The following is a 144,179-nucleotide window of genomic DNA, read 5'->3' as shown; positions in this document are numbered from 1 at the left end:
TTATCTCACTGCCTTGAAATAACAAATCCAAATCTTCTGTCTAAGCTGATTCCTGGTAATTATTTGACATGTTCATTTCTCATAAGATCATATAGCATTTAGACCTACCACCCAATTCATTTCATCTGTTTCACTGTTCCCACTGTAGTTAATGAGGGAGAATAGCAATGAAAATTTATTTCTACTTGGACACTTTCTCTGGGCTATGATCATAGAGTGGATCTAACTGGTTTGCTTAAACTTTTAAATAACTGATATTAGTTGAGCTGAATTCCATATGGCATTTGAATTAATGAAGCCTACTTCTAATCAGAATTATGATTTAGAAATTTTGCTCTTCTTCAGGCACCATGATCTGGCCATTTTTATATTCCCATGTATTAATGGGAATATTTCACTAATACCTGGCATGGCTGCATTTAAAATGATATGCAGCACAAAACATTTTATTTTATGCATACCAATAATTTAAACAATTCCAAAGGCTATAATTTATTCTTTCTCTCCAGACTATTACTTGTGCAGTAATGAATGAATAAATGATAGTATGAACACAAGGATATTTAATTTTTCCATCCTGGGAAGTCTCTATTGCCAATTTTATGTTTTGCACCTTTGTTTTTATCAAATCGACCTATAAAATCTGTTGAAAAGCAAAAATAGATCAAAGGCCACTTTGGCTTAGGAGTCTCATCAACACATTTCTGGCTTCATTTTATTATAGAGAATACTTTGACAAGCAGGACAATGCAAAATCCTATTAAAAGTTTTGTGGAGTATTGAAGTGTTAGAGAAGTTATTCCTGGAATCACTAAGATTCATTCCTTGTTGGTACTATTTGCCTTTCCAAGGAAAAGTTACTTTAAAACCCTTCCATATAAAAAGTGCATTTACAGATGTTCCTTTCTTGCAAGCAGCAGAAGAGAAAAAAATTTATGAAGAATCAAGATAAATATGCAGAAAACCATTCTGCAGATGCAGATCTTTCTGTATTAATGGGTAACTTTTTAGAGGATACTTTATATACTGTAGTAGCATATAGTTATTCATTTGTACTTTTACTGGCTGTAACAGTTTTTCCAATTTCATCTCACTGATTTTCATTTCCAGCTCTTGCAGCTGAGCTTATTTAAGAGTAAGAGAGGAGGAAAGAGAAAAGACGGTGTAGAAAGAAATAAGCCTGTGAGAAAGTGCAGGTACATAATCTGAAAATATAATCCAACCTGTCATCATGATTAATATTTCTGGCCTTCCTCTCACCTTCTACTCATCAAGGCTCCTTTTGCCTGTGGCCTTGAAACTAGCAATATCACTTACTCTTGCTTTCACTTTATCTCCAGGTCTTTTACCCTTTTGCTCCATCCTTCCAAAATTTTGCCTTCCTCTTTTTTGCTCTTATTCTCTTCCCCCTTCCCTTTCCATTATCCACAGGCTATCCTGGTTTGTTTCCTGGTTTGTTCTTCAACACCATCCACCTGAGAGAGGAAGGTGGATTAAGCTGACCACTCATTATCACCAGTGCCTCTCTGCTCAGCTCAGCCTCAGGTGATGATTTCCCTGTTTATGAACAAACCCCACACCACTTTCCCAGACAGCTTTCTGCAGAAAGTTGACCCTGAAAGTCTCACCCTGCTCTGAGTAAATGTACTCTCATTAACCAAAATACACTCAAGACTAAAGACAGAGCTGAACAGAGACTTGGGGGCGGCGTTAAATCTAATTTTTCTGATTTTTATCTAATTCTACTTTGGTAAATAAGGAGGATGATAGAGAAAGATTCCAATCAAATGTAAATAATTTGCAATAATAATTGATAGATAAAACCCAAATCAGTTTTATGGAAAAACAATAGCAATGTTCAGACTGGCTCTAAGCACAGTAAAAGAATATGGAATATCTTGACTAAAGGAAAATTTCCTAAAGCAAATTTTTAAGTTTGGTCAGTTGTAGCATTTATATTAGAATGATATACCAATGCGTGCACATAAAATAATCTCAGCTGATTATTGCATTCCAAACAGCACAGTGGAGAAATGCCATCTGAAGGATTTAATTTTTAAATTTACTACTTAAGTTTTCTAAAGTTATTTCAACATTTAAAGCATGAAACTTGGCAATATGTCAGTCTGTCCTCCATCACGTATTGTATCCTAAAATAATTTCTGATCAAGCATGCTACTACACAGCAAAAAATGTGAATGATCCAAAAATTTCATCTACTTGCATCCATAATTAGTAACTTAGAAATTAATCTCTTAAAATAATTCAACCTATAGCTAGACAAATACTTATCAGAATTCAGTATTGCTACCAATCACTACAGGAGACTAAGAAAAACAGAGTGGAACAACACACCTAAAAGACAGAAATGATGATAAAAATAAACTTCTGTTGGTACTATATGTTTCACACAGTCAATTTTTGCTTTGTCTCTGAGATATTTTCTTCTTGAAAAATCTGAAGTGTAGCAAGGGCTAGGTTATGTCCTACAGCTGAATCAGCTGTGTCACCAATTCATCACATCTGGAAGACTTTTATAGAGTTCATATAATTTATTTGTTTGCTAAAGTAGCTAAAACCCAAGTTTTTACTTGAAGGGATTATCTACAGATGTTCCTTCCCTCTGATACAAAACCTGTATGTGTTTCCCAGGAGCCATCTCATTACTTAAACAGGGCTGTGCATTGAAATCTGAGTGCTCAGCAATAGGTTGTCACGTCATTCTGGCTGGAAGAAAATGCTACCAGCTGTGCTGAATAAGACTGCAATGCTAAGTAGTAGAAGAAAACAGGAATTGCTTTTTCCTTTTTTGTTGTTTTGGGTTTGGTTTTGGAATTGATTTTTTTTTTTCTAGAAGTCCAGCCAAAATAAATTTCTTAGATCTCTCTATATTAAAGAGCTTTCCTTGATACTAGAACAACAAATAACTGGACTGATTCCATAATATAGAATTTTCCTTGTGTTCCAGGAAGATACTCTATTCCGTGAAATCGTGGCACAGTTCGTACAGCACACCCATCTCTCTCCATACTTCTGTGACCAGGTGGGCACACTGAACTTAGCACTGGCTTGCTCTGACAGGGTGGGAGCCAGCAGAGGATGCCCTGTTGTCTGCAGTGCCATTTCTGTTTCAGGTCTTCAAGACAGGAAGAGAAAATTAGGGATAGGATTCTATTTGAGTACTTCAAGTCTTGACTTTCAATATGGCTTCATGTCAGTCTGGATGAGGGGAAGTAGAGAAGCTGTTCTCTTCAACCCTACTCATGTAACTAACTGCCCAAATTCTTGCCTAGTTAATGGAGAAAAAAATTATCTACAGAAAGTCCAATCTGCCTTGTTGACATGGCACTTAGGGACATGGTTTGTGGTGGAGCTAAGAGAGTTAGGCTTATGGTTAGACTGATTATCTTAAATATCACTTCCAGCCTAAATGATTCTGTGATTCTGTGAAAAGGATCTCTCTTCTCCAGTGAGTTATCAAACAGCTTGTATCTATTGGGTTCTAGAAGATGAAGTTTTGAGTTCCTTCAAGTAAAGAGTTGAATTTCAGCTTATTCATTGGAAACAAGTATTCCAACCAGTAGCTGATTAAATCAATAATTGAGCAAAACCAGTTTGACAGTAGCTGAATAAAATGCTTATGCTCCTTCAGTAATGATAGATCCAACTTGTCTCTATTGCTAATGTGAGATGTGCCTGGAAACAAAACATTGAGGGAGAGTTAATTGAACAGAGTATTTCATCCAGCATGCATTAGTAGATTACTCTATTTCTTACTCTTTTTGCAAGAAAAAAAAAAAGAACGTCTTTTTTCCATTCAATTAGAATTAAATTATTCACTTTCTCTTCTCCATTAAATGCAAAAAAAATCCCATAGAAGGTATTATTTAATGATATTATAGCTTTAAAAAAATAGGATCCTTTTTAAAAATTACTGAGTGATAAGAAACACTGGTCAGGCATTAGTGAAGTCCAGTGCAAGCACATGTGGGGAAGGAACATAGTCTGTGAGGATTTGAAGTGAGGATTTGAAGAAGCTATGTGCAGCATAAGAGTGACATGAGGTGTTGTGGGATTGTGTAAATTCCTGAGCATTTTGTAAATTGTCTGAGAAAGGACAGAAATGGCCTGAGATCTGAAGAAGGAGCAGTGACCAAAAGCTATACAGATGTAAGGAAAACCAACACAAAGACATAAGTGTTTTCAATGGGTTTTATTACAGACACTAATTTGTGTTTTGTTAGAATAACCTGGCCACCCATTTCAATATTTTCAATATGTGTGAAGATATATGATAACTTTGTTACGCTTTAGCTATGACAAATAGCTACTTTCCTCACATTATACATTGCTATCTACTAGTACAACACAAAAGGCAAGTTCAGTTCTTTAATTTTTTAAGATTCATTCCATATAACTCATTTATTTTATTATTTATCACAAACTGTAAGAACCTCTACTGCAGTACCACTGTTTAGTTGGGTACCCCAAAAGCCATATCTGTCTATTGACTCATAGTACTCCCATGTGAAATTTAGAGAAAGAACAATTCCTCTGCTGAGATACTGGTATGAGACAGATGATCACACAGATGACCAGAGTTAGAAAATAATTCTCAGTTAAACTTTACCCTGAATGCAATTCCTCTATCTAAGTGTCTTCTGATTTGCTTTCATTCCCCAGCTTTACCCAAAACTTGAGCAGTATGATTGTGTATATTGATGTACACTTTTAAACCTCAGTGAAGTCATGGGACTCTCCTCTAGCTGAAGTGGGCATTGGATCAGGATTCACATGGGTCAGCATAACATCACCAAGGAATTCTTTTCTTATATGGAGACTTTGACTTCATGATCTGCCAAGAGAAATGAAGAATAGCACTTATGGGGTAAAGTTTTCCCTGCAAAGGAGATTAATTCTTCTGCAGAACACGGTGCTAATAACACCAAGGTCGTGCATTCAGTCCCTGTATGAGCCATTTACTTAAGAGCTGGATTCAATGATTCTTGTGGGTTCTTTCCATCGCAAAATATTCTGTGAATATGTGACTCTGATGAGACTTTATTTTTAATGGAGAGGGCACATCTAATCCAGCATAAATAACATGGTGCAAGAGTCCTTATAACACACTGTTAACTAAAAGTCTTTCCCCTCTGCTGCAAAGGTTTGTTGTATGTCCCTATAGCAAAGTGGAGATGGAAAATACCCAAAGTGTTTAATGGCTCTGGGAAGGCTCTGGGTGGGCTGCACACAGTGTCTGTGCCTAAAAGAGGCTGAAGGATGACAGCTACAAGAATGGTATCTGATAAGCCAAAAATGTTTCTATCCTTTCTTGTTTTCAAATTGTTCCTTACTCTCAAGACAGTTGTATGCTCTTGCTACTGGGATTGCATGGTGCTGTCTGCCAACTCTAAAACTGGCCCGACCTACTGCCCTGAAAGAATGGGCAGTCCAAACAGATAAAAGGAAGGTAAAGTGCCTGGCCAGAAATCACCAGAAGGCCACAGGATTCAGGTTATGTTAACCCTACACCACTGCCCAATGCATTGTACTGTTTTGCCTTTCAATATTTCAATATTTATACTCCCAAATCTTCTTTTTCTTTAAAAAAAAATGTTGTTCATCTAACAAGTTACCAAAGCGCAGGGTGCATGATCTTTAGTGCCTTTACATACACTTCCCTCTAGTGTTAAAAGGTAGCAACTCAACATGTTCCCAGGAGCTATTAGCTTGCCTTTGATTGTCACACTTGCTGTGAACATCCAATTCCTCTCTGCAGTAAAACAACATAACAAAAATAAATAGCACCTTAAGTATCACAGGAAAAAAAAAATCCTATCACTTTCTGTCCTTTAAAACATACTGCAAGTCAGGAAAATAATCACAAAGTCAAGGTAAAAGATTCAGATTTCAGAATATATGAATAACATATTCATTAAATTCTGTCAGGTATTTTTGCTCTTCAGCTGTGTGTTAATATTGGACCTGACTTTCAATCATTACCTAAGACAGTACTGCTGATATTAGGAGTATTACAAAGTAGAATATGTTTTTGTCTGGGTGTGTGAAAGGACATATTGACAAGTAATGCCCTTCAGGATAATAGCTGTGTCGAGCCAAATTCAGAGGGCATGGTCTGGAAGTCTCTTATTCTAACCATGGTCAACGAAGTTACTGAGTTTATTAAGCCATATATTGGCTTAAAATTTGAAATTCTGTAGGATAGTCATGTTAAATTAGAAACATGAAGAAAAAAAATCCTTGTTGACTAGACTGCACATTTAGAGAAATTGGAATATTGTGAATAGAGCCCTTAAGCTAAAGGAAAATGCATCTGAAAGTAGAAAAATCTTCTAGTGTGTTGAAAAAAATCATTCAACACAAACAAAATTTTCACAATATATATTAAAAAGCAGTCTTTGTGTTGAACAAGTGGGTATATTTTGGCTGGTCACTTCCTAAAGGCATTTCTACTTGGGAATTATATTTCAATTAACTAACATGCGAAAAGTATCACCTTAGCTACTCTAACGCTATCCTGATGCAGCTTGTCCTATCTTTTAATGTCTTAATAAAAAAGAAAAAATTCTACATAAACCCCTTAAAAGCAGTCTGTGGGTGCCTTTATAAGCAATATGGAGGCTCCTGAAACTTGCCACATTAACATCAGCATGAATTTTCCAGTGTGCTCCTGCTTCTTCCTAAATCATCTTTTCAGCTCCTACTTAGATCCCCCCTCATCTTTCATCCCTGCAGACAAAGGTGCTGATGCAAATGAATGCAAACTGTTACTGTTCTGATTAGCTAGTGCTTGCTCCAATTATCTCACAGAGGGTAAACATGCAAAGGAGACAAAAAGCACAAGAGATTTATCTTCCCTATTCACAGGGCTCTGCTATGTTATATTCAGGAACCTGAACACAACAGGTGACTAATACAGTCACACAAAATGTCTTCTGGGATTCATTCCATGAATAAAGCTGTGACCCTGCAGTTCTTCCTGCTTGGATGTGCTTGTTGCAGCTATAACATTTTGGTAAGTCACATATCATTTATTTGGTATATCAGGTTCACAGTTCCAATGAAACACACAGGACCAGATCCCAGGATTAGATGATTTAACTCTAAAAAAGCTGAGTAAGCAACAATTTAATACAGATATTATGAAGAAAGGCTGACCGACCTTTCTGGGACTGCTAAATTTTTGCAAAAAATTTAATTTGGAGAAAGTGAGTCTGTTAGGATTGAATTAAGCAAATAATTTTGTTTACAAAAATGATGGAAGGGAGTTGAAATACTCCTTTTTAAGAATTCCTGAGTTAAACATCTTGACGCCAACATGTGTCACAGTTGGATTCCTTTAAAAAAAAAAAATAAAGCCAAAAGCTGAAACCTTGTTGTTTCTTGTCACTTTTCCAGATTTTTCCTTTAATCTCAGAGCCAAAATGCAATCAAGAGCTGTAACTACACAACTCCTCCTGTTTCTCGCTTTGTGCCTTTCATGTGGCCCTCAACTTCTTTTGGTACCTCCAAACAGGTAGTCTGCAGATTTGTTTGTGTGAACTAAAGAATAAAAATTTCTCATGAATACTGCAATTGAAGAATGCTTCTTAGAGAAAGGTGGCAGGACTAGAAAGACTCACAAGAGACATTTATACTTTCATATGCATATTTATACATGAAAGTGGAAAGGAACTAGTTGACTAATGTAGGAGCTGAAGGAACACAAAGATGTTCCCTTCTAAGCCACTTTTATGAATGATGTCTAAAATTTCTGCTATCATATCATAGCTTTCTCTCCTCATGCAAATTATGTGGCATTTTACTTCTTGAGGAATTATCTTCAGAGAGGTATAACTTAAAATAAGACACTCAGCAGTATGACCCAAAGCAAAACTTAGTGACCCACTGCACATACATATTAACAGTCTGCCAAGAAAACTCCCACAGGTAAATCTCCTGCAGAGTTAACTCTCTAATTTTGAATTTAGTAGTTAGTCAAAACCAATTTGTGTGGGATTCATGCATACTAACTTAAGTCCTTTAACAGCTGTGTATCGAAGCCTTGCTCCCCACCCTTTGCTCTGTGTAGTCAATAAAGTGAAAGAGCTTCGCGAGTTGATTCCTGTGTCCTGTCTTCCTTATGAGAGTTGGATAAAATTACTTTCTGGAGGTTTATATTTCTCTACACTGAATGTAAAAGTATTTAAGGGTAAGATATGCAAGTCTAACTGTTAGATGGCTACTTTAGGGCTAGTGAATCCTTTCATTAGCTCAGAAATTAGCATCTCTTCCTTGAGATGCACCAGTGAGTTTGTGCATTGTACGAGTGGTCAGTCTAGCTGGGGAGTTAAATCACAACATACCTCATAAATCCCAAATAAACAAATAAATAATTAAATGATAAATTCAGCTGACAAGGTGTCTTTGATGGCTAGGGTTACCATCTGGTTAACTTGCTCTTTTTTGCATTTGGGCTTTGGGAGAAGGGATAAACAATTGGTTTTTAACAATCTAAAAATGAGTTTGAATAGAAACAAATATAGAAAAAAAATCTTCACAATACTCTGTTTGTGAGTGGGAAAGCTTACAATACAATTTTCTTCTGTGTTCGTCAAAATGGAGGAGCAGAGTGTTGCCCTGTTAATATAATTACTATTCAGATCTTCTTTCCAGTTAACCATAAAAGTTTTGGCCTTCACTGTAACGGCCTAACTTTTATGTGATGTACTCTGAATGTTTAATTTGTGAACTGCTGCACATAATTGAGGTCATCAAAACTCCAAAATACATTTGATGCATCTCAAAAACTGGTTTTTTATCTCTTTTTTTTTTTAATTGCATTCAGGAGAGGTTCAGAGAAGCTAGCTGTCAGTCTGTTTTTATCAAACTTGTTCATATCATGTCTGTAGCTGCATTTTGCCTAAGACATTAGTATGCCAAAAGTAAGGGATGCATCTGTGTAACAGGGTATAAAAGTAGGTCAATATACAGACATCCTCTCAGTGACAGTTTTATGTCTTAAAGGAGTAGAGCATCGCAGGCTACTTGTGTTTTAATTCTAACATTGAATTTTCAAGTAAATATATTAAATTAATATATGATCCTTTAGCATTCAGTAGTAAGTTTTCTTCCTTGAAATCTATCCATGGAAATCTCAATTCTAGGTAATATCTTTCCTAAAAGTTCAAAGTTAGCAGAGTGGCTGAATTGTCTTATTCCTTCTTTCCTCTTAAGCAAAGCTCTTGCATGGAGGCATTGTACTGAGTCATGCTCTGTCTACAACATCCAAGAGCTGAAAAAGGCAAGTATCTCTGCAAAAACTCTCAGAAGTTCAATTGTTGGGCAGTTAATGTGTAGCTTAATATTTTCTAATGCAAACTCATATGGGTTTTTGAAAAGGAAATATAATGTTGATGAATTTGTTCCTAAAGCCTGAAATAGCTTCAGCAATACAAACACTTAAAAGCTGAGACCAATGGACAACCAAATGGTTAATTCACTTACTAAAGAGTGATAATTTGATTTCACCTTTTCTTTTTTTTTTCTTTTCCTAAAAATTTGCAATACAATCTCTTCTCAGTACCTATGGCTTATTCGGAAGCATTACTAAGGGACTAGATTTTGAATTTGTTGACTGAAATTATTCATTTTAATTATAAATTATGCTAACCAAGCCTGTTGGTATTGTTCTTGTTTTCTGCCTGTGACCAAAATTTTTTTCATGTTGAATAATGAATAATGAATGACAGGCACAAGTCCAAGATTTTAATCACTAGCAGAAAAATAACACTGAAATATTTGAGGGATTCTCAGCCATTTGCACACAATAGACTCTAGTCACATATTAATGCATAAAGGACCACATGGGCCCCACAAAAAGCCACAAACTTAGGGCAGCACCACATATTATTGGAAAACTGCAGTCTCAGCTATTTCTTAGGAAAAATATGTTTCTTGACATATTTAGCGAGTGTTAGTCTTCTCGGGCACTGCAACCTTTTGGATCTTTTCAGACCAGTGAACAGTATGAATGAAAATATCACTAGTAGAATGTTCTTCCTCCTTGAAACCTCTCATTTAAAAGAGGTTTTCTTCCACAGTATGAGAAAACTACAAAGAAAAAGTTATTGTCATTTTAATGGTTATTAATTAATGGTTATTTGTTACATTGCACCTGGGTCATGCAACAAGCATGATCTGTTCTCATTCATTATCTGTAGTACAGTAAGTTCTCAAGGCTTGGAATAAGAGCATGATGCCAAGGAGCAAGGCATAGCACAGAAACAGAAAACAATTGTTTCACTGTAGAGCTTACAATATAGAAAGGAATGTAATTGAAAAAAATCCACTACAAAGTATGATACAGTCAGGCTTAGCAAAATGAAATAACAAAGACTCTTAGCAGCCCAGGCAGCATAAAGTCATGGAGGCATCAAGTTTTGAGTTCTGTGTTCTATTGTACAGCAATAGCTTTTGATTTCCTATATTAGGAAAAAAAAAAAATCAATAGTCAGAAATTTGCCTATTAAGAATCTTTAAATTTCAATGCCTAGAAATTTTACTTAAAAAAACCCAAACAAACAAAGAAATAAACAAACCCCAAACCCATGAAGAAACCATACTACAGGCTATAATGTGGTCTTTTTCAAAAAAGAAATGTAGAAAAGTACAGCTAAGGTCTCAGAAGAAGCACTCTGACCAGTGTGGATCTATTACTGGCATAATGAAGCCACAGAAAACTGAGAGTCCAGCCACTGAGATTTCCAGTGAAAAAATGTCTAGAAAATATTCTAGGTAAGCTGATTTGATTAAATTTACACTGATAATTATTTGTACTGTCAAGACAAAAGAAATTCCTTTGTGAATTACACACAGGGAAACATCCCATGCCTTATATAGTGACCTCCTCAGACTGAGGGAGTGAAATGAAATAAATGCATATAAGATGAGGAAGGCAGGAAAGCAGCAAGCTGTTTCTTTCCAGAAGAGAAGGAATAGGCAAACCTTGTGTAGTGAAATTCTAGTGGCTCAACTTGTCTGCCTGAGAAATGGAGAAACAGGCTCTGGAGACAAAAAGATAGAATAACTTTTCTAAAAACTGCAGAGACCAATAGAAAGAAGTTTTCTTGCCTGCTGTTCATTGATGAGAACATACTCTGGTAAATTGAAAGTTTATTAATTCCAAATGTATTTTTCCTGCACAATTGTGTACATCTTATGATGCATCAGACAGTAATAACTGATCAATAGAATAAATGCAGCAAAGTAATTAGGTTGTTTATAAATTTGAGTTTCTTCTGAAAATGGAAGAAGGCAGTCAATACAAGCAGAGTCTGAACAGTCTAGAATTTCGGCAGTGCCATCTAAGGCTGAAAGATTTGTTTCTGAATATTTTGCTGAGGATGCTCTTGGGTGAAGAATTACCAAAAAAAACAACACTGGAAGGGACCTTGGATGGTCATTTAATTTTCCCTCTGTCATGCTCAATGGCAGGTTTCACAGTATCTTGTTCTTCATAGAGATTGGTTTAATCTGTTCTTTAAAACCATCAACAAACATGATTTCATAACCTCCTTACACATTCTATTGACTTCCTTGCCTGTTAGAAGATTTTGCTGAGTACCTATCCCAAATTTTCTTTGCTCCAGTTCTGGTTTCTCAGATTTTATTCTGTCTGCAGTATGTATGAGAAAAGTTTATTTACTTCCCTTTTGCAAAATTCTTACTAAAATTTTGAGATTATAGCTATGTCTTCACAGTCAGTCATTGCTCCATATTAAATGAATTTACCTCCTTCATTCTTTGTCCACAAGTTTTGTTTTCCTGATTTTTCTGATGTTTGGCTCTAAAATTTGATCTACCGTGTCCATGTTTGTCTTGACCCCACGTGGACATGATATTTCATTTGAGGTGCTATTTACTACTGGCTATAATGAAAGAAATGTTAAATAGGATCTACCCTGCTTCCTATTTATGTATCTTGATAGAAATGTCTTTCCTAAGAGATCTGTGATTCTTTTCCTGTCTTGATTTTGTGTCATCCATTATTCCTATACAAAAATATTTTCCATCTCTCCTTTTTTAGCAGCCCCCTACTTTTCAAGAACATATTCTGAATTCATTGACATAATGTGAAATTCTAGACCTTTACTCTAAAGGAGAGGACCTTCCAGCCTGAATTTACCTGAAGATTTAATAGAAAACTGCATTCCCACTTCCAGGACTTTAATTAAAATATTGCATGGACTCACAACAAAGTCTCCTGGAACTCAGTGTGAAAGTTGCTAGTCTGACAGTTAAATATTGATAGCTCCTCTCTGATGACCTAAATTATTTTATTTTAGATAAATTTTCAGAGTCTGGCCATTATAGGGAGAATTATTAATCAAATGCATTGAGGAAGATACTAGCCCAAAATTTTAAAGATATGGAAAGAAAGTTTTAGCAAGGAACACAAGCTGTTACTTATAAAGTTCTGTAATTCTCATTTTACCTCTCTAAGGTGTATTATTTGAATTACAGTTAATAAATATCACTTTTTAAAACACAATGTCTGAAATACCATCAAGTAACTTTATTATTTATGCATTTGTGCATGGTATATATGATAACCAGATATTTTTGACTATTGGCCTTTTCTTTGGTGGGTGCAAATTTGCTGAGAACAATGGCCAGTGGGTCTCCTGTTACTGTCCTCTCTGTCACACCTGTCCCCTGCACCCCAGACTGCAGCTCTGACAAGTCATTTGGGAGACTGCAATAAGTTTATGCAGTAGGAATGCAATATTTTGTAGAGAGTGATTTCTGCATGGCCACAGTCCTTACCTGGCTCTCTAACTCACATGGGAATCTCTCTGCCTTTTTGCAGTTTGACAAACTGAAGGATGCAAAATGATTGGACCCAAAAATGGTGGACATAAAAAAGCATGAGTGGAAGTCTTTCAGTGTCAGTAGAGAACATTCAGCCCAGAAGGCAGTACTTTCCACAGGTTCCAAAGCTGAGTGCTGAGTACCCCTCTCCTCCCCAACATAACAGCCCACTCAGAGCATCAGAACTTTGAACCACCAAACTTCATGCTCAGAAAAGGCCCATAGGGAAAAGTAATGCAGGCAAATGTAGGGGTTTGAGTATGTATTGTTCTCCTGTGAGGTTTTTGTTCCCCCTAGGAGAGAGTATGGCTGACCAAAATTGATCAGGATTCAGGCTAATGTATTACAAGTCCAACCCAACTGTTCCTTCCTTTTCTTCATATGGCTTCCTTTGCTGCAGCAGCTGACAGCCAGATATCCTTTTTTAACTGTCTGACACTACTCCTCCAAGATAAGTACTGTTGTTCCCACTAACAGATGGGAACCTGAGATAACTATCTGGAAATGGGCTTAGGTGTTGCAATGCTGAAAGTTCCAAGGCTCTTGCAAGGTGCCTGGATCTCAGACAGCAATTTACTGCCCAGAAATGCCTGAGCATTGTGTGGAGAAGTCAAGCATCTCCAAACAGGATTGACAAGAGCTCTTTATACTGAACAGTGTATCTTAGGATCTACCTAAGATCACTATTAGGAAATGCTAAAAAGAAAGGTTTAGATAGATAAACGCCAACTTTCTTTCTCCAGTCTCGTGGTAAGCATACAAAATCTCTCCAAAATAAAGTATATATGTCAGAAAAGCATTTTTGCATCTGGAGTCTCAAGACACAATCTCACAGGTAAGACAAGGGAGACATGGACTTTACATCCTCCTCAACAAAGGGACCTCAGTGGCTTGGGATGTGTGCCTGCTATAGCAGGACTGGACTGCAGCAGCTTGGGAAACAGCAACTGAAATCTGAACTTCTAAAAGTTTTGTGACTCACACTTTTAGACTAATATTGAGGATAAAAGAGCCTTGTGTGTCAGTGGTGCTGATGCAACCTGGTGTTTCTGGATATATGTGACTGGCCCAATGCTACACAGAACAATCAGAACGGATTGAAGTGAGTGTTGTAAGACCACCCTGACTGATGTCTGGAACACCAGATAACTTTTTCTGGGCAAATTATAAGAGCAGTGACACATACACAGCACCTGCCACAGCAGTGAAATAGGCAGGGTCCCAGCTGTGTGGCACCAAGCTGTCCACCAGAGATGGAGACAACAAGGAATTTCACAGGTCTCATTTCATAAAATTGCTCTCTTTTAATGGGGGTGATTTGCTTCCAGATACTTTCAAGTATAAGACTAATTGACTAAAAAACAAAGATGCATATGTGAAACATAAAGGTGAATAATATCATATAGTTCATGCAGCACCAGTTAATGTGAACACAGCATCCACAGCACATGGCTTAACACTGGCTGAAGATAGACACACCTCTGGAAACTCATGTTGGTGATCTATCTCCAGGTAATTCCCCCCCATAATTATCAATATAAAGTACAGCAAGATATATGAAAGTATGTCTCATGTCCAAATAGATTCTTGGTGTCTAGATGAAGGTTAAAACTCCTGTTGGCTAATTGCCTCAATTTAATACTGTTAGCAGATGCATTTATAGTTTTAAAACCTTTTTTATGATGTCTAAGTAATTGCATCAATTTGGCAAACATCTACTTAATTTTAAACAGCTTTAACAGAATGCCTACAGTTGAAAACAATTCTTGTCAATGCTTACATAAATTGGCTCATTTTAACTGCTTCTTTTTGTATAAGGGGGCAATTTGAACAATTACTCTGCATTGAAAACAGCTTTTGTCACTGCTAAATTGAGCCACTTGAACTGTTATTTACATGTGCTATAAAATTTTATTTACTGCCAAAGAAATTTTCCTGCAATTGAATTTTCATTGTGATTCTTAGATTTTGTTTAGACTGAAATGGTTAATTTATTGACTTCCATTATGTACTCATGGTTGGCAAAAAAGTGATCAAAATGTGACTTATTAAAATACAATTAGCCTTCATCCAGCATTACTCAGGTAAAAAAGCATTACCTTTATTCACTTCCAGTATTAAAAGGACTTTTATTGAAAGATGAGAGAGTCTCTGATTGAGTTTTCACCATCTTCCATCTCAAAGCTTAGCTCCTCTCAGCATTTTGCAGCTCTTTCTATTACACAGCATATTCTTATATACCAAAGTAACTGTAGATGCTGCAAATAATCCCAGAAAAGATAACAAAATATCCACTCCTGATTAGCAGCTAGCCAGTCCATGAGAAAAGAGAGTTCTGGCATTACTGACATCAGTTATGTCACTGATATCTCCCATTTTCATGAATTCAAGTGGTTGTCAGAAGTGCCAGCTTTGGTGGGTTTAGGCTTATTTGACCAGATAAAGATGTGACACAGACTGTGTTTCCTGCTCTGCCCTTCCAGCCTGCTTTGTGAGAACTCACCTGAGATGAATAGTTTGTCCTATGACTGTTTGCAAAGTCCTCTGACAGAAGGAACCAGCTTGTGTCACTCACAGAGGCGCTTTACACATGGGCTTGCCCCTATTAGGAATGGACATTTGTCTGATGAGTAGTTATTTTTGTCTGACCTCCGGGCTGGTGGTAAATTGATAATTCACAAAGTGAAAGGTCTTAATGAAGAGAGGGACTGCAGTGGCTGTTTGACATTTTAAAATACCACCACAGCAATGCAATGATCATACTTGGTTCAGTGGAGTTGGGATTTCCTGGGCATTTCAGCAACCTCACTTCCACTACAAGGACTTCCTTGCTTTTTCTGGACAATGATGGGAGGAAAGTTTGGTGTGCCTTGGGCTAGTGGGACCTCTCTAGTTCCCCTTCAATCTGATTTTCTCTGATGATTCTTCAGATTATTCTACTTCCATCCTCTATATCACACCCTGTCTCTTTTAACTTTTCCTCAGTTCTAGGAGTGCATTTCCCACTTTGCCCTGGGTGTGCTGTAAGCCCATCCAGCACACACGTTCTCCACTTCCTCTGCTTCTGGCTGGGAGTTCCTGGGTTTGTTTCTTGCAGACCTGCAGGCTGTTACATTGGTTTTCTGAGCACACACACAATGTTCTCACTCATATTATAGGTGCAGCTTGTGGAGGGTATTGCCAAGGTCCTTTGTCCTCATCTTCTTGAGGCTGCTGTCTCAGGATTTCACTGCAAATTAACTGCAGATCTCTGTTTGTTTTCTTCAGTGTTATGGTATGAATGATTCTCTTGTGCTAATGGCAGAACTGTCGCAGGCAGAAGAATCTGTTGTGTTTACTCAACAGCAGTGGTAGCAAATTGCTATTATTCTGAATTTTACATTCCTTTAATGCCACTGTTTCTTTTGCCTCCAGAATTCCAAATGTTTTTTATTTTAGTTCCAAGATCTTCTTTGACCTTCTTTTGACTTTTTTTTTCTGTTTTTGCAGCTGTGGTATCAGGAAAGTTAGATGCCATCTCTTCCTTGCAGATTAAATGGCTGCACCTTTTTCCCCCTGCCTGCCTATGCACACTCACTAGAAGGTATTCAGAGGCAGGTGGTTATATATACAACAACCTAGTGACTTGCTTGGCACATCTGGGCATTTTCAAATGAGTCAGAATGATGTGTGTTGCTAAATCTCTGTTTACTAACAGGTCAGACCTCATTCTTTAGCTGTATTACTCATTAAAAAATGTTCTCTTTATACTCATCCACAGAAGCCACCCTACACCAACGAGAGAAGCTAGTTGGCATGCTAAACCAGTGCATTAATTCTGAGTCCTTAAAATGTTTTGCAGTTCTAGACTTCTTCCTAATTTGCTTAAATTCTGATGCATATTTGGGGATACTTCCTATACATCACAAATCTGTTGTCCATCTGCAGATACTGTGCAGACTCCCAGCGCAGGATACATACAGATCCTCTAAAAATAGGATATCATAATGTAATTCAAAGACTGAATCATGATATCCCTGAACAGCCGGGGGGTTTATGGGTACTCTTGACATTAGCCACTTTGGACTGCTTCACTTTGTAGCTTAACACTATCAGGGTATTTCTTTGGCTTTTATGATTAGATCTAATGTAGAGGAGATTCTTGAGCTGTTTTTATTATGAGATGCTGTGGTTATTTAAAATCTTTAAATCTTTCGTGAAGTGGTGGTTTATATATTTGTAGCAGGTGCACCATTTTCAATCTTGGCAATTGAGCATGGAGCCCTTGTCAGAGTCATGAGGCTGCATTTCAAAAACTGCAGATAGCTGAGAGATGGGAAATGAAGGACTTTGATTATTGAATGGTTTCTCTGTAAGCATTTCCATTTGGAGCATCTATATTTGAAAGACACTTTAGTCAAACAGGTAATCTAAGAATATCTTGGAAAATTCGGATAGGCACTGAAAGCCCAAAGTACAGGGCAATAAAGTTACAGGAATAGAAGTCCTTTCTATGTCCTTTTCATGGTATCCTTAAATGGTAAATGTTTTTACATCTGCATGAATGGATTTTAATTAAATGTATTCATAAATAGAACACTGAGATGACACATTTTGTTGCAAATACAATCTGTCAGCAAACAGCATCTGGAAGAGATGGTGCTCTGTCAGCTAAAGCAGATAAAGGAAGTCTGAGCCCACCTCTGTTCTCTGAAGATGATCCTTGTGGACCCTTGTTTCTTGGAGTTACAATGCAGGATTATCTCTGATCGTAGAGCCATCCTGACTGTTTCCAGCAATAAATTTATGATACTTACCCCATGTCAAAAACTGCTTCAAGAGACCGTCCCACCCAACAGCAGAGGTAGGAAGCTTCTTCCTTCACTGCCCACTAGACATATCTTCGTGGCAAATAAAAGAAGATGCAGATTTATGCCAACAAAAAAAACAATGTGGGCATCTGTTGTGGGCCTACTTGCATTTTAACATCATGGGCACCTGTTACAGCATAGGATAATTTTGAATAATAAATTTGAACAAATGAAAGGGTGGCACAAAAGAATGGGCTGTGTGCCAGTAACATCCCTGACTGCCATATTCCACACACAGCCACCTGCCATGCAGGACGGGGTTGTTTTAAGCTGTGCCAAAAGCAACTTGTTTTCAATTTATATTTTTTTAAATATATTCTTTCATGCAATAATTTCCTTTTACTGACTATTTTAAATTATCTCCAAAACGTAGAGCCAGCCACTCTAATGAGGGTCATTAATTTTTAAGCACAAATACTTCAGTGAGATTTTTCCTCAGTTTACACATCTGAGACAAAGTCAGTTCACATATCAGTGGCTGTAGGTACTCACCTCTTGGTACCTGGTGTGATCAGAAGTGCACATTATCACAACAAGGCCTGCAAACTGAGGTCTCTGAACCCTATTGCCCTGCAATAATAGCACACCACATATGCATGAGTATGGGAGAAGGGAAGAAAAGCATAAACATGGATCCAGCTGGAATCTGGCAGGGTTTTGTCACAGATATTAAGAAATCATTAGTGATATAAGGGTTTCAGAGCTTACTCTGGTAATAAAATAACTACATAATAAAATAACTACAGCTTTTGGTAGGTGTACTGAATTAGCACAAGGTGACACAAGCACTAGGTATATATTTTCCAGGAGACATCTAGGCACACCAACTGTTTCATGTTATACTAAATCTGAGAGGAAGTTGTCCGGACTCAGCACTGCACTCCTGCATCAAGAAAAAACAAGGCCCTTTTTGAAATCTGACTACTTTTTAGCAGCTCCTTTCTTACCAAGACAGTGAGTTTACTTATTATCAGTGCTCAACTCTTCTTAAAAACAGTTTCACTCTCCTAAACCCTTTCAGACTTTACTCAACTGCCCAGCTTTTTGGAATTCCTTTATTAACAAAAAAAAAACAAAGCAGTAACAAAAATTAATTTTTGTAAACTCAAATACACCATACATCCAGACCTTGAAAAGACTGCCATATGTTTTTGAAAGCATACACAGAATAATAAAAGCCAAAGCCGAATACATAGAGAAGGGATGGGAGATCTCACTCTGTTGTCAGTGTCGGAAGGGATGACACATAATCCCTAAGACTGCGATGTATTTTAATGAAGAACAGTTCTTAAAACTTATAATGCTTGACTCCTAGTCTTTTATTAGTCTTTTATTATCCACCTGGAGTGCTAATTGCTTGTAACAATGCCTTGTTTCTTAAATAATTTCAGCTTCCCTGTCTCAGAATATATTCTTAAACAAAAAGAAGCAGAAAAAAGCAAAACTGGGAACACTGAGAAAACTAGGAGCACATGAGAGTAGTTATATGTGGTTATGTTGTTTCCATCCTTGAAGTCTGGCACAGTGCAACTTAGTGCTAGAGTAAACTGCAAGACTATGTGCTGTAACTTTGATATGCATCACTGCTTAGGCCCCACATTGCAGAGCTACTGACCACAAGAAAATGCTGAGCTCAGCTACAAATTCAGTATTTACAAAAACTCAGCTACAGAATGCATTCCTATTCCTAGATATCTAGGCATATCCTTGGGGAAATGGTATTTTTTTATATCCTTTGTTAATCTGGTGAGCTGCCAATTAAGCTTCTGGTTCCTATTAACAATTGCTAAGTTGCATATGCGATGTTTCTCACAGAAAAGATTGCAGAAAATACAGCCTGAACAGAGTGGTTACTTTCCACAAATATTACATTCTGTCAGAAGCCACAGATTTGCAATCATATATTCTTGTTGTCTTTCATTAAAGGCACAAAAAAAGACGTAGTGGAACAGAACTTGCTTTGGGCATTAACAGAAGGGTACAGCGCAGCCAAGCTGGTGCGTTTGAAGAGGTTCAGTCCAATGTTGGCATCAGCATAATCAGAGGCACATCAGTTTCTTAATGTATACAAAACTACACAACTTCCATGCAGAGAGTTGTCACTTCCATTTCCGAGATGGAGAACACCTGCACAGTGAACCTTGGTTGGATTCCACCCTACCCCGAGCGCATGTCCAAACTAAGCTCATCTTAAAATCAGGCAATTGTCCTGATTTTATATGTAGTGCAAGCTGTGCAGGAAACATGCCCAACTGCTTTAAATGCAGACAGACAGGACAAGACAGGTCTGAACACCTCCAGAGAGCAATTTAGAGAGCTTAAATTAGGAGTTTGCATCTCTCAACTTCACAGTGTATGCAGAGACTCAAAGGGCCACTTGTCCCTGCACAGCTGAGCAGGCAGCCAGCTTGAGCCGATCAATAGCCAGCACTTAGCACAGGCTCTCAGCCCTGCTCTTGCCATCTCAACCACAGCAGTGCTGCTGCCTGTCCTCCTGCACAGCAGCCTACTCCCCAGGGACCCCTGCCAAGCAAGAGTGAGCCCTGAGTCTGGGCTGTCCACGCCTTGGAAGGGTTGCTGCTCAAGCTCCCTGGTCCAGGGAGGGCAGCCATGCATCAGAAGAGGAAGGATTCTCCTCCATTTTCCTGCTCAGTCCAGACCACTGTAAAGCTGGGGAACGTAAGATTTGTACTGGGAGAATACTATCTTGAGAAAATCTGATTTTTGCCTAGAGGATTATGCTCTTATTAGAAGATAGCAAAGTCATGCGGTATCTTTGGGTTATTTCTACTTTTGTCGTACAGACACCAGATGCACAAACAATCCTGTGGGTGGGTAAGACTGACTAGCAGGCATATGCACCAAGAACCCTTTCACATCCACTCACTTCTGCCTGATAGTTCGATAACATTCCTCACCATGCAACATGACTTCATAAGGTGTATATTTGCAGTAGCTGGGACTCAGTGTCTAAAAATGTTCTTTCTTCATCTCTGCTGTGGTGCAGCAAGACCAATAAGGGCAAACAAATCTGAGGACAATACAGGAACTTGGCTTTAAAATCAACAGGTGATGAGGTAAAGCCCCCCCCTTGCAGGACTAAATTTTCCTATAACAGCAGCTATTACAAAACTAGTGAGTGGAGACAGGCTTTTCCTATTCCAAACATTGTGGTTCTACTACTGAAGTGATTATCCGAATAAATAGGCACAAAAAAGGAAACCAATACTTTTTTTTCCCAGGCTTCCATAGCATTGTATTCTTCCCTTTACCACAGAGTAGAAAGCAATTCAGCTCTTTCAGAAGTTATATTGGCTTTGTTTTCTTTTTTACACACTGTATTGTCACAGAAAAACATCAAGTTTCAGCAGAAGATGCTCTCTGATAACTTGTAGCTATTATGTTTCTCTGGAAATATTTCCTGAATGCAACAGAGCATTTGATTTGGCTTTTTAGAAGCTCCACTGAAGATGGATTTGAAAAGAAAGCCACTTTGATTAAGCCAACAGTTATTTACTTATGATTACTGCTGTTAAAGAGAGAGGAAAAAAATCCAGCTGTGATTATCACAGAGGATAACCAGCCATTGCTTAAAATGCAAAGATGCAAAATAAAATTTTCTGGGCAAATCTTCAGCATCAGGTGAAAAGGAATCTGGTTGCTTTTCACAGGAAAATCAGTATATTTTAATTTGGAGGGATTATTTCTATATCTATTTGTCAATCAATCAATCAATAAATAGATGTTTAGAAGTCTACAAAATGGCAAAAAACTTACCAGAGAACCTCACTGACTTAACTAATGATATAAAAATGCATTTATAACTTTAATAACAACTTTATTATTATAATAAGAATGGAGAACTTAATTTACCCTTGTAGTTCTTTAATGGTATTAGTTTACATAATTAATAGCAAACCTGTGAACTTTGGTGTGAACATTTTTGAAATCAGATTTCTCCTTTCTTGTACCATTAACTTAGTGTTACTGACTCCTCAAAGAAGGCAGAAAAGCTACTTACTCACAGGACTTTAAAACATAATATCATGTCTATTATTACTGACATTGCCAGTTACTCTCAGCCAAAATTAACATTGGTATATACTGTAGTGGTATATACTGTATTTTCTGTATTTGAGCTCAAGTTTTTGGAAACCTGGATGACTCAAGCCCTATCTTCTAACATTAACTGTTCTATAAAATATTAGATTATATTAATTAATTGTAAAGAGCAGCTTAGGCTTTGTTTCAACACCTACAGACTGATGTACAGATCAAAGGAAAAGGGGGCATGTTGATACTTCAATGAAAGTCAAAATTCCAGCAGTATTTCTGACAATGACATACTAGCTGATTTTATATCATCGTCTGAGTACTGGATATACCCACCAGAAGAATTGTTTTTTTCTTCCTAGTTAATTAGCTGTGGAAGACAGGAAACATATTTTTATATACATGGAAGACTAACTGAAGATGTTTCCCAGATGGAAGCTTTTCAAATTCCCTGATGTCTCTTAGTTACTGGCAACTTGTCCATTTTCCATTTTAGAATAATTTCGTGTCTTCCCACTCGCAGCAAAGAACTGATCTCATTTTGACACAGATTATTAAAGATGTCGTGGATGAAATCCTGGCTTTATTGAAGTCAGCAGATATTTTGCCAGTGATTTAGGCAGAGTCAGGATATTACCTGGCTGTCTAAAATGCCTGGAGCTTTACAGTAAAATCAAAGTTGTTAATTTCTCCCACTAGAGATAAATCTGCTGTCCCACTCAATGGTACAGGTCTTTGAACCATAGAGTAACTTTTGAGATAAAGCCTCCCATGACAAGAAAGAGACATACAGGTTTTTAAGGGCCCTCACACAACACACCATTAGTTTGTGGAACCTAACCTTATGAGGCTTTGCTGAACTTATGGAAACCACAGAAAATTTAAATAGTTAGTTAAAATAAAATAATTTCAGTTAAACATGAAAAGGTTGGAAGATTCTAAGTTTTCAGGTTGTGGATTACAAAGAATATTTTCAAGTGTTATTTGATTGGATATTAGAAAAAAGGTTCTTCATCCAGAGGGTGTTTGGGCACTGGAACAGGCTCGCCAGGGCAGTGGTCACAGCACCAGCCTGACAGAGCTCGGGAAGTGTTTGGACAATGCTCTCAGGCACGTGGTGTGACTCCTGGGGATGGTGCTGTGCAGGACAGGAGTTGGGCTGGATGATCCTTGTGAGGCCCTTTCAACTCAGTATGTTCTGTTATTTTGTGATTCTTCAGTCTCTTAAGAAGACTGAATATCTCCAGCAAGGTCCCCAGGACAAAACTTGCTGAGACACTGAGACAAGGCTCCCATGACCAGGTAACTTTCAAGACTGAATACAAGTAAGTATTTCCTTCTCTCTTGTTAACACCTGTGAACCTGGCTCAGGGTACCTATTATGCTCAACAGCATACAGGCAGATAACAGAGTGCTAATGTCATCTTTCAGTATAAGGACGAAAGCCTGCTTGGAATGGTCCCAGGACGCATTAATCAGCACTGGAACGCTGTGCATCCCAGCTAGCATCTCACATGTTCCATGGCCACAGTGACTGTGGTGTGTTTTAGAAGCTGCTGCTGCACATGAACAGATAAATCACCCCATTCACTCCATCTGTGCAGGCAGACAGTTGTTGCTGTGCCATATGTTCAAAGACTCTGGCTGGATTTTACTGTGCACGTCATATAACCAGCCTGTGCACATACAGTACTTCTCTGGGATGATGGGGACCTCTCCAGAAGTATTGCTCCCATGTCTTCCAAGATCCTCAATATAGTCTATTCAGAGAATTTGCAACTTTCTGGGATAGAAAGCTGAATTAAAAAAAAAAACAAAACAATGGAATTAAACAGAAAAAGGAATCTCTTTCCAACTTCTTATGTAGTTTTGTCATGATACAATAGGCAGAGAGAAGGTTGTAGCTTGAGAACATCAGTGACTGTAGTCTGCAAAACAGCAATAAAGAAGATACTCAACACTTTTATTTGCATTTACCCAGCATGTGCTAGAGATATTCTAAATTACCAACTTTGTCTGAAATGGCATGAGCAGAGACAGTATTGATCCATCCCTAACCTCTGGGGTTTTTCATCCTATTGCACCTGAAGTGCCAGCAGGATCTGCCTGGTACTTACTCTATGAAGTCTGTCTCACAATCAGTGACACCCTACACCAAACTTGTCTGTCTCTGTCACACTGCAAAAATTGTCACTCTGTTGAAAGCTGTTCCCTTTATTTGGGTACTGCATGATCCTAGTTTGTGTTGCAAGGGATAACTTCATTTTATAAAGGTATTAGTTAAAGGCAACATTCTAAGATTATGTATTTAAAAAAAAATAAAAAATCTAGTGTTTTCAAGGAACAGTGAATAACTAAGTCCCTTCTTTCCCTGCACTTATCCAATTCAGTTAAGAGAGGAACAGACTTTCCACGGAGTAAATAGCATTCAACTATTTCTCAGTATCTCCTAAACTGTGGAGGGAGGGTTGCTGGTCTTTTCAGTGAAGGGGCACCATTTCAGCAAACTTACTGCTTTGACTCTGACCAATAATGAGCGCAGCATTCACTTTAATGCATGGCCAGGCAGGTTCCACGAAAGCCTACAGGAAAAAAAAAACCAAAAAACAAAGAAAGAAAGCAGCCCCAAATCTTACCAGTGATTTATGTTGGTTTGAATAGATTTATCTTGTTACAATCCCTTGAATTCAGCCCAAGGTCCATCACATTCACAAAGACAATGGAAAATATCACTATTACTCTCAGGGGAGAATGATGAAGGTACATCAGCTGGTGGCAAACAGAACATGTGAATGATTCTGGATAACAAATTTATCTTTCTCCCACTTAACCATCCTAGCTTGCAAATATATACCTGTAGTATCCATCCTGAATGCTTACTCCATTATCAAAAGCAGGATGAAGTTTGCTTTGAGTAACTACTGGATTCTGACACCAATATGTATATATCTCAAAATACCTTAGTTTATTTTTCCTCTTCTGAAAGGAGAATGGGCAGCACATTGCATTGCTTACTGGTTTTGGCACAGTGCATTTCTGAGGAGAATTTCTTCAGGTTAAGCTTTACATTATAATTCTTAAATATTCAGCTTGTAAAAGAGATTAGAAAAGAAAAACAAGCAATAAAACTAGCAGTGTGCTTCATTCCTCTGTAACTGCAAAAGAATATACACTGAGTTTTCATTCACTAACTGTCTCTATATGTAACCTCAGCTAGAGCAAACTAGTGTGAAAAATATTTTTGGTACATACATATAACCCTGTCATCCCAAAGCTATCTATTTCAGCAATATCTAGGCAAGCAGTTTAATAAACACAGCAGGACACAAATGTCTCCAGGTGGCAAAGAAAAGAAATTTCTCCCAGAGACAGATAGGAGTTCTTGGCTACATGAACTCCAAGTTATATGTATGTTAAAAGGATCATCCCTTGTTGCAAAAGAGATTGAACCAAGATTAGCAACCTGTGCAGTTAATATAAAAACCAGTCTATCAGTCTTAAACTCTTCCCAACCAAGAGCAATGCTCTAGGGAGTCAAGGAGTTGTTAGGTTTGCCAATGTCCTGTTTCAAAAGATGACAATGTATGCAGGAAAGGGACGCCTTAGCATTTAGTCACTTGGAAAGTGACTTTAAAAATAGCTTTATATCATAAGATTAAATCTTTAAAAAATAGCTTTATTTCATAATATGATCTCATAACTCTGAATGTAAAAGAAAATAAAAGCTTATTTGCTAAACACAAGGCAGCAGACACATTTGCAAAATACAAAGCCACAAATGTGCAGAAATTAAAGTAAATGAGCATTTATCTGTAATAGTTCTCCCATACTTGAGTAAGGAATTTAGCAAGTTATCTAATGCTGATGGGTTTTTAGCTAAACAGCCCTTCACATTATAGTGAAAAACTCAAACTTCAGACCAAAGCTCATTAATACATTATGTCATATATTTAAATAGAAAGTGCATACTATATAGGCATGTTCACATGTGTGTATATTTGTGTACTCACACACATATCTTGTACATATATTCTGCCACTTTAGATTGAGAGCAGCTACAACTGTGAACCAACTACTTTAAAACAACCTTCAGGGTGAGCTGTTCCTGGCTTTAAGAGAAGAGGAGGCAACAATGTGGTTTTCCTCAGTTTTCCGTCCTTTCCCTCCCTTTTGCTTCATTCTCTTCATATATAGACCCTGCTCAATAGCTTCAGAGAAATCCACCATGCATCTCACTTCATCTTGCCAAGTGCCTTTCATCCTCAGGAAGCAGCTGATAGTTCTATTCCCAGAAGGAAGGAAAAAGACCTAGGATTAATTACTCTCCAGCTAAGTGCAGAAAACAGATTTTCCATTACACATTTATCATATCACAACATTCCAAAAAGTCTGACATTGCACTTTAAATGGAAAGCCAGGGACTTTTTTTCTAGGAAGCCAGAATTTCATTTCAGATGCACCAGAGCAGAGACAATAGGGAGGGACTGTAAGCAGGAAGTAAAGAAAGGTAACCACATTATTTCTCAGCTGAGTTTAGGTGCAATATGGTAGGACAGAAATGAGAGCTTTACTCGTGTTTTGCTCAAGTGGATCTCCTAACTCTTTGCAAAAATCACAGCAGAATTGAGTCTTGTGGGGAACCTAAACCCCGTGTCCTATTTTCATTAAAAGTAGGAGGAATCTTCCGGCTGATCTGCAGGGACTTGGGCTGCCGCCTCAGCAGCCTCGCTCTGCCTCACTGCTTCTGTCAGGTCGAAGCCTGGCAGGCAGAGGTTAACCAAGGAGGCAATAAACCAGCTCACTCCTAGCTCAGCAGCTCACAGACTGCTACCTAACACATCACCAAGGCTATGACCTGCTGAAGTGCAGGGCTGCAGCCCATCCCAGCACCTGTGCTATGAGATCAGCTCTGGCAGAGAAGTGGCACAAAGAGATGGGCTAAGGAGCTTTCTCAGCTGCAACAGCTTGACTCTCACCAAAAACACCTGAGTGGGGATGGAGAGAAGCCAGGAAGATGCAGCCCTGTGTGCCCCAGCAGTAACAGAGTGGCATGGGAGGAAGGGGATCCAGCAGTAAGTGAAGCAGATAAATGAACATCATTAGGGAGCAGTGCAAAAAAAAGGAAGCTAGATGAAAGGGATGCAGGAAACAGCCACATAAATCTTCACCCCCTTTGTGTATCATATTAATTTGCATGGTTGTTATTTTTGTGAAAAGATATTTTTTTCCTGAGGAGTAATCTGTCAGTTTTCATTAGCCCCTGGACCAGCAAACCTCAGTTAGCAATGATGACCTCCAGTTCTCCTCCCCAAAAGATGCCATTCCCACTCCGGGTTTCACACAGCATGTTTTCCTATTTGCGATGTTCGATAGTGCAGATTGGCTGCACTTGATGTAAAATAAGGGACTTGAGCCTCAGTATATCTGTGACTCCACTGACTTCACTGATTTATATCAGATCAGCATCAGACATTTAATTTTATTGTACTGAAAACTAATGGCAAAAATTTTACAGCGCCCATTATGATCCTCTGTTTAAGACCTAAAGTACAGCAATTAAATGTCATTAAAAATACCCACTAAAATTATTAATACCTTTTTTTCCATGCAGTGTGAAAATATCTCCTGCTGTTCCCTCATCTTTCATCTCATTTTAAACAATTGATTTATTAGTGTACAGCCTAAGTAAACTGAGAAATTCTGATGCTCGGATTTCTTACATGTGACTTTGGAGTCTCATTTCTCAACTGTATTGCACAGTTATTTTGACAGTTATGCCAGATTTAATTAGCAATCAGTTTCCCAACAGTTTGACTACTGCAGTATTATTTTGTCTGTGTTTTCCTCTTTTATGCTTAGTTCAACACAGACTGAACTGCAACTTTGAACTTTGTTTTGGTACATGTAAGGCAGTGTGACAGCTTGACTTTTTTTTAATGAAAACTAATTAATTCACACCAGTCAGAAAATTAGTAGAAAAACAAAGTCCTTATGAATGATTATCACTCCAATAAAGTCTGCCTTGTTCCTCAATTCTTTTAATTTGTTGGTTTTTGTTTATAGAAATCCATAAACCCACTCATAAAATATTTCCAAGTGATCGTATTATCATAAAGGAAAAAAGGGCTTCAGTGACCTTACTATAATGTGATTTCAAAGAAATACTCCGAGCAATGAAATTGCAAATGTGTATGGGATTAATTGCTAATCTCTTTAGTAATATCTTTAAAATGTAAGTCATAAGTGTATTCCATTATCTTTCTGCATTCCTCTATTTCTAAAGCACTGTATTTTCAGAGAGAATGGTCGGTGCTAGCATGATAGATCTTTCTGAGTAGTCTTTATTAAATATTGCTTTCTTGAAGTGCTAAAGGTATCATTCTACCCCCATTTACAGGCCATTCAGCTCTGCTTTTTGTGTAATTGATGCAAATGAAGCATGTAATAGTGTTTTGTCAAATGCATGAAAAACAGCTTTAGGACTTCCTGGTTATCAGAGAAACGAGAATGAAGAGAATTTGAAAAGTTAAAGAAGGTTAAGGACACATAGGGTGATTTCATTTTTCCACTGATCAAAATGCCCTCCATTCCTCTTCTGCCTCCAAGTCTGAATTTTCTGCATCTGGGAAAGAATAAACCCAGGTTAACAGTACTGGCTGGAGAACAACCTGCTAGAAAGCAACTCTGCAGAGAGGGATCTGTAGGTTCTGTTGGACAGCAAACTGTCAGTGCAGTGTGTCCTTGTAGCCAAGACGGCCAGTGGAATCCCAGGTGCATTTGGAGTGTTGACAGACATCAAGGGAGGCGATCCCACCTCTTTACTCAGCCCTGGTGAGGCCACACCTGGAGCACTGTGTTCAAGCCTGGGCTTCTCAGGACAAGGGAAATGGAGCCCCTGGAGTGGGTCCAGCAGAGAGCAACAAAGATAATTGAGGGACTGGAGCATGTCTATTAAGAGGAAAGACTGAGGGAGCTGGGCCTGTTCAGCCTCGAGAAGAGACAGCTGAAAGGTGGCCTCATCAGGTGCCTATAAATATCTGAAGGGAGGGTGCCAAAAGAATGGAGCCAGGCTCTTTTCAGTAGTGCTGAGCAACAGGACATGAGGCAATGGGCAGAACCTGATGCACAGAAAGTTCCACTTGAATATCAGGAAGAACTTCTTTACTGTGTGGGTGACCAAATACCAGAACAGGTTGCACACAGAGGCTGTGGAGTCTCCCTTACTGGAGATACTCAAGAGGTGTCTGGACACATTCGCATGCAATGTGCTCTGGAATGAACCTGCTTGAGCAGGGAGGTTGGACGTGATGATCCACTGTGGTCACTTCCAAGCTGACCCATGCTGTGCAATACGCTAAACTTAACTAGACCATGCAGGAAACAGACCAAGGAGACTAGCAGTGGTATGAATGCTACGTAGATAAGTCATGCACATTTGCTGATGGTCATGGTCAAAACATAAAGCACTTCTGGATGTTAGGCACTTATTAAATTGTCACTATATTAACTAAAATAGTACCCCCAAACATAGATATTTTATGTTCTATCCATTTATTTTTGTCACTTAGTGCATTTACAAAAGAGACAGCTGCTAACCTAAAAGGTTGAAGCTCACAATTCATAACATTTCAGAAGTTCAATACAGGTTGGGTCATAAACACCGAAAAAATCTTAGACTGCAGAGAAGACGGTGCAGAGCCAAAGAAATAGGGTCTGAGGTGATAAAAAAGTTAAAAGGTTTACTGCCTGGAATATCTGGCTTCCTCACAAGCAAAGCTAACAAAATCAAACTCTCAGGTCCTGGAAACAGAAGACAGCCCTCCTGAGAATTTTTTATTAAGAGCACATTCTCTTCCATTTCATTTCATGGTAGACTTGCTTCACAGTGACAGTAATTCATCTTTCTCAAAGATGATGCAATTTTTCAAAGCAAATGAAACTTACTTTTTGACCAACCCATTTCTCCGCTCCTCAGGAGGTCCTCCAGAAAACCAGCGGATTTTTCTATACAGCACAAGGGGATAAATCAGCTGATAAACAGGTGCATGATAAAAATGGTTTCCTTCACTCAGCATGGAAGCTGAGGTTGTAGAAACATGAAAGTTGTCTTATTGTGGCAGTTGTCAGATTAACAGTCAGACCCAGAGCGCTCAGGGCATTTTCCTTCTGCTGCATACCAAGAAAATAGTCAGAGTGATATTTTTGGGGGCTAAATTCTGGGGTGCTGAGGAATGATCCAAGATGGCACATACTGAAGGCTGTCAGATGTGGAGTGGTATTACAAGCTCTTATCTGATATGGAAGCTGAATTAAATGGCACAGTGTATAATATCAAAATGGACTATCTTGATAGATTCTTTCTGGAGCACTTACAGATCTCCAGGCCTTGAAGCATTGAGCCTTGTGGGGGGTGCTGGCCAACCCCCTCAGCTGCCACATGACTATGGCAGCATCAGCTTTCTTCCCTTCACCTGGAGTTGGTGAAGACCTGCTCAGCAGCCACACCTGAAAAGGCAAGAGGCAGCACTGCCAGGGCCAGAAAATTGCAGCCACACAGGTAGAGAAAAGGTTAGGAAAAGTGAGGGGCTTGGACACTGCACGCAGCATTGAAGGACTGCCATTGTCTGCTGCTTGGTTCTGCCCCAGCTCTTTGCAGAACTGGGGGCTGGTGAAGGGACTGTCCCTGATGGTAGCACACCACAAACTCATGTTTTCTCACATTGCCCATAAAACTTGGACTGCATTTCCTCTTCATATTTTCTCATTACCCCAATTCCAGATCCCCTTTTCTTCTTGGGATCCTGTATGTGATACTGCAATGAAGACAGTGTCCTCAAGAAGTGGGGTATGATGTTTTCTCTCATGATGACATCAGCACCGACAGAACTCTTTGGATTATACCCATTTTGCCAGGAAGCAAAGTGTAGAGAGAATGGAAATAAACAGCAGCTCTTGAAAAGGGTTAAAGTCAGGATAAGCAATGGTCAGATCACTTGTCTGAGTTGCAGGAGAAAATGTCTGTCTAGCAGGGGTCCAACTGAGAAATGCAGAGCATGCTGCTTTGAGGGTAACATTGCCAGTACGTTAGAAGTAATCTGGTAAGGCTTCTCCTGAAAGCTGAAAACACAACATCCAGTCTGCAGTCTGTCATGGAGTTCTTGTATCTGCTGACACAACAGAGTATGACTCCTCACAGATGTCACATTTATTCTACAGTGGAGGAAAAAAAAAGTAGTTCTACCCTGTCCCATGCCCTGAGGCTTTTAAATGACCGTATCTTCTGAGAGCCTACAATACTGTTTTCTTTTAATTAAGTAGTGATGTGTAGTCTATGATGACACAAATAATTTGATTTGCATAGTGCAATACCATGTCTTGCCATGGATGAAATTTGATCATATTGTATTTGATATCACATCATTTTGGTTCTTACTTACTGCCCCACAGATCATAAAACCATCCCTCTCCAGGAGTAAGGAGGATGAAAGGACATCTCATATGCACTTTCACTATCTCATTCTCCACCAATAACTCTGCTTTTGACTTCTGGATCTGGATTCGCAAGCACTCCCCATAAAAGAGTACGTCGCTCTATAAAGTCAAAAACTAGTATATAACCATCTATAAGTAAAACACTTTAAAAGTACAACCTTAGGCATAACCCTAACCCAAGGCATAACCCTAACCCAAGGTGGAGCAGGGAAAAGAGCTCTGGGCTGAGTCAGGTGCCAAGCACAAAGCAATGGAGAGACCTATTTTGTGGCAGAGTACCTTTTAGTGTGGCAGGTCTATTGTAGCTGCAGTCCCTGGAGCTCTGGCCTCTGTGGTTTTCAGAACCCTAACCCTAGGTAGAGCACTAAAAGGAACCTTGGGCTGAGTCTGGTGCCAAGTAGAAAGGTATGGAAGGAGCCATGTTATAAGATATTTTTGTTCCCCTTGGCATGCCATTTGTAGCTGCAGTGTGCTTGGAGCTCTGGGCTTTGTGGTTTTCTGAACCCTAACCCTAGGTGTAACCCTAACCCTAAGGTGGAGCAGTGAAAAAAGCCTTGGGCTGAGACGGGTGTCGGGCAAAAATTTAGAGAGAGAGCTATTTTGTGGCAGTTTTCTTTTCAGTTTGGCAGGTCTAGGGTTAGGTTTCAGAAAACCACAAAGCCTGAGTTCCAAGGACTGTGCAGCATTTTGTTCATGTAAGAAGCTCTTTATTATAGTTTTAATTGATTATTAATACTTAAGTAGATGTATTTGGAGGGAAGAGATTCTGTGTGAATAATTATATGCTACATTCAAAAAAAAAGGTCTTTTGTTTCCACTGCACAATTTATTCAGTTTCAAATTAGAAAAAAATTACTATGTATTTGACAATTTGCATGCATAAACTCAAAACATTTCAGCTCAAAAAATTATTGATTTCTTCCAGTCTTGTATTAAGGCGTTCAGGAATTTCACTTAGGCAGACAAATATCTGGATTTAAAAAAAAAAAAAATCAAAATAGACAGACAAGTTACAAGTCAGATTTACTTCCATTAACAAATATGACCACAGTGAGTCCTGGTAGTAGACAGTTGCATTCCTTATCTTTTCTGTGTGTATAGCTGATAGGAGTCAAAGTGATTGGGGAAGAGTTATCTTCAGCAGAAGTTTCTTCAACAGTTTCTTGATTTGGAGTGCTGAATAAGCCATTGTAATGTTATGTCTGCCAGAATAGATGAAACAAAATGAAAAACTCAACAGCCTGTTTGCACAGTGTAGAAGCACAACAGAACACTAGCAGGTGAATCCACATTCAAAAACCTCAACCAAACAAAACCCAGAAATCACAGGTTCTCATTCACACGTAATTAAAGTTCCAAAGTTCAACCTCCAGGTGGCCCTTTTCTAGTTTTTTGTGTTTTTTTTTAAATTGTGTGCATTTTGTATTCTTGAAATATAATGACTAACATCAAGTTCTCTAAGCCATAGATAAAGAACTGTTGAAAAAGCAAAGATTTAAGATGACCATAAAACAAATTGTAAAATCCAGAATGAAATGCTGTGTGAGAACAAAGGCAGATACACAAACAGAAGGCATGAGAAGGGTAAACATCTGACAATACATTGAGAAGCTATTTATGTAGGTTGTAGGAGTCCAAGGTCTCTCAAAGACGTGCAACACTCGACTAAAATTTGATATCTGAAATTGGCACCCCTCCTGATGCCATCCAATGCATTGAGCTGAAAACTGCAGCAGTTCACAAACTGATTCATGAGCAGATTAGATGTTTTTGCCTCAAGGCAGTAACATCTGTCAGGAAGGCAGGAAGAATGTCAGGGGGCAGCAGCAGCTCTAGCCCTCAAATTGAAATTTGTTGCAATATTTGTCTTAAGTTCAAGACAGCACTCCATGAATATCCTTGAAGACCAGGTTAGGCACTGAGACTGCAGAAAAAACCAACCCACTGCACTTATAGCAAAGCTAATAACTACATAATTATCATCTCAGGACACAGTAACTGGCAGCCTTACACCTACACTTCCTGATAAGACCAGTTATCTGGGCTGCAGCTCACACTGGAAAACCAATATTACACAATATTACACTGGAAGATACCTGACCAAGTCTCACTTAGGGTTTGAGTCTTTTTCATCACTACTCCCAGAACTTCCACAAGTAAGTGATCTCATATTGTTCTATGTTGGGAAGGTAGAATTAGAAAGAAATTATAAATATGACTCTGTAGCCAGAAAGGCTAAGGAAGAAATACAAATGAAAGCACGGTTTAAATAATTCAAAGAAACCGGTCTGGTATGCCAGAACACATTCTTTCCTGCAATAAAACCAAGCTGAGACCCCTCTCCCCAGCCTTATAAAGAAAGGTCTGAAGGACCCTGAGATAACTAAAAATATGCAAAAATAGCGATTTCTATAGGTTGCACACAAATGTTACTGTATTAGTATACTTAGAAAGATTAGTTAGTAAAAGAATAAAATATTCATATGTATAAGTTATATAAGTAATTGCAAAAGAGAGTTCACGCTCTTAGTCTCTCTTAGCTCTCTCTTAACGCTCTTGGCTCTCTTAGTTCTCTTGGTCTCTCTCTCTCTTGCTACTCTCTTGCTATGCTCTCTTAGCCCTCTTGCCTCACTCTTTCTACACTCTTACTGCTCTTTTTCCCGGCTCTCTCACTTCTGTTCTGTTACTCTCTTTCTTAGCAATCTTAAGTCTTGAGCTCATGTATTCGTATTTTACCCTCTTTTGTATTGCTCTCTCTGAGCCCGCTTTGAGCTCTATCTGTTGGCTCACAGCAGGCTCTCTCTCTCTCTCTATCCCATGCCCTGAAATAAACTTCTAACACCTAACTTGACTATAGAAGTCTTTGCCGTGTCTCAGACCGTCCCCAGAAAGGGTCTCCTACAGTTCTGCATTAATGATCATCCTTTCATGCAAATTTTAGCATGCTTTTTGTTGCATGCTTTTCTCCTCCAGGGCATCCAGACAAATGGACTGGGATCAATACCTATTTTCTCCATGATTCTTTCAGAAATTAAGCTGTTTTTCCTAGTTTTCAGTCACAATCCCACTTTTAAGAATCTCCATCGCAGCCTTACCAATTTGATGAGGATCAAGCACAACATTTCAAAAATCTCAATTACATTCACTGCCCTTCAACTACTGAAATTATCCTGTTGTGTTCTACAGCTCTTATCTCCTGAAGCCTAATCTTCCCCAGTGTTGTAGCGCCTTCTGTGCACCTCCCTCGCTCAGAGATAACAGCTGTACCCCAAGCTGCAGCAAACATGGGTCTAGTCTCCTTCAAACTAACATACCCAAATCATGTACACTTCCAGGAGAAGCTCTCACTGTGAACACATCTCTGCACACAGCTGAAATCTCCCCCAGCTCACTGAAGTCCAGGTGCCATGGTACAGTCTCCTCACCATCTCCACTAGCTGGTTCTCCCTGTGTAGGATGGCAATTTCCCCAGCTCTGAAAGTGGCTTTCTTCCCATTCCCACTCTCATATTTTCTCACTCAGCTGATCCCTACAGAGCTGCTGAGCCCTTCTATTAAGTCTGGCTTCCTCACGTAGCAGCTATAAATATCTAGCCGGGCTAGATCCCATCCCATCCAGCACCACTTAGCAGCATGCAGAGAAGGGTGGCACACAGGTAGTATGCCCTCAGACAATTTCTGCAGCTGCTAGCTCAGCCTGTGCTTCATCCCTTCTTCCTGCCCTGTGGAGGGAAGGGAATGGAAAAACACGATAGACAAAAGGGATAGGAAAGTGGAAGATAGGAGACAGAGGAAAAGCATTTCCATTTGGAAAAAAGTACCCATCTCTCAGTTCAAAGAACAGCCACATGCATATAAAACCTGCTTACCAAATAAAACCGTGTATGGAGTAAATCACCATATTATTTTTAGGATAACCTAATAACTGGAAGGCCTTCATATGCAGCTGTTTTTTCAATAGTAGCACAGTTTCTTGTAAAGGATTCAATTACTTCAAACTTTAAATATGCTTTTCCAAGGTCCCTGACAAATTAGCTTCTCATAGAACTACGTATTTCTACAAGTTTGCTTTTTAATTACATATATTTTATTTTTTTTAATGACACAAATACAGTCACGTGCAATATTTGCAAAATATCTTTCAATGTAAATTGAGATCTTCAATAATATAGTGGAGGTAGATGTTCAAACCTGATGTGATCCAAAGTACAAAGCATATACTGATGACACTAGAAGAAGCTTACCTATGTTATCCTTCTCTTTACAGGAAATAGAATAGCAACAGATTTCTCTGTCTTGAATAGCTGAAAGGTTTCTACAGAAACAGAAACAAAAAGTTATAACCCCACAAACACTGAAAACAGAAATGTCCATTAAATTTTAAGTTTTCTGCTTTTTACTCAGTGGGGTCAATTCTATTCTCAGACCTTAAATTCTTAAAATATCCCACTGCACACAGAAAGCACACATTTCTTGAACTATAAGGTTTATAAAATTTGAATTACACATTAGGTCAGTAAAATAGTGAGAAATAAAACCACAGAAATGCATAAGCTAAAAATAACATTTTGTGTTTGTAACCAAGTATTACCCATGTCTTATCATTCACCTTTTACTGTTTTCCCTTAGAATTCTGAGGGTTTTTCTCCAGTAAATCATAATAAAATAACAGTACTCAAATGATCACACCATTTGTCATCAGGATGTTTACTATATCATACTTAAAATATCAGATCTGACTCCCACTGAAAGGATCCTTTACATTTAGGTAGAAACCAGTTCTTAACCAACTTCTTTCTGGGAACTCTCCAACCCCTCTCAGAGCTTCAGAACACTTTATTGTTTTTTCATTTATTTATCCTCACACAGGTGACACAGACATGCACAAAACATTTTCCTGAAGTAGGTGGGAAGTGACTGAGAGTGGGAAGACACTGAGAAGTCTGAAGACCATATAAGAGATTCTAGTAAAGAAAAGAGAACTAAATAGGGACCTCCCTGGACTTTAGGAGAGCAGCCTTGGCCTCTTGGGGATCTACTTGGAAAAGTGCCACATAGTTAGGCCCTGTAGCAAAGAACGGCTTAAGAAAGCCAGTTAATATTCAAAGTTCATCTCCAGACTTGAGAATAATCTATCCTAACAAACCAGGAAAAAAAGCCAAAAGGCATTAAGTGGATGAACAATAAACTCTTGGAAAAACCCAGTAATAAAAAGGAAGCATACAGAAGGTCAGAGCAGAGACAGGTAACCTGGGAGGAATAAGGAAACATTGTCCAAGAATGCAGAGACATCAGGAGGTCAGCCAAAGCCCAGCTGAAGTTGGATCTCATGAGGGATGCCGAAGAAAACCAGAAAGTGACAAATGGAAGACAGGAGAAAATGTGCACTCATTGCTCAGTGAGACGGGTCCTGGTTACATAGGACATGAAATGCTGCCTTTCTAGCAAGATTAGCCTTCAGAAACCCCAGGCCCCAGAAATCATGAGTAAGTTAAAAGCAAAGAAGTTGTACCCTTGATGGAAGAGGATCAAATCAGGGAATAAATAAGCAAACTTGACATAGAGATGTCCATCCATAAGCCCTGGTGGCATGCACCTACAAGCAATAAAGGAACTGGCTGATATCATTGTGAGGCCGCTCTGAACAATCCTGTCAATTGGGAGAGGTGCCTGACAGTAGCAGAAGGCAAATGTCACTCTACAGAAAAAGAAGGACCCCACCTTGATTCCTGCGAAGGTGATGATGCAACTATTCCCAGGCATGTGACAGACAAGATGATCACTTGCACCTTCGTTTGATAAGGCTTTGACAGTGCCTCCCATAATATCCCCACAGACAAGCTGAGGATGTATGGGTTGGATGCACAGATGGTGAGGTGGTCTTAGGACTGGCTGATCACTGGGTGATCAGTGGCACAAAGACAAGCTGGAACCCAGTGACTACCAGTGTACACCAGAACCAATACTGGGTCCAATCCTGTTCTATTTCTTCATTTGTTGCAAATTATGGGGCAAAGCACAAATTTGCTGATGACAGAAAAATGAAAGTAGTGGCTGATACACCAGAGGGTCGTGCTGCCACCCAGAGTGACCTCCACAAGCTGGAGAAAGGCCTGGCAGGGCTTTTTTTGCAGTTTAACAAGGCAAAGTGCAAAGTCCTACAGCTGGGGAGGAACAACCCCAGGTACCAGAACATGTCAAATGCCAACTGTCTGGAAAAGCAGCTTTGCAGGAAAGGACATGGGGGTCCTGGCAGGTCACCAGGCTGAAAACAATCAAGCAGTGTGGTACAAATGCTAATGGTATTTTGGGGTGTACTAGGAGTGCTGGCCAGCAGGCTGAAGGAGGTGATCCTTCCCTTTTACTCAGCAGCAGTAAGGCTGTACCCGACCAGCTGTGAACCATCAGTACAAGAGGGATGTGAATCTATGGGATAAGGTCCAATAAAGGACAACTAAAATTAAGGAACTAGAGCAATTCACATACTAAGAAAGGCTGAAGAGCTGAGACTGTTTAGCTAGAGAAGAAAATGCTTAGGGAACTTCTTATTAATGTGTACAAAAATTTGAAGGTAGCCTGTAAGGAAGATGGAGCCCAGTGATGAGACAAGAGGCAATGGCTATAAACTGAAACACAGGAAGCTCTCTCTGAAGACACAGAAGCACTTTTTAGCTCTGAGAGCAATCAAGCACTAGCAAAGGTTGCCCAGAGTATGCAAAGTCTCCGTCCTTGGAGATGTTCAAAAGCTGTCTAGACATGGTCCAGAGCAATCAGCTCCAAGGGGCGAAAGTCTCTGCTTGAGCAGGTAGATGACCTCAGTTCCTTCCAACCTCAGCCATTCTGTGAGTCCCAGTTTAGTAGCTCAGACTTTAGACCATCCTTACTATATCAAGACTTCACTTCACTTCCTACTAATTAAAATTATGTGATTTGTGAATCCTATTTTATAAAATTAGTGCCATACTGCTCACTTTTACAAAATTCTGTATTTTCTTTACAATGACATTTGCTATGCATCAATTCGTTACTTTCAGTAATTCCTAAGTTGTGTTTTGGATATATGGCAAAAATACCTGACTAGCTTAAATTTACCAACACCAGATTTATATGGTTCTGTTCTAATGCCATTCAGGCATTAAACTGACACTGCATTGTACTGTGAGAGGTCAAAATGACCCTTTCACTATCCATAGCAGTTCTGTTCTCAGTGATGGGAAAACAACTTTACACAACCAAACAACAATCAAGAGCGGTTCAAATCTACTGCAGTCAGTTATCAGCCTAGATCAATACATCAGATGCCAGCAGAGCTTGAAGTGGAATATCTGAGAATGTAAATAGCATCTTTTATAGCAAATTATTGCCACAGATCATCAATAATTTTGACTTAGAAATCAAACTTCACAGTGTCTCAGCTTTTTATAGAAGCCAGCTACTTACAATTTCTCAATTAACTGCTTCTCATCCAGTGCACCTGGGAGGTCTCGTTTATTTCCAAGAACTAACACCTGAAAGAAATAATTCATATGCATATTAAATCCAGGAGCAACACTAGTTTATTTTTGTCTGTAATTTTTTGTTGGCATTATTCTGGATCTTGCAGCTATTTAGAATCTAACAAAATGACAAAGGCCTGTGGGAACATAATGGAAATCTCGCTCCTAGTCAGGACCAGATGCTGGATGTACACTCTCTGAAAACTGGATCAAATTATTTCTGGGTGTATTAGTATCAGAAGTCTCCTCTGGAAGTGAATCCTTCCATTCCAGATGGCATTATAGGATGGTGTCAGATTAAATGCAAAGAAATGTGGCAGAAAGCATGCATCAGGTGCATACAAGCCACTGAAATATATTCAGTTCAGAGGACCAGACTGATGGTAATCAGAAATAGGGCATCAGCAGCAGAGGCTTGTCTTAAAGACCCAGACAAAATTCTCTCTCCATTTTTTTGCTCCTGACACACTGAACAGCTCAGCCTCCAAGCCTAACCAAGTTATCACCTGAACACCAGTCACCTCTGTCTCAATCTGAGCATCCATGGTACAAATCTGAAAGGCATCCATTAGGAATTATGTCCAAGAAATGCAGAAAATTTACTGACCGAATAGATGCTGGAACTTCAGTTCCTATTCAAGGCCTCAAGTATAAATGACTGTCAGATAAATGGGTTGAGCACATTCTAAGATAAAGTAAGTAATGGAAAGTTCTTCTAGTTATGATTGCATCACTGTTTTCCAGATGTGCTACAATTCTAAGTCAAGACTGTCCCATTATACCCCATGAATCTGGAACATATTAAACTCATTACTCACAGTCCAGATTAATAAAGTTGCTCTAAAATCTATAATGTCAAATCCTGAACACAATAAATGGAAGGAAGTTCAATACTAATTACTATGTGTGAAATAAAAGTAAGTAAAAAATACATCACTGCACCTTGGAAATTACCGTATGGGTCAGGCTGGGCATTTGGAATGTGATATTATAACATATAAAAGGCAAAGAAATTAATTAAATACTACTGAAGATACAAGAGACCAATCATTTCAGTAAGGAAAAGTGAGAAGCAAAAAAAAAGTTAAGAAAGTGCAAAGGACAGGTAATGTCACTCCCCATGAACAGCATAATTGTAGATTTCTTTTCCTTTTGTAGGATTTGTTCAATAGGTAATTAACATATAAAATCACAACAACAGTAGCAAACCTTATAATATGGAGAATCACTTGAAAAACTCTCCTTTGAGCATAGTGGGAGGAGAGGAGGGAGAGAGAGAGAGAGAGTCTGACTTGAGGTACCATTTTTATACAGATCAAGTCCCAGGTATCCATGGGGTTTAGATGCCAATCCCATAACTGGGAATGTGTTTAGATGCCATTCCCATGATGGCATGTGTACAAACACTTCCCTTCCCACCGTCTGCCAAGGTGGCAATGTCTAGATGGGTAGCAGGTCCAGATGCTAAGTAAACGAAACCTTCAGCTCCACTGGGCCTGCAATTAGCTCCTGCCTACTGTGGCATTTGTGCTTAACTCAAGTTCCTGCTGTGGTGGCATACCTTATGTGAACTTCCTGCTCCTTCTGTGATTTCAACTGTGTTCTTTAAGTCCTTACACTGTCTACTCACCCTCAGGTAACTTCAATTACTTGTAGTGGCCAAGCGTTCAAGTAACTGCTTACAAAAAAGGGGCCAAGGAAGAGCCATCAAGTTGTGAGCAACTTCTTCCTCATTTGTATGTACTACTGTTTTCTTTCTTTTAATCAAGGTATGAACTCTTGCTTGGTGCTGTCAACATAAAGACCAATGATAACCTGATGGATTTCTAAATTGGCAAATTACATTTAAATAAACAACACTGGTCTCCATCCTCGTATTCCTCATTAGAATTTCAGCTGAATACACTATTCTTTGACACTTCCAACTGGAGAACAGATGCGTATTTGCATTTTTTCCACACAATTTAGTTTGAAATACTAAGTCAAGAAAAAGTCAGGACACATAAAAAGCCAAGCTCCTACACAAACTCTGGAAGCAGAGGACAGCACTTGATATTACTGTCTGACAACCTGCAGAAAGATTGATCTCACATGCTGTAAGATACTGCCAGAAACATACCTGGGTCACTGGCTGAAACCCAGCCAACAAGGGACTGACTGGAAGCAATTACTGTCTGATAATGCCACACATGAAAACAAAATTTTTTGGAATCTATTCTGACCTTTAGACAAGAAAATGTACAAACACAGTGCAGCATTCATCAGTTGTTGAGTACTGTGAAAAAAAAAAAATCACAATAATTTTTCTAAGAATGCTCAGTGTATCAAGGCTGCATCAACCTTGCATTTTTAAGAGACCAGAGAAACCCATGAAGATTTAGGTCACACTGTCAACATTCAGATAAGAATAATACTGAAAATACTTACTGGAATTCCATGCAGCTGTGGCTTATCTATCAAACTGTGTAGCTCATTTTTTGAGGCTTCTACTTTTTCTAAGTCGGCTGCATCCACCATGTAACTGCAACGAAGAATAGTTATTTATGATATTGACCATTACCTGCAGAAATTTGCATTAAAACATCTGAAATGTGACAAACGTGTTGATATTGACCAGAGCATTAGAAAAATGCAAAGTTGAATAAGCCCTGCATTTATTGATATAGGAACATAACGTTAAATATAGCCTGTGGGGAAAAAATTGCCTGGAATATGCAATTACTTTCATGTCTGGGTTGCTGCACATGCAGAACACACTACTTTTATTGTACTTCTTATGTGATGGAGGTGGACAGAAAAAAAAAATGTATTTTATTTATATATAATGTAATGTAATACCTGATTTTATAATAATATAGATTGCAAAGTACATTTTCTATGGACATACAAAAGAAAACTTACACAACTGCATTGACTCCTCTGCAATAACGCTCCCACATGCTTCGAAACCTTGGCTGTCCTCCAATGTCCCACACCTGAAAAGGTAAGAACACTCCAGGCCCAAAATAGTTTTTAACTACATAGTCCTAACCCAACAGAATGAATTAACTCACACATGCAGCATGCAGGTTGTATTGCCAATTACAGAATTTTATTCAAAGGTCTTCTTGGGCCCTTCCAGCTAACGGAGGGGGACAGGCACATTCAAAGGCCTGTGACACCAAAAGCTCCAAATGTTCTTTTTGGAGAATGTTACCCTTTCCCACTCACTGAAAGAAAAGTCTTACTCAGATACCGAAGTGAATTATTGCAAATGCACAGTCTCAAAACAAAAAAGAGTATCTTCATTGTATGAAACAGTTATGCAGGTTAATTTTTAATGTGGCTAGGGAAACCTGAATTAAGAATGTATCAGATCTTCAACAGGATAAAGACAGTAAATAAACAAAGAATTGGTCGGACAGCAAACTGAATCCACATAAGGGATGATACTCCCCACTCCAAGCAGCTCCAATACCTCCACAGCTCTCCCACTGGTTCAACAAATGTGCTTTAAAAGACACATGGATTAATTAATCAGAACCAGAAAGGAAACAGTAGTCTTGGTGGGCCTGAAGTGATTAAGCATTGTTTCTTGAAGAAAGAAAGCTCAAATTCTTCTTATGATGTTATAAAATCTCCAATCCCATAAATATTTACACATGCTATTAGTGCCCAGCAATCCCATGGAATTCCTATTTTTTAATACACCATTTTTCTGTACAGGAGTTACATACTCTGCTTTACTTGCAAAAAAAAATAGTATTTTGCAAAAATTTGCAAAAATTGATATTTTTGGTGGATGACAGTATCTTGTTCCTAAACTGTTTCTCAGATCAAAATACCAGTTAACATATATGCATCATATAGGCCAGAGCTGTGAGATAATGTATCTGTTACAGCTACATCCAAAGACAGTTGTGTAGCAAGTGACACACAGATTAAGACCATGATGAATACTGAAAAATAAAAGTAAAAAATAAAAAGTAATTTTTTCCTCTGCCAAGGAAAAAGAGAAGTAATAATTTCTTATTTTAAGCAGATTTAGCTATCAAAACAATATATACTGTATACCAGATCTAGGAGGCAAGTATATTACAGAAGAACTAAATTTGGAAGTAAGATATACAGATACAAAATTTTTTAAGAGTTGTCCTCACATTTACACTATAAATCCAAATTATGCCTTCTCTGGCAACAAAGCTTGGCATAAAAGAGCAAGACTTCACAGACCCATGGGATAAGGCTTTTCCAATTAATGTCCACTATTTTTTAATTTCACAGCCTGTAAATCATATTTATACACCAATTTCTGTATCATTTTCAATATCTTATATTCATATTTTAGAAAGAAATATTTCCCAATTCACCATTAAAATCATTCCCTGATTGATATCTAACCACTCCTTCCAACATAAAACTATTGTATCACCTAAATGTAGAGTGCCTTTTGATCCCCTGAATAAGATCAAAAATTTTACACATGAAAGAGCTTCTGACCATGAAATGGGTATCAATTATTATCTGTACTGATATTTGAAGCCCTGTACCAAAGGTCTTAATAAAATAAACCTTTATACTTTAAAAGCTTCGATGTAATGAATACACAGTTCAGCATTATGGTTAGACAACAAAACTTACACCAACACTAATTACTCCAATAACTCATCAAGACCTTGAAACTATCCAAAGCCATCTGGTGCACATCTGTGTGTCTCAAAAAAGAAGCTAAATTATTTTCTTAGTAAAAAGAAGCAGAGGGGAGAAAAAAAGGGGAAGATGATAGAGCAGGCTAGTAGTCAGATTAGATTTTTGGAATGCTGATAGCCATGAATATCTACAAGATGATATAGCCTGGACTAATCACAAAATAAACAACACAAGACAAAAAAACACTGGTTTTGTCCTTGCTTGATGATATACTGTATCTTACGATATTAAATTGAACTGCAGAACAAGATTACTCTCATTAGGAGAAAAAGTCACCTTGAAACAACAGGAAGATAAGTCATTTCCAGTCAGTTTCCCTAATCAGGCTTACAGCTATTCATTAAAGTACAACATGAAGGACACAATACAGACTAAGTGTTTTTAACAGTGCTTTGGAACCAAGTTTATTATTCAGATTACATAATAATAATTATCTGAAATATGGAGAAAAAATGAATGTATGAAATGAAAAAAACCCTTACCTCTTTACCTTTGAAAACAAAATGGTTTTAATAGTAACTTTCCAATACTCCTTATTACATTGAATAGCCAATGAAAGAGTTAACTACTTAATTCAAAACACAAATTGTTGCACCAAACCATTTTCACAGAACATGACTGAACAGACAGAACTGTGAGAATGGAAGAGGTTCTCAGGAAGGAATGGGGAGAGCTCATAGTGTTAAAGAAGTTTTCTTGCATGAGTGTTGTATGTTTTGTATATCAACTATTTTTACATCCCAGTATTAACGCACAGGTAGAAACTATGGTCTAGGTATGAATGGGGATAGGCAGGAGACTAAACAGCTGAACATACAGGTAGCTATAAAAAGAAGTTTGCCTTGTCTGGTTGTTTTTAAAAAGAGGCTGGTATTCAAATTTCTCCCATGACTTTTACTGGCCGCTCAGGAATAAAAGTTTCATAATATTTAAAAGGTAATTTTATCGCTAGAACACCAGCTGATTTAAAGAATCAGCAAAAGCTTACAGAATGACCAAACTGAGAAAAAGTTTCTTTGATATCCGGTACCACTGCCTCACAGGAGATTAAAATCTCAAGGATTTTCTCTTCAGGCCCAATCTCAAAGGCACATAACTCGTTAGTGCCACATTTTATACATTACTGTTTTATTTGTCTCTATCTACCCCTACAGTGTAGCAATTCTTATTGTGCTTACAGGTCTACACTGTAATTAATTAGTGGAATGTTTTAATCTATGAACTAGATCATCATAATGGAGCCACTGTTTACCATATACTTACCTGAGTACAATATATCAAATTCTTCTAAAAGATGAAACTTTGGATTTATCTCTTTCCAGTTTCTTCAGAAGAATCTAAGGTTCCATCTTAAGACTGTAGCTATGAGCTGTGTTTAAGGAGCAGATCCTTTTCTGTTGCACAGAGCTGTATCATGACAGTTGAGCAAAAATGCACAGGAATAGGTTCAAAGATTTTTGAAAGCGTTCAGTTACAGGAAGGTTCATTAACTCTCTAGCTGTGCTTCTTCAAATTAGGTCATACTGTGGAAAGGCTTGATGGTTCATGAGAAAGCTGCAGGAAAAGGGTTTTCTAGATGTCATGTTACATGGCTTTTTTTCAGATATGCTGGGTAGAAGATTCCTTGTGGACAGAGATTACAATGACAAATTTGTATCTAGATGTCAATGTGTGAATTCACTGCCTACAATTTCACAGCAGTCAGCAAAGTCTAGATGGCCTTTCAGCTGATCTAACATCTTGTTTCGGATGCCAGAATTACACTCTAGGCTGGACAGTACTGACTACAGGTCCTCTGACTATTATTGAAAGAGCTTAAGCCTCACTGTAGACATATAGCTGTTCACATGCAGGCATTTTAACCTGCAAAATAAATCCAACACTACAAATATCTGAACTCAGAAATGTATCTTTTTTCTTGGATGTATACAGAAAGTATCAGCCATAAAACCTAACTTAAACAGGTGAGGAATTTGTTAAGCAGAGAGGAATATTTGGGCAAAATAAGGCAGCACCAGTAAAATCTACCACGACAATGTACACAGGCAAGCCTGAGATGTGACCAATGAGCTCAAACATACACAACAAACAGCTGTTGTATTCACAGTAAACTCAGTGTGTAATGACAGGGAGCAACTGGAAAGCATGGGACAACTTCAATCACCTAAAATTTAGGCATTTAATCCAGGTGACAAAAATTTCTCTTTGGCTACTGAAGTGCTCAGACGGCACCAACAGCAGGAAATTACTCTGTTTTAACCCACCTTGCCTACCTGGTGAACAATTCTTGCAAAGCACTCACTGCTCTCCAGCAGGTTCAGACAACTGGCTCAGGCTGGGTTACTTACCACCTGGCTAAGCTCACAAGGGAGAAATCCTAAATGATCACCTATTCTAGACTGGAATCTTCAACCAAAAATATCTATCTTTTTTGCCTAATAAACAGAAGACTAAAAAAATCTAATAATTTTAAACCTTTTCATAAATTTCCCTGTATATACAAATCTATACAGCCTAACTTGTAGTACCTACCAGCAATGTAACTTAATATGGAAGTCAGAATATCTTACTACTTTAGAATACTTACTACTTATTATCCTACATATTGGAAATGCCTTCACAGTCGCTCATAGAGTAAAAAAAAAAAAAAAAAAGTGCAATGTGGTTACATTTTCTGCAGGCAATATTTCTCAGAACACTATGTTCTTTGAAATCAGTCTTGGCCCTTTAAAGAACTCTGTTCTCTCTCCTCACTAGTGATAAAGCCCAACTTTTAAACACACCATTAGGCATTTTAATCAGATCTTATAAAAGAGAAAAGCTGTATGTGCATTTCAATGCTCAAAATTTAATCATAATATTTTCATAGAAGAACTGGAAATAGACTTGCAACACAAAATGTTCACAAAGTATCTTTAACTCCTGATAACAAGCACAGAGGCATTTTAATGGGAGACAGTATTTCTAAGTGATCAGGGGCTATTTTGCCATTTTATCAGAGACACAAAATGCAATGCTAGAAGGATCAACAGGTGGATTTTAAACAGGACACAAAAGCAAAGTCCTTGTACTTAACTTCCTAAGAATCCTATCAGTCCATTTCTCTAGCCTGTTAAGGTCCTTCTGGATGGCAGCAGAACCCTCTGCTGCACCAGCCACTCCTAGCTTTGTACTACCAGCAAACTTGTTGAAAGTGCACCCTGTCCCACCATCCAGGTCGCTAATAAACCCACTAAACAATCCCTAGGAGTTAGCACTAGTCACTGGGCTTCCTGCTCTGGAACACAGCCCTTTTCAATCCACCAGTCCAACAGCTCTTCCTTATGGGCAACTATCACAAAACACTGGGACATCCAGCAAAAATCCCTTTTCTATAGAAATAACTGCTTTGACTTGAAATCAGGCCAGACATAGCAGAGCTTTTTCAGAGTAATCCAAGTCATACAGTATAGCCAGTATGTGCTGAAAACACTGCTGGAGCTACACTTAGAGAACACACACAGGCTTGTATTACTGCATGACATTTGAAATGACAATACAACAGGGAAGATAACCTGAATAAAAGGAGTAAGCATTACAAAGCAGAAGAATTCTGCTTCTATGAGGATGTGTAGAGACCTGAAAACACTACTGTCCAGAGCAGGAGTGCTGTAACAAAGGAAGCTGGCAGAGGAATGCACAGAGCTGGTATCCTTCTCTTGCCTCTCTGCCACATCAGAGCAAAGAGCAACCAGCAAGAAGCTCAGCTTTGCTCTCCCACAGCTAGGCTGTGCAGGGTGTGGTGGAGGGACACCGGCATCTAGTGGCGACAGCCGGGGTGACCACAGCCCACACCACCAGCTCCAGTCCCCCAGCACCTGCTCTCTACTCTCTGGACCACAATGGCCAGGAAGTGCACAATCTACCTGGCCATGCTATTTTAAGAAAAACAAACGCAAGAGCAAGGGAAATGAATCTGTGGCATTACTTCTGCGTATACATGTCTGTGGTGCTCTATTTCCTTTTAACAGAGACTGTTCAAAGACCATCACTGCAAGAACCAAAGTCCCTTTAAATAGCAGTTCACGATTCAAGTCTTCTGAGGTTCTTGAAACTTGGCTTCTTAAAGTAAGTTTTATTGCTGTCTAGCTTGTTGAACAGTAAATCTCACCAAAGCAAAAGGATTGCTATTACTAAGCAGATTAAAAAACCAGAAAAAAACATCAAAATCGAATCACTCAGAAAATAGCAAAACTTGTTTGGAATTAAAATCTCAAAGCAATTCAGTCAGATTTTTTGTTCACGGAAAAAAAAAGATAGCCATCAGTTTTGTAATGAACTTCAATGGAATAGTTCTAGCAGATCCCTAAGTTGTAGTATGTAACATATTTTGATGCTAGAAATCATACCAACAACCTCAACCACAATCTCAAAATACAAAGCTGCCTGCTTAGATTCCAAACACCATGTGGCAAAATCCTTTCTTTATTGCCTTCTCTTCTTGGAAGTAACAGGTGGCAGGTTATTAAACATATTGATAAGTCAAAATTTGACAATTCATGGTTAAAGCTGACAGCCATACATTTCTAAATAGGTTTAGCTTCAATTCAAGAACATCTGAAACTGGTATCTTCCTACAAAATGTTTCAGGTTACATAAATCAGTTTCTTTTCTTTTAGTGTGGCTCAGATAAATACTCACCATACATGCACACATGCCAGTGACCATATTTCTACATAGTAAGATTAGAGACTAAAAATGAGAATAAATCAACCAGCTTTTGGAAATGACTTCCAAAATCAAAAGACAGGAGAAAGAAGACCATGGGTTTCAGTTCTTTCTGCCTTCTGGAATTGTATGGAATCTGCAGATGAAACTGAAGTGAAGAAACCAGGCAGTGACACTGTACTAGCATAGTACTCCCTTCTTAGTGGCCTACCCCAAAATACAGCAACAGATAAAAGATTAGTATTACCTGATTACTGGGTTTGCAACTTACCTTTCCATAAGTAATCAATCCTATACTTATAGAATGTGAATTTTTCACTTGATGACTTTTTGACTCAGTTGATTTCTCAACCTCAATTTTATAATAAGTTTAATTGATTCTGTTTTGCAGTGCCCCCTGAAACCTTTGAAAAAGGTCAGACACAATGTCAGGTCTTTCCTTAGCATAATCATTCCTGTCATGTTTAAAGAACTTCACAGGTTTAGTAAAATAACACTTTATTCATTAATTTTAATAGCTGATAGTTGAATATCATAACATTTCTCGTAATATTTCTATGAGAAGGGTTACCTGTTTTGTTGGGATAAAAAGGGTAAAGAAAAACTTACTCTGAATCCTTGTTGCTGGGCTGCAAATAGCTCATAAAAGGATTCTAGCAATAGGCACCTCGTCATTTGAGTCATCAACTTATCAACAGATTATGTCATTTTTCTCAAAGTAAAATAATTCTGGAAACCTTATCTAGCAATAGCCTGTAAGATTTTAACCTATATATAGGAACAGTGACATACAAGTAGTTTATCCTGACAGACTTTTAAGGAAATAAGCATCTATCTGTAAGAGTCATGTTCCCCTACACTCCTTACTTTCCCTGAATGCTGCTGTAGCAGAAAGACTGTGAGAACGAGTCAATGTATCTTCCTGTGCAGACTGGCTTCCAAACCAAGTATCATTTTTGAAACTAATAAACATATTAATTATGTTAGCATTATCTCCCTATTCTTAAAAATTCTATTATAGCAACTATATATAAAATTACTTTTGAGATCAGAGTAAAAGAAGGCACAGTTCCACAGAAACTCACCCACACCCTCCCTGCACAACTTAATCTTGCAACATCATTTGCTCAGACAACCCTCGTATAAACTGTTAGTCAGTTCCTTCTTGAACTATTTTGATGACTGCTTACTAGCAAAATATTTTTGCCTAGTTTAATGAGCCATCAACGACTTTTCTGTTTTCTTCTACACCTGACAATTCTGCAGCAGCATCAGTACAGCCCTCCAACTATGCCTGTGTTCTCTCTACCAATCATGGCCTCATTGCTTCTGTGCAAAAGGCAAAAAACAAAGGAAATTCCTTTTCCTGCAGATTATTTATGAACTATGGTTGAATGCGGTAACTTTTTTATTGACTGTGGCATCGCTGGAATTTGATCAGTGGCTCAGGAGTCATATCAAACCAGAGGAAGAATATCTATAGAACTGAGGGAGAAAAGAACTTACATGTTTTGGAAAAGGAGGGAAAAGTTAAGGTAAAGACAAAAAATCTGGATTCCCTTGACCTAATTTTAGCTAGAAGTTGTGAATTTCATCTAGACTAATCAACCAGGCTCCTTTCATTGTCTAACAACAGACAGTGCTAATGCTACTGGAGTGATTTACCTCTATTTTGATGCCTATATGTCTCTGTAGCTCTGAGATGGTTCCCCAATAACTGACTTAAGCTAGATGTTCTATTTCAGCATTGCTAACGCATGAGCTAAACCACACTCTCCACTGAGATACCTACCATTTCACTTACAGCTGAAGAGGGGAGAAGGGGAAGAGAGAAGACAGACACACCCCCAGAAGTCAACTCAGCTACCTCAGTATCTCCACATTTTATGACCTTTCTAAACCAAAAAACTGTAACAAAGCTTCTGCCTGGCATGGAATACAATGAAATCAAACAGATTAATGTAACAGAGAAATATATTACTATTGCTTAAAAAAAAAGTTAGTCTGGAGCTAGAAAAACAGATAAGGGACCCTATAATCTTAAAACAAATTTCCTGTCTTTCATATTTCCAGTTGAAATTACTCCATTATTTATTCACTCTGTATTAATTTAAACATGCACACCTACCTTTATGGTAACGTTTCCTTTTGTTATTTTTCTCATATTGAAGCCTACTGTAGGAATCATATCTTCTGTGAACTGCCCCGACTAGAATATAAAACCAAAATTGTATTTATTATAAAACAGTTGATACATACAGGAAATGTTCTCACTTGCAATCTAAAAAATGGTATTTTACAATACTGTAAAATATCACATTAATTTTCAGCAAGAGCACTGGCCAGCACTTCAATTATTGCATTGTCACATCAAGGAAGACTGTTCATTTCAGCCCCTTTAAGTGATCTTTTATTCTCTTCAGCAACAAAGATCACCCCAAAAACCACGAGACTTCAGATAATTCTTTATCTGATCCTTTGGCAACACTGCCAAAATTACAGAATTGTAGGATGATGAGTTGAAAGAAAGAAACCTTCAAAGGTCACCTAGTCCTACCCCCAATATGATAAAATATTATAAAACTGACTACAACATGATTTTTTCCTCTAGTTTCTCACTACAGTTACCACTAGCTTAACTCCAAATATAAACAGTGAAGGACCACCCATGCAGAGAGGACTATCTGCATACTTGTTTTTTTCTGTGTAGGTGACAGCAAAGGAATCCTGCTGCAGGGCTAAGACAATGTCATTAAGGCAGAAAAGTAAAAGGGACTAACTCAGTGTACCATAAACTCCAAACATAAACCCTCAGCACAAAAATGGTGCCTCCTCCCTCAGTTCAGAGAAATATTTTCACAACAAAGACATTTCTCGCCACACCAATGGGAATCTTAAAGATTTCTACCTACTGCAGAAGATACTTTTTGAGGGTTGTCATGGGGTGACTTTACCTTTAAGGTGGTTTTAGGAGCTAAGGAAGTTGAAGCTGCTGGTGGCTGATGGGAATCTTTCCTCCTGACCAATTATCAGTCATTTCTAAAAATTGACAGCAGTTTTGACCATTAAAAACTTAAGTCAACCTGTGAACACCTCCTTAAGATGTAAAGCCAGAGCTCTCTTGTTCTCTTTGTTTCCTGGCTGTGAAAGGTAACAGAGCTCCGGCTGGCCTCCCGTTCCCTGCCCAGCCCATGTGGCCCGGGCAGGGGCTGGGCTGGGCCCAGCGGCTCCCGGCCGGGAGATGGGGCCTGCGGGGCTTGCCCCAGGCTCTGGCCGGGCCAGGCAGGTCCCTGGCTCAGCTGCAGATTTTGCTGTGACTGAATTCACCAGAGACTGCCGAGTAAAGAAAGGAAAAAAAGCTCTTGACCTGCGGCAGGCTGAGACAGCGACCACACTGCAGAGCAGCCATGAAGAATCTTCCATCACAGACAGCTCCAGCTGCTGCTCCGGCAGAGATCACAGAACCATCTACAAAGCCTGGGCAAGATTTTAACCTTTTCATTACCCAGATGAGACTTGCAGATTAATCCTTTTATCCAAAGAGAGAAAAAGAGAGTAATCAACATGTAAAGAGACTTCATAAACTATCAGAGACAGTAGAGAAAAGAATTAAGCTTCAGAAAAGGTAGAGAATAAGGAGATGCTTTATAAGCTGAAATATTTTTCTGTTAAAGCTATGGAGATGGACAATGAGGTCTTGAAAAAACTCTTTTAATTCATGACAGAGTATATGCGGAGGAATAGCGTGTTCAAAGTTTGGATTTTGAGCAAAAGGTGGAGTAATTGTGATACAGTGAGGTGCTGGAACAGAGTGAGATAGAGTAATAGTTGAAGATTTGAGGCCTTGAGAGCCAATGAGAAAACTTCTGTTTCCAGGGAAGCTCACAGAAACAGACGAAGAGAACTTTTGCCTTTTAATAACTCATCCTTAAAAATAACATCCCTAGACTCATTGACCCATACACACCTCAGAGTGATGTGAAATGGGAGGAGTGAACTGATGACAGATTTCCGGGCAGCTGGCATCAGAGAAATAGAAAGCTATAACAGAAATAGCTTTCTTGTGGAAAACTCCATAGATTAGCAGAAGAAAACGTCTGTTTCTCTACAAAGACTGATAAAAAGACTCTAGCAGGAATTAGGACTGTTTTAAACACCAAAGTTCCAAAGTTTTTGTCTCTCTGTTGTCATGTGAACAAAAGAATGGTGGGTAGTAGGGGATAAAAAGGGTTTTCTGGAAGTTTATTCTGGTGTTTTTTTTATTCTTGTAGTTTTGTTAATAAACTTTCTTTATTCCTTTTAAGTTTTAAGCCTGTTTTGCTCTTGTTCTAATCCATATCTCAAAGCAAGAAATAAGTAATTTTTTTTTTGTTACTGCTTTAAAACCACGACAAGGGTAAAGACAAAACTCAGATCTGAGTGGGTAACTCATCATTCATCTTCCTTTTGGAAATGCACCATTAACAAGCTATTGTGTCTCGTGGACATGGTACAATAAGATAAGCAGTTTGTTACTTATGTCCTAACAGAGGCCCAGGTGCTCTCTGCAACACACAGCAATCCTGGTTTTCCAGTCATCCAGCAAGGAAAGCAGCACCTTCTGGGCCTGCCACTGCCTTTCTGCATCTATCTGCTCATATTTACCATGAACCTTGGGTTGGTTGGTTTTTTTTGGAAGAATATACGGGTATATGGACAAAGCAGGATGCAGTCATGTTCCATCAGTTGTCTCTCATCCGAGAAATGGAGGACCAGAGCTTCAGGGTGCACTGGAAGAGCAGTGTGTCTCTCAGTCTACCCCTCCAGGGCTGTTACTGGGACCTGTACAATTTCTGAAAGTTTTCTCTGTCCTTTTTGTGGTGGAGCGAGAATACACTCTACCTCCAGTTTGCATTTACAATGTAAGGTTAATAATTTTTAATCTAGGTCTTTAAAAACTGTGCAACTTTTGACAGTTCCATGATTGTCTCAAGATTTTGGAGTTTGGAACTAGATCCTTCAAGCAAGAAAAAACTTCCATCAGTTCTTTGTTCAACCTCATTTATGGAAATCCTCTGGCTAAATTCTGTACTATACATCTTCACCATCTATTGTCTCTTTTTTTTCTCTTCTTCCCTGCTTCAGTAACTTGTCAACAGCAGTAGGGAAAAGAAAGTGAAGACAAAAGCCCCTGCAGTTTCATACAGATACACATAGCCAGCACTGACAGAAGTTTTTAACTGGATATAGTAAGACAAAGCCAACCAGTAAACCCTTTTGTGTATTGTGTACTGGTGTGCCCAGGCAAATGGTGGAGTCACCATCCCTGGAAGTGTTCAAGAATGGACTGGATGTGCTATGGTTTAGTTGACAGGGTGGTGTTTGGTCATTGGACTTGATGATCTTGGAGTTCCTTTCCAATCTTAATATTATACAAACTTGTTAAAATATGTAGTACCTATGTTTGTGGAGGACTGACATACTAACACAAATGAACACATAAACATTGAAAATGTAGCATCATTACTCAAGGACAGGAATGCCTAGAAAACCAGACAGTTGACTCAGGAGGCTGCAGAAAGTCAGAATTCTACTTCTGTCAGCAAATTATACATCATATGTAACATGCTAAACTGGAAGGCAAAAATAAACTAAACAAAAAAACCAAACCACCATAATTGCTCTAGTATTTGGGGCAGAATGTAAAGAATTAGCATCTTCTTCACTGGTCTTTAGTCTTTTCCTCTAAAAACTCTCCATTCTGATTGAATGGAACCAGATACAAAGAAAGTATTATGTCTACAGTTTTTTTATTTTCCCACAAAGTGAAGAAAGGAATTGGTTCAATTGTTTGCCCACATCAATCCGAGAGCTGTTTACCGTGTTTTAAATGTTGTAACCACCTAACCACCACAAAGTAAAAAATCTGTACTACTCTGCTTGCTAAGGAAGGCTTACATGGCAAATTGTCTATTTTTGTGAATATTTAAGAATGTAAAAAAATTTTGTCTTATTTCAATAAAAAACAGACTACCTCCCAACACAAATGAAAAATAACTGATGATAAGAAGTTTCCAATGTCCTCCTAAAGTTTCTGAATATTGAACTGATAATTAAAACTGTCATTACCCCCAAACATATCAACAACCATGGACCAGATTCTACTCCATTACATCAATGTACATCCACAGTATGTGGCAGTGATTTTATCCAAGGTTTACATTGTTAATTAAGGGCTAAATATGGCTCAAACTCTTGAGAGCAGACTGTCTAAAAGGGTGTTTATCCAATCTTAGCATGAAAGGATCTCTGAGTGATCTTGTAAAATTAAAAAAGTTGTAATTTCCAATGTTTTTTCGTGATCCACTGCAGCCTGCATTTTAAGCAGCCACAACTTTACAACAGCTATTTTCATTGTCACACTCTAGCTACGTATTCACAAACATACACAGCGTTCTCTATTTGCCTTTTCCATATCAACAGTATTCAAAAGCAAATTCTAATTCATTGCCTTATCCTAATTTTTTTTTCAAAATTCTCCAACCACTTTTCTTTGGTGATTATCACAGCATCTCATGTCCAGACTGGAAGACCCAAAATCTACAAAACCTGCAATGTGTCACCCTGCCTAAGTCACAAAACAGGAATGTCTTGTAGAATACTCTTTAAGAAATAACATTTGCAGGGAAAATCAGACCTGCAGTAAGAGGAGTGCTCTGGTGTTGAAGACAACATCACAAACACCTACAATGCCATTCTATTGGTGGTATAGTACATGGGAGTGGACAAATAGTTAAAGACACAGTCTGGCACCACACTCTACTGAGGTCTCTGAACCGCTGTGTTCCTCTTTGCTCTGTTCATGGAAACAATCCACAAAGCAATGTAATTTGTCATGCCTTTTCCCCATTCCTAGGCAAGGCCCACCCTTGGGAAATGTCATAATGCAACTTCCAATGGGTATAATAAGCACCGAGGCCTAATTTAGAAAGATTACTGGAGTGTCTGACAAACCAGCTAAAATACCAGATACAGGTATATACCACTGACTGCTGATGTCACCCAAAACATACTTCCATTGGGCATTTGCCATTCCTTTTTCTCGTGCTCTCTCTCCTCCTCTTCATTCACACTAATGCATAATCTCTTATTTTTCCCTTAATCCGTAATCATATGCAAGAGTAACAAATATCATATAATCTTCAGGTCTTCATTACTTCAATCTCTCTGACTTTGACCCACACATCTCCCAGTTTGGTTTTGATTCATGATCTATTGGCTTTTCACAAAAAGGACTGAAGATGATCTAGAAATTTTCATCTCGTAGCAGCTGAAGCTGTGATGCACCTCACAAGAGATACCTTGCAGAAAAAGCTCCACTAAGCTTCATGATCAGAAGTAAGCAAAATGTAATGTATATATATATATATATATACACATATATATATTTCCATCCTCTGATGAAAAGCAAATATTTGGGATGTACCCAAATGCAGTTTGGAGGGCACAGCAAACTAAGACAAGGAATGTATTTCAGCATGGTGACAAAAAAGAAAATGTCATGGCAGGCGTCAGCATAGAGAGGCTGCAAGGCCATCACCAGAGCGGGAAAGGAATGCTGCAGTCTTGAATGCTGGGGAAGAGCTATGGAGGATTTGTGGGAGGCATTAGTATTGCTGCAAATGATGGGAGGAGAAAATTCAGTAACGGGCAATTTGTGGCCTTGAGGGATGCAGAGTATATTATTCTGGGATACACTGAACGTGGAAAGCCAACCTGAACCACGGCAAGAGCCCACGTCCATGAATCTGCTCCAAGACTGGCACACTTTGCAGCCAGACCCAGGAGACATCTTCTCCCTCCCTCTGAAAACACTTTCACTCACACCTTAGCCTCCCGCTGTGAAACTCTCGAGGCTGCAAACCATGCAAAAGCTGTCTCATACTCTCTCCCGCCCCCCCTCCCTCCGCATCCCACCGCATGGCCGCGGGACCTCAGGGCAGCTGGTGGCAGCGCCGCAGCAGCAAAGCCCGCACTTGTTGCCGGGGAAAGGCCGCGGGGCGGCGGCCCCGGGCGGGCGGGCGGCCCCCGCAGCCCCGCCGGGCGGCCGCGCCCGCCCCAGCCCCAGCCCCGCGGCCCTGCCCCGCCTGTGGGCCCCGCAGCGCCGCGCACCGCCCTGCCCCGGGCCGGGGGCCGCGTACCGCCAGCACGGTGAGCAGCGTGGTCTTGCCCGAGTACTGCAGCCCCACCAGCGTGAGCTCCATCTCCTCCTTCCAGAACAACGAGCGCAGCCACTCCAGCAGCCGCGCCACCAGCGACAGCATCCCGCCCAGCGCCCCCGACCTGCGGCAGGCGCCCAGCCCCAGAGGCACCGCTTCGCTGCTGGGCATGGGAGCAACGGGGGAGCCGAGGCGAGGCGAAGCGAGGCGGCGGCGGGGCTCGGGCCGGGCTGGCGGCGGCGGGGCTGCGCGGGGAACCGAGTGCCAGGCAGGGCCTCACGTGACGGCGCCGCCGCCCTTCTCCCGCCGCCGCTCGCCGCAGACAGGGGAGGGGGCTGGGCCGGGCCGGGATGGAATGGGCTGGGCTGGGCTGGGCCGGGCCGGGACGGAACGGGATGGAATTGGCCGGGCCGGGCCGGGCCGGGCCGGGATAGAATGGGCTGGGCTGGGTTGGGCTGGGCTGGGCCGGGCCGGGCCGGGCCGGGCCGGGTCGGGTCGGGTCGGGTCGGGTCGGTTCGGGTCGGGTCGGGATGGAATGGGCCGGGCCGGGCTGGGCTGCAGCGGGCGGGCGGGCGGGGAGCCGCGGCAGCGCCCTGCGAGGGGCTGGCGCTGGCCGGGGACGAGCGGCCCAGAATGCCCAGGAAGGTGATGCAGCCGCGAAGGAGGCTCCGGACGCCGCAGGGATCCTGTGCGGGATCAGCTGGTCCCTGGGTTGTGGAAGGATGGGACGGGCCGGCACAGACCTGCTGCCACGGGCGGGCTGTACAGCATCCCACAAAGGGGGCCGAGGCCGCAGCACTGCCTTACGAGAGTTGGTGGGCTTGGGCTGCTTGACAGCATCGGTTTTGTATGTTCGTCACGTCTAGTGGTGGCACTTACCACACCCCTAAGCTAGGACCTCCACTGTTCCCAGGAAACTCTGCTTGAATTCTTCATTGAGTAGTGACAGGCTTCCAGATCCAGGGCTTACCATGGTTTTATTCTGTTTCTCCCTTGATAACTTTTGGAAAATCACCCGCAGTAGGACTCCTTGCCACAAGAGATGCTTGTGATGGTGGTTGTGTGTTGTGATCAATGATGACATGCCACTTCACCAAGAATCTTCTGCCTGCACTGAAAAAGTGACATTTAGCATACAGTCTTGACACAGAGCATTAGAGAAAGGCTTGTTTTACCCATAAACACAAGGCTAACACTTCTGGGTCCACCTGCCAGTCTCAGAACTTGCCACTGAAATGTGATGATCTGGAAAGGTTACAGTGCTGGTGGTATTGGTTGATGGAGGACATTCATACAGGTATAAAAACACATACACATTTATTGTGGATACCTTTTCTATTGAAACATGGCACAAACATCACAGCATTTTGAAATCTGGTTTTCCTCATCTTTTTAGAGACATAATTCAGCAGTCTAGAGAATGCAGTCTGTGACAAAACTTCACTGGTTATGTCAGTTGGACCACAAAATCTCAAAGCTCTTAAGAACAGTTGGTTGTGGACTAACTGTAGAGGTGAAAAACTATATGGTTTTTCATACCCTGGTTTTAGATACCAAAATTGATTTCAAAATGACTCTTAGTGTAATTCTAAAATTACTGAGTTATTGCTCTTGTAAATTCAATTGCATATTTCCAAAACGAAATTGGACACTGGAGCTGGTCCTGCCACCTAATGGTAATGTTAGGGAATTATTTTTCATTGCTTCTCTTAAATCTGATTGCTTTTGTCCAGATTTTATGTTCAGTAGCAAGTCTCAAACAAACAAAAAAAGGCCTTTTTTTTATTTTTTTTTTTTTTTTTTGCTACGCCCCCCCCCCCCCCCCTCCCCAGTAGCATCAAATTTTGTTCTGGCTAGAGGAAGTCTATTTCTCCTAATGCTGTTCCCTAGCATTGGTAATTTGGGTGGAGTCAGAATTTTGAATGCCACTCTTAAAACTGTGGCAGTAATAGTGTCTTCAGCAGTTTCAAAGCACAATGTAGCTCTTGAAGTTTCTAGAAAATTGGTGGCAGAGTAAAAGGAACCAAGTCAGATCCTGCATGGAGGGAGAATGTAGCAGAACTCTGCTGGTTTACTTGTCTCTGAGTAGTTGCCAGATGGCTACTCAATAAGTAGGTACATCCTCACCAGCAGTCACAAATCAGCCAGTATCAGCCAGTTCACCATTTACGCTACGGCTAACTGTGGAAATCACTGGGGAAATGGGTGGAAAAGTTGATGAAGTGGTTTATTCTGGTTGGATGGGTAGAAGGACTGGGAAATAATTCAGAGGCAAATCACTAATCTTTCATTATTGCAATTTTTAAAAACTTCTTTTGGCCAAAGCAGTTACTGAAATATGGGTGAATAAATGAAATGTTTCTGCCTTAAAACTGATAAATATAGGAATTTTCCCCATATCCCCTAATCTGGTGATGTGTAAAATAAAGACAGTCCATTTGTGAGAGTGATTTCTGGGAATGAAGTGGTACTGATTACTGCATAGAGGACAACTCACATAAAATTGAGCAGTCTCTATTTTTGCAAGAAATATTAAATTTTAAGTAGTGCTCTAGTCTCATAGTGCTGGAAGTTTACTTAACAATACATTGTAGATATAGTAATTTTGAAAAAATACATTTCGGGCATATCCTCATAAAAGGCTGGCAGAAGATGCACAGGTAAATTCTAAAACATTAATTCAGTTGTCCAATAACTGAAGTCTTTTATAGTGTCTTGGGGGTTTGTCCAAGTTTAAAGTTCTGTTATATTATTCTAAAATCTGTTACATATTTTGCAAAACGGTATGATTATAAAAGGCATTGTTTATTTTACATACTGTTTGGTCATAGAGTATTGTATGTTAACATATTGCTGCCTTACTACAATTTGCAGCTCAGAGGACGTTTGTTTCCATAGCTAAAGACTATCCTGTTATCCTGTGTGGCTGTAGACAGACAAGCCACTTAATCTTTCTGGGAAACATTTAACCACTGACAAAATATTTTACTTTTCTGTCTCTTCTATTGAGTTTTACACACTGCAGGACCAGTTTAGGAGTGTTATGGTACCATGCAGTACCCAGATTGTTGAGTCTTCCAGGTGCTCTGAATGGATAGCAAAGCAGCTTACTCCTTTGCAGAGACTTAATTGTACTATAAAAATTTATAAAAGTGTCTTATGTTTCAGGTGACAATGCTGGAGATGTAATAAACACATGGTCAGCAAAATTACTTGAACCAACATTGCATATCCAGATCTTTTATATTTGGGGAGAAACAAGGTATTTGAGACTGAGATATGTACTTCGGAGCACTGCCAAAGAAATTTGAGAACATTATGTGTGTTTTAAGCATGCATTTTAGTGACAGCTGAAGATCATAGAATCATTATGATTGGAAAAGACATCCGATATCATCGAGACCAACGTTTGAGTGATCACCAGCTTGTAAATTAAACCATAGCACTAAGAGCCACATTTAGTTATTTCTTGATTGCTTCCAGGGATGGTGTTTCAACCACCTCCCTGGACAGATCTTAAGGAGAAGAAACTTTCAGCTGAATGAAATATCCAGAGAAGAGAGCATGAGAAGCATGCTTCACTGGCATATTCAGGTTTGTCCTGATATACCAGATGTTTGGGGGAAAAACCCTGTAGAATCAGTCATTTCTGCTAGTGAAGCACTACATTAGAGAGTGACTAGTCATCTTTTCTGTTTGTAGGCCAAAGTCAAGCAGCTGCATTGCTGAAAGGAGCAGAAAGACCGTGTTGAACTTTTCAGTGAGGTACCCACCAGTGTGCATGTGTCATCTGTGCCCTCTGCTGGCTGCAGCCCCAGAGGCTCTAGGATGTGCCCTAAATTCTTGTCATGCTCTGGTGAGGGAAAAGGTGAAGAATGATTTCTGAAAGGACTGGCAAAGTGGCAGATTAAGGTTTTTAACTCAAAAATGCTGTGATTTGGACCCCTAAGTTTGGTATATGCAGTTCATGCTGAAATAGTGCATAGGATTTACAGGCAGCCTAAGTCTGTTATTAGTCCAGTGCCCTTAATTACCGGCTGCCCCAGAAATAAGGCGCTTTGTGTTCTGTTGTGACATTAACCATATTATCATTGTGGGACTGCAGAGTGCCTTTAGCCTCCCTTTAAATGGGTGGTTGTTTTGTCCCTGCCTCAGGAAATTATCACTTGACACAGGCAAGCTGTCATCTTGTCTCAACCTGCTAGTAGCCTAAGGGAGTAATGTGGTCCATGAGACTGCCAACATATGGTATATTTCTTCTGCAGGATCTTGAAGAGTTCTGTTAAATAAATATATTTCCTGATATGAAAACAAAGGCAGAGACAGGTGACTGCATATTGCCTTGAGCCCAGATGTATATGGTGTAGAACACCACCCTCTGGAATTGCGTGCACAGGGCCAAAATGTTGGTTGAATATATAAAATAATGATCCATATTAATTTTCATGCTGTCTGTTTGTGTCTGATTTATAATCAATAAAATACCTTATCAGTTATAAACTAAGGCTTATACAAGCATACACTGAAAATGTCATCTAATTACTACTGGCCAAAGATAACTAATCAATATGCCATGATGGTGGTAACACATTAGTGAACATAATTAAATCAAAAGTTATTCCCTTAAGGATGTTAATATTGATTGGTGCCCTTTACCTTCTTGCCCTTTACTTATATATAACAAGGGGACAACAAATGTGAGAAGCTTTTGCAGTCCTGAGTGGCAGTGACAATGAAGAGAAGAGTAGCTGCAAGAGTTTTGGAGCAGCTGCATGAAAGAACTATACTGTAAGGACCCTGATCCTTGACTGGTATACACAAAAGCTTAGAATTTATGTTGAATACAGCATGTTTACATGATCTGATGATCATCATAATGAAAAATATTGTGAAGCAAGGTTAATATTCAATTCAGTATTTCCAGAAAAGCAGACAGGGAGGTCTGGGACAGCCACACATTGGGAATCATTTAGAAGCGGTAAGGGATGAAGTTAGACTAGTAAGCTTTTTGAATCTGTTTCCAGCCATTTATATAATGGCTTTCAGTAGCATGGGAAAAAATAATACAAGAACAAACAACAAAAATTATTTTAGGAAAGATGAAATAAAGCAGTAATTTTTTAAAACAAACAATAAACTTTTTTTTCCTTGTATCAATGTTATTTTTTTGAAATGAAACTTAACTTGAAGTCTCAGGCCCTAATTTTGCTCCCTATTTGCCAGGGCAAAAGACCTGGCACAAGCACAGTGTGAAAACGTCTTTCAAGTAACTTTTAGGTGTGTATGCTTAAAGAGTGGGATTTAGTTTTCATCTTAAAAAGGTCATCAGTGCTACATAACTGAATGTGTTTTAAAATTATGGAACTGTCTCTGCTGTCTTGTTGTTTGTACTGAAAAGTGATGGATAGGTACATGTAAAAATCTAATCTGTCTGGAAGTTTTCTAGAACATATTGCACAGGTCTGAAATCTTCTGTACAATTCTTTGCTGATATATATATTTACAACAGGGTATCCTAGTGTGATGCAGGAAATAAAGCAAATTTTGCTGAACTCTTCAGGATTCTGGTCACATCCTAGGCTGTCTACAAAGTGATCTTACTAGCCTCTCAAAACATCTCTCCATGTTGTTATTTTTACCAAAAAAGCAAAAAAACCTGTAAGGTGAGGACTGGACTGGTTTTATTCTGTTCAGATTCTTTAAGTGCCAGTTGCCATCTCCCTTTGAAGTGCGAATATCTTTGTATGTCCCAGAATAAGCGCCACAATAAACTAGATCGATATTATTCAGATAGAGAAGAATTTCAACTGAAATTTTAGCATAATGTCAAAACACTGAAGGAGGGTATTTAACAGCTTTCACTTAAACAGATCGTTTCATCAAACCCACTTTAGCATTTCCCTGTCCCTAAGTATTGTCAGCCTGAGGTCTCTAGAAAGGAGAAATACAAAGTAATGAATGGCAAAGTGAACTGTTCCTCTAGTATTTAATCTTTTCAAAATTACAGGAATGTGAGCAATGAAAACTATAAGGCTAACTAATGATTACAGGCAATACAGTGAATAGAAGAAAATCTCTTCAGAAATGGGTCCCCTTTAGGAGAAAATAAATTTGGCTTTGAACATATGATAGTCACCAGCAGTGCAATGCACAGCACCTCTTCTTTCCTTTTTCTCTGTGGAGACTCATTGACTCCATGGTGACTCTTTATCATAGAATATAGGTAAGACAAATATAATACAGAGAAAAATAATATATTTGGAAAATACTGTAATTTAACACACAGCAGACCTAAATCCTGAAGTCTGTAGGATTTAGAACATGAATTTCAGACACACATAGGTAACATAAATAATCCTGAATGAACATTTGAAAGGGGGTTGGCAAAGCATTATGCATCAGAGCACAAGGTAGATAGCTGCTTACCTATGCAGCTTAGGAAGGCACAGTTTATTGCAATAGACTGCTGTCCTCTTATCTTCCTTTTACTTTTCTGGTCCTGGCTGTTCTCAAGCATAAAAAAGAGATGGGATTGGATGAACAGATCTAACGTATCAGTTAGTGTATTCCTTTATATCTACAGTGAGCTCTGGGGAAAGGTTGTCAATATTAAGTAACAGGCAGATAAAAATGCTGAATGGGAAGAGACTGGTCAGTCCACATTTCCCACTGCTTCACTCTTTCACTTCTGCAGTTCACTCCTCTGCATCCATTGGGAGGTCCTGGGTGCTCTGTTTCAACTCTCCTGTGATTTTATCTTCTCATTCCTCCTTTTTGGGTGATTCCTTGCTTGAATCATCACAAATTCTCTGCTTGGTATTACCTGGCTGATAATCAAAAGTATTCACGGTAAGACTTGCAGATTTTGTGAACCTGCAAGCTGTCTTACCACAAAGTGCTACAGATCCAGTATCTTTCAGTTCAGAACCGTGTCAAAGCCTTGTGAAAAAAATAAAATTTCATGTAAGTCATACAAATTTTGCTAAAGCATTACCAGTGATGTTTCCAGTTTTTAGAGACCGTTTGATAGTTACCACAAATGCAGTGTGAAGGGAGTTCAGGCAAAGGAGTTATGATACCATGCCTTTTCTTTACCCAAGATGAAATAACCAGTATCAAAGCTGCAGTGGAAAAAAGCATGTTTTTACACAGGTGATCAAAACCAGATGGATTCTTTTGTGCTGAACAATCTGCTACTTATATTTATTTTTATTCATGATTCCACTTGGAACATTAATGGCAGAAACAGCTTTGACTCGTGGACTTATCACTGTAACTGGGATGGGAAAATTGTCACTTCCTCTTGATAACTTGCTGTTCAAAAGCCATAAAACATTATTTCTCCAAATTAAGTTAAAGGCTTCATCTATTTTCTGCATCTCTGTTATGACCAACAACCTGAAAAGTCAAAGAAAATGTATATAATATATGTTTTCTGCTGGATTAAGGAATGAACTTTTTATAAGTAAATGGCCACTATATTGAAGTCCTGGTTATTTTCATTAGTGAGGCAGGCTATATCTGTGGGAGGTGTTGAATTATTTATGCAGATCATGCCTGGCTCTAGGGAGATTTTTAATCCATGCCAGCAGCCACTTTTCACCCATCAGAAGGCAAACTATTACACATCTGACATAATAATTTGAAAAGGTTATTTTATCAAATAAACTGCAATTAATTGCTTCAAATGCTTAAACTGACTATATGTTAATCATAACTAGACTCCTGATATGATACTGGGCATAATTTTCTTCTGAGGTATTTCTGCTACTTTCACACTGATTTTGGCAATGGAATAGTATTGAGCAAATACTTTAAGTTCTGAATCTGAAGGGTGGTCCTCAGATTGTCTCAGGTCCCCAGTGACACTTATTTTTCTGCCTCCACTGCTGAGTTTTCCTAAGGAATAAACTGGTTTTCACCAAATGAGACTCCTCAGGAAGAAATAAGGCTTACAGTCCCATGCACAGACTTCTGTCCAAGTGTCACATACAGCCCTATCCAGTTCCTAAGGACAGCTGGATGGAGAATTTAGGACTGGTGATCTGTGCTGGCTAGAATGCACAGGCAGAGCGCATGAGTTATGAGTATTGGCAAGACAAAACAACTGGAAACCAAGAAAGGGACTTCTGAAATAAGGGGGAGGGTCTGTGAGAAGAAAGCATAAACTGCTACAGCTCAAATTTTAAACAATGAAGCTGTAATATTCAAAGTCAACACTTACACTGAAATTAAAATCTTTTGCAGAGTTACAAATATATGTAATTAAAAAAAAACTACAGGATCCCTAAAGATTTTGTGAAAAGTAGAGGAACATTACATTAATCAGATAAATTTTATGCTGAAGAGTTCCACAGATCTAAATTTAAGCCAAATATTTTTAGAAGCTAATTCCATTCATATGGAATGAAATTAATTATTGCATAGAGTATCAAACCTGATGACTTATTTTGTATATTATATATTTAATTTCTTAATTTGAAGTACAAAAAAGAGCATTGTCAACAATTATTTTTTTCCAAGTATAAGGGTTAAAAATGTAAACTGTATAAAAGTTTCTTATTCTGGATTATCCTCTCATATGGCATAGTCAGTATATATAGACCAATATATCTTTGGCACAAATATTAGTTTATAGAACTAAACTGAAGAAATACATTCAGGTTGAAGTGACACCTATGGATTAGCAAAGGTTACCTGATACAGATAAGACAATAAGCCTTTCAGGAATTTGTTTGTTTGTTTGTTTTGTAAATAAAACCTTTAGAATTTCAAATATAGTCAGGGAAAAGGATATTCTCACTTTCATGGGTCATTTGTATTAAGGTTCTCAAAAGAAGAATTAAGTGAAACAGATTAAACATCCTTATCTTATAGGATGAAGAACTATTGAAAGTACGAGTATCGTTTTCTCCTAAACCATGGCTACTGGCAGCTGTAACAGAGTTATATTCTGCAGTTGTTATATTCAGTATATTATTTCCAAAGGTAGATTGGATATCTTCTATTTCAGGATGTGTAGATAATGTCACCTTACTCTCAGAGGTAAATGAAAATGCAGTTCTGTTAGACAGGATCTTTTCTTCAGAGTCTTCTATGTTAGAAAATGAATTTGAGGATATCTGAATGCAAATATCTTCTGAAATGCAAGCATGGAGGTAATGGATGTCATTTATATCAGCTCTAGGTTCACAGCTGTGCCCTGCATAACAATGGCAATCAAATTTTTCTATGAACGTTTGCAGATCCTGATATGATGGTTGCCCTTGTAAAGTGTATTTTCCATCCTTTGCCATTTGAATTGCAATATTCTCAGGATTCAAGTGAAGATAGTCACTGGAATTCCATTTCTTCCGTGCACAAGCACCAGAGTCTTGGCATAGCACTTGGCTACATATTCTGGTTGCCATTGTGACGTTGATGAGGTATGGGGTCAAAGTCCTCCTAAGGTAGTTGTCCAGAGTTCTACAGGTGTTCTGTGAAAAGAACATTATACCTCCACAGTTTAGTATGGAAACCATTAAAATGCTGTAATTCTAAGAACAGTATCACAGTATATATCTATAAATGTTTCCACTGAGGGTTTGATAATAGCTATAACTTGTTGTTGGAAGCAAGTTTATCTGAGAAGCTGTTATAAAATTCAAGGATCACAGCAAATTTATGTTGTGTAGTTGCTGGAGATGTTACAAAAATCACTTAGATCAGAAAGCAATTGTCTTTAAGCCTTCATTTTATCTCTATATTGTATGTAGCTTTGTGAATCAGATGCATTCAAAGAAGTTTCATGAAGAATTTGAGTTCCTTTTTAAGTCTTAAATAATTTGAATGGATCTAGGAAAAAACCTCACTTCTTCAGCCTAAACAAATACTTTTTCTATCAAGTAATCTCTGTGAGACTTTTCAGCTTTCCCCTGACCTGAATAACTTGGCTACAGGGCAGGGAGGTTTCATGGCATTTTTAAATGAAAAGAATGGTGGTCGGATGGTCAAATTGAAGGTATGGTAAAATAATTGATCGTTCTAACTGATCATGAAATTGGAATATGTTCTGTGCAATCATGGCACAGTTTAATAACCAGAGGGTTTGGGAACTCTTTCTTTGTTTCTGACATTGTGGGCATTTGCCCAATACCACATGTAGATATGTCTAATATTTATACTCACTGAGATATTGGTGAATCTAAGATGAATATAGTTTTTTTTTTTGTTTTCTTTTAGGTATATATAAAAATACTTCCAAGAAATTTTGGTTGAGGCAGAAGTGAGGCTTGCAGTAATATTTCATTGCTGAAATGCTAGTGACTGTGAAAGCTGTAAAAAATCAGGTGCAATTAGTGCACAAACACATAGTCTGATTGGGCTGTGGAGAGTTCTTTTTTCCCACAGGAATTTCTAAATTCAGACAATAAAAGTTGCTGCTCATCTATGTTCTGATATTGAGATAATGGGCTGAAAATTCTAGGTGCAGCTGATACCCTTCCTCAAAGGGAGGTGCATACAAAAAAATCAAAGTGGGATGCTTTGGGGAATAGCAACCTTACAGAACTGTGGACGAGTATTTGGCCATGTTTTCTGTGACAGGAGGTCTGGCAGGGATGAAGTGTTTTGGTTCTTTGCACTCAGAAGGCTTCACAAGTCTTGCTGTACAATAGTTTGTTTAATCTAACTTGCCTGCTTATGAAAGAATTACCTGGAAAGAATTGTGAGAACATCCTTGTAACAGTTTCTCAAACTATGTATTTCCCCTTTCTAAAACAAACTACAGGTTTTTTTCTTCTAACTCAGATGTTTCATACAATGAAATTAATCAAAGTAATATTTAAAACACACAGAACAGGCTGGGGTTGTATTTTCACAGACTGACTTCTCCTAGTGCTTGAAATATTGTTGCCAAGTTTACCACTCCAAAAAGCAGAAGGGTATTTCAAAAATTTTTCTTGGCAAGCCCAAGTAATTGTTTTCTTTACTTCATGACTAAAATGAAATGAAGATATAGGAATTCTTTCTTATACTAATTAAACAAGAACCAACTTGCCTATGGTTATCATAGTAACTTGTCCAATTACCCTGAGTCAACAGTACTGATACACTGAAACTCTTGTTCTGTGTAGTCAATGATGACCTTAATAAACCTCAGATGTACTTGGGTTTTGACTACAAAAAACTGCTGGAAATATGGAGTCATTATTTAAAAAGTAAAAGATGCAATGTAAGTAATGATAATGCTTTACATCCTTTTCATTTTATTTCTCCTTAAAAAATACATATAATAATTGATCTAGCATACCTTATTTTGTGTTAAATTCATATCACCCCAGATCACAATTCCAGAAGCACCCAGTGCAGCAGATTCTCCGATGGTATTTACCAGGTCATCCTGAAGGAAAATATGCAAAGAACTATACAACATAAGTAACCTATAACATAATGGCAAATGAAAAAAAGCATATAGTGAATGAAATGTCCAAAATAACTACTTTGAAGACAGCAAGCAATGATACACAATGCAAACGTCCTGTTCACAATTGCACAATTTTTTCCTGGATTGCACAGGTGGTACCTGAAAATGTTGCCAACAATATCCAATTTATATATGCCATAAGGTTAGAAGAACAAGGCTGTAAAACTGAGCCAGTGCTTAGGCATACATACATTCCTCCAACCATGTTAAAGTTTATTTTGCTTCATTGCCTTCCTGGCTGCTCAAAGTTGGTAGCAACTGGTTTAAGTAATCCTGTGATATAAAGATACTGGAAAGCATAGCTTTTTTTTGTTTGGTGGTTTTTTGTTTTTTTTTTTTTTTAGCTTAATTTCTGTTACCAGAAAGTGCTAAAACAGAAAAGTAGCAAGAGAAAAAGCTTTCCACTGTAGGAATCCCTCTTTTCTAGAGAATTATTTGGGAAGTTTGTTTCTGTTCAGTTCTCCTTTTGGGGTCAGCTATTAGCCCAGTCCTAGCAAAATGCTAAGGCCTATATGGGATGGGAGAGGACCATGATAGTGAAAAAAAACAACAAAAAACCAAGTTATTGTAGGACACAACAACAACAACAACAACAACAACAACAACTACAAAAGTAAAGATTATAGGATTTCAATTATTCATTAGGATCCCAGCAGGGCCCCTGAGAGCACCCCTTACTCCCTGAAAGTATCCACAGAGCTGGGGACAACACTTGCTAATGCTCCTCTAATCTGGAGGACACCAGACAGAACGGCATCACCAGGACTCTAACTTCCCCTTCCTCATGGGCTGGAACACCAAGAAGAGATTCCCCAGAGTGGTGGTATCTCTGATAGGGTGGATGTCTATAAAAATGTGATAGGAAAAGTATAGACAGAACTGCAATAAGATGATTGGATTTTAATCAGAGCCTAACCTTAACTAACCCATGACATGCTGAAATACCATTTTAAAAGCTACTCGAGTACAGCTAAGGACAGAATTTTCTCACTAGCTTTAAACACTTTTTAAGGAAAGAAAGGCCCCATTTCACTTTTATTTTTTTTCTTATAACCTAAAAAGCAGGCAGTGGGTGAGCCCAGTATTACTAATTCTCTTTGCAAGACCTTGCTTGTATATCTTTCCTCTATGTGTGGTAAATATGATTTCTAGTTTTGTGATATTTTGTTACATGTGAGGACAGCTCATAGCATAAAACACTGATAAATATAATGAGAAAGGTTTGAAAATAGATCTCTTAGTGTTCTGTTTAGTCAAATTTCTTTGATGGATTAATTTAAATTTTAGGCAAAATTGTACACTTCTTTCTGATGCAGTATGGTATATTTGCTAAATAAGTGTCACCTGGTAATTTCTTGCCATATAAATTTGAACTTCTTAAAGTCTAACTTCACTCACCTCAGAGAGATACTCCTCATAGACATCTGTGAATACTGGACGTGTATATACAAAAACTGGGAGGGGATGACTAGAATTGGAGACATGGGAAGTTCTAATGGCTTCTTGAACTCTGTTGCGAACAAAGAGTTGAGCATTTCTGGAAGATTTTAAGGCTGTCTCTAGATAGATAGATGGATAAAGTGCTGTGCTTTTCTCCCACAACCAGTTAAGTTCATTATTTCTATCTATTTCAATATCTAAACAGGTTCCTGTATAATTGTGTGGGTTTTGTTTGTAATCATAGTTATAACAGTCTGGATAAAGGTAATATCCCCACAGACGATTTGGTTTAGTTTCTATGCCCAGCTTCAAAGTTTCCAACATAAATGATTTTGCTGCAAATTCAAATTCCATTTTAGCTATAGCTCTGGCTTCAGCTTCTGATAGACTGAGGTCTCTCTGCTGAACTAGCTCAATGGATTCCTGTCTATAAATATCTTTTGATCCCCAGTTCCTTATCCACACAGGTCTCCAGTTTTCCCAGTCAATGACAGCCAATCCAAGTTGTTCATCTGAAGGAATGTAGAACTGGATGTCCTCTTTGGCTTTTTTTAAATGATTCTCCAGCAGTGAGAGTTGAGGGAGTCCTCCATTGAATGCCTCTCCTGTGAATTCATTTTTGTAAGGGTAATAGCCAAGCCTGTCTGGATAGAAGAGAGTGATGTTTTGCCCAATGGATGTCTTTAATGTGCTTCCAATTAGAGGAAAAAAATTCATGTCCAGCTGCACTCCAGTCCTTTGAGTACAAAGTTCTGTAGGAGCATTCCAGATAGAAAGGAAAGGTGAATTAGAAACAAGTGGACGAGCTCTTATGTTCAGAGATGAGCAGCAAGAAACTAGAAGAGTAGCAAACACCACACCAGATGCTACAGGATACATACAGGTGACACAGATGCCAAAACTTTGTATTTGTCTTATAGTTTCCATTGTAGCATGTGCACTGACATTAGGTGCTTCTGTTCAGACAAAAATTAAATGCTCTCTGGGTTCTCAGAAGGTTGGTAGTCTGTGAAAAACTTTACCATACAATATATTTCTTCAGATTAATACCTATTAAGCAATATTTTTTGGGTGTAAAATAGGGGTGTCCTTTTTACAAGGCTCTCTGTCATTTCAGGCTGCAGGAAACTTTTCAACAACTTCTCAGACCTAATGCAGAAAAAGAAGCAAATGTAAAGTAAGAAATTATAAATATTTAATTCCTAACCTTGAAACAAATACCATTTCTGATTTTTAATATATTGTAATGCTTGAATACAATTCCTCTTTGAGGGAAAAGAACAATGTACAATCATAGAGAAATAAACTGTACTATTCCACTGTCAGTTTTACACTTAAAAATTAGATGTGAAAAACCTAGATTTAAAACAGACAGTGGAACACTATTCAGTGGCTAATAGATCAGTGAGTGTGCTCAGAAGCAGTCCTGATTGTGTCAGTTACTGATGTCTGTAAAAATGAGCAGTTTCATAGTGACTTCTCTTAACAGCAATGCATATATAATATTTCTCACCTACGTTAAAATAAAGTTCTAATCTTTCATTTGTTTATTTTACAGAGCCCTTAAAGGAAGATACAAAACAAACCTGGACTGTTTTACACTGGCAAAAAACCAATTGATGGATACTCATTTAAGTCAGTGAGGTATCTGAAATATTGTAGGCACTCTATCTTCTGTCCAGGACTCTTTTAAACAGGCTCAAACACCTGTGTATCACTTTGGTATATAGCCAGCTATATGTTATTTCAGGCCATTTGAGATGTACAATTAAGTGGCCCTGAGTCAAAGTCTGCCCAGGGATGCAGTTCATTAGGAAAGCTGAGGCTGTCCATACACCCACAGTGAGCAGTCACACTTAGTGGTGATAGCCTCAGTACAGGCATCAGCTTTTACATAGAATCCCACTAGCTAAAGCATTCTCTGTGCAGTAACTCCTAAATCTACATTCCTTCTGATTTTGAAATGGTTCAAACCTGAATCCATCACTTTCTGTAGAGGCCTTGTGATGAGGCAGTAGGGAATGTAAGAGTTATATGAGTGTACACAAAAACACAGGGGTAAACATGGGTGAGCCATGGAGTGGCTGACAATGTAAAATCTCTAAGGACAGATTTAAAAAAGAGCAAAGAAGATTTTAGTTTGTATGCACTGAATTCAGCCAGAAGTGGAATCTACAAATCTTTGTATAGAATCAGTGAGTGGACTGAAATCTAAACCTTGAGGCAGATATTTCATCATTCCACAGCTGCTGCTCTGATAACTAGAGAAACCCTGACAAGAATCAGTAGACTTAGGTCATAGATCCGATCACCAGGAAAGGTGTGTCTCTGTTCATTTAAATTGCTTTAAGAGCAGCACCTCATTTGCATGGCATCTGCTTGATGAAACTTGTAGGAAACAAGTCTGCATACATTTCCTGCAGCTGCCCAGAGGTGACAGCAGGAAAAAAAGTCTCCCCTCTGAGCTAAACAATTTTGGCTCTCAGCCTCTCCTCATATGACAAATGCTATAATCCATCTTTGTAGCAATTTGCTAGATTTACTCCAGTATGACCATTGCTTTATTGTACTGGAGAGCTCAGAAGTGGACCCAACACTTCAGATGTTGCATCATCAGTGCTAAATAGAAGGAATAAATACATTTTTTGACATATTGGTGGTGTATACTCTTGTTAGTGTCACCCAAAAGGCTGTTGGTCTTCACGGCTGCAAGGATGCATTACTCAATCCAGTCAACTTTGTAGAGTCTATTCTGCAACTTCATTCCAGCCATTCAGCTCACAAGCCTGTACTGGTGCATGAGGTTATTCCTCTCCAGGTGTAGGGTTGATGTTTTCTTACGTTGAAATTCATGAGGTTCCTGTCAGCCTCTTTCTCCAGTCCGTGGAGGTCTCTCTAAATAGCAGCATGATCCTGTGGCATACCAACCACTCCCAAATCTGGAGTAGCTGTAAGCTTGCCACAGGAGCACCCTTCCCCGTTGTTCAGATAATTAATCAAGATATATATATATATATATTTACATAGTATTGAACCTAGTATGAACCCTTAGTGTACATTACTAGAAACAGGCTTCCAGCTGGACTTTGGTGGGCCTTCAGCTATACATCCTGAACTGATCACAACCCTTTGAGCCTGACAGTTCAGCCAGTTTTCAGTTTCACTGTCTAGTTATCTACCTTGTACTTAATCAGTGAGAACATTACAGGAGACTATGTTGAAAGTCTTGCTAAAATCAAGATCAACAGTATCCAATGCTCTCCCCCTGTCCATCAAGCCAGTCATCTCTTTGTAGAAGGCTGCCAGGTTGGGCAGGCCTAATTTCCTCTTTATTAATCCAGGCTGACTACTTGCAATCACATTCTTCTTCCTAATGTAAATGGTTTCCAAAATTATTTGCTCTCTCAGGGTTTGGGGTGAGGTTGGTCTCACCAGCCTATAGTTCCTTGGATCTCCTTTATTTAACCTTTTTAAGAAAGGAGCTACATTTACTTTCTTCCTTGGAACCTCCCCCAGTCACCGTGACTATTCAAAGATTATCAAGAATGACCTTACAAAGACAGCAGTAGCTTCTACAGCATACACCACTCCTTGCAGGCACATTCCATTATGTCCCATAAATTTGTGTATGTCCAGGCTGCATAAATATTCCTGACCCTGCTTGTCCTTTGCTACTAAATCTCCTGACAGCCCCACACAGCACTAGGCTCACATTTGCCCTTGTCTCTGCTGCTGCTATACCTCTGGAAGCCCTTCATGTTGCCCTTCACACATCTTGCCAGATTCAACTCCAAGTGGGCTCTGGCTTTCTTAACCACATGCAAACAACTCAGATGGTGTTTCTTGTTCACCTGTCCTGCTAGTACCTCATGTGTGCTTCCTTTTCATATCTGACCTTTGCCAGGAGCTTATCCTACTATTTCTTGGTTTCCTGTATGTGGATGTTTTTGAGCTTGGAAAAGGTCATTCTTAAAAATCAGTCAGCTCCTGGACCCTTCTCCCCAGGGCTGTCTCCCAAGGAATTCTTCCAAGCTGATGGCTCTAGATGCCAAAATGTGTTTTTCCTGAAGGCAGTGGTTATGATCTTGCCATTTCCTTTGTTGCCTCTTTTCAAGATCCTGAATTCCACCATCTCATAATCATTAAAGCAAGATCCAGCCTTCACCTTTTCTGTTTGTAACAATGAGGTACACCAGAGCATCTCTCTTCCTGGCTCCTGCATTATCCTAAGTGACACTTACTGAGAGAATACAGATGGAGACTTCCAGGACAAACTTAAAGAATTCTGTACTGAAATTCTGGAGAAATACTTTTTCCAGTTATACAAATACAGCTTATTCAAATTAAATAAATTTTCACACATAACCAGCTGATACACACCAGCATTTGGACAGTGATATTTTATATAATTGGTTTTGTCATAAGAAAGTGGAAAGCCTCAGAAAGAAGCTGTAATATTTTGGCTTTTACTGTTCTTCTGGCTCTGATTATAGGAGATTTCTTGCCCCCATTGAAGTCAGAAAACTACAGAACCTAAATTTTATTATTTGTTCCTGTAAGGTTTTTTTATGAGTGGATTTTAGTAATAGGCTGACTTGATGTAAAGGAAAAGAGGAAAACATTGGTTTGAATATTACATTTACTGGTTTATCTAGAAGTCATTTATTATTGGCTAATCTTGCAAAGTTAAATTTAAATAATTGATGAGAAATGGTTTTCCTCCATATCTTGCTGTGATGTACTCTACTGGGTATGAGTTAACAGATTATTTTATGTAATCGTTTCCAGTTAAAAGGATTGCCTTCATCCCAGCCTAACAATGACAGATCTGATAAATGTCAGTCTCTGATGTTGGCCTAAGTGAGCTGAGTCATAAAGCTGTCTTTCTCCTTGTCAAAAAGCCAATTACTTTACAATACATTAACACTAATTGTTCATGGAATACCTGACTGGAAGTACATATTGATGGAGCTAAGTGCCTTTTGCCTAGGGAAAAAGCTTCGACTTTAGATTTTCCCAAATCTGGCATTTGTAAAGGTTAAGCATTACAGGAAATCATATTCTTTTTCTTGGCTTAATTATTGCATCACTTTTAACAGCATAAACTGGACTGCAGAAACACACATGGTTGAAAGTGCAAGTGTGCTCTTGTGTTTTGGTAACTACACAGTCATAGCTGGGCCATGCTGTATGTCCCTGAAAAGGTGGACTCCACTTGACCAAAGCAGTCTGAAAACAAAAGGTAAAGAAGAATTATACATACCCTTGAACTTCACATAAATCGATGTTTGTTGCCCCAGAAGTGGATGGTGTATTGCATTAAAAAGCATTGGTTATACTGTTTGGCTTAAGTTCAAAACCTGCCACTAAACATTAGAGGAATTCAGCTTTGAGGATTCTTATGAAAATTAGACATAAGTTAATTCAGACTTGATATAATTAGCCATTGCTTAGTCAAGGCAGATCTGGTAACATTAATTAAACTTACGCCAACAAATAATAAGAGTATCTGATATTCTTGTGTTAATAGTGTTAGTTACACTTACTGAATTTCAAGCCAAAGTCTTTAAAATTTTGCACTTTCACTGTTTTTGTTTGAACACATGAAAGCAGGCATGCTCTTCATGACTTCTAAGGCAGAAGGTGAGTGGTACTCAACTGTGCCATCTCGTTGAACAACAGCATGTAAGAACACTTGTGCCAAGATCATCAATGTAGTTATCATTTTAGATTGCAGTTTACATACTTCTCATGTGCTTATTAGCTGTTTCTTTCCTTGCCAACACTATGATTAGCCTTATTAATTAATGGCATAATAACAACAACAACAAAAAAATATATATGTGAAAATTGGCTGGTCTTTATGCCAAAAAAAATATGGATATGGAAGTCAGCATGTAGAACTGCAGTTCTTTATGGGACAGAAGAATCCAGCTCCTTAAATCTATGCATTTAAGTCTTTAAATGCCTGAGGCTGTGGTGTAAGGTATATGGTCAAATATGCTAATAGGACCAGAATATTAAGAATTTATTCCTTATTCTTTTGTTTTCATATGAACACTAGCTACTTCAGTGTAGAAATAAGTCTTGATGTTACAGACAAAATAAGGTATTAGTGTAACTTAAGTTCTCAGTGTGAAAAGTTGCTTTGAATTTTCCTTTATCTGAAGGTTATGAAAATGAAAGGTTGTATAGATGTCTAAGGACTCAATTCTAGCTTCTGTGAAAAGGTCAGCACTGATAAGTCCTAAGGAGAGATAGAACAGACTTCTGAGGAGCAGACTAAGTATATATTAAATTAACTGGTAGCACATTTAAACTTGGAAGAAACCTGAAGGAGAATCCAAAGCATTTCTTAAAGTTACCAACAGTACTGATAAAGCCATACACAGTTTCTCTGAACAGGATTAAATCAACCCACACTTCTGGGAAAGGGCTGAGGTCAACACATGTATTTTTATAGATCAGTGGAAAAGAGTCAATGTGTCTGACGTCTGTCCTGTTCTGTCCTCGCATGCCCCAGTGGTGCTGCTGTGGGAAATGGCCCCGTTCCCTTCCATTCTGCTCTGGAGGGGTCTTTCTTCTGGATGAAGAGGACAGTATTACTGTCACAACTTCAAATTAAACCCTCCTGCTCTTTTCAGAGGTGCATGTTCTGGCTAGAGGTTGTTACAAACAGGTGTCAGAGTCATGAAACAGCCACAGAAGAAAGGGAAGAATAACATTGCAGTTGTATTGCATTCCCCATTTAGGTCATTTTTGCATTCCTTAAAGAGGCAATGACATTCAGCTAATTCAAACACACATGGGTGTTGTGATTACAACATTGATGCACTACAACATAACATTAACATTTGTGAGGAATAGAAAGCTCCACAGAAGGAAAGTCCACCTCTGGAAGCATGAACCATCTGTGCTCCACAGCTGATGGCAGGTTTAACCTGTGAAGGGTGATATTTGCATAGAGGATGTGGCCTCATTGTTACAAGTGCATTAAGCTTCACATTGCTGTAAAGTCAGAGTTTGGCAAACACTGATCTTGACGGTGGTTTTAAAACTCCACCCTCATTTCAGTAGATTCTTCTCAGCTGGGCTGAGGCAACTGTTAATGAGGCCATGTAATGAAGTGTTGAGGTTGAAAATGCCTCAGATGATACAGAGAAGAGGAAGGGGATTTTGTAATTAGGTACGTGAACCAGCAAAACTGGCTAGTTTAGTCAGCATGTCTGATTTAAGAGATGCTTGTCAAACTACACCCCAGTTCTGTGGCTGTCCTTATCATCAAGAACTTCCAAATCATCTCTTTCATCATTGGTTACTCCCATTCCTGAGTTCCATTTCTGAGCACAGGGCAGTGAGTACACGAGGACTTGCAAAAAAACCCTGAAAAACATCTGCCAGCATTCCTGACTGCTGCCTGTGGAAAAAAAATCAAAATATGCCCATGATGAAAAGGTCAGGAACTGAGCGTCCACACTGTAGACAACCCTCCTTAAAAAAAAACCTATGCAAAAGTAGTCAAGCAACTTTTTAATTATCTAAATGAGTTAAATATATGGTTTTAACTAATTTTATTTAAATTAGTTAAACTATAAATTTTTACTAAGCTTACCCAATTATTTTCATAGTCTTATGATGACTGCTGCTGTGTTCCAGAATTACTTTCATGTATTTACTAAAATCTCTATACTTTTCATTCTTTCTTTCTTTCTCTTGCAAGTTTTAATTCTCAATGTTATAAAAATTCTTAATATCATAACAGCCTGTTAATTGATGTTCTGATTTTTTTTTTAGCAAGTTAGCCATTTAAACTATCTGAACAGATTCCCAAGAGTACTTGGAAAAATTTCCTTTGCTGTATTATGTATAAATAGATTTGGCAGAAGTCAGATTTTGTAATGATGCTTTCCATTGCAGAGGAATCAGGGACAAAATAAGGAGTCCATCATGTGTGACTTTGTAAAGTATTCTATCTCTCTAAGATTACCCTGGAAATATTCACTGTCTGCTGAACCTCTAGTATTTTGCAGCAAAACAAGCCCAAACATATTTTCTATAGCAAGAAAAATACATTAGCAGTCAAGATAGAATTTTAAAATTTAATTGTATATTTACCATGAATATAGAGTATTAAATATAGCTAATTAAAGGCAAGAACAACCTGGAAGCATATTTGGATCACTGTACTACACCACTGCTATCCTAACCTAGCATACTGGGAAAATCACAGCCCAGTTTTTAAAAGCATCTAGTTTTCCTTTGGTTTGTTTTTATTCAAATATATTTTTCACTGTATTACACTGAAACCTCTTAAATAATTCTAATTAAATGCCTTCAAAAAATAAAACACAAACAAAAGGCCCAAACCAAATGTTCTTTGGGCTTATCTATTCAGCCTCTTCTTTGTTCTCACTAGTCCTTGAAGTAGGAAGTCAAATTTTCATAGTCATTGAATGGTTTGAGTTAGGAGGGACCTTTAAAGGTCACCTGGTCCAACACCCACTAGGAATATCACTTAAGATGCTCAGTGTCATATTTTCTGCGGGATCATGTATTCCAGCATAATTTTAAATTCTTTTGGACAGCAATATTTACAAAGGGCTCTAGTGTAGATCACTGTGCACGTTGCAGTACAAGAACAGGCTTCCTAAGCACTTCGCTAGATCTTCTCAGGGAGCTCTTCCAAACAAGACAATACCTACAAATGTACAGACAGTATCAAAGGTGGCACATAACACAGAAGATTATAATCCGCTATTAGTAATGATCATCATTGTAATTTCTCTCTCCTTGCCTCCTTTGGGCTCAGTTCTCTATGGATATAACTTTTCCCTAGTCTCTCAGCCTCCTTTGGGGTGAATTCCTCTGGGATCCTCCCTCATGGGGAGTTCCATTTATCTCAGTTCTTTATTATTTGAAGTAAACTCTCGAGCTCGTTTGAATCTTGTTTCTCGTGTTTATTGAAGGATCCTTACAAAACTTAACAGGTCTCTCCAGGCTGGTCACAAGGTTAATCTTTGCAATTTGGCACATTTCTTTCTTCTCATGGTACAAACAAGGCTTTGTGGCACACTTTGTGTCTGATGCACAAAATGGCCCTGAACTACGCAGTTCTTTTATCTTTATACTTATTTTTACTCAATTAACAATAGACACGTATATTATTTTTCTTAATGACTCAATGACCCATCACCTCTGTGATGCACTGTGGCATTTTCTATCCAATCACTTACTATTACCTAAAAACTTCTAGGAGAAGAACCTAAAGAAGAAAGAAGAAGGGACAAGGGACAACACCCTAAATCTTCCATGTTGTCTCTTGTTCTCTAAACTAACTTTTTCACCCAGTGATTTAAAAAACTTTCTAATTTACACACTTACACTTTTAGCTTTTTCTATCTAACTTCAACATTTGTTTTCATGTATCACCATGAAAACATGCTCATGAATTTCATATTATATGAAATTCAGTGTTTTTTTAGATCTTATAACTAAGTATCAGAAATAAGGGCACACACTCTGTATTCCAGACTCCAACAATCATAACCCTTATGAATATGATTTTGAAAATCGCATCCGAATACAACTGAATGAATCTGAACCAAACATAAAAATATACATTCTTGCCTTCTAAGCCAACATGCAGCACAGAAATAACTGAAGTACATCTCTATACAAAGCAGGTATCATTTCACAATTGTGTTAAAAATATATTTCCCCTTAAAGAAACTATTACCCTAATCTAGGATTTATGAAAGAAGTAAAAATATCTACACCCTACAAAAGTAACTGTGCCTTTGGAAGATGTGAGATTGCTCTGGAGAAGAGAACAGGACAGACTTTTGCATAATCCTGGGAAGTATTGCAGTATTCTAGATTCTAGGTTCTAGACACAGAACTCGGGGTTCTAGACTAGGTTCGGGTTCTAGACTCGGAACTTGGGGTTCTAGGTTCGGGTTCTAGGGTTCTAGACTCGGATTTTGGGGTTCTAGGTTCGGGTTCTAGGGTTCTAGACTCGGGTTCTAGACTCGGAACTTGGGTTCTAGGTTCGTGTTCTAGGGTTCTAGACTCGGGTTCTAGACTCGGAACTTGGGTTCTAGGTTCGGGTTCTAGGGTTCTAGACTCGGATTTTGGGGTTCTAGGTTCGGGTTCTAGGGTTCTAGGTTCGGGTTCTAGACTCGGAACTTGGGTTCTAGGTTCGTGTTCTAGGGTTCTAGACTCGGGTTCTAGACTCGGAACTTGGGTTCTAGGTTCGGGTTCTGGGGTTCTAGACTCGGATTTTGGGGTTCTAGGTTCGGGTTCTAGGGTTCTAGGTTCGGGTTCTAGACTCGGAACTTGGGTTCTAGGTTCGGGTTCTAGACTCGGAACTTGGGGTTCCAGGTTCGGGTTCTAGGGTTCTAGACTCGGATTTTGTATCTGTATCTGAAACTGAGTCACAAAATTGTGCTGTCCTTTTTAGAAAAAATAGAACTTTCAAGAAACATGACAGTGGCATTCCCTTTCAAACATAACGGAGCAGAAACACCCCTGGGGTAAATGAAACTTGCATGGATGAAGTTGTTCATGGATGTTCTGCAGCCACACTCTATAGAGTGTGTTGCTAGAGCAACAGTAGGTGGGGGTAGAAGGAGGAGGGGTCCTCAAAATGAATTACTTGTGGAAATAAATATGTATTATTAACCTCATACCAGTTTATACATTAACATATGTCTTCACAGTGTGCAATTTCAAGTTCTCTTCTGCAATACCTGAAGGCTCTCTCTTTTTAATCTTCCTCTCCTGAGACTGTAATTCATTCCATATTCCTTTCTCCCACGATAACATATAAATAAATACAATTTGACAAAATATGGAACTGCAGTAAAGAAATAAACCTTGTCTCAAGAATAATTTCTCTTTTGTATTGTGTTCTTTTTCACCTGCTGCTCCTTCACAGCTCTCAGGTAGCTTTTTGTTATTTTGATAAATCCACTAATACCGAGGAGCCGGTCTAATTGCCACCCATCCCTGGAGATAAGTGGGAAGATGGGTAAACAGATGTCAAAGTCTCCAAACAAAATGAGTACAAAGCTATGCAGAAAACCGGTGATCTATTAAGGAGGCATTAGCATTATCGAGCATTGTTTTGGGAAACGGGTATGCAGAGAATTAACTGCTCAACTGAAAAGAAGAAAGGAGTGCAGTTGGGCTTGCCTGAGGGAGAACATTAGCATAACCCTTGGAGAAAGCCTAAGGAAAAGGATTTACAGCACAGGAACTGAAAGCAAGGGCTTGTGGCTCTGAGCTGAGGAAATGAGTTCTTTTTGTCTGGGCTTGCCACTGGTTAGGGCGGCAAAGTTGGTGCTTTCTCTACGGGACACCTGACCCACCACCCCATCTTCTTCTGAGACAAGCTGCAAACCCTCACAAACTGACTAAACAGCAAAACTGAGAAACACGATGATGTCTATTGGCTTTAAAAGACCTTAACATCTAAAGTGTTGAAAGAGTGAGTTTGGACCACTTGCCAAAGGGAACTGGGACTTGGACAGCGTGGCAGCCAAGCCTGGTTCTCCCTGCCCACATCCTCACTCCCTCTCAGATTTTCCCTCTTGGGAGGCTTTAGTGGATATCCATGCCAGCCCTCACCTGTGTGAGATTGGCCAGCATGTGCTCCACTGCTTACATGCAACTCTGACTCAAACCTCTTGCCTCAGATATTTTGTGGGTTGTCTTGCCTGCCTGTGGCTTCTTGTGAAAAATAATTATTACACTGCAGCATATCATTTACCTGAGTAGAAAGGCTGAAAACATGCAGGTGTCTTTCACCCCAGTTAGAAGCATTCACTTTGGAGAAGTAACTTCATATTAAATTTTCCCAGGCATATGTTTATACCAATAAACTTTAGATTCCTAAAGAAACAGAAATCCCTATTAGCATACTCTCCTCTGTAAAGGAAACCTATTCCCACCCCCTAAGAAAAGGTATCTAGACTAAGGACTTAACCTAAAAAGCTTGAAACAAGACTTATTTAAAATAAGGTTTTGGCAATTTTGTTTTTCTGAAGAGAGATTTTACTCCATACCTCCGACAACTATATATGTGCAGTTAATAAGTAATTGTTTTGCGTGTGTAATAGCTCAATGAGTCACTGGCATTTAAAAAAGTAAGTTAAAATACACTGAGAGAGAAACAGCTGATAGTGTCACATACAGTTCAGTGTGTGTAACACAGGTAAGTGGTTGTTCCACCTCACGACTCCTGACAATCTTTCTGGAAAGTCCTATCAGATTTTAGCTTCCCACTGCGAGATTTGAATTCAAAAATAGTAAAAATTTAAAAAGCATAAAAATAATCAGTAAATACTCACCTCAATGATTCCACAGGTCAGGACTTGCTGAAATGAATGAACAGGTGAGTGGACAAAATTACCCTTGTCTAGAAAGGCAGGGCTCTGGCCCAGCCAATTGGGATTTGTCATTTGCTGAAAGCCTTAGCATAATTATAGGGTAGTCGATGAAAAGTGTCTCTTGACACAGCTCATTGCTGTTAAGGAGTACAAAAACAGATTACTTGTGAGAGGTCTTGCACCATATTCTGTAGTTTACTGAGGAAATTCTTTGAAACAGTTCCTTTTTCCCAAAAAAGGAAATACAGTTGGACTTCCATTTTGCTTTTCAATGTAGCAGGGATATTTCCAATGGAGGTAAAAAAAATGGGGTGGGGAAAGCAAAACCAAGTTCTGCTTTGCCAAAATCTAGAATACCCCCAGGTGATACATTCACACAAAGTGTGAAACAAGGTCACAGAAAAGCTCCTGTGCTGGAGAACAGATACCAAGATTGCTGTGCTTGGAGATCACTGAGCTGAGTGCTGTGTTGGACCTTCTGATTGCTCTCACAGGGATTCAGGCAGAACCCTTGGAGCTTTGTAATTAAACAACCAAGTGCTCTCTGTCATTAAACTCCCAGCTCTGATTATGCTCACACAGCACTTTGGGTTGGTTGAGGGCTTCCCATACCAAAGGCAGACAGTGCCACACATTTGAGTCCTTTTGAGCTGTGGACCATCCATTGTACTTTCAATACTGCAATTTACTTTCAATATTGCCATTTAAAAACTATTTTTTGTTTTCCCTGGCATAAAAACAATTTTGTCTTTGGAATCAATTTCAGTTTCAAGACAGTCATTTCTATATTGAAAGGTTTTTTTCTCATTTTAGATGTTTTCTATGTGTAACATTTTCACCAAGTTCTTGGTAACTTTGTAACATGTCCTCCTTAAATGTATATAATGATAAATCCCCCAAAATATAAAATAATTAAAATATTCAGCTATCTACTTTTTTCTTAAAAGGTCAACTATAGAACAACAATTTTAAATATTTATTTTAGAAAAAATTGTTTAAAAATTAATTTATAAGACTATTCTAAAATTATGAGAAAAGATATTCTGAAGCAGCTTGCTATGATGAAGAAAGAAGATAGAATAGAACTTTTCTGGTTATACATTTTCACATTATCTCTCTTCAGTAATGTGCTAGTATATCTGTAACTCTTATTTTACATAAGAACTTTAAATCAATAATTTTTGGTAAAAGTTAAGAAAAAAAGTTAAAATAAAGTTTTGGAATTTTCAAATTCAGTGCTAAAACATTTTTTAGTCTTTGTTGAATTCTTCCACCTGCTATTTTTTACTGGAAAATAGGCAGTCAGCTTCATGTGTCAGAAAAACAAGGAAAATAAGATAAACAGTAATTAAACTATGTAGGTCAAGTTACTGCTGAGAGACTCACGGTAGCTGTTGCTGTTTCAGCCCAAGCCATGTACTACAAGGCTTTACCACTTCATAAGTGGCATGTTTTTCTTTCCTGTAACACTGCATCTTTATGATGCAGGATCCATTCCACAACATTCTTACAGTCAGCAATCCCACCCAGCATCTTTAACACCCATCTTCTGGTCTAGCCTTCACTTCCCTAGTTAAATAGGAATTTCCTCACAGAATAAGCCATCTCTTGCTGGGTGCAGTATTAAATAATAAAAGGAAATACTTTGCAGCTTATGAATGAACCATTGAATCATTACTGTAACATGGTGGAAGTGATGGTCCAGAATAGAATAAAGCTAAGGAACCTGAGGAGTTACAAAAATGGGTCTGCAGAGATATGGGAAACAAAAAGAGGTGCAGAAAACAATAGCCAAACCACTCTTCAGACCTCGTTAAAATATACCAGTTTGTCTCCTATGTGCAGCAACATCCCCCTGGCTTCTATCATCAAAATACTTCTTTCAAAACGAGACTTGGGGTTGCTGGTAGAGAAGGTTCCCACCCCCACAACAAGCTTCACAGAGGGGTAGACTGCAAATTGCTCACTCCAGTGCTCTTGGGCTTTTCTTTGTGGATACTGCTCAGTGTAAGAACAGCCTCACTGTCCACTGGATGTGTCCCTGCTGAGGCTGCCAGCAGCGGCGTTAGTTTTTGTTTGCAGTTTTATGGGGTGGACATCTGTCCATTAGCAACTGGAGTAGAGCCACCAGTATCAAGCCCCACAGCTGCCAGCCTGTCAGCAGGCATTAACAATTTCCAGTTGCTGCTGAATGAGCTGGATTCAACCCAATAACCTGGTGCTAAATATTTCTGTGCTCCTTCAGATCATAAATAAAAGTATGGCTGTTGGGTGGCTCCTGATTTCACTTTGATATAACACAGATTAGGTGTTCCTGCTGGCTGTGAGGCAGCAGGAAAAGATGAAATAATAGAACAGCCACAGCTGGGAGTTAAGAGAAGCTGGTAAAGGTCTGCAAATACCACAATACACTGTAATTAAAAAGTAGGATGCATAATGTGCAAAGGCAGAGCTGGTGGAAAGCTTCCAAGCAGTGTAAGCAAAGATTGAATCAAGAATGAAACATGGAGGAACTAATCCCATTATTAATGAGTGGCAAAAATCAACATTGTGATTTTGACAAAATGGATTGCAATGCTGAGGGTACATGCAGTAGAGTGATGGGAGGCAGGGGACTTATCTGAGGATGTGGGATCTCCCTCCCCTTCTCATCACACATCACCTGCTCTCCTGCCAGTCTGATTGCACTGAGATGAATCCCACCTCCTTGGCACCAGCCACTTCAGCTCTCAGCAGAGCAAGTCATTAAGGCACCTGTAACCTGTTTCTCATCAGCTGTTCCCTGAGCCTCAGTCACACATCAGATCCTACCCTGCACACACCATATCCCCTTTTCCTCAGCCCACCCTTCACTCAGGTCCTCTTCTCCTTCTCTATTCCAGCACATCCCCACCTCCAGCCCTCATTTCTCCAAAGTACCATCCTAACCTCCATAAAACCCAGGCAGAAGGACTTTCTCTGTATCTTGCTCACCCACCATGGCCATGGAACAGAACCCATCCTCCAATTCACATTGCTCTGGGCACTATTTTCCTTCAGCCCTTCACAAGATGGGGCTGACTTCCCTAACCTCCTGCCAGGATTCTTGCTGCTGGTGAGCATTGCTCTCCCATGCAGTCAGACCCAGGCAGTGTTATGTCTCTTGCAGGTAAATTATGGGAGCTCAGGTTGCACTGGTAGTTCTGGGTAGCACCACATGCATTTGGCATGCCCTGTGCACATCTAAGATTTGCTTTCCTTATTTAGGAATGACTTGGTCAATTGCCTCTGTCTTGATTTACCACGTATTTCTCTTTAGTCAGGATTTTCTAAATATTTTCCACAGTTCTTTGCCAGCTCCAGCCTAAAGAACTCAAACTGTGTTTTGGAGACCTATGACTAAATTCCATCCAGGCCCCCCTCATCTGGGGTTCAGCTACCTATAGAGGTGAAACATTACAAGCAACTATCACTTGTGTGCTCTTTTGTTTGAGAGAGTCACTTTAGGTGCTGGTGAGGTTGTAAATCTCTTCCTAGGTCTAAAGTCTGCAAGAGATCTGATCAACAAGCACATACTATAGACATCCTTAAATCTTATTGTCTGAGCATCTGTGTCAGGGAACTGATCTGAATACACATGTTCTCATTCTGGCCTTTGTCACCAGGTTTCTGTACTATGGAAACCAGGGCACTGGGGAAGAGACATGGAAGTCAGTGAGATCCCCACCAGGATGTACATTAAGCATACAAGAAAACCAGGGAGCTTGGGAGCATACTGTTGTTTAACCTGAGACAGTATTTTCCTTCCTATGTGTGCATAAACTTTCCAGGCGGAAGTATGTCCTGAATGCACCAGAGTCCTCTTCTGTGTTACAGCAGTTCAAGCCACTGACAGCTCCTCCTGTCCACTGGGGCATCTGATGCTCTGTGGGTGAGTCTGTATTATGCAATGGAGACCAAATAAGTGTTTACCTTCCTTCCAAATAAAGTGGTTTCCCTGCAGGGTACAATGAAGTATAGAAACACCAGCCTGTGTTTTTAAAAGCATGAAAAATTGCAGTGTAGTTGTTCAGCATAGGACATTTTTAGTTTGCCTGGCCTATTTTTGGGACCTGAGATGGTCTCAGTGTGGAATAGTTCTGCACTGCACCTTCTAAACCCCAAAGCCACCATTGACTAAACTGACAGTCCCATGCCTCGTTTGCAGAGCAGCTGTGCTGTTGCTGTCTCTGCAGACCCTTTAGTTTGGCCACAGCATCACATTCCTTATAATTTTTCCTCTTCTGGTACATCTGCATATGCAAGGCTACCTCTGACTTGTGCTTCTCTGCGCAAGCTAAGAAAATACTAAGATGAGCAGCATAACTCTCCCCTGGGAGGCCTCATACAATATGGTTTGCACTCAGTTCTTTCCAGGGCTCAGATCTAAGCTTTTTAAAGGTTGTTTTGCCTTTTCTTTTCTTTTTTTTTCCCCTAAAATTTTGAATAATTAACTTGTTTTCATTTTGAGAATGACAGATCTAATTTATATTTAAATCTTTCTAATCCCTTGCCAAACTACCATGACAATAGGCATTGAAAAAATCAGTAAATAAGAATTTTCCTATTTACCTGATTGCCATTCATGTTTCATTGTCTTTTATGTCATTCTATGCCAATGCATTTTAAAGTTATATCTTCCAATGTGAAAACTAAAATCAATCTGGGTGAAATAGGTTTATGTCAAGAAAGATATATTCCTGTTTATCACATGTACATATTGAAAACAGCAGCTTTAACAAATGAGTAGAGAGAGAAAGAGACACCCTTCCTCACAGAACTCAAGTGAAAAAAGGTTTGGGAACACAAACTCCAGTTTAAACGAACAGCAATAGCACAGGATGCCTCTGAAGCTTATCTCACCTGAATCTTATCTCATCTTATCTCTGAAGTGTCAATAGTGAAATGCCAAACAATACAGGTAATTAACTGGTGCATTTCTGCAGATTTATACCAATGAACCCACATTCCTTAATACAGTGGATATTTGGAATCATGCCTTTAGCAAGAGTAAGCCAATTGGCCTATTCATGAGCACTGAGGTGGTCATCTGGGAAAGGATCCTTTCCATGTGGACAGGTTTAAAGCACACTTGGGAAAAAGAAAGAGAAGCAAACATCCTCACTACAACAGCAGAGAACAGGACCTTAACCAACTTTCTCACTGTAAATACTGCAGAATACAAGAGGCACTTACCAGCATTTCCTGGACTCCTTAATTCTTGTCATTTAGGATACCAGGACCACTGGATGTCAGAAAATCTGGCTTCTTGTTCTCAGATGACAGACTTTAGTTTTTTTGTACCAGAATGTGTCTTAAGGGCCAGAACATTTCTTTTCTGTTAAGGAAATATAATCCACCTGGGTGTTATTCATGTGTAGACATGCAAAATCTATGTTAATGTTCTCCACCCACTTTTTTCTAAAATACTAATGTTTTTATTAGCCATCGATACAGGGCATAATACAGGGTAGAGAATATTACAGATGATACTGACTAGGGAAACCTATCTTTGATTAAGAGTCTTGGCCTTCACCCCAAATACAGAAACCTGTCACTGCCCCAAGCAAAGATACACACAAGGCTCATGGGCGAGGAGGCTTTGTGTCCTGGTTATTCCTTCACAGCATGTTGTGCCAAAGGAGGCAGATGAGAACAAGGAAGGAGGAAGGAGAGTACCTGGAAATAAGCTCTGCCATCTGTGTCTGGGGTGACTGAAGGAGCTACAGTCCCCTCGCATCTCTCAGCTGGAAGATCTCTACATGTGCAGCAGAGACAGGTAGCACAGATGTGGGCAGCCAAAATCACCTTCAGCTGCCTTTTACTGGAGCACAGCAAGCAGGAGCAGGGAGATCAGTGCCTCTTCTATTTCTAGCTCTGAGAAACAGTATTTGACATGTCAATGTGGACTAGATTAATTTTTTTAAGACTGCTATATTCCCTACTAGATTCTGATAAGTATTTATATTTTTAAGAACAGATTGGCATTTTACCTTAAAAATAGTTTGATCAAACTGTTCCCATCCAGTAGTCCTCCACAGTGTAGTTGATTGACAGGGTTTTTGTTCTCCTCACCTTTTCATGTATCAACGTGACTCAGATTGATTTCAAGGATTTTATTCCAAGGCCTTCTTGGAGTAAAATCTGTTCTTTCTCACGGGCACTCAAAACTTGTCTGCTTTGCCCCCACAACCCACTTGTAAAGCCAAGGAGAGTTAAATCTCACCATGGCTTTGCTATAACTATTAGTACACTGGAAGAAAGTTTTGAAATGTAGATACTAAAAGGTTATGAGCAATATTTGCCCTGTGTTGCAAAAAATTCAAGGGAATCCTTTTTTTGTTTATTTTCTTCTCCTGTTACTGGCTTACATATCACTTCTGAAAAAATCAGGAATAGGTCAGTACCCATTTCTAACTAGATCTAGAAGTGGTTTGTCCCTCATGCAAAAACTACTAGAAGAAGCTTCTTACTTGTTTCTACTGGAGTGAAACATCAGACCAAGATTTGCTTGTGATTTCCATATTGAGAACAATAATACAAGTCATTTTAAGTCCAGTCTGACAAAGCCTTTATACACTTTATGCATTATTTAAATAAATAAGAATCTCAGTTTAAAGGAATGCTTGAAGCAACAGAGCCTATTGTCTGTTACCTTTAAAAAGTAAGTGTCCAATTTACTAAGCCTGCTGAGAAAAGTGCCTACTAAAGTAGGCCATAAGTGTTCTGTGTAAAAATGACTACCTGAATTTGAATTAAAAATAAAAAAATCAAGACTTTTCAGAGGGACTGGGGTAGGAGGTTTCTTACCTGCTAGCTCCCATACCAGTAGGTTTCCACATCTAACACAGCAGGAATGCAGCCTTAAAGAAAATCTTCATTATACACTGCCTTGGAACTGCTTCACCTGCTTAGGGAACTAATTTAAATGACTTCTGAAATCTACAGAAGCAGCAGTTCATTTGGATTGCAAAGCAGTGTAGAAAAGGTAAGTGTTTTCCCAGGCTAGCAATCTGCATGTTAAAGACATGAAAAGAACTACTTGGAGTCATAAAGGCTACTGCCAACATCCATTCAGGAAGACCCATGGTAAGTGAAAATGGTGATTCTAGGCAGCAGTGACAGCGTTCATGGGTTATTTATCATGCATAGTCTTAAAATGTTGTTGTATGCTATAAAAATTGTACTACACTTCAAGACAGCAGTAGCCAATATTTTTAGACCCTAAAGGAATAGCTTTAGGAAATGGCAATTTACATGAGAATTTCATGTCTAGACTACATTTGATTTCCAATAGCTTAATTCTTTGCAATATAGAAACAGAATTTCTGGAGGGTATTTTTTTATACTCTTCAACTAGTCATTTGAGAACCATTACAGTTTCTTCTAAGCTTGACTACTTGGAAACTGTCTATATAAAGATGATATATCATCTTCTGGAATGCCTCTATAAAACAGAGCAAATTACTTATTTCCAATTTCACTTTTCAAACCATACATATATTTGAACTTGGTAACAAAAACCTATTATCAGATCATTATGAAACAAACAGAACATGAGTGTGAGAGATTAAAAAACTCAAAAGCTTATGTAGGACTGTTTTAGGTGGTGGGTTTTTTTGCTATTTCTTGTTTCTGTGATGTGCAAACACAGAGTAAATCATTCTCTGAACATTAAGGAAATTATTACTTTACTGAGGAAAATGGAAAGATCTTGCAACGGGTGAAATCATGCAAATGTAGGAATCCCATTCTAAATATTATCAGCAAAGAAAAAATGTTAAGAAGAACCTTTTTCTCTGCTGTTATATTACTCTTGAATCCACACACTCCCAGATAAAAGAAGAATTTAATAATGGATTAGACAATAGTTAGAGTTTTCTATTTCATAAAGTGGGATTTTTGCATACTAATTTTTTAAGAAAAGCTTATGGAAGTAATAATTCACTTCCAAATAAGTAAATCACTTCAGATTACCTCAGGATACACAATCATTTTGCAACCATATTTAGTAGACCATCTTTTGTGGCCTACAGGTGTGCCAGAGCTCTGGCCTAGTATGGAAAAAAAAAAAAATTAATTCTCACACGTAAGGAACGACCAGAAAAAAGATGGATTTGACTGAGTAGAGACATTTGGAAAAATTTATACTGAGGTTGAAGTAATTAGGTAATTAGCACAACAAAGACACTGCACAAGATGAAAATCAATAGAAGTCTGAGAAATGGCATGACATGGCGGGGAAGGAAGGAGGAAAGGAGGAAGGAGGGAAGGACATTTTAAAGGAGATTATTAGGAAAACATGGTAATAATTTTTATTGTTATGAAATGGAAGAAATATTTAAAGGGATGAAGGAACATTTACATTCTCCCTGTCTGCCAGGGTTTAGAAAGGACAAGAAGGCAAGGGATAATCAGGGATCTGCAGACCCTTTCAGATGATCAAGAATTGAGGACATTAAAATCTTCCTTAACCTGTCGTCTTTATCCCATGCTTAAACGACACCAGTCCTTTCCCCATCTCTTCTCTTAGTGGGTTCAAAATATCTATAGTTATATATATTTTTTCCATTATCATGACATCACAGTTAACTTGAAATTTTAGTTCTGATCTATCCAGTTAGTATCTAATCTACCTGTTTCATCACATAAAATTTGTATAGTGAATGTTCAGTGCTCTGGCATAAAATCTGTGGTACAGCTGGAAGTAATTGAGTTAATGGCAATGAAAACTGAGCTATTTTCCCACTCTTCAGGCAAATTGGAGCCTAATGACTTCAAATGACACTCACATAACATTACAGTGAAGTTTTCATCCTGCCACCTATTTTATCCTTCTAGGCAAGCTAGATGACTGTTAAGCTGCCAAATTGATACTTTCCTTTATCATTTAGGATTGGATTTCTCTCACCCATCTAAAAGTTATGTCCCTGCTCTGAGGTAGTTATTCCAGACACTCTATCACTGGCAGAAAAAACAGAAACCCCTAAAGCATGACTCATCCCATCTTTGTACAACGTCTATCTAGTATATTTAGCTTTGCCAGGAGATACCTTCCACCTCTAATAATGACTCAGTAAATCATGGGCACATAACTGAGTCCATAGACATAAATGGTTGAGGTTGCATGAAGTAGATGCCACAGAGCCCTTTACAGGTAATTTCAGGCATTTAGCTGAGATATTTGTCTCAGGAATGCAGTTGTCATGGACTGTCTCTGCAGGAATGTCTCAAGTCCTTGTCAAATCCTCAACAGTGTGTGAGGGGGGAGGAATCCCCCTGCAGAAGTGCCTGTCTCTCTAAGTTGCCTGCAGACGGTACCTAAGGAGAGCAGGCCTCTAATTAACAGACAAAATGTAAGGTAGATGAACTCAAGACCTAAATAGTCAGTTGTTCACACAGAAAACGAAAAGTAATTTCTCTCCCTAGGAGATGGAAGCGCTTTCTGCACTATATTGCGCTACTCAGGATGTGATAAAGGACAGTGTGAATACCATCACACAAAATTGCTCAATTTGAGAGTCAGTGCACAGTCTGAAGATGTGTTGGGGACCCACTGGGGCAGCAACTGTCTGGTATAATGGCTCATCTATTTCTTCTCCAAGATACTGCATAACTGAATACTTGATGTTTAGCCTAATAATCAATACACTTTTATAAATTCTAATAATCACCTTCTTAAAAGGAAAAAAAAGGACAAAAAGGCATACTGTGTTAGTTAAGTCAAAGCATTGCTTGTACCAAGTTATCTCCAAAAGATGCCCTTTACATAAGCAATTGTTATCACCCAAAATAATTCAGGCTATGATAATATACATGTAAATTATTTATTTTTTTTAGTACAGGAACAAGGTGCCAGATTAACTTCTTTTATTGAAAAGTATTGATGATATTAAAGTTAATGATATTGCACTCCATGGATATGTTTGTCAGAATCTTCCAAGTGAGATAAATTTTAATAGGCCACTTGGTCCATTCCTTGAAAATGTATATATATCCCCAAAGTTCACATCTTTTCAAATATTTCCCACAGAATAAAATAATCTTTATTTTACTCTAATATCCACCAGACCATTCATAACCTCTGACATCATACAAGACAGATCCTCCCTTTTCTGGTACCTGCAGTGATTTTTATTACAGCCTATAATTTTGTTTTTTACCAGGAATCCTTGCATAATCAGCCATTCTATCTATCTATCTATCTATCTATCTATCTATCTATCTATCTATCTATCTATCTATCTATCTATCTATCTATCTATCATTTCTGTGTATGAACATATATATATATATATAATGTATATAGTGGTCTCTTCAATTCCTGTTGACATTCTTTTCCCCTAAATTGCTTATAATGTTAAACATATTTTTGAGGTAGGGTTCTATTCAGATCAGGGTGCAATATTGCAAGTGCAGGGATACTGCCTTATGATATCCCACCACTACACCAAATTCAATTGTTTGGGTTTCTTAGCAGTTCAATGAAACTACTTCTTTGTTAGCCACTGATATTTGTTATGCTCTTTCAGCATTTCTTTTCCTAGATACAACTCTTTCACTGAGCAAATGCTTTATATTATTTTTCTCTATCTCCCTTTCCTTGAGGGAGAAAAATCTTCCCTTCTCTAATTGTTACCACTAAGTTTACCCCATGCCCACTGGCCTATGAAACTTGAACAATTTACTACAATGTAATTCTCCGAGAACTGCCACTAAGTCAGAAAATATACTCTGATTCCCAGTGAATGCAATTTATTTATTCACTGGCTCTTCTTGCCTCTGAGGGAAAATCGAGCAGACACAGATCTTTTCTTGCTTTTACTTGAGAATAACTCTGAATTTGTTCATGCAAGGTAAAATACTGCAGAATAAAAATATTTGTTGAAAATAATCAGGACCCTCTTATAACATAATTTTTTTTAATAACGGGGGAAAAGTAAAACTTGGCCTTGCAGAGGAGCACTAAGGAGCAATTCAGAAATAGGACAGGAGGATAAAAAAGGTAACCAGATTCTAAAATATTACAAGTTGCTAATACAAAGGAACAAAGAAATGGATATTGTTGGGAAAGGGGTGGGAGGGGCACCAGTGAATATATTTATTTATTGCATTCATCACCAGTTTTTAAAAATTGCTTCTAAAATGCCTTGCCTTAGGACCTGACCCTGTGCCATCAAGTCAAAGCTTTTTTTTGTTGTTGTTGATTGTGCTATGAGTAGCACCAGCCTCTAGAGATAATCAAAGATTTAGAATGTGAAGAAATTAGTGGAATGTTCCCAAGAGTTGAGGGAGAAGATTACTTTGTAAATGGAACACAGGAACTACAGCTCTGCTGTACTGGATTTTAATGTTGAAACTTGGACTGAAAATATTTCCAGGAGCCACAGGAAGGCAGTGTGTAACAACTTCATTGTCATTTTGAAGGCTACATGTCCAATATCTGAAAAAAGTGCAATTTTGCTATGTGAACTCAGCTTTGTAGAATATTTTTCAACGGCACATTAGTTTCAAGCAGAAAATATTGACTTTTGACCTTTTGCTTAATTTTGACCTTATCCTTTAGATTACTATAACGTAAATGACTGATAACAATGGAAATCCGCATGTAAATAACCACAAGATTGTTTGGCATTTACAACATTTCCATCTTCAAAGTGGAGTTGGTCTTCTGTGAATGACCTGAAGTGATTGCAAAAAAAAGTGAGTTTAGGTCAATAAAAGATGAGATGTGTCAGGCAGCAAAATGCCTAAAGCCAGAAGCACTGAAGCATCTTTCACAGCCTGTGCTGGCCAGCTGGCCCTGGGTGGGCAGACAGGATGTTTCCTGAAGTCTCCTTACCACAATGACGAGGCTCCCCAGGACCCAAAAATACCGATTTCAGAGAAAACTACCACAGGCAGAAGGCAAAAAGCCTCTCATTCTCTCTTTTGTGAGCCAGGTGTTAAAGGCCCAGATGCTCAGGTCAGGTAGCCAGGGTATGTAGTGTGACCCAGCCTGTAATTTCACTCCTTCACACTCTTCCAGAGGAGCTGGCAGGTGGAGGGGGTGAACTCACACCTCTTCTCATGTTCACATACAAAATGGCTGAAGACAATCATCTCTGTTTTCCTGCTCTTCTAGGGTCCAAAGAGTAAGATATTTTTGAAGGGAATCACCCCAAACCTGCTTGAGCTCCTCCTTTCTGGTTCCTTGCGGACAATTGCAAGAAAAATAGCAACAATTAATCCAGAGGTATGGATTAATAATCCAGTGTGTGATTTACATTTATGGAGGGGAGGGATGGGGGACTGGTGTATAAAATCCCTCAAATACTGGTACTGAGTGGCTGATATGTGTCCTGGTGCAAGGGATTAATCCAGCTGTCCTGTCCCCAGTGCTCACTCTCTGCTATCCCCACCTTTGGAAATCTGGCTGTACCAGCCTGTGACTTGGGTATACTGAATTCCCTGCAGAGATGATAACAAAGTCTCTGATGTTTCTGTATGAAAAATAACAGTTTAAACATTTCTGCTCAAAGAATTCACAGTCCTATTGGATCCTATGTAAAATTTTCCAATTTGATCTACATTTTTGTTTTAGATCACCATATTTTCTAACACAGTGATTTTCCCCCCACCCTTAGCCTGATACTCAGTCTTTTTGGCAATAAAGCAACCATATGAACTTTCCACATATTTTACTGTTTTTCAAAGAGAAGAATACATTTTCTTTCAAAAGTCATTTTTCCAAGTTAATTAGTTAACATTAATACAGATTTTTTCATTATGCAAATCACCCTACAAGCCCATTAGCTATTGTGGCTGTCTCTGGTATTCTTGAGTAACTTAATTCTGCAGAACAGTGTGCAGCAACCCCACACAAAGGGTTCACTACAGGAACGAAAACCTTATTATCTCGTGCACCTCACAGGGATATATTCCAGCCAAGCAGAATTTCAGAGCAGCTTTGTTTGCCAACGGGTGAATGTCTGTCACTGAACTTGGCTTTTGATAGGGGATATAGAGAATTCTTGCAGAAAGGAAGCAGAAGATGGAGAGGGAAGAATAGTTTTGCTGAAGCAACAGAAAGTGCAATAATTGTGGGGGGAAAGCGATATGCTGTTGAGTTTTGCAGTTTATATGGGGTAGAAAGGAACAGCTGGCGTGTGACCCTTAGAGAAGTTTTTCAAGGTATTTGCTCTTTTCAGTGTGGAAAACTGACAACATTCAAGCCCCAAAGGGAAGAGCCTTCAATTCTGCCCAAAGCCAGTAAATTCAGTGTCTGGTTTTGTGACCTTTTTACATGCTAAACTCTCTGTTTTGCTTAAAGTGCTCATTAAAGTATAAAAATCTGATTTTATATACAGAAGTATAAACATTGAAACTAATGCTTTCATCAATAAGAGGAAATTCAGGGACCTGAATAGTCAGAAGCTTTGTTCAGCTGGCAAAAAGCTGTCCAGCTGTAACTGAAACTCATCTAAATTTCCTGAACCAGGCAGATTTCCTAGGTGAGGTTTTCAAATGCAATTTCCAGTAATTTCTCTGCTCTTGATTTTGGATAGAGCAGAGAATTTGGTCAGAATAGGATGTATGTGGCATTTTTGTGCCATTTGTATTTCCAATTTAAATTTTTTTTGCAAGAAGCATAGACTGTGACAGGCTGAAAGAAAACCCTCCACTTTTTCCCTAGGAGTTCAAACTTAGTTTGCTTTGGGCATTGGGGAAGGATTACTGAAAGGTGCAAGTGGCTGTTACTGAACCTTCTTCTTTAGTCTCAGTTTTTACTCAAATTTGAGTGGTATTTCTTGCTCCCATTTTCAATTCTGTAATCCCTGAATTACCATTATCACCATACAGGGGGAGTAAGGTTTAGGCCCACAGAGCCACTTAAGTATTTAAAGCTTTTCAAAGCCCAAATTCTATTTAAGTCAGCTGGAGCTGACTGGTAAAATACATTCTTGAACACAGGACATAGAGCCTGAACTGAAATGTTAGAAAAAATATACCCCTATCACCTATTTATTTACATTTTAAATATCTCAGGTTTTAAAATGTTAAGCACTTTCTGCAGAGGTGCAGAAGCAAATGTTTCAAAGAATATTTTTGCTTTAGTATTTAAAGCTCAGGAGGTAAAGCTTCTAGAAATGCTGTTTCACATTAAGAAGGGGCACTACTTTTAATTAAACATATTTATCATATAAATGAAATTGTTTGTTTTTTTCTCTAATATAAAACCTCAGTGAAAAGTAGAGGGAAAGTTGCAACAATATCAAAATGCTCTGGGAAGAAAAGTTTGTTTGGTAGTTGAAATTACTTTTCATTTTCATTTTGTATTTAGTTAGTTTTGAAAGCTAACTTTAGAAGTTAAAAAGCTGAAGGCAAAATCATTTGTTGAAATGAAACAGCTATAAAAGGATTTTGTCATTTCCTGACTTAAAAAAAAAATAGTCTTTAAAGTGATAGCCAGAGAAGCATCTGGATTGCATTATCTGTATCCCTTGGAAATAAGAGGACATAAGTGCTGGAAAATGCAGTTGAAAATAAGGAACTCTGACATTTATTCCAAGTTGTTTTGATTTTTTTTTCCCCAAGCTTTGCATTTTGCCTGAAGGTTTCTTTCAAAAGCCCTGGCACTGCCCTGGCTCTGAGGGGCCAGGGCACCAACACCTCCCCTTCAGGAAGAGCAGGATCATCTCCTGTGTGTTGTTCCTGTGCAGCTGCTGGGTGCCCTGAGCTGGGGTCCTGCTGTGGCTGTGGGACATCAACCCCGGGAAAAAGCAACAAAGTTCCTAAGCCATTGCTCACATTTCTATCCTACCTGTTTCACTTTTGGCTTTTTTTTTTTTTTTTTTTGCTGCTCTTTAGGAGAAGGAAAAGGAAGAGGTATATTTTGACAGGTGAAACTTCAATAAAAAGAAACCCTTTGCATTCTCGCTTCTAAAATTTTCCTGTGTTGATTTGTCTAACAGGCTGTTTTATGCTCCTTAGTAGGTGAACTAATGGTAAAAATAAATTTATCCCCTCAATGTGGAGATAAACAGGGATACAGCAGGCCCTGCCCAGGTTTAGGGTGTGTTCTTACATAAAAAAATGGGTGGTGGAACAACAGCCCAAAAATCTGCCTAAAAGCTAATTATCGTACCTTGATAGAAATAATTCCAAGTGACATGGCTTTCTTTATGGCCATTACCATGTGCAAACACAATGAGCTGGCAAAGATTATCAAGCTCTACCACTTTCTACTGATGGAGTTTGTCCACCTGCCAGCATCACTTTTTTCACTAAGCAGGTCTCCCTAAGAGAAGATGATTTTTGAACTCTCACTACCATTACTATTGTCATTAAACTAGTAGGAAGACATCTCGAGTATGTGCCAATTCTAAGTTATTTTTGATATTTTAGCCCTGGTTTCTGCCAGTTAGGAGATATTTTAGATTTTACAGTGCCAGACTGGTGGGAATTAATGTACACACTGAAAATCAAACGCACAGTCTTGTTGTCAACACTATTAAAAGCAGCAACCAATGCTGTAATGTTTATAACAGGTCTGTCTGTGTACATGCAAATAAATTTGACAGATAGTGCAATATATTAATGAAATTATGCTCAGTACCCTCAAAAAACGGCTTTTAGTAGATACTTCTCACAGAGTTCAGATATTTTTTTTCCAAAGGAAGCAATGCATATTTTAAGTCATTTGCTATTTCTGTGTGTAAAGCTCTCGATTTTTTTCTTCTGGCTCATTAGGATATTAGAAGCTTTGTGTTCAAAATGAAGGGACTGTGCACTTAAGATGTTAGGTGATTTGGACGGGTTTTCAAACTTGTCAGCAGAGAATCTGTGTGGTAGAGCTATTATTTTGTTACTCTTAGCTTGTGACTAAAGGAGGTTCCCTCATGTCTGTCTTAATTTTCCTTGTATTTCCAGTTCTCTACATTACTGACCTGTATCCATTCAATTCTAAGGTTAAATGAGACAGACAATACTTTAAAAAATATGTAAATTCCAGTTAGGAAAAGAAAATTGTATAAGGAGTAATCAGTGCTGGGTATTTCCACATCAGATCCCATGAAAACGATGAATTAAGATTTTTGAAGGTGAAAAACAATCACAGACTTCATATGGTCACAAAATATGTTAAGGACAGAAGGCAGGGCAGTTCTGACAGGTCTTGACTCAGCACTTTGCCCACAGCCTACAGAGTTCTCACCTGACAGGGAGGGGATCCGGTTTCAAATGTTTTACTTGTAGGTTTCAGAAAACTGCTTTGCCCCACCTTTCTCAGGATAAACACCCAGATAGGGCACCTTGCTGATGGTTTAGGGAACTTGAGACTTCTTCCTGCTACACTCAGGTGTTAGGAAAGGTACCTAAGTCATAGTGTCCAAAGTTTCTCATGGATGTAGTTCCTCTCATGCCCAGAGGTCACATCTTCAGTGTGTTCTTGGTGATTGACAGAAGAGGATCAAACAATTCTCTGCTGTGGCCCTGAGGGCACTGATGGCCTTTCTGTTCCTCTCCCCAGCCCATGTGTCCCAGGAGCCCGAGTTTGACCCAGCCTGGGGCTACGGGTCCCTGCCCAGAGGTGTTGCAGAGATGCCTGTCTCCAGCCCTGTCTCTGTATGGATGCCTTGCTGTCAGCTGAACAAATGGACATGTCCCAGATTAGCACTCTTATCTCCCTCAACAACCAGGCTTCAGGGGGTCAGGCTGCAGCACAGCCTGACCCCCTGAAGCAATATTCAGTAAAAATTCTACTATATAACAGTCTGGCTGCCTTGGGGAAATCAAAGGTACAACAAAACTCAAGTCATTCCTACCTATTCAGCACATTATTCCAGCCAGGGTCCTGAATTCTGACCAAATACCTTCCCTATTTTATTAGATCCTCTATTGGTTTCCAAACCTGAAACTACAGTACTAAGTTGTTGAATAAAATGGGATAGAGTTGGGGTTTATCAGCATCATCTGGTTCTCCCTCAGATAGCCAGAAGATATGTTCAAAAGACACTTATCTGCTGATCACATAGTTGAGAATTCCAGAGAATGGCACCAAATCATAAATGTGAAATAGGTCCTCAGGTAGCCAGATGGCAAGAGGGGTCAAGTGGCAATGAGACATTGCTAGGGAAACCTGCTGTGTTGAAGGAATGTAGCAGTCTAGAGAGCTAGGAAGTATGTGAGCAGAAGATTTTAGGGATTTGGTAACATCTACAGGCAAGGTGTAAGAATCTTGGTTCATTGTGGTTGCTACCATTCTGCATTTAGTAGCAAGCACAGCAAAACAAAAGGTCTTTGTGAGTGTTCCCATATATTAGGACACAGAGATTTCTTTTATAAACATGAATTTATGCAGACTAAAACCACAAAAACCCGATGCAAGCGGTTTTTTAAACACTCGGTGATAACTTACTTGTCTATGTCCAATATATTACAAGCATTGTGTCCTATCCCAGGTATCTCAATAGGGTTGGCAGGTGTGGCACAGGGTGCACAGGAGTTCATCTGAGACAGTTGCTGAAGGCCAGGCAAGGTGTCCCTGAATCCCACCCTTCACTTAGGAATGACCCAGCTCAGACAGGAGCAGGCTTAAACCAAAATAAGTAAATGCATACAGAGGCTTTTTACCTGATTCTGATGAGATCTGCTGCTTACAAGGCTTTGCAGGAGAGAGCTACCAGGACTGTCTGTTCCCAGGCTACCTTACCTTTATACTGTCTGGCAGACATTCAGTTCTTCCAGTCCTTCCCTAAGTGGCACAGAGTGAAGTTTGTGGCACACCACTTATGCCCACATTCACTTGTTACAGCATGTACTCTTTGGCACAGCAAACAAAACAATCCCAACCTCCTCCCAGCATTTGAGATCAGGAGGGGTGAGGGCCCTTGGAATGCAGACAGAAGCATTTGGTGCTTTGTAAGAGCCGAAGTCCCTGATCATAGATATGAAGAGAATGAAAACCAGCCATTGGAAAATCTGCAAGCTCCTGAAACGGCACAAGTCAGAAATGTGATAGACAGGTGGAGACTTGAAAGTGAGTTTGTGTTTTTGGCTGACTCCTCTTGACCCTGTGCACCAGGCCTCCTTAGTGGAGCTGGCCATGACCCACTGACCAGCAGAGCTGCAGAGCAGTGGCCCTGGGGGTGCTCGGGCAGCCCCAGCACGTTTATGAAACCTCTGCCCATTTGACAGGCCCAGGAAATCTGAGGGACAGAGCTGCCGAGGAACTGTACAAATTCTGCTCCTCACGAGGAGGAGCAAAGCAAGGGGGTGCCCATCTCTGTCAGGGTACACAGGCCACATTTCTGACTCCCTCTCTCTGTGTGGCCCAGCTGATCACACAGGGGAGTTTGGTTTGTTGACCCTGTTGCTGTGCTGCTTCAGCAGCTCCCGTCTGGAGCACCGTGGCACAGGAAGGGACGCGGAGCTGTTCAGAAAGCAGAGCCTTGGAAGCCAGCGTGGGACACAGAGTTACCGAGGAAAACTGAGTCAGAAAACATCTGCGGTTCTTTCGAGTCATCCTGGAAAAAGATTTGGACTGCACTGAGTAAAAGTATGTACTCAGTAAAGAAGTTTGGAATAAGAAAAGGCGATGTCACTCTTATATTTCAATCAGCAGACAAATTCACCTTACTTTGGAACTGGTCCATTCCCAGGAAACATGAGATAATATGGATAAGTTATATTTGCTCATTTCTACACCATCAAATCTTCCACTGAGAAATGAGAAGATTAAAAAGATTATCATGTTTTTAAATACAATGAGTTGATCAGTGCTACAAAGTCTATTTGAGAATTTTGGTAATCACATTCCTCTAGGAATAGATTTTAGTAGATGTGAGATTCTATTCATAATACTTTTCTGTCTGTTTCCAATTAATATTTTAATGAGCAAGTTTTCTTCAGCAAGCCTCTTGAGGAAACAGCAAATTTTATTTGAAAGGAGTGAAAATTTCTAAAGAAATACATGTTATCTTTCTCCATTAACATTTGCCTTGAAGACTGATTGAAAGAATTTGATTAATCTGGTCAGAAAGATAGAGTGCCTCAGAAAACACAATAAATTTGTGGGTAAGTAACCTATCCCCAAAAATGACAGAACATAAAAAATTTAAATATTTAATATAAAATCCAGGTACTGCAGTCTATTTGATAAATAGGCAAACCATTATAAGTTAAGATAGTCTGCTAAAACTAAAGCAAATTTTTATTTCACAGGTTTGGTGACAACATAAAGAAATTCCTTTTCATGTACTTTAGTTCCATTACGTTGAATTATGTACATTCAATAATGTTTTGAAGAAGAGAGACAAGTAAGACAGTTCTCACAGTGCTTGTATGTCTGTAGGTCGGGCACTAGCACTGTGAGCCAGAGACACTGGCCAGGCAGCACACAGGAGGCTCCTATCTCTCCTCCCCGTGCCATGCTCCCAGAGGTGTGTGCCCAGCAAGGCTTTGTTCCCACCACTGCAGCGTGGGCAGCACGAGAGCTGTGCTGCTCCAGGAGCAGCCTGTCACGGTGCCACAGGTTACCAGAGCTGATCGCAGAAGTTTTAGAGACACTTTTTGCTTGACTTGAGTTCCTCTCTGCTTTCTAGATCTTGAGCCTGAGGGCAGTTTTTTGAGGCTTGCATCAGCAGGTTCAGGAGTTAATAATTTAGGACTTTTTTATTCAGCAACTGAAACTGGGAACAGGCTGATGGGAGAGCTGGGAATGGTGCTGTGAACTAGCTAAACTAGGTGTGAGTTTGCAGTGGGACTGAGTATTTTAAAACCCTTGTGTGGCATTTTTATTCAAAGGTAAAGGGCCTTTGCTTGAGTTTCTTTAAGTCATTGTAAGAGTAGGAGGAAGGGTGAGTCAAATCTACTTTTAACAGCTAGAAAACATTCAAGAGAGGATATGATCTAGTTTAGATAAACTACAGCTAAGACAGATAAACTGCTTATAGCCTCACTTGGTAAACTCTGGAAAGCCCTGCTAATGGCAATTCATGGGTTTAGTTCTTTTTATGCAAGTCTGTGATTTCTTTATTTTGAATGAATGAATAAATGAAAGCACACAGTAGAGATGTACCATATGTCATTTCTGGTACCACTCCTCCCAGTTAGCTGCTTTTGCTGGGAACAGATAGGCTCAGGAGTGCAACAGTGCCATAACTGCTCTTACAAGACCTCTGCCAGTGCCCAGGCACTGAAACAAATGGGAAAGACCCCAAGGGAATCACAGCAGACTTCTGGGGTGAAGAAAGGACCATTTGTCCTTTGGACCTTCCTTCTGCTCTTCTTGGTGGTGTCTGCTTTTGCAGAATGTACGGTTGCAGTGGTTTGTGGTAAGGCAAGACCCTGTTCATCCTTTGGGCTTTGGGTAGCCTGTTCATCTGGGGTCTGAGGGCTCTTACCCTGCTCATGGCTCAGCCATCAGCAAAACTGTCTCTTTGGACTACAGTCTGGCTACCTGCAAAATGGTTGTTTAGGACTTTGTAAAGCATTTCAAGATTCATGGGCTGGACATGCTATAAAAGAGCAGGAATTTACTGTAAATGTTATGTGATTTAAATGCCAGCTATTACAAACAATACTCATTAAGCTCTTTTTGATGTTTGGCTTCACGAGTTTTCAGTCATTTCTTCACACCACATAGGTCAAACTGTATGCCTTGATCAGTGGTCCAGCATCTTTGGGAAGCATTGGCAACTGGGGCAGAAGTTTTAAAGCCGATCTGCAGAGAAAATTTACTATGTCTGAGATACATGGGACTTGCAGCATGCTTAGAATAGACATGCCATTTTTTGAAAAGGTCCTATTCAATGCTCAGATGTCACTTATCTGATCTCATCTGTAGCCATGAACATGAAAAGAAATGCCAGACTAAATTTTCAGACAGAAAAAAATGAGCATGCTTGCAGAAATCCAAGCTAATCCCAGCCAAATGCATTCCTTCATAAATGAAAATTATTATTTTTTCTGTACTCTATATTTTGCCAGACAGCATCGAAGGAAATCCTCCAGGTATTGAAAAGCAACAATAAGTGTGTAGGAATTAGCAAAGCTGGTTGCCAATACACCAGGCAAGGAGCTTACTGATGTCAATCAGCAAGCAGCCCACAATCTCTGGGAGCAGAGCAGAAGGGTCACATCTCCCCGAGGTCTGGGCAGAGCGGCAGGCCAGGGCTGTGAGCACACCCTGCTCAGTGCTGCACCCCAGTCCTGGCTCACAGCCAGTCCCACTGCCCTCGCTGCTACAAAGCTGCCAAGTGAAATTGTTCCTCTCCAACTCTGTTTGCCAAGATTGCACAGGACCAGTCATGCTGATTGTTCATTATAAAGCCCTAATATATGTTTAATGACAGCAATTTTATTTTTTTTTTCAACGCCAGCTGGTATTTTAATAGCCTTAATAATAGCACATATTAGTAGCATTATTACTTGTTTGTGTAACACTCCACCTTCACTGTGCTACGCCAGCAGGAACTAATGAATGCATTCTAGGAAATTGATCCACCTGAAGCAGATTTCTTTGAGTAAAGCTTTAACTTCAGGGAAATAGGATGCGAGCTTGGTGTGGGAGTGGATAGGAGAGAGATTTAAAGCTCTTTTTTGGATTTATAGAATAGCTTTCAATTCCTGCTGATGCAGAAATCAGTTTAAAAATAGGTAATTCCACCTGGGCCATTTGTGTGCCTGCTGCTTCAGACTCAGCCAAGAGCAGCAGACCTGCTGAGCAAGCCAAGCTGACGAGAGGTAGGAATCCAAGATGGGAGGATGCCAGTGTGACATCTTTCAAACAGTCTTTCCCATCCATCCTCCATATGACTAAAAAAATTAATAGTAAGAACAGACTAAATAAACCATATAATTGGGCTATGAAATCAGGGGTTTCTGATGAAAGCAGCTCCATCAGCAGCCTCAGATATGCAGACATTGGGAAAAAGAAAACCAGGCCTAATACTATTTTAGGTCCTCTGTTTGGCCTCAAATATTTTGCTTTACTCAAAATACCTTTCAGCTGCAGATTAATGTATGAAGTTGGCAAGATAAAATACTAGGCATATAGACAGAAGAAGCAATTTACAGCTTGCTGCTGAGATCAGGCCCAGCCCCTGGGCCAGTGCTATAGCTGTAAATGATGGCAATAGCTATAAATGTTTTCAAGCTGTTACCCAAAAGATGGTAGTAAACACCTATGGTAGACATCAGGACTTGGGTGATTCTGCAGAGCATCAGTCGGAGCAGATGTTGGCCAGAATTGTGCTGAGCACTTGTTCAGGTTGGGTACTTGACTTCTGCTATTTGTCATGTACTTGGTTCACACACTGAGCATAGGCACCCTGACAATCCTACACAGATCATCTTTTACTGGCACTACCCTTCTCCCTATGCCTGCTTAGGAATCTGGTTAGCATCAGAGAGCTGGTGCTAATTTTAGGCACAGTTACACTAAGTAGGTCCTCTCTGGACTCACAGCAGCTCCCAGAATGGTTTGTGTAGAGTATCATTTTGACGCAGTCACTCAGGCTCTTCCTTTGGATCCACATTGACATCCAATCCTTTCGCTTTTCCTACCTATCTGATAAGAGAAATGATCCCAGCACACAAGTCCCATATGGCTGTATTCCCCTTTCCTGCCCTTTCACGTATTTCCTGTCTCCTTCCTCTACTGCCCTAAAAGCACAAGACCATAGCAGCTACTTTGAGGAGAACCTGTAATTGCTGCCTGGGCAGCCACTAAAAAGATCGAGACAATTTTCCTTGTCAAAACTCCACCAGAAAAGCCAAGGACTGAACTGGCAGTTCAATGCTATTTTTCACATGCCAGATGAAGGGTTTTCTAATTGATTAACAATTAGCCAGTTCTGAAAGACTTAGGGTCAGACTCACAACTGGCATAACTCAGAGAAATCCCACTGAAGTCTCTGATTCATTTTCCAAATGGTAAAAAGTTCAGCAGGAGCTTTAAACTGTCAATGTTATCCATCCAACAGCTGGCTAAAATTCAGAAAGATAGCACATTTTCTGCAATGCTCTTTGACATTAAGTATTCCTTATGGGACACTTATAATCAATACAAGAGACGAAGTGAAAATTTAGGGGTTAAAAAAAATAAAACTCAAGAAATCATGTATCTGATAAACATAAGTTTTAAGAATAAGAGTCAAAATGCAGAATCAAATTTTACGTGTTTACAGATGAGTGTTCGTTATCATGATGAATCACAACTAAATTTTAATAGTTCTTCTGTCTCTTGGATGGAAGTTTGACATTCCTGTCAAAGTGACTGGAAGGATTTTGCAAGCTGTTGGTAGGGGTGGACTGCATCCCTTGTGAAGCCCAATTCCCCAGCAGGTGTGGATATTGCTTGTGCACACAGCACAGTTGTTGCATTTTGTTTCCTTTCTCTTTTCAGTTCTGCTTCTCAAAACGTTCAACTCATCACTGTTCCAGACAAATGTTCTAATGAAACTAAAGGCCCAGGAGCTGAACAAACTTGGGAGAATTAGAGTGGCAAAAGAAAATAGGGAAAGTTCCAGAATCTGCCTTTTCTCCTGTAACAGACAAAGACTTTGTCTCAGGAGATAAACAAACATTGCCTGAACTTATCAGGCCATATCTTCTGGGAAGTCTAACAGCAGGTCTTTTTGGAACATCCATATAGATTAGAAAACTTTTGTAAACTTGGTAATTCTGAGGGCACTTCTTCCTACATTTCCTTCAGCTGCCTGACAAAACAGAACTGGTTTGGGGCTGCTGCTCTTCCTGTATGCATCTTATTTCTGGACATAAGTAAGGCCATACTGTTTTCTCTGTCTGCTTCACATTGTTGGACAAGCATGTCACTGCTAGTGAAGTCTGTATTATATCAAAATATGACAACGATATATATGATATTGAGTCATAATATTTAATTTTACAGGCCAGAATCCCTAATAATCATTTAGATAAATGCAAGACCAGACTGCAAATTACATATTTTCTTTAATCTTCTATTTATTTAAAATAGAACAAAAACCACTGCTGACATTAATACAATCAGATACCTTTTAATCTTTACTATACAATAAATCACAAGGCAGAATATAAAGAAATATAAGAAAATGTGTATTATTAAAATAAAAGCACTATATTCAGGAAGTGGAGAAGAGGATTTTACCACCTATATGAGCACCCACTTCTTCCATCTCAGGAGTTACTTGTAAACCTTTTGTACTTTGTTGTACAAAAAGTTGCTTTATGTGAATGGTACTAAAATCTGTACTGCACTCTAATAAAGAGTGGTTTTCTTGGTAGCAGAGGCGTGTATTAGTTTTTATTTCAGAAATGCAGTCTTTTAAACTAAGGACTTTTCCCCTAAATGCTCAGCTGCCATCCTTCCTCCCACTCTCTGGGAGAAACTCACCGTTGTCCCATTTGTTTAACATAGATGGCTCTGACAGATACAGCAAAAAGCTAGGAAAGCCTTTGCCTTCAGTACTGAGGCCATTTCAATGAGCTGTGCCTGAAAATTTGGAAAAAGGCTGGGCTTTACTTTGCAAATTCCATGTGCAGCAGGAAACTGCAGAGCTGCTCCAGCTCTAAACAAATCTTCAGGGAATAAAAATGCTCAAGCCTTCACCAGCCACATCCAGTGAGGGTTAAGAAAAGAGCCACATTTTCCACGCTTCTAAATACCGAGAAAGCCACATTTAGTTGAGACTTCATTTTTCTGTAGGCAGTTTGTAGTTTTGTATGGAAACTGTGAAAACTGATCTGAGTAAGCAGCCTCATTGGCTAAGTTAGAAAATGCTGAACTAAATCTGGAGCCCAGTAGAAAATTCAGGTACCAATTCAGCAGGTTAGGGTTCAAGACATTATAAGATTTAGATGTAATTCTGTAATTTTCAGAATGTGGCATTCCTCAGTCTTCCATCAGTGGAGCACAAGGTGGAAGTATGTGTAAAAAGAGAGAAGAGATACATAATTTGTTCCATACTCTCAGTACAATGACACTGGTGATTAAATTATTCAATATAAGCATAAAATAATCAGTCACAGTTTAGGGTATGAGGACTCAGATCAGTAGTTACTTTTTAATCCACTCTACATAAAAATGGTAATAATAGAAACAAACTCCTATTAATCTGACTCATTAGGTGTACTTAGGAGCCCTAGTCCATCAATTTCAATGTAGAACACAATTAAAAACGAATATGAGATGCAATCTGTACAGTGTTTAAAGTGCTATATTTAATAGTGTTATTGCTGAGTTTAGGCATCATTTCAGAGAGTTAAGCACCTGAATTATGCCAAGGTAAATCTACTTTGCACTTGACTGTCAAACTGATTTGCAGCAAAGCCCCAGCCTGGGATTAAGATCAACATCCAGACATCTGGAACTGGTTGAGTGATAAAGAAAAATCCTGACTGTAATATCAATCAGCAGAAATGGGCAAGAAGGTGCAGAATTACCCTTCAGCTGCCTTGAGGCTAAGTCAAGAAAAATAATTTAATACTGAATAAGGCAGGATGGTTAGGATGAGGGCTGCCTCCACTGGATCAGAATTTCTGATTTAATTTGTAACACTAGCTGAACCTTGCTGTCACATGGATCTGTACCTCCAAACTGGCTGAACATACAAATGGGGTTTGTCTGATTGGATCTACATGAAGAAAAAGGCCATGAATTTTACAGCCACTTCATGTTATAACAGCAACCAAGTGCCAGTATCAAACATCTGTCCTTTTCCAGGATGAGAGGAAACACAAGAAACAAGAAGATATCTTTGCTAACAAAAGCTGGTGGGAAATGCAGAACACAGTGCCAGAGAATTACTAAAAATGAATGGTCCAAATAACCTGAAATTTAGAATTAGTATCAGATTTCCCATTTGTAAGTGACTCATAGAAAAGCTTGGGAGGGTGATCAGCAGGTAATTATGTCAGAGCAGCTTTCCTGCCATCCTGTTCTCATTCCTGTCTACAAAACTATTTCAGTAACCTTGGTTGCCTCTGCTAAAAGATTAGATGTGCTGAAAAGTGTGGCTGGTTTCAATTATTAGTGAGATACTAGCAGATCCGTATCTGTTTGTTAAGTTTTTGGTTAGGCAAAACAACATTTAAATTATTCTCATACCTTATACGAAAAAGTATTGTTAAAATCCAAATCACACTGGATATCTATGTTTTATCTAAATGCTCAGCAGCTTATCAAAATCTTTACCTTATTTGACTAACAAGCACTTTAAGATATTTCTGTGTTTAGGTGTCTATACATACCTCTTTAAAACATGCTTTTGCTTGCAATGCATGCCTTCTGATTTATTTTAGGCATGTTCTAACATGGAAGAGACACCTGTCAAGATCACAAGACCCTCTGGTGTAACTCCCTGGGAGACACCCCAGCTTGATGCTGGGCCTACTGAAACCAAAGCAGCTTACCGTTGACTTCACATGGCTTTGGATCAGACCATCAAAAGCACCAAGAGGGTCCTGTGCTTATCTTCCTCCTGACATTTAGTTTCATGTATTATTTCCACTTGATACTGCTAAGAAATGTTAAGTCTCACAAACATGAAAGAAAGAATCACAGTTTGTACTATAATAGGAGAAAGTATGTTTATTATATTTAAAAGGATCCTTCTCGTGGATGTACAGAGATTACTTAATATTATCACTACCACTCAGTAGCTATAATAACGCAAATTGAACTTCAATCCACTGCAGGAACAAAAGTGTAGCTAGAATAAATTTTTCTACTGTCAATTTCATTACAACACGTTGCATTATGTTCCACAACCCACATTACAAGTTTTAACCATGCAGCTGCTGAGAGCCCGGGTGCAGATTTTCAGGCCTGTTTTGGTATCTAACTCGTACTATAAAAAATTTAGCCACTGTACTGGTAACGTTTGGTATGTCTAAATCTTAAGGATATAGGCACTGAGAGAAACCCATGACGTGAAGTTTAAGGCAACTGATTCTTCACAGGATGCTCTATGATGGTTAGATCCCAGGAAAGAAATGTGCAAATGCCAGCACATCAGTTAAAGATAGCAAAATGCAGCCAGCAGGAAACGCAAAGAGAAGAAAACAGTAGTCCAGAAAGTTATAAAATTAGAAATCAGAAATTATCTTCACAGGAGAACAGAAGAGAAAGGATTTGATCTCAGAAGTGGAGCTGATACAGATGTATGGAAATGTATCTCCCACAGCCTGTGTCCAGCCTCAGAAGGAGAGCGATGCTAGCAGAGGCGTCAGAAGGAGCGCCTGGTCAGCTTTCCCCATGAGAACAGACCCCGTTGGTGGGGCTTGGGGAGCATCTCTTCACCATGCACATCCTCTCACACAGCAGATCCAGCTACCTGACCCTCACAAAATCATCTGCTCTGCCAAGACTGCTGAGATAGAAACCAGATAAAGCCCAGTGGAGGTGCTCTCCCACCTAAAAGGTGAGCTACAAGTTTAGTTGCCCCACTTCAGTGGATATATTCAGTGGGAGAAATCTGGGCCTGCATACCAGGATACCTGGATAGACATTTATACAGGATTCACTAATGTATTACAGACAGTTGAAAATTTATCATATTCACGGAAGATTTTATAAAATACTGTTTCACTGCCCTGCTGTTCAGTTACTATGAGTGCAACTGCCTTTCTGTAAGATGTGACCTTAATGGAGACAACAAGAAGAGTCAAACTAACATCTAATTCAGTGCTGCTCAGAAAATATTGAAACATTTTGTTTCCTACTAACATGTACTTCAGTCCTACAGCACAAGCAAAATGTCAAATGAATCATTTTTACACCCTTCCTTTGAAAAATCCACCACAATCATACTCTGATTTTTAAAAAAATGCATTTGTCTGAGAAAGCCATTCCATTTAAAAAAAAATTTAAAAATCTCTAATTTTTCTCACTATAAAAATATGCTTCAGAAAAATTTTGGTAGATATCTTTAATTTATTTTTTGAAAATAAATAGCCTGAATTTAGTTTATATTTTTTTTCTTTTAAAGAAGGATGATTGTAAAGTTAATTAATTTCTTATTGATTGGCTGTGGTTTGTTCACAGCCTCTCCTAACCTAAATAGAATCTAAAATATTTATTTCTACAATGGAATTCTGTTAAAAAAATAATGAAAGTTCTTCTCACTTGCCTTCAAGAGCTCTATTAACATAATGTTTGTTCAATGCACAATTACTTTTCTAACATAGTTATTACAACAATAACTCACTGAGGATGTATGAGGATAATAACATATGTTTAAAGAAGGAAAAGCTGCTAAGAGGTGCAAATTCACAAAGGTCAAAGCCCGATGGGATCTTTAAGGTTCTGAAACAAAAAGAAGTAGTAGGAGCAGGTGGGAGTTGGATGTTATGTTGCAAATGTTTGCCTGGATCAAATAGAAGAAAAAGCAGAGAACTCAAAACAGGTCTTACTGATCCCTGTTTTTCATATGGCTATTTGTCTATTTTTTATCCAGTTACACATATTCTAATACAAATACATATATAATACTCCTGCCTCTAGCACTACTTACTAATTTTATTTTAAATAGCCATGGCTTTAAAAAACACAATTTGTTTTGGAGTAGAATATATGCATTCTTCTCTCAGTATATATGCTAATATACTAATACTTTTTCTTCCTCAGCTCCTGACTGTTTTATTCCCGTTTATCTTGTGGAGGACTCAAAGCATGAACACCTTCATCACACTGACCATGAAAGAGGAAAGTATGAACTTGAATTCACTCAAATGGAAAAGAAACTAAGAATCTCCCTTTATCATTCTTTTCCTGGGAGAATGGTCTATCTAGTAGGGCATCCAGTATGATGTGGGCAGACTCTTCCTTTCTTTACAAAGGAGAAAAGTGACCTTGTGCTGTTTTATTCAGAAGCAGCAGTCTTCTGCTGTCCTGGTGATACCTGATAGCTGAGCAGAAACCAGACTTCTAGACTGCTTAACAGCCTAATCTCAGAGAATGAGATTGAGGGCCAGACATGCTCCTGAAATCTGGGCATTTTTGACTCAGCCTCCAAGGTGCTCCCCTCTCTCTCTGTCATTTATGGACATAAAACATCAGGGTACAGCTGCAGGGTTTGGATTTTGTCTGGGACAATGATACGTTCAGCCCCCAGCTGCAGAGCATGTGAAAGTTTCCTTGGATCCACTCTATCTTTCCTCTTGGCTGACTAATGCCAGCCCTTTGATTAAGCAGTACTTTGAGAAGATAACTGCAAATCTGGGGAAGACAGTCTGCAGAGCTCCCTGAATGGTCCTCAACAACTTTAACTTCATCACAGCCAGTTCCTTCATAGCCCTGACAGCAGAGGCAGACATTGTCTCTGCCATTATTTCTAGATCTTCATTCGATGTTTCTCCTCTCACAATAAATCACTGGTTCTCAAGACATCTATCTGGAAGGCCTTTAAATTGAAGTGTAGATAAGTTGAGGTTCTTTGCCCACATGATGCATTGTCCTGACAAAGATGCCTCCTTCACACCTCAGCTGCTGCTGTGACATTGATAATGTAGGGCTCAAATTCAGAACGGATGAATTTTTGCACTTCTCTGCAGCTGCTCTGTAAAAGGTAGAAATTTTAGTTAATATGAGACTACACCCTTTTTTCCCCTTTTACATTGTAAAAAATAAGCAAAATGTAAGGAGTCTGCATTAATTAATTAATCTGGGATAACATAAATTACATTAATTTAATAAATTTAATTTAATATAATCCTATTGAGGCAAAAACTACTTCAGCAACTTACATTCTCCAGGACACACCAGTGTGTAGATCTTTCAAGAGGCCATGATATATGCTAGAAAAGCAGGTGATGTCAGTGTGGCTGTGTGGTAAGACTGTGGGTGTCTGGAGCTGATGGGGAAGCTCCAGAAGCTTGCCTTTGTCACTTGACTGGGGTGGAAGGAAGTTCACCCTCCTATTTGTATTGATTCTGACAGAGACTACATCCAAATGTTTAAAAAATTGGCTGAAGTAATTGAATTTCCTGAGGACAACTGAACACTTATTTTCAGCCATTCATTCTCATGCTGGCTGAGTTTTCTATACTGTCTGCCAGGAGAAAAACAGCCCAGAACACCCATTTCACACAGCTTTAAGGAAAAAGTCTTTTTTTATGACAAAGTTTGATATGTGGCTTTCTGAAAACTGCAGGACATGGCAGAGCCTCAAAAATCAATCTATGATTATAACGTGGCTAGGTCTGATATGTATTACAAAACCTCTCCATCTGATCTTAACAGCCTGCTTTATTTTTCTTGCCCACATACAAGGACAGTTCTCATAGCCTGACAAATTGCAGAGCACCACCAACTAGACCTTGTCTGGTGTGCTAATCATGCTCTAGATAATTTCCTAGTGTTTTACCCAGCTGGAAGGGAGTTTGACCAGGATGATAACTACTGAGGAACAGTCTTCCCAAATGCCTGGTATTAGCCATTGGCTTCCTACTACTGGCTGCCTATGAGCCTCACAAGAGGCTTGTTCGGCCAGGAAGAGCTGACCATGTTCCATGTTTTCCTGACTGGAGGACAGCAAAGGCTGGTTAAGCAGTCAGCTCTGCTGGTGCTAAGTACTCAGGACTGGTGCAGTCAGATACTCTCTATTAACAGGATACAAGGAGGCTCTTACACAATGCATTAAAGTCAGGCCAAGGTTTACCTCTAAAGAAGTTTAATTCATACCTCACCAAATAACAATGCCTGCAGCTCCCAGAGCATTCTTCCCAATAGTGTTAAAAACATCTTGCTACAGTGAAAAGAGTAAAGATATCACTGTCAGGTTAATTCAGCATTTCACAGCCTTTCTAAAGTAACCCAGTGGTATGTTATGTGGCTTTCTTAAAGTCTACGACTTCATTCTCATCCACATGAGCTATATTTTATTCTGGATAAAGGTTTGCTGTCTAGACTACAATGAATATTAAACTAAAGTTGCAAACTTAGGTACAGGGTGAGATGTTGGTAATAAGGAAGTGAATTAACTGGGGGGAAAAAAAAGCATTTAATCCACTTTGATGCAAAAATTTAATTAATTAATTAATTAATTAATAACTCATTTAATTAATTAATTAATTATTTAATAACTCATCAATTACTAGAAGCAACTTAAATCCTTTCATTAAAGTGGGATTTTTTACACAAGAATTTCCCAAAACGTTGCCTCAGTTCTATTTTTGTTGATACAGGGAAGCAGAGAGCCATTTTGTTATATCAATAAGTTGTTTTCCAGTCCCTTTCCAATTTGAAAGCTGTGATTCCAAAGGCATGCATTGTTCTTGCTGCTTTCCCTAGGAGCTCACTCAGATTCTTATAAAAACCTAGAAAAAGCAACCGCAAATAGGTTCACATTATGGGAGGGAAATATCAGGATTGTGCAACTTTAAATGAAAGAGAAAATGCAACACTTGGCGAATTTTAAGAATTTCAGTTACAATATTCTTTTAAATTTATATTCTTTCTAGTTTTGTTCCAGAGAGATGTCTTTCACTGACCTGATCACAGAGCAGACTGTAAGGAGAAGGTATTTGGTGCTCGGATATTTATCCTTAATTTGAACCATGGCTAAGGATCAGCAACAAGTGAATTACTATGCCATAAACACAGAATTTGAAAGGCCATTGATAAGCAAGTGACTCCCTAGACATCACTGAATTAGGGGATGTACATCAATAATTGACTTGATGTGAAAAAACTTCAGAGATATGTTGCCTGAAAGGAGAAAAGAGGCAGGAACTGGGCATAAAATGACAAAGAGGATGCAGCAGTTATTGATGTCTGTCTACCCTCTCCTTGCAAAGATAAGGAAGAGCAAGCTAAGTAAAAGTACCAAGACAGGTGTCTCTGTCTCCTTCAATGTCCTCAAGACCAAGAGAAGCGAAGCACCTTGCTGGGAAGTGCAGTGGGTGAGTAATGGCAGGGATAAGGGAGTGGTGAGACCTCACAGGGGAGGGAGCTAATGCTCCTTCTCAGACAGGATGCCAACTTCAGATTCAGTACCTGGGATGAAAATTCAAACAGAGCCTTGAAAAGCAAATGCAGCTCACTTGCTAAACTCTGAAACAGAGAAACTGAGGTCTGCTGGTGGTGCAGTCACTGTCTACAGGTGAGAACAGGACCAGGGCAGTGACAAACAAATCATGCTGCTATTTCAGAGGAAGTCTACTGCCCTCGTGCATTCTGTGAGGATGTCCAGAATCACACAGAAAAAGGCCTAGGGTAATGGTCCTCTCTTAGAAATACTGTTCTCTGTGTGTTTGTATGTGTTCAGCAGATGGGAGCAGTACTCCTCTGTTCTGGGGCACCATTGGCCTGGACCAACATAGGTATTATGGGACTAAATTAAATGGTTTTGAGGTGGAGGCATGCAGAAAGACTGCTGGTTCCAATTTTCCATCCTTATGTACAAAGAACAAGTTGCTAACATCTGTGCCTCAGTTTCCCTTCTAAAAAAAGGGCAGGGAGTGATTACTAGTGATTCGTGATAGCATACCTGACCATGAGGGAGGATTAATGCATTAACAGACTCCAATGTACTACACCAAATTTCTGAAATCCTTCTAATCAATTCAAATGCTCTCTTGAGTACAGCCTAGTTAGGAAGTAAAGCAAAAAATAATAATTTTTAAAAAGAAGATATTCAAAGCTGTGTTTTTCCTTCAGAACATTGCGCTCTTTAAAGCATGTGGATAATTAGCATGAACCAGCAGAGCTGGCCCAAGTAGGAGGTTTTCCATCCTGATGCACCATCTGCAAGAATGGTTAAAAGGATAAATGCAGCCTACATTCTTCCAGCAGAAACTTTCAATACACAAAACTAATAAAGGTTCCTCTCTATAGCCTAGTCAGGTATACACAAATACAGGCAAAGCATAATCTTGGGATGCCATGGAGGAATGAACCCTATGGATTCATTCAGCCTAAACTGAGAGAAGTACAAAATGTTTTTGACTGTTTCCAAGGGGTTTCTAAATGTCAATGGAAAGATACAGGGCTGCAAAGCTATTCCAGAGACTGGAAAATTCATTGTTCCTAAAAATATCAATCTTTGGGCAGAAACCAATATAGCTCTAATCATGGAAACCGTAATCATGACAGTCAGGGTATAAGTAGCATTCCCACAGGCCCTTTGGTTTGCTTTCCATTGCTTCATAAAAGTTTTTTGCACTTTTTTCAAAGGAAATTGTTAACATCCAAGATTTAACATCATTTGCTGAAATATTCCCTTCCATTTCAGTGATGAATTTCCTGGACTTTCCTCTGTAGATATCTTTTGCGCCACAGCTGCAGGCCCACTAAGGTCTCCAAAGTGCTCAATCTGTAACTCCAGACTGCTCAAACTGCTACTCCAGTGAAGACCTCAGCTGGGATGTAACAGTTAATGCCATGCCTTTTTTTTCTGGATGGGTTTGAAAACCGAAGTTTTAGGGTATGCCACCATTAACTCAGATTTCCTGTAATGTGCCTGCCCTCTTCCTTTAGCTAGGGGGCTTCAAATCCTGTAGAATATTTTCAAGTTCAGTGCATCATACCTCAGGAAGCACAGTTCTGTCAGGCATTCCAGGAGTCTTGAAAGGCTTACTCTCCCAAACTGATGGTCAGGCTGATTTCAAAGCAAGAGAAGTGCAGATGAGTGGTATGTGCAGCCATGCCAGGGGAGGAAAAGTGAACAATACATAACTGCATTCTGTTTCAGGGAAGTACTTTCGTAACATAAGAAATTACATTGGACAGATCTCCCAGTTTGTCTGTAGAACATAACAGAAGAGCTATCAGTATTTATTCCATATATAAATATATGAATTTGCATCAGTCAATTCTAAGGCATCTACCATGCTAATACTGCAGAAACAAGGTGAGCACAATCTAATCCAAACAAAGGGGAAAATTCCCAGCCAAAGTGGTGTAAGTCTGGAAGCCAGCATACTTTTTATGTTTCCAGCATACTGGAAGCCCACAGCTACTTTTCTCATCAATTCACCGAGGGTGTTGCCACCACTTCAGTGGGCCCCAGGATATCTCAGGGGCTGTGTCTGTTGCAATGGAAAGCCTGATGAAGACATGGTTTCCTTATCATTCAAGCTTTCTCAATAACAACCAGAGTAACTCTAAAATCAAACCTTGGCTTTTATCACCATCTTCACAATTTAGTGAACATCCCTGGAGTGTCTATGCAGTGCCAGCCAGAGACACTCCAAATAGCTCTAAACAAGCACACATATCTCATTGTCATTGTGCAGTACCATAAAGGGATCCAAGTTCAAACCCTTGATAGCAGTAAAGCAGATACCTGAACACTTGTTCTGAGCTATTTATTAGCCTGGCTACACTATCACATGCAGCTAGTGCCTTCCAGACCATGTCTGATATCTCTGCACAGCACTGCAGTGTGCAATGTGGGCTTTGTAGCTAAGGCCTGTGCCACTGCCACAAGCAGCATCATTAATCACAAGGTCCCTACAGCAAAACCTACAAACTTATATGTAAGAGAGAGAGAGTTGTATCATTTTCCAGCTCCAAGATCTCCACTGCATTCAAAACCCTGGGAAGATCCCACTCACCCATACAATCAACCATCATGGATTTGTATTTGAGTTCTCTTGTTCTTCTTCCTCAGTCTTAGCCTACTTTTTTATCTCTCCTGGGATTGTGACCTACTGGAGGTGAGAATCATGGGTGTCATATGGGCAGCCAGGCTTTTAGATGTATACTGCTGGGAACAGTGTAGCTATGCTATCCTTCCTTTCTCTCAAGACCGAAAAACAGTGAGGAATATCTACACACCTGAGGTACTTTTATGGGCCTCCCCAATCCCACATTTTTCTGTTTTTTTAGGGTAGGCCTAGCATAACCTAATTTCATCAAAACCATCAGCATCCAAGGTAACCAACCTAGGCATTTTTAATAAGCCTTTGATGGTTTTAGGGTATAGTCTTCTGACAGTGTGAGACACCAGCTTGTTTTACAGCACACAAGGTGTGCCTGTTCCTCCTGCTGACCAGGCAGGCCATACACAGGACCAGTGCAGTATGGGGCAGACACTGCAGAATTCAATGTTTTGCCAGAGAATCTTGCCCCATGAGACTCACAGTACATAGCAAACACAGGTTTCCAAACTCACTACCCACATACCCACAAGTGCCATACCAGCATTACTGAGCTTTTTGGAAAATAGTGTTAAAGAAAATTAGCCTGATTTTCCTGATCATCTCTCAGAAGGCATATACTAGAAATCAAACTTGGCAAAGCCACGCCGGGCTTGTCAGCATTAGAAGGAGGCCAAACTGAATTTCTCACCAAAAGTCTGCACAGGCAAAGCTGGAAGGTGAGCTTGCTCTTTTGAGGAGACAATCAACAAAAGGACCACCTTCAGAGAGTCAGGCTGCCCCACAGCTGCAGAGAGATGGAGAAAAGGGACAGGGACCTCCTGCCAGCCCAGCAGCCCTGCTCCTTACACCAGCCCATGCCTGGGATCAGCATGTACTTCTGGCTTTCCAGGAGGGTGCCATGAAGGCTGCAGCATTGCTGACTAGTGGCTCTGGCAAAAAAAACAGAAGGAAAATGCAGACCTTGCTGTGCTGGAGCACTATTGCTGAGCACTGCTCTTGCAGTTCCCAGAAAAACTGAGCTGTAGCAAAATCCTGCCAGAGGGCAGCAAATCCTTACAATTTTTTGTTTCTCACATATTGCGATTCTGAACTGCAGCAGGCTGAGTTTTCCCCGTGGGAGCTGTACTACCATCCTGCCCCTCTGCTTCCACGTTTGTACAGTCTGGTCCAGGGAGGTGTCACTACCTGTGCTGAGCGCTTCCTCAGGTGATTTAGGTCCCATTCCAGGGAGTGCTTCCCTGGCAGGACCTCTGTCACTTGGCACAAGCAGGCCAGTGCTGTGCACTGGCAGGCACCCATGCCCTAGGCCACCTCGTGGCATCATACCAAAACCCAGGGGGCTCACCAGAGGCTGCTCTTCCTGGGACCTGCCTAGCAGTGGGATGGGGGAAGGCTCAGCTCTCCCACACCGTGGGTCCGCACACCTCCCCTCAGGCAGGACTAGGGCACAATTAACCCTAGGCTTTACTTTCTGCTGGATATAATGATTTGCTGCTCCAAAGTCCTCTGAGCTGCCACATGGCAAAGTATCAGCAAGCTGAAGAAAATAACAAAAATAAAAACCAGCACCAACAACTTAACAACCACAAATATATAATTATAGGTTACTGAAGACTGCAAGGGAGTGGAAGACCACCTGAGAAAAACCTTTCCTGGGGAACTTAGCACAGAAAGAAAGTTGTAGGATCTCTATTGCTAAGGAGGAAACTGTTGCTCTTTTTTATTCATTGACTTCTGACTTCTAATTTTATTCCATTGGCTGCATTTAACCACACTACACATACATGCTCCATCTGAGAGCAGTCTCTGAAGTCACTTGTTTGCAACATGCAGAAAGGATGTGCCCAAGCACTGGTCAATATTTTTTCCCTTTCCCTAGATTTTTCAAATTAGCTTCCAGTTGTGCAGGATTTCTAAAAATGATCCTGCTCTTTTTTGCTTGGTATTTCTTTCACTTGTATCTATCACAGTTGACAAAACCCAAAATACCCTTTCTGCTAACTAGATTTTCCTTTGGCAAGGGGACCACAGAGGCAGCCCTTGTTAGTGTCCAGCTGACTGTGAAAATGCAGAGTCGACAGCAATTGCCAATACAGAGAAAGTAGAAACTGTGTGTCTTTAGTAGGCAGCACAGTTCTAGCTAAGACTAAGCAAAATCAGCTTTAAAAAGCCGGTTCTGAAATGAAGTCACATAGAGAGAAGTACTTGAACCAGAACAAAAGATGCTGCTGAAAAAAAAATAGCCAGTGAAATGATAAGAAAATGACTAAGCATTCACCAGTTGACATAAACCCTGTATCTCTCTCCCCCGATTAATCTAGAGCACAGGAATGCATTTTCAAGATTTGTCATCTATCTTATAACGGAAAACCGACTCCAGTGATGTTCCACTATTCATATCAAGGGATTAGAAAAATTATGAATAAAGAGGGTATTTTCTTTCTACAATAATGTGGCATTGAAAGGGCACAACCTTGATGGGCTTAAGCCAGGCTGTTTCAAGAGGCAAGACAGTTTCCAAATACTCTTATCAAAGACAGGAATGTTTTTTGAAAGAAGAATTCTCACACCCACGGAGATCCAATAAAATCCCTGGATTTTTACAAAATAATCCTTTTGTTGGCTTTTTATCAGCAAAGCTAAAGTTGATACACTCAGAAGTCTGATGATGGAATGAGTGTTTTTTCCAGTGGAAGTCATGCTTTCAGCAGTGAGCCTTGATGTCTGTGCTGGACCCAGATTTGGTGGCAATGTACTTAAGGGGCTGGTGACAAAGGAAATGACCACAAGAGCCACAGAGCCTGCAGCAGCCTCTGGGGGATGGGGGTATGGCAGGATGCACTGCTGCTGTCTCTGCCTTCCCTCATATGCATGGGGGCTTATTAGATCAAGGCAACCTTTAGTGATTTGCCACTGAGATTCTGCAGAGTGTCTCTGTTATGTTAGTAAATGCAGGGGACGGAATATACAACCTACCAGGTAATAAAAATGGAGAAAATAATGATAAAAATGGGTGATGGATAATAAAAATGGACCTCATCTCACAATTACCTGCCTGTGACCCAGTAATAATCATTGCTGATTATATCCAAGACTCAAACTATTTTAGTACAGTGCTTCACTGATCCTGATGAAAGTGCTATAAAACCTGAGCAGCATTAACTGCTGAGGGACATTTCAAAATTAGGGCAGGGCCTCCTCAAAATGCTACTAATTCAAGTATGAGTCTGATGCAATAGAGCTATTTCCCTAGCACTGTGAGGAATGAGTTGAATAATGAATCAAAAGTTAAAATGCTGAATTATGTGAGGGCAATTTTGTAGTAAAATTTAACTTATTTTGACTTCTGTGGGACTTTCAGACGTAGGAGATCACATTTTAGCAGACAAGCGACAGCTGTGCATTGGGCTCATCTGGACAATCAGTTGGCCTCTATCATCTTAGCTCCTTTTGCCCCTATAATGAATTTTTCTTATTATTTATATGAAAATACATGCATTCTGGTGGCATACTAGGTAGCTGAACTTCTGGATCTAAAAAAATGTCCCCCACTTCTTGCTGCATGAATGTCTCTCATCTGTATACAAATCACACCTGACAGTGGTCCAGCCTGGGAGACTAGACTCCTGCTTAGTTTTAGCAAGAGGCAGATGGTCTGATAGTTTGATTTAATGGCCCACTGAAACATCCATAGAAGCAGTCCTTATGGTTAGCTTGTGCTTTCTTCATGCTCTTGATGCCAGTGCTGGGTCATTTTCTGGCATACACTGAAACAATCACAAAACCTCTTTGGCCCATGCCCAGCCTCACAAGGTGCTCAGTGGTCAATACCACAGTTTTCCACCTGTTTTAAGCCAAAAGGTTTTCCAGAACTTGCCTTTTCCAAAGATGGTAGTCTTTACACTTGGAGCTATATTTTGCATGCTTACACTATAAAGTCAGCACAGTGGCCTGAGTTTTAAAACAGCCTGAGTGGGCTGCATTGCTACTCAGTTGTCTTCAGGGGGTATAGCAGATTAGAAATTATATGGATTACAGCATGTGCACAGCCAAGAAGTTTCACATTCTTTGGGGGTACATCAGCCTCAAGACATAAAAACTGTGTTGAGGGGCTGGCTTCAGCTATCTGCAGGATGCCCAGGTTTCCTGTCACGCTGCGCATTTACCTGTAGTTCAAAATACCCAGACTGCAAAGAGCAGGAGATGGGGCATGTGCACAGAGGACCCCAATCCAGCACAGCCAGACACCCGACTTCAGGCTGAGTTAGGAAAAATGTAGGAGCCCATTTAAAAGCATCAGAACTGCTTGGGCTCTCCCTCTGCCTCTCTTACTCCTCACAGCATTTTAAAATGAGCTGAATTGGTTCTTTTGAGAAGCAGCCTTCCTCTCTGCCCACTTTCCTGATGCAATTGTAAGGCAAATCCTAACTGAAAGCTGAACCAGTGATGCTTAATGTTCAGAGCATGTTCTTCTCATAGAAATTAAACAGGAGGCTAGCCCTGTGCAGCTGAAAGGAGCTGACTCTCCTCCCACTACCCTTCCTGGGGTCCAGCAGAGTTAGTGTGTATTTGAGGTAGGGAAAGATTGGCCCCCAAACTGAGCAGAACAAGCACCCACATGCACAGTGGAATGATTACAGCTTGCACCGATCACCAGAAGATATGGGTGACATTCCTCTCTTCCTACTCCTACAGAATAGCTGTAACACCACAACAACAACAAAAAAAGCCCACTAGATTTTTTTCATCCCCACCAGCTGAGCATTAGATTAGAGGTAAATGTTAGTGTTGCACAAAATACAGCCATTCAGTGTTGTCAGTCTAAGGGATTATTGCAATAATTTTGAGCCAGGGGTCATGTAAGTCTTGGTAAGCCTCTTGTATGGATGGAGACTTGGAACAAACCTGACGAGCCTCTCTCAGTGGCCATGCCCCTGTGCTGCCTTTCCATCTGGCTCTCATCAGCTGTCACAGGACCTGCTGCCTCACTGCAAGGAGCACTGAGGGGATATTTTGAGGAACTGCTACTGACAGTCCTTACAGCAGCTGGTGGGTGCTGGGAACTAATGGACTAAGGCCAGTCTAAAAGGAAAATTCCAAGGGTGAACAAAGCAAACATGAATATTTCATGCCTGCTTTTCAGCTACTCCAAGTCTGTGATCATGAACCATCTTACAGCAGATGAGGTTGTGCCCCTTTAAAAGTGGAGAAATCCAAACAAAATTGAAATGGGAGATTGTTTTCTGATGAGGTTAATGTGAAAAGTGAGGTATCTCTACCACTCAAATTAGCATCTTCAGTGAAATCAGGTAGGCTTATTATTAGTTTTTAACCTAAGTATGCTCAGACCTGAGAATTGCTGCTGAATACAACAGTGATGCTTGCACATCATTACTCCTTCTAAATTGAGGTGTATCAGTACCTGAATTCTTATGGGGGCCCAGAGAGAGTTTGTCTCATTCCTCCCTACTTCTAGGTCTAGAAAAAATGCCCAAATTCCACACCATAATGTTTGATGTTAGACACTTAAGAAAAGAATACTTGTCCAAGGAGCAGTCCAAAGCTTCCAAAGGACTTCACTGCCTGCCTGGATTAATTAATCCCATGCAAAGAGCATCACTGTCCATTGTAGGTACTCAAGGTCTCAAGGTGGGATCTTTGAGCCCAACTCAGTTTTACAAAGCTTGAGGAAGCACCTTTGACATAGCAGTGAGTGGCCTGCACTGGCCCAGCCTCTGTCCTGTCCCTGCCAAGGCCAGTTTGCGTCTCATCTGGGGCCAGTGTTTCCCGACCCCTGGGTCCCACTGGAGGACAATCAGAATCACCACTAGGGCCTGTGGTGTCCCATGCAGGGAAATCCTGTATCAAAATGCCCTGCCAGTGTTTGGGTATTCCCAAACGGAGGACAAGACAGCCCAGCAAGGGAGAGGCAATACCAGACATGGGCCTTTTTTAACACTCCCACGGGAGCCATGTGCAGAATGGAGAGGCAGATTCCCTGGGCACTAAAATGCTCACTTCTCCCCATGATGGGAACAGGCAAGTGCAGCACACATGGAGTTCAAGGGTAAGAACACAGGTTGAATGCAAGTGTCAGCTAAAACCCCCAGCTGTCCCCCGTGTATGTGAACCACTGACCATATTGCTGTCCAGGAGGGAGGCTTCAGCCCTGAAGGGTTTCCACAGCACACAGGGCAAATGGACACAGAGCCAAGGTAAGGAGCACCTTCAGCAGAGGGAAAAACTAAATGCTTTATGTTCTGCCATGCAAACTCAGCTTTGGAAGGAGCAATACAAGAAATGCTCTTAATAATCTGCTGTCTAATTGACTGAGAGGGTTATTACTCCCATGAAAACAAACATCATTTTTCCAAAAATTGACCACAAATATCAGACTTCTTGACTGTCTGAGGAAAAATAGCAGGAGTGATGCTCTAGGCTGCTTTGTTTTCATAGACATTGGAGAGCACCTTAAATAAAACTAGGAAAGTTCTTGCTGTAATGGGAAAATGACAAAGGAACTCTAACTTCCTCTGAGAAAACAGGCTGCCAGTGTGTTAAAATATCACCCTGGTCAAAAAATAAATAAAATTTTTGAAGGGGCCAAATTTAATGTTGAAATAGAAGCAGACACGTAAGTAAAGTTTAAAATACTGTTGTTTGAAATTATAGAAGTCTGCTTATTTTTATCCTGTTAGATGCTGTTAGCTTCCTGTATAGAAGGGGTTACATAACAGACATAACCCATGCAGCAGCACAGGCCATACATGCCAGGCTATAAGGTTGTGCAACTGCTCCAAGCTCGCTCCTGCCAGGCAGAAAAACAAAGTTTCACACCCCTCAGAACTGTTCTACTGTTTCTGAGTCAAGCTCACAGACACATGCATTACAGTATGAACATGCATACTGTCATTTACATTTGCACATGGATATATATGGATATCAACACCCATTCACATAGCCCCTTATTTTCTTATTACAGCTTAAAAAAGGTATTCCTTGAATCAGAAAAATGCCACCGTGGAATTACTCTGTTGACATTCAACAAGGGATAATCTCATATGCTGCAAGTGTTAAAAGCAGCAAAGTTAACTCTTTAGGTTATATCAAGCTTAATTTGGGAAGCTACCAAAGGAATTCTCCTCTCTTTCCTAATGGGACCTCTAGCTGCTCCTTACTGCCTCATGCTACGGTATATGGAAGGCACCCGGTGCCATGGCTGAGTGAGAACAACTCAGGGGCTTTAAATTCATCAAGCAGTATGCAACAGCATTGATTTTCCTTAGGCTTTTAGAAGGATAGAACATTTGTATCTGAGAAGCTGCACTGTTCTCAGTCAGTATGGTTCTTCAAAGTGTACAGAACTATAATTTCCTACTTGTTTTTAGAGTAACCTGTGTTTGCAAACACACCCACCCTCTGAGTCTGGCACAGATTGACAGCAAATTAGTTTTCCTGAAAGGCAAAAAAAAGAGAAGTTGTGGCTGCCACAGTATCTTAAGCAGATCAAAGTTTCCTTGGCAAAAAACTTTCATATCTATCCTTATTGTGCATGATGTGAAAATTTAATTAATTATCTACAGCAAATGGTTTCAGTGAAAAACTGATATAATTTTTAATTTAAGCAACATTTTTTGAATCTTAGAAAGGAGTTTTAAAAGAAGATTTAAAAGAAGTATACAAAAATGTATTTATGTGCAGCATTACAAATCCAAACTGGTCTGAGATTTCATTCTGTTGGTTTCATTGGTGAGAGCTATTAGCTCCTTTCTAAACAGTCCTATCACTCCCATTTTTACAATGCCACTGACCCTAGCCAAGAACACTGCATTTGGAAAAAGCTGATGGAACACAAAAAAGCCACAGGATTATGTTCAGCCAGGAAGCCTTTCTCATCTTTTTTCAGACTTAAGACTCAGTGGCAAAAGGGTACTTCAGAAAACACATTAAATATCCATGCTCTTCAGCTGGGCCACGCCAGGAGAATTTTGCTGACCCTGACTTTGGCATCTTGAGAGGCACCGAGGTCTGGGCTGATCACTGCAAGGAGCCCTCAGTTTTTGGGGAGTCCAGCAGGTGCCCTGGCATGGCAGTATCCCCATCCTTGGGTGGATGTGCTGCCTGCTGTCCACGGGGGCAGGGAGGAGAGCAGAGGAAGGCACTGCCCTTCCCCTGCCACACAGACCCAGGGCACGGGCTGGGTGAACCATGACCGATGCTGCCAGCTGCTTACCAGCCACCAAGGCTGCTTACTCACCCTTTATTGTCTTGGGTGACAATACTCAGCTTATGGCTTTGTTACCACTTCCTTGTGGGTTTTGTACACTTCCTTAGCCCTGGCTCAACATTATGGGCAGAATGATGTGAGTCAGATAAAGGAATTAATGGGACTTTCTGGAAAAAAAAAAAAAAGAAAAGAAAAGAAAAGAAAAAAAATTACATTGTGGGAAAGCACCTGTATTTTAACAAGAGAACATTTGACCTGGAGGATTTCCCAGTCCAGATCAGGTCAAAGGCCCCTGAGCATCTGTGCCAGCAGAAGCAGGGAACAGCACAAATGATGGATGGGTGGGTGGGTGGGTGGGTGGATGGATGGATGGATGGATGGATGGATGGATGGATGGATGGATGGATGGATGGATGGATAGATGGATGGATGGATGGGAGTGAGAGGAAAGTTTGACAGTGGAAAGAAGATGCCAGAGGCACCTAAATCTGATTAAGTTGGAACCACAATCCCACACATTTATCAGTCAAACTGAAGTGGAACAAATGAGTCCAAGGCTTTCTATATTTTATGAGTTGCTCAAAATAAAAATTTATTAAGTGTAGCACCCAGCGGTGGTAAGAGAGAAATAGGAAATTAGCATAATACTTCCCCAAATTTCAAAGGTTTTGAGTGCTAAATGATAAAACTTGATAAAAACTGAAAGCATGTCAGTGTGTTGGCATTGCTTATCCTCAGCTAATTAAAGGAGTCTACAGCTCACTGGGAATACCAGGGGTCTGGGTCCATGATCATCTTGAAACAGAAGTGGTTCAGATAAAATAAATCAAACTCTTATTTCTGTTGTCTCTGGAAATCAATATCTATTTTCTAGGATCAACTATGGTTTAAGAACTGATTCTAGATAAAGACATCATCATAAAAGCTCTCTTCTTCTTTAAACTCTCCCTTCTCCAATAGTTGTACTAGAGACACAAGCGAGATCATGTCTGGATTGAACTGTACAACCTGTATTAAGTGAACCAATTAGTTAATAGTTTAATTTTAAGAGTAGCATTAATTTAAGGGAGATTAATTTAACTTGTTACCAAGGGTTTGACTATATTTCATGTTTCTACATGTGTTGCATATTGAGAGACTGCCAGCTTATTCACGACCCTTCACAGAAGTAATTGTGAATGCCGTTTATTTCTATCTTTAGCACACCTTTTATAGGGTTCTACAGGGTCTGTGGGCTAAGCAAGTTACCATTGGCTAATACACACAGGTTTACATTCCTTCTCTTATACACAAGGATATTGTTTTGCTTTACTCTCTCTTCTGCAGGAAGGTTTCAAGGACTTTAGCCTTTAATATCACGACTTATTTCAAAGACTGGTTTGTGCAGACAGGCCTTTACTAAATATAAAATATATCAACAGGTGCATGCTCTGTGGTCCTGCCCAGCATCAGTTTCCAGCCAATCTGGCATGACCAGACCCTGGATTCTCCTAGGTAAAGGGCACTACTGCAGCACCACACAGTGACCCTCTCCCAGAAAGTGACCCATTTGTGCAGCTAAGGAATCAAATACATGCTAACTTTGGTACTGGCTGGTGTAGTTGGTGGTCCCACACAGGGCCACTCAATACATGAGATACCTTACATTCAGAAGTGCAACTTCTACTTGTCCCCAGTCAGCAGCAGAGCTACCTCCAACTCCACCTCTTCCAGGGACACTGTCATATGGTAAATGGTGTTTTCTTCACAAAAGAAAGGGCTCTAACTTAGTGAAATAGAAAATAAATTGTAAAATTATATTCACTTAGATACTTGATTCCTTTAATAGCTGTTAAGAAGCCTAGACCACATTCTGATTTTGCTCTTCTACCTAAGACAACCTTGTGATGCAGATGCAGAACTGGGCTCGCAGTTCTTCACAGAAATATATGACCCAAATTCAAAAACCTTTGTGTCCAGATAGATATACTACCACAGACACTCACACACTCCGTGTGAAATTGTACGCTAGGCTAAAGAAGAACCACTGGACAAATTCAGACTTGACATAAACTGACAGAGCCTTATGTACAAGTCTCTACCAGTGTTTCCTCACACAGCATATACACCACAGACTGAATCATGAACATGGACATTTCACCCATAGAATTTGTTTAGTTTGCAGAAATTTCCCACAAAGTACCAGAACTTTAGCTAATGAAGACCTTATGTCAGTTTAATTGAATTTATGCTGCCCAAATAAATAGTATATTTAAGTTTCAACATCATTTATTCTTATAAGCATACAGGAATAACGAAAACACATTATGAAGTGACAACAGAACATATTATAAACACATTTCACTGACACAGTGTATAAGTACTACAATATTTTTACTTCAGCTCTATAGGACAGCATTACACAAACCAGGAGCATCCAGTTTAAATACAGACCAACACTGGTGACAGGTATTTAGTAAAACTGGGCTAATAGTTTCTGTGCTCTCAAGATAATAAAATCAGTGTAAGTTCCCTTGAAGTTTACCAAAATATGAACTGGATAAAGAAGGTAAAGCAGAATATGTCAATAGATATAAATATTTTATAAGGTAAGCACAATAATTTCAATTTAAAGGCTTGGATCTTAATAGCTGTCAGATTTTCTAAACTTCAATTTTAATCCATCCTCTCCCCCACCAAAATAAGGAAGTTTTTTACCTTTATTTTTGCTGTCATCCATTGCTGTTACACATTACAAAGCAAAAGGTCAGTGGCAAAGCTCTCCTGGAGCTTTTCAGCACATGACATTACAATGACTCAATATAGGCCCCAAGTCACTCAGTCTCAACTGAAGTCTGTTCAATTTCAGCATCTAGGTTTAAAGACAGCCTTAACATCCACTGCAGGGCTGTAGTGAGTTGGATCTTTGGTTCAAGTGAATCTGAGCATCACCTTTCACACCAGCTGTTAATCTGGTCTGGGCAAAACAAAGATAGTTTTTGTTATGTAGGGTTACCATGAAGAAATGTTCAGAGATAAGGAGATTACAGAGAATACAGAAGATTATAATTCATAAAAACATGTTAATGTTTAAAGTAATTTAGGACAGTGTCAAGAAGGGGGCCTGGATAAGAGCCAGATTCAGACTGCCTTACACAGTTGAATATCTTCTCCATAGAACCTTTCTGATTTTAGTCAAACTGCTGCAGGATTAGGGCACTGTGTAATGTAAGCAATGTAGTCAGGCCACGGATGATCAATATAGACACTAGTATGGACAAAAAAGAAGTTTTAGATTCACATGTGAGTTTCTTATTAATGTCTGTGTTCATGATCTGGAACAATACTCAGTCCAATGCATCATACAAAAACCTCAAATAAAATTATTTTAATAAGTCAGAGTGGTATAGGAAATTTCTTGGGTTTGTCTTCAATTCAGTGAAGGCATCCATTGTTTGTTCCATTGAAAGGCTATGTGGAAGACAGATAGGATTTTGATGGAATACATTTGTTCACACATGAACGTGAATCAATGAATAACTGCAAACGGGCATGGCACAGCCTGACAGAACAGCGTGTTATGGATGCTAAATTAACCAGTAATCAGTAGTTCATTAAGCTATACCACCTTCAGAGAGGTCCCCATCTGAAGCCAAAGGCTTCAAGCCAAAATGTTTCAATGAATGGAGTTCTTCATTTTCTCCTGACCTGCTGAGGGAAACACACACTGACAGTAGGATCTGTTCTCATTTCCCACTCCCTGACCAGCCAGCAGAAAGCAAAGACCTGCACCAGCTCCAAAGGCAGCAGCGATGCCTCCTTCCCAAGGGGCTGGGGTGAGCAAGGAAGCTCTTCCCTATTTCCTGCCCAGGCAGAAGTTCTGCTGGCTGCCAGCTGCCAGCACTGCTCTCAGAGCTCAGAATCCCCTCACCTAAAAGTAATTGAGAGATGTTCAGACAGACAGTATCTTTGAAACTGATGGCGGAACACTAATACTGGAAATACTGATACCTCTAGAAGTAGCATGAATCAAATATAAATTTTTAAAGCTGTGTGCTGGTGTATAAATCTACACTTTTCGCATTGTTTGTGCAGAAGCAGTAGGATCAATGGATATGGCTCTGGGCACAGTGCAGCTGCTCACACAAGGTACCACTTGATTTCAGCAAGAGCTGCAGAGAACAGTTCCTAATCCCTGGTCCACGAGACTGTCCTCACCAACATGTTAAATCACCCAGCCCTGAAACAAAGAGGTTCTGTGTTCTTCTTTCTAAACTTCTACGTGGTTGAATCTTTCTACAAGTTCATTCAACTTCTTTCCTCAGGTAAAACTTCCACTGCAACAACAGAATCTTTATCTGTTGAACATGAGTGAAACAGAAGGAAGGAGTAAAGGAGCTGGTAAAAAAATGTTTCCAAAATTTTTAATGTCTTAAAAAGTTGCAGTAGTGGAAAATAACTAAAACAAAATGAAATTATTTAATCACGAATGCCTTTTCACTTTACAATATATATATTTTTTAAGAAATAGAACTGTTGTAGGCACCATTTTTATTCCCTTGCACTGCCTTAGAAGACCTTAATGTGTAAAACAAAGCAGAAGAAGCTGCATGGCTCCTAAGAGGAAGATAAAAAAGCTTTGTTTTCTTGATCTACTTAACACTACATGAACCCAGTGTTCCAATAGCTTTTGGTCAGGTAATTCACAAAATATTCCTGTCCAGCCCTGGTAACACTGACAAATAAATCTCTGCTTCATGGCTTCAATACTCTCCAGGCTGGGTTCACCAGTCACCTGGAACCTGGGGCCCCTCTCTGAGTGATGGTCATGGATCTTAAAATCAGTGGGTGACAAATGGAGGTAAGCAGAAGAGTCGCTGTTTTTACGGATACATCTTCCATTCTTCTTGCAGAGAACTTTGCTGCAGAGTTTGGCTGCTGAGGTCACGTTAATGACATAATGTCCTAAAGGTCCATCAATGTACCGCTTCACGGTCAAGCAGCTCTCCTGTGGATAACAGAAGACCACAACACATTTCTCAGCATCTAGCACTATGCCCAAGATTACTATGTCTAAAAAGATGCTAGTACTAAGCTGTTCTTGCCTAAAGTAATCCATTGACATAGATCTTGTTGGACTTACACACTGAAGTGATCAATTTGTTCTAAATGAGTTTAATTCCATGTGGATGATTAGAAAAGTATTGACTTCTACTATAGTTTCTATTTTAGCGTCTGGTAGGAACATGTAGTGTGAGAGTAGGGAGGAGTCCCAGGAAGCAGAAAGAGAGTTCACATGGTTCATATTTGAGACTAACTGGTTCCTTAAGTAGAGATTTCTGGTAACTGCTGACTAGACAAAGTGCATGGGACTAACCATTAAGTCATCACTCTGGCCCTGATCATTCCAATACCTTCAGTTTACCAGGAGCCACATAATTTTCATAAACCAGAACAGAAGTTGCTGCAATTGCAACTGGAAAGTTCCAGTTCAAATCTCCTGGTTCCTCTGCCCAAGTCAGTGGTACTTTTCCAGAGACTTCAGGAGTAGGAGAGCAGACTAAATGAAAAGCAGAGTGGGCACCAGAGCCCAGGTTTAAGAATGGGGGCTATCCCATGCCTCCTGGGACATTCCAGTGCTGCCTCCCATCTCCTCAAGAAGGTTTATTCATGAAAGTCTGAAGAACTTAGGAGAAGTAACTAGGGCTTGTCTTGTGACATTATTTTCCATGTAACATTTCAACATTAGCAACTGGAGAAAATACCTCACCTCCAGACTCCATTCCTTCCCAATCAATCTGGGTAACTGCTGTAGTTACAAAGTGGAACACTGTAAAACAAGCTGTGCTTATATTTGCATGGCTTTTTTTGAAACATGTCTTTCTCCTCACCTGGACTCATTATTCCACTGAGCTACAAATGACCTGCCCAAATCAATGTGCTGTGGAGCAACAGGACTTTTCAGCCTAACAGAATTAATGAGACCTGAAATCAGTACTGAGCCATCATCCTCTGTTGTTGGCTGATGACGCTGACAAAGGTAGATAGGTGCTCTGGAGGGTGTGGTGTCAGACAAGAGGCATTGTGGTGATTCCTAAGAACTGCTGAACTGATATGACCGACCTTTGAGCTGGCATATTGCATACTGCCCCAGAGAACAACTCCAGCAGCTCCCAAAGCCGCGCTTTCCCCAATGGTATTGACCAGATCCCTCTGAAAAAGAAGGCCAAATTCACACATGAGAAAAACAAATATACAAAAGTAAAAAATCACTAGGCTATTAGCATAATTTCATTTTTTTCCCCAGAGGCAACTTTGGTCCAGAATATACCCATTGACGTGGCATATTCTTCACAACAGAACTGATGCCTTGAGAGGCTGACTTAGAACAGAGGCTAGACAGAGTTAAGAATAAAGTAGGTGTTTATTGAAAGGCCATAAAGGATACACCTTGGGCAGTACAAGAGCCTGGCCAGGGCTACACCCATGATGAATTTAAAAATGGTCACAAAATGGACCACTGGTCACGAGGTCCCACATTTTTATAAGTTTTGGTCCATCTGCATATTGGGATTAATTGTCCAATCACAGCTTCAGGTTATGAAGTCCCATCCTTGTTTTCTCTCTTCAGTCCACTGTTGTTTATGCTCTTGGGCCTGAAACTTGTAACAATTATCCTTGATTTCAATCTAGAAAAGGAATTGTTTTGTCTGCCTACCCTGTGAAGAGAGCTCACTAGCACTTAATATGAAGCTCAAACTACACCCCTAGGCAGCACAGAATATGAAAAATATGAAAGCTAAAACTTAAGGCATCAAAATCACTGTTTAGTTTAGAAAGCTCTTTTGCATCTCTACAAACATTTGCATAGGTAGCATTCATAAGTGTGCCTACTAAATAATGAAATCTTTATTGTTTATTCACAAGGGTCCCTCCAGCCAAGCTGGTGGAGTAAGAATTTAGTGATCTATTTTATCTACTAGTCTTTGAATGGTTACCAAACCTACCTAGGTAATATTTTTTGGCAGGTGATGGTCAGTATGACCACACATCACTGGATCAGTTCTAGTTGCAGTTGATGGCTTTAGGCAGGGGTCTAACTCGTGTTGCTTTAGCCAAGCCAACAGACTTACAGGGCTGCTGTTTCTACCAGCATGAGTGCCAATAGTCTAAGAAACATATCTTTGAACAATGAACCTCTCTCCCTGCTCCAAGTGCCAAGTGGAGGGGGAAAAACTAAATGCACACACATTTGCATTTTGATTTAACCATGTCCACTTTTAGAATTGAACCAATAAGGAGCTGAGTTGTAGCAGTAGAAATAATACAGCTCTACCAGAGCAGCCAGAGTGTTGAACAGGAGTCACCAGTGCCTTACCAACATCATGGCAATGTATCTTGCCAGTGTCCTAAAGCCATTGTCTGAGATTATAAATATTATGTCTAGAAAAATGCAAGTAAATCTTAAAAAATATGTAGGAAGGAACCTTTTTCTCAAAATTTCTATGCATAATCAACTACACCTAAAACCATTTCTGTATACAATAATTCATTAAAAAGTAATTCCTGACCAATGTTTGTAATGACAGACATTACAACATTTCTCAATTCAACAAAGTAAAAATTCCTTTAAAAAGATACTTATGGTCTTTTAAACAGTCTTTGCAACTCTTTAACTGGAGAACAATCAAAAATACCAGCCAAATTATCTCAGTATGGTGGTGGCAAATTTAGAAAAGCAAAAGTACAGAATGGAAGAACCATGTTATTATTATTAATTACAAAATAATATATTCTTCTGTGTAAGTGGGCCTTCATCATCTGCAACACATTTTATGAAGTTTACCCAGATGCAAAGAGTGGTCTGTGATTCTACATTATTCACATGACGGTTGAGCAATTTTGCACTAACACATTTCAGATCTCATTAAGAAATGAATTAAAACTTATCAGAATAAATATTCAATAAATATTTAGCATTTCTGGATGAACTAAGACCTGAGAAAACACTGAAATAAACATTTTGTAAGGAATATGCTCTGGGAATTAGAGTGCTTGACCAGAAGTCATAAAATCTAGTTTTTATAACCCCATGTTCCACATCTCTCTTTTTTAGTTTTATCAGGTCCACAAAAATATTACAGCACTTCATGTCTAATTCATATGGATATGAAACTGAAAAAAAATAATCCTTACATTTCATCCAGGCCTTTAGATGTGTAAAGACCAGTGGCACTGATAATTTCACACCTGGGGCAGCTTCTCTTCCACTTTCCTGCAATCTAGAATTACCACCTCGACAACACTGAGAAATTCAGCACTTTTCTTGGGCTAAGACCAACATTTGGCATTTTATTGGAAGGTATGTTTTCCTAGGGATTCTTAAAGGACTCTTACAGCACCTGGACAGGTGCTAAATGCTGGTGAAAACAGCAGTTCATAGCAAAAATATTGTATAGGACTACATTTAAACACTTTCCTTGTGCCTTAAATTTCCTCTTTTTGTATTCTTTGGAACAAAAGTCAAGTGCTAAGAGTCCTTCCCAGAAGGAGAGAGAAATAGAAAGAGTTTGGTCTGATACATAACCCAGAGAAGGCTACCTTCCTCATGAGGTTTCAGATGACATCTCTGATGCCATTTCACTGTGCACCAGAACAATGAAGGTTCAGAGGAGAGAAAGAGAAATAAGTGGGAAGCTGACAACATTTATGATAAATTTGTGTTAATAATTAGGTAACCTGCCCACAAGGAAAGACACAAGGTTTCTGGCTGCCATTTCCAGGCATAGTTATGTCTTTTATTGAATGAATGTGTCAGGCTCAGTACCTCAAAAGCCATCAACACAGAAGGGCTCTTCCCCAACTGGCCTATAGACAGGAGGTTGCACCTTTGCATTATTTTTGCTCTCTGACTGCTTGTTCTTTTTGGTCTGATGATTCCTTAACTCTTTTCTGGTGCCTGACACAGGGTGCTGGATTCATCCTGAGCAGGTTGGGAAGAGAACAGAGCCAAGAGCTTCTGCACCCGAGGCAGACGCTCTGACCAGCGGAGGGTCATACAAAGAAGGAGACACCACCCCCTACTTCCTCCTCCTCCTCTGCCACAGACAGGATAAGAAAATAAAGGTTTCATTCCTCATTTGGGTATTTTGAGAAAAGGAAAGATATGTGCCTCTCCTAATAGCTGAGCGTGGCAAATTTGGGCCAGAGATAAGGAGGAGCCTCCAGGAAGAACTGTGTGAGCATGAACTCCACCAGCAGCCACAGACACTGTAGTCCTGTTTTTGGGACTGAACCAAGTGCCCCTTCTCACACAGCACAGCTTGGCACTGATGGGGACTCACTGGCATGGCTCTTTGAGAGTGTAATAAAAGTCCCATAGGGAAGAAAACATGCAATTTAAATTAAAAAAATAGGTATTTTAAATATGAATATCTTAGCATTTATCTAGCTGGGGAATCCTAATTTGATCCTTGTATCAGACTTTGGCAACTTGTATTTGTCCAAATGATTAACAAGTCAACAAAGGCTCTTCACTTTTGATGCTCATTCTTGTTCAAGCTTTTGGGGACAGTGTGCAACTACCTAAGGTCCTCAAGACTATGCTGGGCTATCCCCAAATGGACACCTGATTTGGCAGAGATGTGGGGGCTCTAGCATCTGTCAATGTTTCTTTGTGTTTAGATCACCCAAGTCACTGTACTGGACCTTAAAAGGATAAGAGGTGAACTAAACCATCAGTTTTGGAGCTTGAGATGGATCAAGACAGTCAGTTCTAGTTACATGTTGAGGAAAGAAAAGTAAGTGTATCTGTAATCTTGAAGAGCCTTAGTTTCAGACAAGAGTTTTCTGTGTTCAGCAATAGTAGTTCAAGCCTAGTATGGTTGCAGGAGTTGGTCTCTATATACATACACACCTGGTCATCAGAGAATACTATCTATAGGGGAACAACAGGGTTGCTATGCATTATTAATAATTTGTCAGTTGTCATCCTGCTTTATTAATGATTCCAGACATCTAGTCAGGAAGCACAGATGCTACTGTGCAACTTCCCTCTCCCACACACTTAGCAGTGAATTGTCTAAGCAGAAAGTTTCTAAATACCCTACAGATGGCAAACTGCTTATACACATTTCTAGCAAATACAAAAACCTTTCATAATGATTTGGATCCCAATTCAGAATCTATAAATTGTTTCCAAGATAAAAAGCAGGATTAATTTCTCAGACATCTTATGCACAACTCACCTGATTTTCAGATGCAGTCAGGGTGAAAAGTACAGCACACACAGCTACAGCATCTGTCTGGAACCTGGGCCTTTCATCTCTCTGAAGGTTTGATAGACCTGTGTCTCTTCCTCAGTGACTCTGACTTACAACCATTTTTTCTGACTCCACTGTGCAATTTCACATAAGCCCTTTGTACAGAAAGGCTTGCACACAAGTCTTGAATGTCAGTAGTGCTTCAGTTGGAATAGAAAGTACAGTTCTTGCACAGCTCGATGGAGCCAGGCTGTGGTTGTCCTGGCCTGTTGTAGTGCATCTAAAATCTTGGTACCTCCCAAGGGTAAAACTCACCTGTGGGTTGTGTAATGTTAGTTCCTACCTGAGAACCTTCTTTCCCTTCCCCCTTCCCATTGGCTGTGACCTCCCTGCATCCCCTAATCACCCCTGCCCCCTGGTGTAAGAGATAAGACCCAAGGCATTTTCGGTCTCTCTCTTGCCCCGGATGGAACGCAGACAATAAACCCGGGATTATTTCAGCAAGTTTGAGCCTCCTGTGTCTAGATACCTTGAGTCCGTGTTGTATCCACTCCAGGACCCCCTCCGCCGCCTGTGCTTTGAGACGAGCAGGCTCGCACCACGGGGGGTGGGACAGAGGGGTCCCACCGAGGAGAGGGATAGCAACAGACTGGCCCAGACCCTGCCAGAGGTTAGGTAACTATCCCATCTGCCTACTGTCTCAATTTTCTGTGGCCATTTAGCCTGGATGTCATTGTCCTGGGACCTTTCCTTGTCACCTCCATGCACATTGTTTCTGGAGCTCAGAGGTTTCATGCCTTGTTTGTAACTTTGTGAGCATCACTTAGGGGTATGGCATGGGTCAAATGAGAAGCTCCAATCTAGTCTAAAGCCTGAACATACAAGACTGCATTTAAATTATCCCAGTGGCTCCAGGACTATGAAAGAATACAAGAACATTATTTTCTGGATCATTTCTATGTAGAAGGTTTTTAAATACAGCCCTGCAAGCTCCTGTCAGACCCAAGCTGTTCTCACAGATGATGTTTGTAGTCTGGACACATTAAGCCCTGTCCCATGTTGAGTACCCTGCCTATGCTGTCCTTATTAGAAAATATGTAGTGGTGCATAATCCAAATATGTTTCTCTGGCTATGCAAAGATCTTTTCTGGCTGCAGAGTAGTAAAACAGTCTTTCAAGCATCCAAAAGTAAATGGCTACAGGCTGGTGAGTTAAAGAATGTAACCTGAGAGGAGCATCACTTCCAATTACTACTGTACTGTTCAGAAAATAACTTCAGGTGAAACAGTGACTATGTACCACCACAGATTTTGAACTCACACAGAACTGGTAACAGCATGCTAGTTTTCATAGCTTACAGTAACATTCATGGTATTTTTTTATTGATCAAGGGACTAATTAATTTTATAGAAATGTATTATTACAGACTGAATTGAAGAATTCTTACGTATTTCCTAGCCTGAGTTCTTCAGTGAGGGTGTTCTGGGTGACATCCTGCCTGTACTGACCCCAGTGACTCCTTGCCTTCAAGACTAGACTGGCCTATCCGTCCATGATTTCTGAGTCATCTAGTACCACCTGGGATTTCCACAGAGAAAACACCTCCAAAGAGCTCCTGATTGCTGAAAATGAACCAGACCAAATTCCAATTACTTCTATGTACGATTTGCTTCCTGGGGTCAGCCTGAAATATTTCTCAGATTCTCAGGGATCTGCTGCACCTCCTCAGCTCCAGCTCCAGGCTGAAGCCCCCCACAGCCTGTGGTTCACTGGACTGAACTTTGCCTTTTCCCTGCCACTTCTCTCTCTTTTTCTGTTCGGGTTTGAGCCAAGAACTTGTCTCTGGCAGCGTTAGAAGGAATTTCCCATGCAGCTTTCCATGAAATAAAGGGAGGGAGCACCCCCATATGCCCTATGTCATCAAGGGATTATTTCTATGAGTTCCCTGTTCCAGATTTTCTCCTTTCTCATGAAATTGATAGAAACCAAAGAAAAACTTTTGGCACTTGAGGCAACTATTAGAGAAATGAATAAGCGTCTGTGCATCCCTATTATGTGCATAAACAAAGTCAGAGCAACAACCATCATTACATATTCAGAAAGTCTGAGATTTGCACATATATAATTTACCATCAGTGTTGTGGCCACTACATATTTATTGCACTTGATCACTGGTTGATGGAACATTGGACTCAAAAACTGGATTTCTTTAATAAAAGAACTCCACAGTCTAGCACTAAATGTTAGATGTGAAGATGTTGTACCTCTGAAAAGTGAGATAGATGGCCAGTGCTCATCATGCAGGAGTTAGGAACTCCAGGACAGATTACTTTACTTGACTAGTTTATTTCTATACTGAATGAATTTACATTTGCATAAAGAAACAAAAAAGCCCTGAGGCTTATGTCTCATGAAAGTTTATCTTTCCATTGCACTAATTAATTTTAGACTTCAAAAAATCTGTCAAGCTTGTTTCACAAGCTGCCCTGAAGAATAAAAATATCAGAATGGATTACTTCCTTAAGAAATATATTTCTTTGTACTTTCTTTCTAAACTACCTTCATTAAAAATATACAACACTATCTCACAGAGGTAGATCAAACCACTGCAATATTAACTTTTGAAAGGCATAGAGTTTTGTACCATGGCTACAGTACTTCCTCTCAGGGGGCTGCCTTAAATATGAAAAACAAATGCATAAGTGCTTTTACACAGGAGAAGCTTCTAGAACATATTTTTTTCTAAGAGGCTATTTCTAATTTCTAAATTTTGAAAGAAGTCTGTCTGCTTACCTCTGTTAAAACATGAAAAGTATAGGCATAAAACGGTCTGGAGTAAACAAACACAGGCAAAACATAGTCTTTTCTGGCAATTGAGGCAACACGTATTGCCTCTTTAACCCGATAGTGAACAAATTTTAGTGCATTTGGACTTGACTTCAGTATATAATCCAGGTATACAGAAGGGTAGAGAGCTGTGCTTTCCTTCCACAACCAGAGCAGGAGGTCATTGCGGAAAGACTCAATGGGTGGGCATTTCCCTGTGTATCTCTGGGGGTGTTCCTTGTAATCGTAATTGTAGCAGTCTGGGTAAAGATAGTAACCCCACAAACCGTTTGGTCTCATATGCTCAGCCAGAAGGATGGTGTTATTCATAAAACTCTTGCCAGCATTTTCAAATTCCTCTTTAGCCACTTTCCTAATTTTGTCCTCTGACCACCGAGGATGCCGTCTCCTAACAATCTCGAGAGATTTATTTCTATAAATGCTTTTATTGCCCCAGTTCCTATCCCATTGGGGCCTCCAGTTTTCCCAGTCAATGACTGCAAGTCCCTGAAATTTCTTCATGGGTATGCAATAGTCGATGTCAGACTTTGCTTTGCTAAGGTGTTTGATAAGGCTTTCGTTCTGGGGCACCCCTCCATTAACGGGATCTCCGTTGTCTGAGTAGTAGGGATAGTATCCCAGGTGAGTGTGATAGAAGATTGTCACGTTGGATCCACTCAGAGTCTCATTGATGTTGGATGCAATGTCAAAAACACCGAGATCCAGGTCCACCTTGTACCGCAGCCTGCACTGCTCGGTTGGCGCGTTCCAGACAACCAGGAAGGGCTTGTGCAAGACCAGAGGGGCCCGTGCTGGTTTCGGCAGGTGAGCATCAGCCAGAGCGAGCAGCACCATCACCACCCACTGCTTGACCCCAACAGCCATGGCTTGCTTTGCTCAGGGAAATTGCTATGACATGCCCTTGAAAACAAAACCAAGGTAAGATGTTAGAGGGACAGCATGGAGGCATATTTGATGATAAGGGAATGTCTTTTGGTTTGATTTGCTTTTGAAAATATCAAACTCGGCGCAAAGAGGGAAAAGTGCAAAACTGATCTTGTAAAAGTTAACACCAATTTGAAATGCTTTGAAAAAAATTTTGATAGACTATACTGTCTGGAAACTTCACCTTCTTTTCACCCAGACTTCTCACACAGTTGATTCAGACCTTTTCTTAACATTTCTTTTCTCCCTCATGTCTACAAAACTAGATAATAAAGCAATAACTTAAAATGATGGTATAAAAAAAGAATGTGCACTAATTTGAAATTTCAGCTTCCAAACAAGCTTTGCTGTGGTCAGTCTGACTTGCCTAAAAGATCATCCCAGCAGGGCTACAGCCTTTACTATCTGTGTATTTAAATGGTCACAACAGGAAAAGTAATTTAAGGGAAAGGCAGACACTTCTACCTTGCACAGACTAATGAAGACAACTGAGAAACTCCGCAGTTTTCAGGATATGAAATTATTGTTATCTACCTCTGAATTTAATTTTCTAAATTAATAGATGCAAGAGTGATAATCAATCTGCAGGATAGAAGAGGGATACTACTAATGACTTAGTAGTCTAAGCTACTTATTCTGAAGGCAAATTAAATATCTGTATGTTAAAGAAGATAAATTGCGCTAAGCAAATCTGAACTAGCTGAAGGAACATGTTGTATCTTTGAAAAAGGAGCTACTTTGTAGAAATGAGTGGTGTTCATCTTAATTTTTCCTTCCAGAGTCTGATGTTTTCCCTGATACCCTGGCTTGGGGCTGCAGTACTCTGGGAGCTGTCAGAGCTGCAAGGCTGCTGGTGCCCTGGACACATGCCTACTTTGCACCTGATGGGGCAGCTGCTCACCCACTGTCCACAAGTGGCTGCTCCAGAGTCTGCCTCTGTTCTAAAATCTGTCTCTTCTCCAGTCTTGTCACCAAGAAACACAACTCAGCTCTGTCCTGTGTTTGTTATTCAGATTTCTTTGCTGATCTTTTTATGATACAGAGATCACTAAAAAGGTTTCTCTATGAATATATATAGTATGACATAGTTATAATCTCAATTGTTGTTTTCTGTCATTCACCATTTTAGGCACACGTTAAATCACTGCAATCACTGTGTGCACTGCAGGTTTAATTCATGCACCAGACACATGAATTTTAAATGTCCTGACACTGGATGTTTCCCTATTTTTACATCCATTTTAGTGATTTCTTTCCTTGCCTGTAAAGTCTAGCTTTACTTGTGCTCGGTATTTCCTCAGTTAACATCAGTTAATCGCTAGATTCCTCTTCAAGACTAAAGGAGCTTTCCCCTGTTTGAAAATATGTTTGCTCTAATAAGTTACATAAACCAGGATTTCTTCCTCTGTCATTTGTCATCTTCCATGCCATTCTTCCATCCTTTGGGTTTGAAGGATCTTTTCCTCTCTGACACTGCTCTCCTACTTTTCTACCTTTCCCTTAAACTCTACTTTGTCCTTATGTCTCCTACAGAACAGCCCTTCTCTATGCTCAGTTTTGTGTTTTTCCACCCCCAGTCCCAGAAAAGCACTGAGTTCCCTCACCTGTGGTGTGATATGAGAGCACCTTCCCAAGATGAGAAGGAAGCAATTTGCATGAAACAGTGGCTGAGGCAGGGAGCGAAGGGCAGGACTGCAACAAGCCAAAATGCAGGATTCCCTAGGAGCAAGACCTCCCTACCAAGATAGAGAGTTATGCTCCGTTGTTTACTTATCCTCTCTGGATGCTTGTTCTGTAGACATAAATATAGATTTAGCGCCCAAGTTTTAAAATTTTGTTCATAATCCTCTAGATCCTATTAAGGACAACATCCTTGGGTGAAATGGTCCATTGCCACCAAGCCAACACTACTTAAAAGCCTGCCTGCTGAAAAAGGATGGAAGGTTACTTTCACTCCATTGATCTGTTGGAAGGAATTTTTATGCTTGCAGCTGGTATTTTTTTCTCCATTTTCCTGCACTCTTGCATAATCATCTAAGTAATGCCATGATCTGAGAAAAACAAACAAACTAACTAACAAGACACAAAAACTGCCTTTCCCTTCTTGTTTTATACAAACTGAGGAATGCACCACAGTACTCTGCATTTCCTCTTTGACGCAGCAAATGATCTTACTACACTGGTGATTTTTCATGGTTTGGACTGGATTGCTTTGCAGTACATGTGAACAAATCCATTAAGATAAACACCGGTTTTCTCAAGAAGTGGTAGCTCAGATGAAATGGGAAGAGCACCAGGAAGAAGGAGAAGAAGTTTAGTGAATTTCTGTGTAAGAAAAGATCTAGGAAAAGATCCCAGCTTCCTATTTCCACAATCCAAATGCTGGATTGTTCAGCCTTGTGTTATTATGTACATATAATTAGATCATTTTGTTAGATAATGATGACTAATACAGTACAGTTCTTGTTTAGATCTGAGAGCCCTAAACATTAGAACATTGAAGATAATAAATCATAACAGAGTTAGATCATGAGATAATATTGCAGGGTAATTTTAAGGGTTTTTTTTGCTAAATTTAGTTATTTTGGGCAATTCTTATTGCCTGACAAGATTTTAAAGTCCCTGACAAGACTTTAAATATCAGAGTAGCTGAAGTTGGAAGGAACATCTGCAGGTCATCTGGCTCACCCCCAGAGCTAGTCATTCAGGACAAAACATCACAAGTGACAAAATGAAAATGTTTATCTCAAGAAATGTCAAGTAATTCTCTAGATATGGATTGACCAAATCTTTGAAATTTCAAGAAGGCTGGACATGTTGCTCAACTCTAGACATGCAGATTTCTGCACCTGCAATCCACAAAAAATCCCACAGAAAAGGGGCAGAAATCTCTCTAATCCTGCTCAAGCTGTTTAGAAGTCAGCACCTGGTCAATGATGGTCATTCAGGATCCTCTAGTGAATACTTGATACCTCTGAAAGTTGCCATAAATTCCTTATTTAAAGCTATATGGAATTAGCCACCCAGCTATCTCTATTAATCTAAATAAGATGGCAAGTGCACAGATAATGTACCTACCTTTTAGATGGCTAAAGAATCTCACTGCAATTAAAGCACTGCATTTCCTTGCAAAGCATCTCACTTTTTGTGCTACCTTTTATTCCACACAGGAGACATTACCATATACCCAGTTCCTGAAAGGGGAGATAATTAGAAGAAAAAAATCATCATTTGAAGAAGTTCCAATACAGTTGCATTAATCTGCAATTAATCCTGATGTTATTTGCAGATGGGAATTTAATTACAGATACTTTTTCTTTAAAAAGTCTTCTGAAGGCAAGGGGAACAAGTTTTCAAAGAAGCAGACAAGCCTATAGTTCTGAATGATGAGAAAAAAAATATCTCTTGTTTCACAAACGCATGAAGGAACCTCTAAACAAGAACAAAACATCTTTTATTACAATTTCCATTGCTCTGTCTTTGGACTTTGTCCTCTTTACTCTCATGCACGGGCACTAATTGGACTGCTTTAATCCCTGTTTTTAATAAGCACAGACAATAGCGATTCGCCCCTGAAGCTCATTATCAACTGTGGTTCAAATTCTCCTTTTTTATCTTTTTTTTTTTAAATTCAATGACACATTATCATGGTCAGTTTAGCTTCCCAAACATGCAGATAGCTTTCTGTGGCACTACAGTGTTTTCCGCGTAGAATGTGCTCTCCGAGTTTCTGCTCTATATTCTAAAAACAAAAAATGAGTTCTTCATAAGTGAATGAAATGGGGTCTGGTCACAAATCTAGCAGAGTTGATGAGGTTTCTTTTATTGTGTTCAGGAAATTCTGGATCAGTTTTCACTGTGCAATATAACGTAGTTTTCTATTTTTCTCAGTTTCTGTTATGCAGTTTAAGATGAAGCAGGTTATGGCTGGACTTCAATATATCATTTAATAAGTTTGAATTTGCCGTTTCTTGAATAGAAAAGATCAGTTAATTTCTGCATATTCCTCTCATAATTTTTGTTAGAATTGCAAACATATTCCATGCAACTGCTGTTAACTTAGTCCAACCCATACTCAGCTGTGTTTATTACTCAGAATTCCACTCTACTTTGATTTCCAAACAGTTGAAAACAACTGAACTAGACATCTTAATTGCACACCTTGATTACAAAATATACCACTTAAATTCATAAAAATATAGACTCTTATGCTAAAGAATCCTATTTGCACACCATGTGTTCCAACACAGATCAATGTTGTTTTCTAGATGGACAGTACTTCTTCTCTAATGGCTTTTATTGATTATCCCAGCATTTTTTGCACTGCAACACATGACATTTCAGCTGCTGCATATTATGATTTTTATGTTGGTCATATAACCAGACAACATAACTTCATAACAGCCAGCAAATTCATCCTCTCATTTTATCCTCATCTATGCGTTGACTTGAAGTATAGTCCACACAATTAGCTATGACAGATTGGTTTAATCTGTGAAGTATTGTTATACTGCACATCTGTCATGGAACTCAATAATTACTTCAAAATTCAGAAACAGACTTTAGAAAAAATATAAAAGCTGTAGCTCCTATGGCAACAGACACTTATGACATCCTCATAAGCAGTATGTGATCAACAAAATTTAAAATCCAGGATAGGAAAGAGTACAGTTAACTCACAGAGGAAAGATGATTTTTCCAAAAAAAAATAGTAATGTTTTATGATCTAAACCAAGTTTACAACATTTTCCCAAGTTTGTTTTCAGCCTCTCATATGTGCTATTGCCTCCTGTCTTGCAACTGCTGAGCATACTTCACACTTTGTTTCATAGTAAACATATTCATTTTCATTAGTATTTCTCATATTTGTAGGAAATTATTTTCCTAGGAAAAGAAATAAATCTGATGACAAAAATGGAAAAAAATGAAACTGAATTGTTTGAATTTTACCAAGGAATATATAAAATTGGCAGCTAGAAGTGTCCTTTTTTGAATGTAGACTGACCTCATTTGGTGTAGAAGTTTCTTATGGCTAATAAATACAGACATTTCAACTGTATTTAAAGGGGTTTTTTTGTCACACAATCACATTTCAAAGTTGCTTGCAAATAAGTAGAAAAATCTTGTGCACGAATACATTATTCCCTATGAGGTATAATTTATATGCATATCATATGAATTTACAGTGTGTTTATCTACCCATGTTTGTCTATTTCTCTGTCTTAGGAAATACAGGAGTGAACAAATCTGTCCAGCCTGCCTCTGTCTTGGTCTCACTCTGTTGTTATTTTTCTGCTTGAAAATTATGCAAAAAGTCTTGCTTTTCCTGTTTTTATTGAATAATGGCTTGCATTAGTAACATGGAAAAATGGACAGAGAATACCATCTTAACAGAAGTATTCTATCCTGAAACCTTCTGTGGTCCAAAATGTAAAACTGCATTAGAGAGAGATTAAGCATCCACTGTACCCTCACAACTACCATTTTTTAGTCTCTTGACTCACACACCTTTGTAATTCTCCAGTTATATTTCTCAGATTGGATCCCAAGTTAAAAAGTGAAGTTAAAAGTGAACAGGAGAACAACATCCTGAGGAGAAGGACCTGGGGGTGTTGGTGGATGAGAAGCTCAACATGACCCAGCACCCTGTGTTTGCAGCCCAGAAAGCCAACCACACCCAGG

The 144,179-nt window shown here is 39.4% G+C and overlaps 3 protein-coding genes and 1 pseudogene across 10 annotated transcripts; all 4 read right to left on the bottom strand.

The window, feature by feature from the left end:
• Positions 1 to 32,079: 32,079 nt before the first annotated feature.
• LOC131572835 (ADP-ribosylation factor-like protein 8B) lies at positions 32,080 to 56,670 on the bottom strand. Its single transcript, XM_058826219.1, has 7 exons — positions 56,340 to 56,670; positions 50,288 to 50,368; positions 41,665 to 41,738; positions 41,191 to 41,284; positions 38,708 to 38,775; positions 35,512 to 35,582; positions 32,080 to 32,470 (listed from the first exon to the last, which is right to left on the bottom strand). The coding sequence occupies exons 1-7, from the start codon at positions 56,526 to 56,528 to the stop codon at positions 32,421 to 32,423; spliced, it is 627 nt and encodes a 208-aa protein (XP_058682202.1). The 5' UTR covers positions 56,529 to 56,670; the 3' UTR covers positions 32,080 to 32,420.
• A 6,510-nt stretch (positions 56,671 to 63,180) lies between these two features.
• LOC131573782 (hyaluronidase PH-20-like) lies at positions 63,181 to 99,350 on the bottom strand. Of its 8 annotated transcripts, none has more exons than XR_009276241.1 (6): positions 99,282 to 99,350; positions 86,865 to 87,006; positions 69,220 to 70,410; positions 67,648 to 67,737; positions 63,835 to 65,833; positions 63,181 to 63,792 (listed from the first exon to the last, which is right to left on the bottom strand). XR_009276241.1 is itself a non-coding variant. In XM_058828022.1 (6 exons), the coding sequence occupies exons 3-6, from the start codon at positions 70,186 to 70,188 to the stop codon at positions 63,720 to 63,722; spliced, it is 1,539 nt and encodes a 512-aa protein (XP_058684005.1). In that variant the 5' UTR covers positions 70,189 to 70,410; positions 86,865 to 87,006; positions 99,282 to 99,350; the 3' UTR covers positions 63,181 to 63,719. The 8 variants fall into 8 exon arrangements, 7 of the variants coding, with proteins under 7 accessions (XP_058684005.1, XP_058684006.1, XP_058684000.1 ...); XM_058828022.1 differs by having other exon boundaries at positions 63,181 to 63,755; positions 65,390 to 65,833; XM_058828023.1 differs by having other exon boundaries at positions 63,181 to 63,755; positions 65,395 to 65,833.
• A 14,958-nt stretch (positions 99,351 to 114,308) lies between these two features.
• Positions 114,309 to 117,557, bottom strand: LOC131572582 (hyaluronidase-4-like; annotated as a pseudogene).
• An 11,486-nt stretch (positions 117,558 to 129,043) lies between these two features.
• LOC131572581 (hyaluronidase-1-like) lies at positions 129,044 to 138,437 on the bottom strand. Its single transcript, XM_058825829.1, has 3 exons — positions 137,520 to 138,437; positions 130,588 to 130,677; positions 129,044 to 129,472 (listed from the first exon to the last, which is right to left on the bottom strand). The coding sequence occupies exons 1-3, from the start codon at positions 138,435 to 138,437 to the stop codon at positions 129,044 to 129,046; spliced, it is 1,437 nt and encodes a 478-aa protein (XP_058681812.1).
• Between the last annotated feature and the right edge of the window lie 5,742 nt (positions 138,438 to 144,179).

Source organism: Poecile atricapillus, chromosome Z, assembly GCF_030490865.1.
Source record: "Poecile atricapillus isolate bPoeAtr1 chromosome Z, bPoeAtr1.hap1, whole genome shotgun sequence".
Lineage (NCBI taxonomy): Eukaryota > Metazoa > Chordata > Aves > Passeriformes > Paridae > Poecile > Poecile atricapillus.
This window is presented reverse-complemented; position numbering and strand designations above follow the sequence as displayed.

Excerpts from the sequence above, each read along its gene's own strand:
- LOC131572835 (XM_058826219.1), bottom strand. The coding sequence starts at position 56,528 with ATGCCCAGCAGCGAAGCGGTGCCTCTGGGGCTGGGCGCCTGCCGCAGG. Across the intron at positions 35,583-38,707 it reads AAGCAGTTAATTGAGAAATT|AAACCTTTCAGCTATTCAAG; the intron begins GTAAGTAGCTGG and ends CTGTTTCTGTAG. Across the intron at positions 32,471-35,511 it reads TAAAGAGAAGGATAACATAG|ACATAACATTACAATGGCTT; the intron begins GTAAGCTTCTTC and ends CTATTCTGGCAG.
- LOC131573782 (XM_058828016.1), bottom strand. The coding sequence starts at position 70,188 with ATGGAAACTATAAGACAAATACAAAGTTTTGGCATCTGTGTCACCTGT. Across the intron at positions 67,738-69,219 it reads ATGAGGAGTATCTCTCTGAG|GATGACCTGGTAAATACCAT; the intron begins GTGAGTGAAGTT and ends ATTTTCCTTCAG. Across the intron at positions 65,834-67,647 it reads TGAATTTAACACAAAATAAG|AACACCTGTAGAACTCTGGA; the intron begins GTATGCTAGATC and ends TTCTTTTCACAG.
- LOC131572581 (XM_058825829.1), bottom strand. The coding sequence starts at position 138,437 with ATGGCTGTTGGGGTCAAGCAGTGGGTGGTGATGGTGCTGCTCGCTCTG. Across the intron at positions 130,678-137,519 it reads CTTTTCATGTTTTAACAGAG|AGGGATCTGGTCAATACCAT; the intron begins GTAAGCAGACAG and ends CTTCTTTTTCAG. Across the intron at positions 129,473-130,587 it reads TGCAATATGCCAGCTCAAAG|GAGAGCTGCTTGACCGTGAA; the intron begins GTCGGTCATATC and ends TGTTATCCACAG.